Genomic DNA, 101,340 nt, shown 5'->3' with positions numbered 1-101,340 from the left:
GTGGTTTCCTGCCTCATCCCAGGTACTGGGATTACATGCCTGTGCTACCATGCTCAGCTAAGTCCACTTTAAGGGTAATAAGATTTGAAATAAGCATCTGTGTTGACAAACACTGTTTTTGCAATACTGGGGATGGAACGCAGGGGCATTCTACCTCTGAGCTATACCCCAGCCCTACTTTTTATTCCATATTTTGAAATGGGTCTCACTAAGCTGCAGAGGGTCTCACTAAGTAGCTGAGGCCGGCCACAAAACTGTGGTCCTTCTGTCTCAGCCTCCCAAGTACTGAGATCACAAGCATGCTCCATCATGCCCAGCTTTGTATTGGCAAATGATTTACAAGTGCTTAAGACTGTGAATTAATGATACAGATCTGCTATATCAAGTATTCCATTTGTATATACTGAATAGCACCTAACGATTATACTAGTGAACCCATCAGCCTATAAACTTCTTTAAATTTGGGATTTAAGATTGAGCTGAGGGGGTTCTATCTCTGATCCTTGAGGGGTAATAAGCATTCAAACCCTTAGGGAAGCAGGGCATTGTGGCGCACGCTTGTAATCCCCGCTCAGGAGGAGGCAGAGACAGGAGGATCGCATAGGTTCGAAGTCAGCCACGCGCACTGGCTTAGTAGACCCTGTCTCCAAATAAAAATGTAAAACAAAAAAAAAAATAGGTTTGGGAGTGTAGCCCAGAGTGTAGAAGGGCTTCCAGGAACCCCAGTACCACCCCCCCCCCAAAAAAAAACCCACCCTTATGGAAGCAAGGTAACCAGAGCATGCGTATCCAACCTCAGCGACCTAGCAGGACTGTCTCAAAAAGGAACAAAATAAAGCCAGGCATGGTGGTGCACACTTATAATCCCAGTACCTGGGAGGTTGAGACAGGAGGATTGAGGTTCATGGCCAGCCTCAACTACTTAGTGAGGCCCTTCGCAACTTTGTGAGACCCGTTTCAAAATAAAGAACAAAAAATAGGGCTAGGTGTAACTTGGAGGTAGAATGCATGTGAGTTCAATCAAACACACACACACACACACACACACACACACACACACACACACACACACAAACAAACAAAAGGAACAAAATAAAAAGGTCTGAAAGTATAGCTTGAGGTAGTATGACCCTGGGTTCAATCCCTAGTAGCATGAAAAAAAATCCTTAGGGAAGATGAGCATGATAGCACATGCCTCTATTCCCAGTAGTTTGGAGGCTAAGACAGGAAGATCACAGGTTGGAAGCCAGCCTCAGCAATTTAGCCCTCAGTAACTTACAGTGAGACTGTTTCACAAATAAAAACTAAGAAGGGCTAGGGGTATAGCTTAGAGATATAAAATCCCTGGGTTTAATACCCAGTACCAAAACAATAGCAAAAAATTACTCTTAGAGAGAAATGTCAAAGAAAAATTTAAAAAAATTGAGATGCTCTCTCTAATATGCAAAAACTAGGAATGGGTAATAGGAGGGAATCTAGTAGAAGAAAGGGCCCTATGGAAGAGCAATTAAGGTGACCAATCAGAGAGGATAGGAAGGGGGAAGATGGAATCTCATTAAAACATAAGATATACGTAAACAAATATATCAATGTTAAACACCACATCAAGCATGGGATTGAGGGAGCGGGAGGGAATGGGATGGGGATTGGACAAAGGCTAATTGGATGATGCATACTTGTATATCCACACAAGTCTTGTATTCCATTGTGATGTTTGATTACAATGCACCAATAAAAATTTATTAAAAAAATTACTCTTGCCGGGCGTGGTGGCGCATGCTTGTAATCCCTGCACTTGGGAGGCTGAGACAGGAGGATCGCATAGGTTCGAAGCCAGCCTCAGCTACTTAGTGAGGCTCTCAGCAACCTAGTGAGACCCTGTTTCCAAATAAAATATAAAATGGGTCTGGGAGTATAGCCCAGAGGTAGAAAGCCTCTGGGTTCCACCCCCAGTACCACCAAAAAAAAAAAAAAAAAAAAAAATTACTCTTAGGCAAAAATATTTCTGAGGTAAATTTGAAAAAATTACTTTGAAAATTACATTAAACAATATGCTTTGGATGTTTGTTGACTAAATTCCACTGAATAAAAATAAGCAGATACAACAAAGTAAAGTGAAGAATAAAAAGGGTTATGATTAGTGCAGGGCGTAGTGGCACACACACGTAATCCCAGTACTTGGGAGGTTCAGACAGGAGGATCGCAGGTTCATGCCTAGCCTCAGCTACTTAGTGAGGCCCTCTGCAATTAGTGAAACAGACTCTTTTCCAAAATAAAGCATAAAAAAATAAGGCTGGGAGTGTAGCTTGGAGGTAGAATGCCCCTGGGTTTAATCCCCAGTAATGAAAAAAAAAAAGAAAAAAAGAAAAAAAGAAAAATGAAAAAAAGTATTGTAATTAAGGTTTAAAATGTCTGGTACTTTTATTTGCTGTGTAATATCAAAAGAGTAGTTTATTGGTGTATGACTAACAACTCCTCTGGGTCTGAGTTTCCTAATCTTGCCTCCTTGCTACCATTAAATTGTGGAACTTCTTTCATATTCCCCTTCTCCTTTTCTTTTCTCTCTCTCTCTCTCTCTCTCTCTTTCTTTTTTTGGTACTAGGTATTGAACCCAGGGGCATTCTACCTCTGAGCTAAACTCCCAACCCCTTTTTTATATTTATTTATACTTGAGATTAAATGTAGTGACAGTCTACCTCTGAGTTACACTCCCAGCACTATTTTTTATTTTAAAACAAGGTCTTACTAGGTTGATGAGAGTTTCATCACTTGCTGAGGATGACCTCAAACCTGTTTTAGCCTCCCAAGTACTGGGATTACAAGCATGAACCATCACGCCTGACTATTTATTTATGGTATTGGAAATTGAACCCAGAGTCATTCTACCACCAAGCAACACCCTAGTTCTATTTTTAATTTTAATTTTGAAACAGAGTCTCACTACTTGCTGAGGCTATCCCTGAATCTGTGAACCTCCTGACTCAGCCTCCTAAATACCAGGATTAAATTTATGTGACACCACACCTGCTTTGTATTTTATTTTGAAACAAAGTCTCGCTAAGTTGCTGATGGTCTAAATTGTAGATGCTGGCCTATAAATGGAGAGTCTCAGCCTCCCAAGTACCATTACAGGTATGCACTACCATGCCCAGCTCCTTTCCTCTATTCTTGATGATACCCCAGCTTTACCAGGGTGTGTGCCCGCGTCTTGCTCTCTCCCTCCCTCCCCCTTCCTCCCTCTCCCTCTCCCTCTCTTCCCTTCCCTCCCTGCCTCAATATCTACCCCCCCCATGGTACTGGGGATTGAACCCCGGAGCATTCTAACCCTGGGTGAACTATACTCCCAAGCCTTATTTTTTCTTCTTTAATTGGTGCATTGCTGTCATACATTTGAATGCAGTACAAGATGGTAGAGGTATACCTGTACACATAGCTCATTTAGCCCTTCCCCAATTCCCACCCCATTCCCTCCCCACTCCTGCCTTCTCACACTTAGTGACTGACTTTGGTATGTTTATGACTGTATGTCATGCACATTAGGGAGCTCAGCCCTATTCTTTATTTTGAAAGAGGGTCTCACTAAATTGCAGAGGGCCTAAGTAGCTGAGAACCTGTCAATCTCCTGTCTCAGCCTCCCAAGTACTGGGATTACAAACATTGCCATCAAGCCTGGCTTCAATTTTTCACTGTCTTAAATAACCAAATCTCTTTAAAATCTTTCAGTGACTCTAATGCTTCCTTAGCAATAACCGTTTATTTCCATTACTAAAGTTCTTAATGAGTAGTGTAATTTGATTTCATCTCAAAATGAAAATGGCTTTTTGTTTTTTCCTGATTATAAAAAAATTGATCCGGTTTGAAAATGACTGATTGACAATGTTCTTCCCTCAAAGTCAACCCAAAACAATAGAAAAAATAAAAATAAAAACACAAATCTAGGGCTGGGGGGTGTATGCACCTCTGTGGTAGAATGCTTGTCTAGAATGCTTGAGGCCATGGCTGTACCACAAAACAAGAAAGACAAAACTCATCTTCAATCAAAATAACAGAGACCTATAACCTGAGTCATAAAATATGAGGACAAAAAAGTAGAGGAGCATGCCGGGCGTGGCGGTGCACGCCTGTAATCCCTGCGCTTGGTAGGCTGAGACAGGAGGATCACCTGTGTTCGAAGCCAGCCTCAGCTACTTAGTGAGGCTCTCAGCAACTTAGTGAGACCCTGTTTCCAAAAAAAAAAAAAAAAAAAGGTCTGGGAGTATAGCCCGGAGGTAGGTAGAAAGCCTCTGGGTTCCACCCCTAGTACCACCAAAAAAAAAAGAGGAGCAATAACTGACCCAGTTGGCAGAGTTGGGCAGTATTGATGCAGAGGTGACATGGATACGAAGCAAGCCAACAAAGCAGCAAAGTTCCTAGACCTATAGGCACCAAGTGCTGCACAAAGTGTGGGCATTACATTTCTCAGGTTCTTAATCTTAACTCTTAGAGAAGATGGGGTATTTATTATTTGGAAAAACAAGAGGTTCGGGACTTTGGATGCTAGGCATAGCAGAGGGCACCGGGAACCCTGGGGACTAAAAACAGAATGACTAAACAAAAGCTTCTTGGTTCCTCCTTCCATACAGCTTCTCGATCTCCAGCAGTTAAGATTCACACTGCCCTACAAGGAGAGCAGGTGATACTTTGCTGGGGAAATAGAATGGTCAGTGAGAAAACAGATGCTGAGAGCTGGAAAATCCCCCAAAATGCTAAAAGGCCTTCCAAGCATGCAGTGAATGAAGTCCATCCATCCATGAGTTCTGCCTGTTCACACAAATCTTCCAGGAAGGGCAGCCGTGACCTCTACAGTCACAGGTAAACAGTTTCAAGAAAAGGGGCTCACATCAGTGAGAAAGCAAAACATACCAAAGGTGGAAAACTAACCATGGAAAATTAGAAAATAAAAATTGATTTCTGTAGCCAGGGGTATACCTCAGTAGTAGAGTACCTACAGAAGAGAGGTCTTGGGTTCCATCCCCAACGCCACAACAAACAAAAACTGATTTCTTCCAAAAACAAAGAAATCAAAGGTGATATTTTGGAAAATGCTGACAAACTGAAATTCGCTTTATTTTTTGACAGTGCTAAGTACTGAATCCAGGGTGGCAAACATGTTAAAACTGAAGATATTTGATGACAGTTGCAAAGAAGCTTTATTTACCTATTTATTTTTTAAAAGAGGGCAAAAAGTATCACTTCTGAGAGGCTGCTTTGGCTTCTAATCCAATAATTAATTTTTTATAAAGGGAGCTATGTTACATTGCCCTAGGGAGTAAACAGTGACAATTTTAAAATCATTATTTCTTAATGAGCAAGAGGCAAATGTCTAAAAAGCAAGTTTATATAAAAGCTTTTTTTGTGTGTGTGGGTCTGGGGATGGAACCCAGGGGCATTTGACCTCCAAGCTACACCCCCTGCCCTATTTTTTATTCTTTATTTTGAAACCGGGTCTCACTGAGTTACAGAGGGCCTAAGTAGCTGAGGCTGTCTGCGAACCGCGATCCTCTGGTCTCAGTCTCCTGAATGCTGGGATTACAAGCGTGTGCTACCACGCCCGGCTTTATAAAAGCCATTTTAAGAAAGCAAATTCCCAGACTCAGAGGCCATTTGGTAAATGGGGCATGCTGGCGCGTGCCTGTAATCCCAGTACTTGGGAGGCCGAGACAGGAGGATCTTAAGTTCGAAGTCAGCCTCAGCTTAATGTGGCTCTCAGCAACTGAGCAAGACCCAGTTTCCAAATTAAAAATTAAAAAATAGGGCTGAGGAGTGTAGCCCAAAGGTAGAATGCCCCTAGGTTCCACCCCCAGTACTACAAAATAAATAAATAAATAAATAAATAAATAAATAAAATTAAATAGGGCTGGAGGTACAGCTCAGAAGTAGAGTACTTCTGGGCTCAGCAAGCCAGTACACAATAAAAAGAAAGAAAGAAAGAAAGAAAGAAAGAAAGAAAGAAAGAAAGAAAGAAAGAAAGAAAGAAAGCCAGCCAGCCAGGTGTGGTTGCACATGACTGTAAAACCTGTACTATAGAAGACAAGATAGAAGGATCACAGGTTCGAGGCTAGCCTCAGCAACTTAGCAAGACTTTGTTTTCAAATTTAAAAAAAAAAAAAAAAATATATATATATATATATATATATATATACACATATATATATAGGCCTGGGGGTATAGCTCAGAAATAGAACAAACCTGCTTCAACCTTCAATACAAAAAATATGTAAATAAAAATATGACATTAGAGCCAGGAGTGGTAGCGCATGCATGTAATCCCAGCATTTGGGAGGCTGAGACAGGAGGATCACGGTTTGTAGACAGCCTCAGCTACTTAGTTGAGGCCATCCAAATCTTAGTGAAACCCTGTTTCAAAATAAAGAATAAAAAATAGGGCAGGGGGTAGAGCTTGGAGGTCGAATGCCCCTGGGTTCCATCTCCAGACCCACAAAAAATTAGCTGGGTGCAATGGTGTGTGCCTGTAATCCCAATACTTGGCAGGAAGAAACAGAAGGTTTTGCAGATTTAAGGGCAGCCTCAGCAATTTAGCAAGATTCTGTTTCAAAATAAAATAGAGTTGTGAGTATAGCTCAGTGGTAGAGTGTCCTGAGTTCAGTTCCAAGGTGTCATAATAAATAAATAAAACAGAACTGACATTAAAAAAAACCTCACATTCTGATCTGAGTGTGGTGGCGCATGCTTGTAGTCTCAGTATTTGAGAGGATGAGACAGGAGGATCAAAAGTTCAAAGCCAGCCTCAGCAGCTTAGTGAGGCTCTCAGCAACTTAGTGAGACCTTGTTTCCAAATAAAATATAAAATAGGTCTGGAGCTGGGCATGGTGGCGCACGCTTGTAATCCCAGCATTCAGGAGGCTGAGACAGGAGGATCACGGTTTGTGAACAGCCTCAGCTACTTAGCGAGGCCCTCCACAACTTAGTGAGACCCTGTTTCAAAAATAAATAATAGCTGGGCGTGGCGGTGCACGCTTGTACTCCCCGTGCTGAGACAGGAGGATCGCGCAGGTTCAAAGCCAGCCTCAGCTACTTAGTGAGGCTCTCAACAACTGAGTGAGACCCTGTTTCCAAATAAAATATAAATAGGTCTGGGAGTATAGCCCGGAGGTACAAAGCCCCTGGGTTCCACCCCCAGTACCACCAGAAAATAAAAAAAAATAAAGAATAAAAAATTGGGCAGTGGTTGTAGCTCAGAGGTCAAAGCCCCTGAGTTCCATCCCCAGATCTGCAAAAAATGAAATGAAATGAAATGAAATAAAACAAAATAGGTCTGGAAGTGTAGCTTGAAGGTAGAAGGCCCCTGGGTTCCATTCTCAGTACCACAAAAAAATCCCATTTTTGCATTACTGGGAATGAAAACCAGGGGCACTCGACCTCTGATTTACATACCTTGCCTTATTTTTTATTTTGAAACAGGGCCTAAATTGCAGAGGGCCTCACTAAGTAACTGAGGCTGTCCAGAAACCGTGATCCCCTGGTCTCAGCCTCCTGGAATGCTGGGATTACAAGCGTGCACCACCACACCCGGCAAAAAAATCCATATTCTGGAGAAAAAGGATCTCTTTGTCAAATAAGGTTGTGAAATGTTTTTCCTCTGGAAGATTACAATGCATATTTAACAAAAAGTTCCAGGAGGCTCATCAGTAAAACCTGCATAAGCCAGAGCTCCTATATTTAAATTACCACCACTACTTCTTGTAGAAGAAATTTCAGGGAGACATATTAAAATGAATGTACATTCCCTGAGCTTATTATTAGCTAAGGGTAAAAAAAAGGGCTAGCCAGGAATGTAATCCTAGTACTTGGGAGGCTGAAAAAGGAGGATTGCAGGTTTAAGGGCAGCCTTAATGAGATTCTCATCAACCTGGGAATATATCTTAGAGAGGTAGAATGCCCTTGAGTTCTATTCTACGAGAGAGACAGACAGACAGACAGAGTCAGAGACAGAAAAGGAGAAAGATCTAGAAGCCTATCACTGGAAAAAGGCTAATTTATAATAAAGGTTTTTGCACTGTTGCTACAAACACAAGTACAAAGACTTCTTAGAAACTAGAATATGTTAGCCCGGCGTGGTGGCACACTCTTGTAATCCCAGCACTTAGAAGACTGAGACAGGAGGATCACACAGGTTCGAAGCCAACCTTAGCTACTTAGTGAGGCTCTCAGCAACTTAGTGAGACCCTGTTTCCAAATAAAATATAAAATAGGTCTGGGAGTATAGCCCAGAGGTAGAAAAGCCCCTGGGTTCCACCCCCAACACACACACACACAAAGAAACTAGAATATGTTATGTTATTAAAACCTTTTATGGAGCAAACTGAACAGATGTAGCTTCTCATTGCAATTTGTATTTTTAAATTATAAAACAATAAATGCTCATTAAATAGTATATGAAATGTTTAGAAAATTTTTAAAAGAATTTTTAAAAAGCTATAATTCAATTGCTAGAGACAATCACTTTTGACAGTCTGGACTATTTCCCTGAACCCTTTTGTTCCTATGATGCCAATTTAGTCTACAGAGAAAATTAAAGCTGGGTACCATGGTGTACTCCTGTAATCCCATTACTTGGGAGGATGAGACAGGAGGATCAGAGGTTGGAGACCAGCCTCAGGAACCTAGCAAGGCTTGTTTCAAAGTAAAAAAACGAAAGTATTGGGCATGTAGCTTGGAAGTAGAATGCCCCTGGGTTCAATCCCCAGTACAACCAAAGAGGGGGTGGGGGAAGACACATGGTCTTACCTCCAATCTGTGGCACTCCTGTCTCAGCCTCCCAAGTATTGGGATTATTGGCATGCACCACCACACCTGGCAACAATAACAAAAAAAAAAAAAAAAAATTTGTGTGTGGTATTAGAGACTGAATCCAGAAGAATTATATTATTCTATCTCTAAGCTACACTTCAGCCTAATTTTATTTTTTGTTTTCAAACAGGATCTTTGATCTTGGCATCTCTCTAGGTTGTTGAAAGTCTAACTAACTGTTTAAGCTATCCTCGAATCCGCAATCCTCTTGTCTCAGCCTTCCAAGTACTGGAATTACAAGGGTATACCACCATGCCAGGTCAACAACCAAACTTAATACCAGCCCTATTTTTTTTTTTTTTTTTTGGAAACAGGGCCTCACTTACCGTATTCCCTTTTACACCTTAATAAGTTTATACCCATGCAGTTTTATTTACCCCCAAAATAAACAGGATAGTAAGTTTCAGGGTACATTCAGAGGTAAAAATCTGAACATACTGAGGCTGGCAGCAAATCTATGATCCTCCCTCTGTCTCAGCCTCATAAATACTGAGATTACAAACACGTGTTACCATGCCTGGCCTTTTTTTTTTTTTGCTGGGTTTGGTGGTGTATGCCTGTAATCCCAGCACTTGGGAGGCTGAGACAAGAGGATCACAGGTTTGAGGACAGCCTCAGCAAGTAGTGAGACTTTCATCAACCTATCCAGATTCTGTTTCCAAATAAGAAATAAAGAAATTAGGCTGGGGATATAGCTTGAAATAGAATGCCTCTGAGTTCAATCTTCAGTACCACAAAAAAAAAAAAAAATCATTTTAATACTCTGCCACTTAGTGAGATCCTATTCCAAAATACAGAATGAAAAATAGGGCTAGGGGTGTAATTTGGAGGTAGAATACCCCTGGGTTCAATCCCCAATATGGCAACAAACAAACAAACACCCACACTAGCTATCCACTTAAAGTACTCCATTAGTAATGTGAGATATTAGTAAAAATTACTTTTATACATATGTACTCAACAATTTGGTGGAACTGTGTAATATCCTTTTAGAGATCAAGAATATGACATTCATAAGGTAAAGCTTACTCAAGATTACACAATATGCCAAAGCTAAAATTAAAACCTAGGGCTGTTTAACCCTAAGCTCATTCATACATGTGATATTCGCAAAGGAAATTTTTCTTAACCTGCAAATTCAAATGGCTTGATTGCTAAAGCAAAGAGAAAGCTGGGTGGACATCACTCATATTTTCAAATTTAGATGGTATGACATATACTACATCTAAAGTTATTTTATAGCTGTAACTCGTTTCAATTTGCAGATCCTTCTTATGCTGAGCTCTGAATAGTATTACCTGAAGTCTTATGATTTATTCAAATTAGAGACGAATGATAGAGTTCATCTTGAACCAGCCATTCGATCCAGTGACATGAAGTTACTTGGACAAAAAAGTATAAATCAATCTATCTAAAAAATTAATGCAGTCCAAAAAGTTATTCAGAAAGCAGCATCTCAGGTACCTTTGTGTGGGAAATGAAAGGTGGGTTATCCTCCCAGAAATCCCAAGGTTTTTTTTTTTGAACCATTTTTCTTTTTCATTCATATATACAAACCTCAATGTCTAGTAAACATATTTGGAGCCACAGTACTTAACAACGCCTCAGACGATACCATCAGGGTAAGAACACCAGTCTAGCTTCAACTGAGCGTGTAACTTTTCACAATGGTACTAGATTGAAAAATAGGGAAATCTCCCACCACGGAAAAAGTCTCATTTAGGTCATAAAATAAGGCTGATTGAAATTGAAAGGTGGGCACCACAAAGGTGCAGACAAACTTTCAAAGATAAATACTAGTGAAAGATTATCATTGAGAAGATTTTCTTCACAGAGCGATCTACTAAAATGGTGAGTTTGAAGACGAAAGAGCATAAACTTGATGCTCGAGACTTTAACAAGGATTCCAAGGATCTTTGACTTCCCACTCTTCTTTTAGACCTTCAGGGAACTTGAAATGGGAACAGAATAAGGAAACACGAGTTACTTGTTTAGAGGACTATCTGGAATAGAGTCGTAAGAAACAAGTATTAACGAATCTTTTCTTCCCACAAAAGAGTCAAGGTGAAGGCTTCAAGGATGCCAGAACTAAAGGCTCTACAAGGTCTCGCTTTCCTTTTCTTTAAAGATAAGGCCCAAAGATCCGGCTCGAACCGCGCCCCTAGGAGCTGGATCTGTTCTAGGATCCGGATATGGGCGGAGAGCTCAGAAGGCAGAAGCGAGACCCCGGCCTGCAAGGGCAAGCAGGGACCACCCTTCCTCCACTCACCTGCCGGAGCGCAGCTTTGCTGGCGCCGTCCTGAGAGTAAGCACCGCCATCACCATCGCCATCACAGCCGGGGCCCGCTGAAGCGAAGAAAGAAGGCCCCGCCGCTCCCGCACGGCGTGCAGACCAGGTCAGGCGGACGCCTCTCGGCCAGCCTCGCGCCCCTCCCCTCCACGCCCGGTTCGCTCTCGGATTTGGCGGTCTCCGCCCCCGTCCGCTCCCCCGGCTCCGCCGCCACTTCCGGGTTCCGCTCCCTCGCGGCTGGCTCCCCGGCTGCCCGCTGCGCGCCCCGCGGCCGGCGCGCCGCTGACGCCACCGCCCTGCGACCTGGGTCGGGACCGCGCGGGGCGTGGGCGGGCCGCGCAGGCGCAGTGAGCCGGGCGCGCGGAGCGCGGGAAGCCGCGGGGCGCGGGCGCTGGTTCCCTGGTCTGCGTCGGGCGCGGAGGCTCCCTCGCCGCCTGAGTCCTCAGCCCGCGGCCCGCGCCCGCCAAGGAGAAGCGTGTCCCCTCCCCGGCTGGCCCCGAGACTGACCCTCTGCGCTGTCCTGCTGGCGGCCGTCGGGTTTGGGGAACCGGGCTGCGGAGAGTGTGCCTGGGGGACCAACTTGCCTCCCATCTTCCTGCTTTCCTCTCCTTTTAAAGTATAAGATTAGCTTTTAAACACATTTTCGGATAGAGAAAGGAAAAGATGCCGGCCACTCAGAAGCCCATGAGATATGGCCACACAGAAGGACACACGGACGTCTGTTTCGATGATTCTGGGAGGTAGGCTTCTTTGAGAAAAGGAAAGAATGTGTCAGGTGTAGATATTAGAGTATTTAGTTCTTACAATGGTGTATATGGAGCCAGCCTGAAATGTCTTGCAGATAGAGGGGAATAATGTTGGAATCGGAAAAAGAACATGTATTTCCTTTATGTAGGTTAGTGGGTTGATTTGGACACTCATGGCAGTTTTAATGTATCAGAAAAGTAAGAATTTGATTCCCACGGGAGTCAGAAAGATGCCAGCCTACCCCGCCCCTTCCAATATTTTTATTTACTCCATCTCACATTAATTTAGTCAAATCGCTGGATCTGCTGCCTGCTTGTCAGACGCAGTGCATGGTCTATCCTTCTGTTTGGTATGACACTCTCCATTGCCTATAGTGATGCATTTCCCTTTTGGCTGTTGTAAAATATGTAACTTTCTGACTTAAAAAAAAAACTGATTTTTCTCTTGATTTCTAAACAGTGATATCCGAGGGTCGTTCAGGTCCTTTTTTATTATTTATTTATTTATTTATTGTGGTACTGGGGGGTGGAACCCAGGAGCTTTTCTACCCCCGGGCTATACTCCCAGACCACCTATTTTATACTTTATTTGGAAACAGGGTCTCACGAAGTTGCCGAGAGCCTCATTAAGTAGCTAACGCTGGCTTTGAACCTGTGCGATCCTCCTGTCCCAGCCTCCCAAGCGCTAGCTGTTCTGGTCCTTTTTTTTTTATCTTTCTAAATCGCATTCTTGTGGCTTCCACTGCCACTGTCCAGTCTTGTGGCTTCCACTGCCACTTCTATGTTGATTGATCATTGAAAAAAGAATGTGTGTCTACTTTGCTGGAGGCTAGAGATAAAATATTGCAAATAAGGTTTTATCCTTTCCTTTAGAAGCTTAAGGTCTTTTTGGACTGACAGGTATCAAGCTTAAATTACCAAAAAAAAAAAATTATTTAGAAATACTAAGTGGAAGCTGGGTATGGTGGCACACTCTTGTAATCCCAGCGCTTGGGAGGCTGAGACAGGAGGATCCCACAGGTTCAAAGCCAGCCTCCGCTACCTAGTGAGGCTCTCAGCAACTTTGTGAGACCCTGTTTCCACATAAAGTATAAAATAGGTCTGGGAGTATAGCCCAGAGGTAGAAAAGCCCCTGGGTTCCACCCCCAGTACCACCAAAAAAAAAAAAAAAAAAAAAAGGAAAAGAAATACTAAGTGGTACATGTAGTCATCAGCATATGTAAGAGAAGCTGATCTAGTTTAAGGAGTTAGGGAAAGCTCTGGGGAAGTGTTGTTTCAGATGAGGTCCAAAGAGTGGAAAGAAAGCTGGGCATAGTGACATATACCTGTAATTTCAATTTTGGGGGAGGCTAAGATAGGGTTGCAAGTTCCAGGCCAACCTCAGCTTTTTTTTTTTTTTTTTGCAGTATTGGGGATGGAACCCAGGGGCATTCTACCTCTGAGCTACATCTCCAGTCCTAATTTTTATCCTTTATTTTGAAATAGGGTCTCTTTGAGTTGCAAAGGTCCTTACTAAGTATCTGAGGCTGTCCTCAAACCACCATCCTCCAGTCTCAGCCTCCCAAATGCTGGGATTACAAGCGGTATGTGCCACCATGCCCAGCTTCAACTTCAGCAATTTAGCAAGACCCTGTTTCGAAATATAAAATAGCATTGGAGGTGTAGCTCAGTGATAGAGTGTCCCTGAGTTCCATCCCAATACCACTTGAACACACAAATTTATCTAAGACTAATTTTGTGTGTGTGTGCATGTGCACATGCATGCTTTATGTGGTGTGCTTTTTGCCATTTACTATATGATTATTTTATTTTTTGTTTTTTGTATGTGCACAGATAGAATATACACTGAGTGAGTAAAAGCACTGGGAAGATTAAAGGTCAAAAACAGTTTATAGGGCTGGGGTAGTAGCCCAGGGTAGTATTTGCCTAGGATGTATGAGACTCTGGGTTCTATCAGTAACACTGCTAAGACAAGTTATGACAGATACAGGAAGCCATTAGGGTAATCTCCTTTGGGCAATCGAACTCATGCATCCATCGGTTTATTTATTCAACAAATATTAAAATTTTTTTGTATCAAGCCGGGTGTGGTGGTGCATGCGTGTAATCCCAGCACTTGAGAGGCTGAGACAAGAGGATCGTGGTTCTCGGTTCGAGGACAGCCTCAGCTACTTAGTGAGGCCCTTTGCAACTCAGTGAGACCCTGTTTCAAAATAAAGAATTAAAAATAGGGCTGAGAGTATAGCTCAGAGGTAGAAAGAGCCTGTATTTTATCCCTAGTACCACACACACAAAAACTTTTTTCTTTCTATTAGAAATAATTTGTGCCAAGAAAGAACTGTAGAGAACATTAAACTTACCTTGATTTTATAGGATAGGAAGTTAACAACCTTTGTTATTAAGGTTTGATTGTATAAATTGAGAAAAAGTAATGGCTAATAGCTTGATTCCATTTATTTATTTATTATTTATTTATTTATTTATTTATTTGGTGGTATTGGGGTTCCTGAAACCCTTCTACCTCCGGGCTACACTCCCAGACCTATTTTATATTTTTATTTGGAAACAGGGTCTCTTAAGCCAGCGAGGCTGACTTTGAACCAGCATGATCCTCCTGTCTCCGCCTCCCAAGCGTGGGGATTACAAGCGTGCACCACCACACCTGGCTGCTTGATTTCCTTTAAAACATATATGTAGGTAGCCGGTTGTGGTGACACATGCCTGTAATCCCAGTACTTGGGAGGCTGAGACTGGAGGATTTCAGGTTTGAGGCCAGCCTCAGTGACTTAGTGAGACTCTGCTTCAAATTAAAAATTAAAAAGGATAAGGGGTCTAGCTCAGAGGTAGAATATCCCTGGTTTCAAACCCCAGTACCACACACACAAAAAAGTAAAATGTAATAAAATACATATGAAGAAAGCTTTTGCATGGTGGGGGGAGGGTATTAGGGTTTGTACACAAGGTCTGCCTCCCCTTTTTTTTAAAACAGTCTCACAAGTTGCTGAGGCTGACTTAGAACCTGTGATACTCCTTCCTGTCTTAGCCTCCCAAGTACTGGGATTATAATGTGTGTCACCATGCCTAGCAAAAAGGAAACATTTTCAAAAATTAACATGTCTGGGCGCGGTGGCAAACACCTGTAATCCCAATATTTGGGAAGCTGAGACAGGAAGATCACAGCTTTCAGGACAGCTTCAGCAACCTAATGAGACCTTGTTTCAAAACAAAAAACAAAAGGGGCTGAGGTGTAGCTCAGAGGAAGAGTGCCCCTGGGTTCAATCCCCAGTTACACACACACACACACACACACACACACACACACACATTATACGCCTAAGACTAGGTAAATGTGTATCTGTCCTTCACAGTTGTATTGTGACTTGCGGAAGTGATGGTGATGTGAGGATTTGGGAAGACCTGGATGATGATGATCCTAAGTCCATTAATGTTGGAGAAAAGGCATATTCATGTGCATTAAAGGTAATAAAAACCCTTTATAGAACCCAGGGTCATTCTACCTACAAGCTCCACCCCAGCCCTATTTTTTTTAAATTCTTTTTTTTTCTTTTTTTTTTTTTTTAAGTGGTACTGGGGGTGGAACCCAGAGGCTTTCTACCTCCAGGCTATATTCCCAGACCCATTTTATATTTTATTTGGAAACAGGGTCTCACTAAGTTGCTGAGAGCCTCACCTAGTAGCTGACGCTGGCTTCGAACCTGTGCGATCCTCCTGTCTCAAATTCCAACGTGCTGGGATTACAAGCGTGCACCACCACACCCGGCTCCAAACTTGGTGGTTTAAAACACCAGAAAATAATTGCATCACATTTTAGGAGGCAAGATGTCTGAAATCGAGTTGTCATGTCAGCAGGATTGGCTCTTCCTCAAGCTGTGGGGGAGAATCCATTCCATGCCTGTCTTCTAGGTTCTGGAGATTGTCACAATCCTTTGCTTATAGTTACATCACTCCACTCTGCCATGGATTCTACGTTTAGACTTAATTAACTCAGTCCAAAAAGATATAGTGGTTTCATTCAGTAAACAGAGAAGTACTTTGGTGGCCATGGTTCTGATGCCCTTTCCTCATTGAAACTTTTCTCCAAAAAGCTCTCAAGTTTTCTTCATTTTTATTATATTTGTGATCCATAAAAGTACTGCTTAAATATTTTTCTTACCAGAAGTAAAAGAAAAATTGGAGGCTAAAAGACTGGCCGTTGAACACTAAAATCAGTGTTCTAAAGCTGGCAAATGTTTTGTACCAATATACATTTCAAAAAAATTGTACATTGTTGATTTTTCTCTTGACACGAGCTACATTTATGAAGTTCTCTTTTTTTTTTCTTCAGGATTTTTAACAGTGGAAATATTCCCAGTTGATTTGAATTTCTTATGTCAGTATTTCTTTATTTTTTGTTTAGAATGGAAAATTGGTCACTGCAGTTTCTAATAACACTATTCAAGTCCACACATTTCCCGAAGGAATTCCAGATGGTATACTGACTCGCTTCACTACAAATGCAAACCATGTGGTCTTTAATGAGGATGGCACTAAAATTGCTGCTGGATCCAGGTAAGAATATTTAACATCAGAAAAGAAAATAATGTTAGAAGAAGAAGACCTTGTTCATTTGTTTTGTAGGACTCTAAGAACATTTATTTTGTTGTTATCATTGTCATTTCACTTTTATATTCAAGTTGTTTATTTAGTAGAATTTTTTTTAAGGCTTTTTTTTTTTTTTTTTTTTTTTTTTTTGCGGGCCTGGGGATGGAACCCAGGGGGATTTGACCTCCAAGCTACATCCCCTGCCCTATTTTTTATTCTTTATTTTGGAACTGGGTCTCACTGAGTTGCAGATGGCCTCACTAAGTGGCTGAGGCTGTCTGCGAACTGCTATCCTCAGGTCTCAGCCTCCGAATGCAGGGATTATAAGCATGCACCACCACCACGCCCAGCATAAGGCTTCATTTTTGTGAATTGAAATAACTTGCTTTGCAGACAACCTATTTAGTAAATGCTAAAAATAGATTGAGTAAAGGAGATAAGTTCATACAGATTTAAAAATTAAGCCAGGCATGGTGGTATATACTGCTAATCCCAGTACTTAAGAGATGGGGACAGAGCCAAGTATTAGGGTTACCTGTAACCCTAATACTTGGAAGGCTGAGGCAGGATTGAAGGTTTGAGGCCATCTTCAGCAACTTAGTGAGGCACTTCTCAAGTTAGTGTGACCCTGTTTCAAAATAAAGCATAAAAATAGGGCTTGGAGAATAGCTTGGATGTAGAATGCCCCTGAGTTCAATCCCCAGTACCACACATACCAAAAGGGAAACAGGAGGATTGCAGATTTGAGGACAGTCTTAGTAATATAAGGAGACTCAGTAACTTAGTGATACCTTGTTTAGAAACACAAAAAATAAAATAGGCCTAGGGTTGTAGCTCAGGGTAGACTGCCCTGAGTTCAGTCCCCAGTACCACCAAAAAAATTTTAAAATGGTTTTATGTATAACTTGGAATGTATACTTATAAGTTTGGCAGGTGTTCTATCTCACTCTGTGATACTGGGAATTGAACCTACACCTCCTTTTTTCTTTTCTTTTTTTTTTTTTTTTTTTTTTTTTTTTTGGTGGTACTGGGAATGGAACCCTTCTACCTCCAGGTTACACTCCCAGACCTATTTTATATTTTATTTGGAAACAGGGTCTCTTAAGCCAGCAAGGCTGGCTTCGAACCTGCGCGATCCTCCTGTCTCTGCCTCCCAAGTGTGGGGATTACAAGCGTGCGCCACCACACCCGGCCCAATGTTTTTCTTTAATAAACATGGTCTCACTCAGTTGCTGAGAGTTGTTACATGGCGGAAGCTGTCCTTGAACCTGCAATCTCCTGTTTCTGCCTCTCAAGTACTGGGAGTACAAGTATGTGCCACCACACCTGGCTGGCAGATCCTTTTGAGGCTCATTTGTCATAGGAAAAATATAATTGATGGAGTTGCATAGTACTTTTTAAAATGATTGTGGCTGTAATTAGATTAGCACATAATGGAAGCTTAGGTTATAACTAAAGAGGAAATTTAGGAAGTGTTTATATTTTAGCATAATGGGAAATCTTGACTTGTGTTTTCAGCATCTTTATAGAGCAAAACTAAAAGGTAAGTTATTAAATTTTGGTGCTAGATTTTGAAAATTGCTATAAGGAAATTAAATCATTTATTCTTGTGATATTGCAATATTGAGTCATAGCTTTTAAGAGAGTCTTTTATATTGGTTATTCATGTGCACTATTCTTATTCTTTTTAGTGATTTTCTTGTCAAAATTGTGGATGTGATGGATAGCAGCCAACAGAAAACATTTCGAGGACATGAAGCCCCTGTTTTAAGTCTTTCTTTTGACCCTAAGGACAACTTTCTGGTAATTATTTTTCCCTTTCTTTTTGTTTTCTTGCGTGTGTTTAGAATTGTGAGAGAATTAGCAGAAAACTTCACCCAATTGTTAAAAAGATTATTTGATTTAATTAAGCCAGTTTGCATGCAGTATTATGGCTGTAAACTATAGAGAAATCTATTGTTTATTTCTGCAGGCATCAGCTAGTTGCGATGGATCTGTTAGAGTATGGCAAATTTCAGATCAGGTAAACTCATCTATTTGAAACTAAAACTTTTTGCTCGCTTCTGTTATATATTGGGTATTACACATTGTGTTATTGGGCCAAATTGATAGTTATATTTCATTATAGTTTGTTTCATAGTTATTGTTTTATTATATTTTGTCTCTTCAAGTAGTAGTAAATATTGTTTCTGTGACCAAACTGCAAAATAATGTAATGCAAAAGAAAAAAAATGTGTTAACGACTAATTGCTTTTTTCTTTTCCCTTTTTTTTTTTTTTTTTTTTGGTGGTACTGGAGGTGGAACCCAGAGGCTTTCTACCTCCGGGCTATACTCCCAGACCTATTTTTATATTTTATTTGGAAACAGGGTCTCACTAAGTAGCTGAGGCTGACTCCGAACCCATGCGATCCTCCTGTCTCAGCCTCCCAAGCACGGGGATTACAAGCACATGCCACCACTCCCGCTGACTAATTACTTTTGTAACCATCCACAAGGGGAATTATAGCTTTACATTTTACTTTTTAAGCTTTATATCTCAAAGGGTATCCAGACATGGTGGCACACACTTGTAATCTCCGTAGTTGGGAGGCTGAGACAGGAGGATTATAGGTTCATTGCTAGCCTCAGCAACTTGTGAGGCCCTTCACAACTTAATGAGACCCTGTTTCAAATAAAGGATAAAATAGGGCTGGCAGTGTAAGTTGGAGGTAGAATGCCTCTGGGTTCAATCCCCAATACCACACACACACAAAAAGAAAGAAACAATATGGCTGATGAGGAAAATATTCACTCTATATATACTTTAGTAACAACAGTTCCTTTCCTTTATTCTTACACTCTTTAGATCTTTGACATCTTAACGTTTTGTGGTAGACTTTTCAAGTTTCATTTATTTTTGTAGATATATCACTGTGTGTGTGTGTGTGTGTGTGTGTGTGTGTGTGTGTGTGTGTGTGTGTATGTGCGCGCGCGCACACACGCTAGAGGTGGAACCCAGGGGACTTCTTTTTTGGCAGGTCTGGTGCTGGAACCCAGGGGCATTTGACCTCCAAGCTATATCCCCTGCCCTATTTTTTATTATTTTGAAACCGGGTCTCACTGAGTTGCAGAGGGCCTCACTAAGTAGCTGAGGCTGGATCCTCCGGTCTCAGCCTCCTGAATGCTGGGATTACAAGTGTGAGCCACCATGCCCAGCTCCCAGGGGACTTCTATCTCTGGGCTATACCCTAATCCCTATTTTATTTTTTATTTGGGAACTGGGTCTCACTGAGTTGCTGTGAGCCTCACTAAGTTGCTGAGGCTATCTTTAAACCTGTAATTTTCCTGTCTCAACCTCCCAAGTACTGGGATTATAGGTGTGTGCCACCATGCCTGACAACATATTTAGATTTTAACATTAGCTGGGCATGGTGGCGTGTACACCTGTAATCTCAGTACTTGGGAGACTGAAACAGAATAATTGCAAGTTTAATGCCAGCCTCAACAACTTAGACCCTGTTTCCATATAAAAGGTAAAATAGGGCTGAGGGTGTAGCTCAGAATTAAAGTGCCCCGTGTTTAGTCCCCAGTACCACCAAAATAAATAAAAAAATAATAAATAAGGATTTCAACACCAAGTTGGGGTGGGGGGGGGAGAGAGAGAGAGAGAGAGAGAGAGAGAGAGAGAGAGAGAGAGTGAGTGTGTGTGTGTGTGTGTGTGTGTGTGTGTGTGTGTGTGTTACTGGGTATTGAACCCAGTGACATTCTACCTCTGAGATATACCCCCAGTCCACATTTTTTCCCCCCCCCAGTACTGGGGATGGAACCCAGGGACATTCTACTTCCAAGCTACACCCCCAGCCCTATTTTTTATTATTTATTTATTTATTTTGCATTACTGAGGATGGAATACAGAGGCATTCTACCTCTGAGCTACACGCCCCAGCCCTATTTTTTTTTTCTTTATTTTGAAAAAGGGTCTCACTGAGTTGTAAAGGGCCTCATTAAGTAGCTGAGCCTGTCTGAACCCGGATCTTCCTGTCTCAGCCTCCCAAATGCTGGGATTACAAGCATGTGCCACCACACCCGGCTTTATTCTTTAGTTTGAAACAGGGTCTTGCTAAATTGTAGGGGGCCTCACTAAGTAGCTGAAGCTGGCCAAGAACCTGCCATCCTCCTGTCTCAGCCTCACAAGTACTGGGATTACAAGTGTGTGCCACTACGCCTGGCTCCAGTCCATTTTTTAAATTTTTCTTTTGACTCTGGGTTTTGCTAAGTTACTGAAAGCCTCACTAATTTACTGAGACTGGTCTTGAACCTGTTATTTTCCTGTCTCAACCTCCCAAGTACTGGGATTACAGGTATACGCCACCATGCCCAGCTGAGTTTTTTTTAATATATATATGTTTTAATCAGTGAGTTTATTTTTGTTTATTCTACAATAAACAAAATGCTCTTAAGTATTAAGAATTGTACTCTTCATAACTCTGAAGAACTTTAAGCAATTTAGGTTAATTAGGTATTATAATCAAATTATATTAAGTTGCTTTGTTCTGAGATGTGTGTCACTTTGAAGAAACCACCTATTAAATGTACTCAGTTTTGCATATATTTTGGCGGGAGAATTTTCATAAGGGGAAATTAATATTCTTTTTTCAAATATCAGACTTGTGTTATTAGTTGGCCACTGCTACAAAAATGCAACGATGTGATAAATGCAAAATCCATCTGCAGACTTGCTTGGCAGCCAAAAAGTGGGAAGGTATGTAATTCTTTTTCAACCTTTGAATTATTTCTTCTAGTTCTTATCTCCTTTGAATGTAAGAATAGTTTTTTTTTAATGTGACTGTTTCATTCAGATGCAATTTTAGGGCCCAAGCCAAAGAATTAATATTGAAATGCTTTAGGAAACATTTAATCTCTTTAAAAATTTTTTTTGAAATATATGTTTTACATGAACTACCAAATATTTTTTAAAAATTCTTGTTTTAGTTTAAAAGTCTTATGTCCTCTTTTACTGGTAATATGTAACATTTTTCTCTTAAGTTATGCTCCCACTTCCCTACATAAACCTTTTATTATCCTAAAAACAAACAAACAAATTTATGAGAGGTTGGAAATGAAGGAAGATGTTCATTATTTGAAAATGAAATGCTTATATATGAGAAAATTCCAAGAAAATCAGTTGGGCAAGAAAACTGTTATTAATAATGAGAAAATTCAGAAGCCAGGGATATAGCTTAGTGGTAGAGCACTTTTTTCTTTTGTAGTACTAGGAGTTAAACCAGGCGTACTTTACCACTGAACTGTAACCTTAGCATTTTATATGTGTGGAGGGGGTTGCTGGGAATGAAATCCAGGGGCTTTCTACCTCCAAGCTATACTACCAGACCTATATTATATTTTATTTGAAAACAGGGTCTCACTAAGTTCACTAAGTAGCTGAGGCTGGCTTCAAACTTGTCATCCTCCTTTCTCAGACTCCCAAGTACTGGGATTACAAGCATGTACAACCACGCCCGGCTAACCCTTTTTATTTTTAATTTAGAGACAGAGTCTCACTAAGTTGTCCAAGCTGGCCTAAAATTTGCTATCCTCTGACTCAGTCTGCATAGCTGTTGAGATTACAGGCAGGTAGCACAATGCCTGGCAATGGTACAGCACTTATGTGGTATGTACTCAGAAAGCCTGGGCTCAACCTCCCCACAGTAAAAAGAAAATAAAACAGAACAAGAAGGAAGAAAATTTATAATGGTAGCTAGAAGCATAATCAGTGTATAAAACCAAGCCAGGTGTGGTGGTGCATGTTTGTAATTTCAGTACTTGGGAGGCTGAGACAGGGAATCTCAGGTTCACAGCCAGCCTCAGCTACTTAATGAGGCCCTCCATACCTTAGTGAGACCCTATTTCACTATAAAAATAAGAAATAGGGCTGGGAGTGTAGCTCAGTGGTAGAATGACTCTGGGTTGAATCACAAGTACTACAAAAAATTATGTGTGTGTGTGTGTGTGTGTGTGTGTGTGTATAACCAATCCTATATACAAACTGTAGCTGTATGTAAAATATGGAAAAAGAAAATAATGCATTTACTGTGTTGTTGTTGTTGTTGTTGTTGTTGTTTTTGTTTTTTTTGGTGGTACTGGGGTTCCTGGAAGCCCTTCTACCTCCGGGCTACACTCCCAGACCTATTTTTACATTTTTATTTGGAAACAGGGTCTCCTAAGCCAGTGCGCGCGGCTGGCTTCGAACCTGCGTGATCCTCCTGTCTCTGCCACCCAAGTGTGGGGATTACAAGCGTGTGCCACCACGCCCGGCTTGCATTTACTGTTAAGTAAAAATAATATGAAGAAACATACAATAAAATGGTGAACAATTTATATGAAGAAAATTTAGATAATAGAAAAATAAATCCCATTCTCATAATTTCTTGGGGAGGGTGCTTAGTTACATCCCCAGCCTCCCCTCATTCTCCTGTTTTTGTGATACTGAGGATTGAATTCAGGGATGTTCTGCCTCTGAGCTACATTCTATGCTCACCCCTCTTCTATTTTTTATGTTGAAACAAGGTCTCCCTGAGTTGCTAAGGTTGGCCTCAAACTTACGATTCTTGTGTTTCAGTCTCCCAGATACTGGAATTACATGTATGTGCTACCACACTTGGCCCTGGCCCCTTTTTTATTTATTTTGAGAGAGGTTCTTGCTATATTGCTGAGGCTGGCCTTGAACTTGGAATCTTCTTGCTTCGGCTTCCCATGTTACTGAGATTATATGCATGTGCGATCACATCAGACTGAAAAGAATTTTGGTGCACATAAAGATAACAGTTCTTCCCTAAATCAATAGTTTTGACAGAATTTAAGTATAAATCTCAACAAGCTGTTCAGAAGGACCAAAATAAAGTTCATTTTAAAGTCTCTGTGGGCCAGGCATGGTGGCGCACGCTTGTAATCCCCATGCTTGGAAGGCTGACAGGAGGATCGCACAGGTTCAAAGCCAGCCTCAGCTACTTAGCGAAGCTCTCAGCAACGTAGTGAGACCTTATTTCCAAATAAAGTATAAAATAGGTCTGGGAGTATAGCCCAGAGGTGGAAAAGCCCCTGGGTTCCACCCCTAGTACCACAAAAAAAAAAAAAAAAGTGTACGTGGAAACCAGGCATGATGGCACACGCTTGTAATCCCATCATTTGGGAGGCAGAGACAGGAAGATTGCAGTTTATGGACAGCCTCAGCTGCTTAGTGAGACCCTGTTTCAAAATAAAGAATAAAAAAAAATAAGGCTGGGTTTAGCTCGAAGGTAGAATGCCCCTGGGTTCCATCCTTACTACCACTAAAATAAATAAATTAATAAGTCTATGTGGAAACAAAATATTAGACAAAAATCATGAAAAGAATCTAATTCAATTAGATATTAAAAACTATAAGAATTAAAATTTTGAACCAGGCGTGGTGGCGCACGCTTGTAATCTCTGCTCTTGGGAGGCTGAGACAGGAGGATCGCACAGGTTCCAAGCCAGCCTCAGCTACTTAGTGAGGCTCTCAGCAACTTAGTGAGACCGTTTTCAAATAAAATATAAAATGGGTCTGGGAGTATATCCCGGAGGTAGAAAGCCTCTGGGTTCCACCCCCAGTACCACCAAAAAAATAAATAAATAAAAATAAGATAAAATTTTGCTACCAGCTCATAAATATACACATATTAAACAGAAATGGTTAGAAGTATAGATGGGAATTTAGTGAATAGTAAAGGTGCAGAAGAGGAGATTTAGTAAAGGTATTGGCACAGAGGCAGGAGTGCCAGGAGGAGAGACTCATTGAAGGTAGACTTAAAGGCTTCCTTCCACGTGAATCTCTACGTAGATAATTCCTGTATTATTCTTTCAACTTTCTATACACATTGAATTTTTCAGGAAAAATAATAAACTTAGTCATATGAAAAGTCAATAATCTTACATGATAAAAGATGGTATGGTTAGAGAACAAAGGACTTAATTAGGGGAAAATGTTTGAAATAATATGATGTGGTGAATTTGGTGGTACAAGCTTGGAAGCCCAGTGCTTTGGATGCTGAGACAGATGGATCACAGTTTTAAGGCCAGCCTCAGCAACACAGTGAGACCCTGCTTCAAAAAGGGATAGATAGTAAATCTGGGTGTAGTGGCGCACATTTGTAATCCCGGTACTTCGGAGGCTGAGACAGGAGGATGGCAGGTTTGTGGCTAGCCTCAGCTGCTTAGCAAGGCCCTTTGCAACTCAGTGAGACCCTGTTTCAAAATGAAGAATTTAAAAAAAGAATAAAAAATAGGGCTGGGGGTATTTCTCAGAGGTTGATAGCCCCTGAGTTCAATCACAAGTAACACATACACATGCACGCGCGCGCGTGGTTGAGCTCAAGAAAATCCAGTGCGTATTTTTTCATTTTTGTATGGAAAAAATATATACAGGTGTTCTCCCTCCTCTGCCCAGCAGGACTGAACCCAAACCCAGATCCTCATTTATGAACTCAGGGCTGCCGTGTTGCATGTACTCTGCCAATGAGTTAGACCTTTGGCCCCTAAAGAGTTATTTATTTCTTTTAGTCTGTTTCTTTGGAAGCATACATAAGAAGATACATTTCTTTTTTTTTCCAAGATATTTAGGAATATCTTTTCTTTCAAAGTGAGATGAAATTTTGTTTTATATTATCTTATTTTACTTATTTTAAATTTTATTGTGACATGAGATTGAACCTAGAAGCATTCTACCTCATCCCCAACCCAATTTTATTTGGAAACAGGGTCTCACAAAATTGTGGAGGGCCTCACTAAGTTTAGCTGAGGCTGGCTTTAAACCTGCAACCCTCCTGTCATAGCCTCACAAGTTCTGGTGTGCGTGCGTGCGTGTGTGTGTGTGTGTGTGTATTTACTTGCAGTACTAGGGATGGAACCCAGGGGCATTTACCTCCAAGCTACACCCCCAGCCCTATTTTTTAGTCTTTATTTTGAAACAGGGTCTCACTGAATTGCAGAGGGCAGCTGAGGCTGGCCACGAACTGTTATCCTCCTGTCTCAGCCTTCCAAAGGCTGGGATTACAAACATGCGCCACCACGCCTGGCTAAGTTCTGGTATTACAAGTGTGAACAACCACGCCTGCCTGAGATGAAGTTTTCAAGCCAAAGATCCTAGGTTCCTTAAAATTCTTTAAGATACTTAAAATATTAAAAATACCAGGAACAAGTCGGGTGTGGTGTCGCATGCTTGTAATCTCAGAATTTGGTAGGCTGAGAAAGGAGGATCGTGGTTTGAGTATAGCCTCAGCTACTTAGTGAGGCCCTTTGCAACTCAGTGAGACCCTGTATCAAAATAAAAAATAAAAAAATAGGGCTGGAGGTGTAGCTCGGAGGTAGAATGCCCCTGGGTTCCATCAGTACCACAAACACACACACACACACACACACACACACAATATACCAGGAACAGCTGCATATAGTGGTATATGCCTATAATCCTAATACTTAGGAGGCTGAGACAGGAGTATTGCAGGTTCATGGCTAGCCTCAGCTACTTAGTGAGGCCCTCAGCAACTTAGATCCTGTTTCAAAATAAAGAATAAAAAATAGGGCTAGGAGAGTAGCTCAGAGGTGGAATTCTCCTGAGTTCAATGCCCAGTGCCACAAGATAAATAAATAAGTAAGTAAATATACACATACATACATACATACATACATACATACATACATGGCTGTGGTTATAGCTCAGAGCTAGAATGCCCCTGATTTAATCTCCAATACCATCAAAATAAAACAAATGGAAAAAAAAAATACTAGGAACTACCTAAGAACTGTTAAGTGCAAACCATAATGATCACCTGTTTTTTGCTTATCAAAATGCTAAGCAATTTTCTCGAGTTTTGTTAACTGCCAAATAATAAAAAAATTTGCTCTCATATTTTGTTGTTGTTTTTTTTTTTTTTCTTTGATGGTACTGTGGGTGGAACCCAGGGGCTTTCTACCACCAGGCTATACTCCCAGACCTATTTTATACTTTATTTGGAAACAGAGTCTCACTAAGTTGTTGAGAGCCTCACTAAGTAGCTGAGTCTGGCTTCGAACCTGTGAGATCCTCCTGTCTCAGCCTCCCAAGCGCTGGGATTACAAGCATGTGCCACCACGCTCGGCTGCTCTCATGTTTTTTAAATGTATCTGGATGAATTATGTGCCATTTTCCTTTTCCATGCTTTTTCCTAAAATGAGTTTAATGGCCAGGCGTGGGGGCGCACACTTGTAATCCCCGCGCTTGGGAGGCAGAGACAGGAGGATGGTGCAGGTTCGAAGCCAGCCTCACTGGCTTAGGAGACACTGTTTCCAAATAAAAAATAATATATAAAAAATAGGTCTGGGAGTGTAGCCCAGAGGTAGAAGGGTTTCCAGGAACCACAATACCACCAAAAATAAATAAATAAATAAATAAATACGAGTTTAATGTATACTTTTATTTAAATTGTTTATCTTTTCTAACAGTTACTGGCAGTTCCTGTGGAAAAATCTGTAAAGCTCTACAGAAGAGAAACTTGGAGTAATCAGTTTGATCTTTCAGATAGTTTTATCTCTCAGGTTGGTTTTTTTTGTTTTGTTTTGTTTTGTTTCTTGTTGTTCTTTTTTGCCGGGTTTGGGGATGGAATCCAGGGGCATTTGACCTCCGAGCTACACCCTCTGCCCTATTTTTTATTCTTTATGTTTGAAACAGGGTCTCACTGAGTTGCAGAGGGCCTCACTAAGTAACTGAGGCTGTCTGCGAACTGTGATCCTCTGGTCTCAGCCTCCCAATGCTGGGATTACAAGCATGCGCCACCACACCCGGCTTCTCAGGTTGGTTTTGTAGGTGACACTTTCAGTAGGTTAAAGAAAGTATTTAGTGCATACCTTAGTGAATACAGTAGCAATTAAATACTAGAAGTGAAGACTAGCTCCATGCTGTCTGCGAGTGTCCTTTTTCGGCCCCCTCACTTTTCCTCATTTGACTAGTAACTGGACACTAGAAGAGTTTTGTTAAATTTTGTCTGAAGCCGGGCATGGTGGCGCACGCTTGTAATTCCCATGCTTGGGAGGCTGAGACAGGAGGATTGCGCAGGTTCGAAGCCAGCCTCAGCTACTTAATGAGGCTCTCAGCAACTTAGCGAGACTCTGTTTCCAAATAAAATATAAAATAGGTCTGGGAGTATAGCTCGGAGGTAGAAAGCCTCTGGGTTCCACTCCCAGTACCACCAAAAAAAAAAATTTTTTTGAACTTTCTTCTTTGTTAGATTTTATAAAAAATCTTTTATAAGAAGTCAAATTTAACCCTAGCATCGTATGAAAACAAGTTATTTTTGAATGATCAGTAATTGGTTTTTATTGTTAGGTGAATTTCAATGAGACTTAAAAGTCTTTGAAAGGTTATTGATCTATATTGTCTTTTGCTCTCTGATACATCCATGTGTGTGGATATTTTGCAGTAAAGTAAATACAAGCTCTATAAGACAGCAATACCTTTCACTAAGCTTCACTTTGTTTACTCATTCTAGAGTTTACATTTAAAATTGTGCTGGTGTAATTTTCTCATGGAAAACAAAGTAATAGCTGCTAGTAATGTTTGGTTATTAATGAAAAGAAAGTTAAAACTAGTTAGACTTTGTCTTGTCATTCTTATATAATTGCAATTAGAAATAATATAGAGATATAAAATTTTGAATTGGATAATATATTTAGATTCAAATTATACAAAATTATTACTAATTAACTTTTTTTTTTAGACCCTCAATATAGTAACCTGGTCTCCCTGTGGGCAATATTTAGCTGCAGGTAGCATTAATGGCTCAATTATAGTTTGGAATGTGGAAACCAAAGACTGTGTGGAAAGGTATGATTCAATATATCTTTTATTTTTCACTTATTTACATCTTTTCTTAGGAAAAATTTCGAGTTTTTTTTGTTTTGTTTTGTTCTGTTTTGGTGGTGCTGCGGGTGGAACCCAGGGACCTTCTACCTTCGGGCTTCACTCCCAGACCTATTTTTTTTTTTTTTTTTTTTAATTTGGAAACAGCGTCTCTTAAGTCAGTGAGACTGGCTTCGAACCTGCGTGATCCTCCTGTCTCTGCCTCCCAAGTGCAGGGATTACAAGCGTGCACCACCATGCCTGGCACATTTCAAAGTTTTAGTAATGAAGTTACTAAAAATGAAAAATACAGAGCCAGGCGTGGTGGCTCACACTTGTAGTCCCAGCATTTGGGAGGCTGAGACCTGAGGATCGTAGTTTGCGGACAGCCTCAGCTACATAGTGAGGCCCTCTGCAACTCAATGAGATCCTGTTTCAAAATAAAGAATAAAAAATTGGGCAGGGGGTGTAGCTCGGAGGTCAAATGCCTCTGGATTCCAGCCCAAGACCCGCAAAAAAAAAAAAAAAAAAAAAAATACAACTCTTAAATTGTCAAAAGTCATTTTACCTTTTCTAACTAAATAGAAAGAGCTATGTTGTTTATATTTTTCTTGACAGTATTTTAAGAGCCCACATTTATTTTTAGGGTAAAGCATGAAAAAGGTTATGCAATTTGTGGCCTGGCGTGGCATCCTACTTATGGTCGAATAGCTTACACTGATGCAGAGGGAAACCTTGGGCTCCTGGAGAATGTTTGTGACCTCCGTGGAAAGACATCAGGCAGTAAGGTATTAAAGTAATATGATAGAAGAGTTGCTTCAAAGTGTTGCTATGTTTGTATGCATTTCGAAGACGTTACAAACTACCTTATGCCATTTTAAATTACAGTTCATGTTACTATCTTAGATGCTCAGTAATAAAGAAAATTATTTAAACTTGTTCAACTGAGTATTTCCCAAATGAATTTTACGAAGGAGTGCTTTTCACTGCATATAATGCCTTTCCAAGGAATTTCCTTTATTAAATTCTGTCTTAGTATCCTGGTATTCGAGGGATTGTTAGGTAGTTAGAGCTATTAACTTTGAGGTTTTATAGCTAAACCATAGAGATCACAGCTGTAATGGTTTGAATTTGGCCTGTAAAATTTTTTCTGCTTTGAATTTTCTTTAACTCTTCTTAGAGTTCTTCAAACATTTTTTTTTTTTTTTTTTTTTTTTGGTGGCGGTTCTGGGGATGCAACCCAGGGACATTTGACCTCCGAGACACATCCCCTGCTCTATTTTTATTATTTATTTTAAAACAGGGTCTCAGCCGGGCGTGATGGCATATGCTTGTAATCCCCGCAGTTGGGAGGCAGAGACAGGAGGATAGCGCAGGTTCGAAGCCAGTCTCGCTGGTTTAAGAGACCCTGTTTCCAAATTAAAAAGTATAAAATAGGTCCGGGAGTGTAGCCCAGAAATAGAAGGGTTTCCAAAAAAAAGGGTCTAAGTTGCGGAGGACCTCACTACGTAGTTGAGTCTGTCCACAAACCGTGATCCTCCAGTTTCAGCCTCCCAAATGCTGGAATTACAAGCGTGTGCCACCACGCCTGGCTTCATACATATTTTTTAAATTATTTTAATTTTAAATTAATTTTTTACAGGTCTGGGGATGGAACCCTGGGGCATTTGACTTCTAAGCTACACCCCGTGCCCTATCTTTTCTCTTTATTTTGAAACAGGGTCTCACTAAGTTATGGAGGTCCTCACTAAGTACCTGAGGCTGTCTGCAAACCACAGTCCTCCATCTCAGCCTCCCAAATGCTGGGATTACACACATGCGCCACCATGCCCGGTTTCATACATCTTATCTGCTTAGTCATGTACTCTTTTTTTGTGTGTGTGGCACTGGGGATTGAACCCAGGGGTATTCTACCTCCAAGCTATATCCCCAGTCCTATTTTATTTTTATTTTGAAACAGGGTCTTACTAAGTTAATGACATTCTCACTATTTGCTGAGGCTGTCCTGGAACCTGCATCCTCCCGTCTCAGCCTCCCAATTACTTAGGTTACAAGCATATGCTGTATATTAATTAAACCAAAATGAGAATTTATATTGAGAGGACTAGAGTCAGAGAGTATTGTACATGCATACCTGGAGGTACAGGTGGTTAAAAGGACATCAAATTCTCATCTTTCATAGAAGAAAGTTAATAGTATCTACTAAACAGATATAATTAAAAATGAAAAAATAAGCTGGGCGTGGTGGCACACACTTGTAATCCGAGCATTCGGGAGGTTGAGACTGGAGGATCGCGGTTCGTGGACAGCCTCAGCTACTTAGTGAGGCCCTCTGCACCTCAGTGAGACCTGGTTTCAAAATAAAGGGAAAAAAATAGGGCAGGGGGTGTAGCTTGGAGGTCGAATGCTCCTGGGTTCCATCCCCAGACCCCCCCCCAAAAAAAAAAAAAGAAAAGAAAAGAAAAAATAGAGCTGAGCAGAGCATAGTGGCACATGCCTGTAATCTCAGTACTTAGGAGACTGTGATAGGGGAATTGCAGGTTCAAGAACAATTTTAGGAACCTAGGAAGACCCTATTTCAAAACACAAAGGGCTGAGCCTTATAGCTTGGAAGTAGAACACACCTGGGTTCACTCCCCAATACTTAGAAAAAAATTTTTAAATATTGTTGGAATATTATTAAAAAGTATTGAAGAAAATATTCAAAAAACAACTCTTTTAGAGAGGGAAAAATTTACGTAGCAGAGAAGTTAGTTGAGGGCTCTACCCAGGATTGTTTTTATATATTTATTTTTATTTAGTGGTACTAGAGAATGAACCCAGGAGCATTCTACCTTTAAGCTATACCCCCAACCCTATTTTTTATTATTTATTTTGAAACAGGGTTTTACTAAGTTGCAGAGGGCCTCACTACATAGCTGAGGTTGGCCAAGAACCTGATATCCTCCTCTTTGGGCCTCCCAAGTACTGGGATTACAAGCCTACTGCACCACCATACCCAGCTTGTCTTTATTTTTTAAATAAACCTTGCGAACATAAAACCAAGTAATACATATATATGTATAGCATTACTAAAAATAAATTTAAAAGAATTTTTTTGTGGTACTGGGAATGAAACCCAGGGTCATTCTACCTCTGAGTTATACCTTCAGCTCTATTTTTTCTTCCTCTTTTTTTGAAACAGGGTCTCACTGAGTTATAGAGGGCCTCACTTAGTAGTAGCTGAGACTGGCGGTGAACTACAATCCTCCTGTCTCAGCCTCCCAAATGCTAGGATTACAAGTATGCAGTACTACCTGGGCAACTTACCAAGACCCTATCTCAAAATTAAAGATATTTTTAAAAGTCTGGGAATATAGCTCAGTGATAGAGAACTCCTGGGTTCAATCCACAGTACTACAAAAAAAAAAAAAAAAAGAAAGAAAAAGCCTTTTTCAGGGGTGGGAATGTAATTGAGTGGCAAATCACTCACCTAACCTGAATGAGGCCCTAGGTTTCATCCCCAGCACAAGAAAGAGAGGAAGAAAGAAGAAGAGGAAAGGAAAAAGAAAAAGATTGCCTCTCTAAGTAATTGTTTTTTTTTGATAATTCACAAATGGATTCTAATTTATATTAATTTGTTCAAGGTATCTAGCAAAGTGGAAAAGGACTACAGTGATCTTTTTGATGGAGATGATACAAACAATGGTGATTTTCTAAATGACAATGCTGTTGAGATTCCATCTTTCTCAAAAGGAATTATAAACAATGATGAGGATGAGGATGACCTTACGCTGGCTTTAAGTCGTCCTCGACAGCGAAGTCACATCCTAGAAGATGACGAAAATTCAGTTGGTATGAATTTCACCTTTTCCTATGATAATCCACCTCGTTGGCTGATATTTTCAGTTTTGGTAGGTTTTTTTGGTGGTACTGGGGTTCCTGGAAACCTTCTACCTCCAGGTTACACTTCCAGACCTTTTTTTTTTTTTTTTTTGACAGTGTCTCGTAAGCCAGTACAGCTGGCTTCCAACGTGTGCAATCCTCCTGTCTCCGCCTCCCAAGTGCGCGCCACCACGCCCAGCTCAGTTTTTGTAGTTTTTAAAGCCACCAAAATCATTATTCAAATTATGGAATGTAGCTAAAGCAGTACTTAGAGAGGGATTTATAACATTAAATTCTCTGTGGGAAAAAAAACCTTTCAATCAATGATCTAAGTCTCTGTTGGTTTTTTGTTTGTTTCTTTGTTTTGTATTTGTTTTTTGTGGTACTGGGGATGGAACCCAGGGGAATTCTACCTCCAAGCTATAGCCTCCAGCCCTAGTTTTCATTCTTTATATTGAAAAAGGGTCTCTTTAAGTTACAGAGGGCCTAAGTAGCTGAGGCTGTCCTCAAACTTGGATCCTCCTAGCTCAGCCTCTCAAATGCTGGGATTACAAGCGTGTGCCACCACACCCAGCTAAGTCTCTGTTTAAAGAAACTAGAAAAAGAAGAAATGAATCCCCAAACAAAGAGGAAGTAATAAAGGGCAGGATTCAATGGAATGAACAAAAATACTCAGAGAAAATCATAAACCAAAAGCTAGTTCTTTGAAAAGATCAATAAAATCTACAGCCATATTATTCGAAACCTGCCCAATCTTACCTGAAAAGATCAATAAAGTTGATAAATCTAATCAAGAAAGAGACTAGGTCAAGTGTGGTGGTGCATGTTTGTAATCCCAGTACTTGGGAGCCAAAGACAGGAGGACTGCAGGTTTGTAGCCAGCCTCAGCTACTTAGTAAGACCCACTGCAACTTAGTGAGACCCTGTTTCAAAATAAAAGAATAAAAACTAGGGCTGGGGGGGGTTAGTTTGGAGTTAGATGATGCTCAGTTCCTAAAAAAAAAAAAAAAAAAAAAAGGAGAGAGAGAGGGAGCGAGAAGACACAAATTACTAATATAAGGAGTAAGAGGTTGTCACTTTAGGTTCTATAGACTTATTCTATCCCATATGATAGACAATTGCTATGTGGCTATTGACCACATAAAAGGTGGTAGTTCAAATTGAGATGTGTTATAATTGCAAAATGTAATCAAATAAGATTTTGAACAGAGTATGAGAAAAAGACTGTAAAATTTAGTAAATGTGGGAGTGGGGCACATACCTGGCTCCATTTTTTTTTTTTTTTTTTTTTGGTGGTACTGGGGGTGGAACCCAGAGGCTTTCTACCTCTAGGCTATACTCCCAGACTTATTTTCTATTTTTTATTTGGAAACAGAGTCTCACTAAGTTGCTGAGAGCCTCACTCAGTAGCTGAGGCTGGCTTCGAAAATATTAATCATTTAAAAATAACATTTATTCTATTCTAGCCAGGCATGGTGGTGCGCACTTATAATCCCAGCACTTGGGAGACTGAAAGAGGAGGATTGTGGTTCGTGGACAGCCTCAGCTACTTAGTGAGGCTCTTTGCAACTCAGTGAGACCCTGTTTCAAAAATAAAGAATAAAAGCCGGGCGTGGTGGCGCACGCTTGTAATTCCCGCACTTGGGAGGTGGAGACAGGAGGATCGCGCAGGTTCGAAGCCAGCCTCCCTGGCTTACAAGACCCTGTTTCCAAATAAAAATATAAAAAATAGGTGTCTGAGAGTGTAGCCCGGAGGTAGAAAGGCTTTTAGGAACCCCAGTACCACCAAAAATAAATAAATAAATAAATATAAAGAACAAAAAATAGGGCAGGGGTATAGCTCAGAGGTAGAATGCCCTTGGGTTCCATCCCTAGTACAGGAAAAAAAAAAAAATAGCGTTTATAGCCGGGGATGTTGGCACATGCTTGTAATCACAGTACTTGGGAGGATGAGACAGGAAGATTACAGGTTCATGGCTAGCTTCAGCTACTTAGGCCCGTAACTTAGTGAGACCCTTTTTCAAAATAAAGAATGAAAACTGGAGCTGGGGGTGTACCTCAGAAGTAGAATGCTCCTGGGTTGAATCTTCAACACCACAAAAAAAGAGAAGATTTTAGCCAGGTGTGGTGGCACACACTTGTAATCTCCGTGCTTGAGAGGCTGAGACAGGAGTATCGCACAGATTCGAAGCCAACCTCAGCTACTGAGTGAGGCTCTCAGCAACTTAGTGAGACCCTGTTTACAAATAAAATAGGTCTGGGAATATAGGATGGAGGTAGAAAGCCCCTGGGTTCCAACCCCAGTAATGCACACATAAAAAAAAGAGAAGATTTTAAATATTAGAAAGTTGAACCGGGCATGGTGGCGCACGCTTGTAATCCCAGCATTCGGGAGACTGAGACCAGAGGATTGCAGTTTGTGGACAGCCTCAGCTACTTAGTGAGGCCCTCTGCAACTTAGACCCTGTTTCAAAATAAAGAATAAAAAATAGGACAGGGGGTGTAGCTTGGAGGTTAAATACCCCTGGATTCTATCCCCAAACCTGCAAAAAATAAAAAAATGAACAAACATTAGAAAGTTGTCAAGCTTTTGTAGCACATACAAGTTTTCCAATATTCTAATTTTTGCTTGAGAGCTGAATTTTTGTCAGTGGCATTATCTTGTGGATTTTTTTCTTAAATGACAGCTCACATTTCTTTCCAAGCAACTGTTTTGCACATGGCCAAAGTCTGCATAACCATATGTTAGCTGCCATTTGGTAAAAAAAATAGTTTAGCTTACAACGCAAAACAATTGGCAAGTACTTTTATTAAGACAACAGTCAGTTGGGTATGGTGGTGCATACCTGTAGTTCCAGTATTAGAGAGGACGAGGCAGGAAGATTGCAGGTTTAAAGCCAGCCTCGGCAATTTATCAGGACCTTGTTTCAAAATAAAAACTAAAAAACAATCTGGGGATATAGCCTGGAGGTAGAATGCCTCTGGGTTAAATTCCTAGCACTTTCTATTACCCCAAAAAGATAACCATCGTACTTTATGTACTCTAACCTTTTTTTCACATGAACTTTAAAAAAATTTTTTTTATGTGGATCATATTAAAAATGGCGTACATTCAGACTATGCTTGGTGCCCTTTCTTCCCCTCACTGCCCTTTCCCCCCTCCCACAATGAGTGTCCAGGTTAAGCATGCTACATTCATACTTTTACACATATTCGAATGTAGCTCCTTCATTGATCATCCTCAACCTTCCTCTTCTACCCTTCCAATCTAGCTTGCTGAGGTTTCCCCTCCATTATCTGGAGTCCCTCTGGTATTCCTAATACTCCCCAGTTTGGACATATTAGAAAAAACATCTGTCCATTCTCTTTGAACTTTTGTTTAAAAAAAAAAAATTCAGTAGCCAGGTGTGCTGGTGCACACTTGTAATCCCAGTGCTTGGGAGGCTGAGATAGGAGTATCGTGCTCGTTTGAAGCCAGCCTCAGCTGCTTAGTGAGGCTCTCAGCAACTTAGTGAGACCCTCTTTTCAAATAAAATGTGAAATAGTTCTGGGAGTGTAGCCCAGAGGTAGAAGACCCCTGGGTTCCATCCCCAGTACCACCAAAAAAAATTTCATGCAAGTTGGGTGTGTCATCCCACAGGTACAATTGTACTCTTGGGAGACTAAGGATTACTACAGGTTTAAGGCCAGCATGAGTATTTTAGTGAGACCCTGTTTCAAAGTGAAAAATGGAATAGGGCTCTGTGCATAACTCAGAGGTAGAAGTTTCCTGGGTTCAATTCCCAGAACAAACAACAAAAACTTTACACAAGGGATAAATACTTTTTTTTTTTTTTAAGTGGTACTGGGGGGTAGAACCTAGGGGCTTTTCTACCTTCAGGCTATCCTCCCAGACCTATTTTATACTTTATTTAGAAACAGGGTCTCACTAAGTTGCTGAGAGCCTCCCTAAGTAGCTGAGGCTGGCTTCGAACCTGTGCCATCCTCCTGTCTCAGCCTCCCAAGTGTGGGTGTTGTGAGAAAGGTTGCGGGGAGAAATGTGTGTGGTGTGTGTGTGTGGAGAAGTAATCCCCACCACCACCACCACACAGACAAACAGAAAAACCGTGGATTCTTGTGCTAACTAAGCTAAGAATAAGTATTCATCGCTTGGACAGCTGCTGAAGATATAAAAGTTTATTAAAAAGATAGAAATATAGAGATAGTTACAGCCCTGTGCCGCAGAGGGGAACAGGGGGGCAATTCAAATGAAAATGCCAGAGAACTCCAGTTTACTGAGTTTTTATCCTGTCTAAGTCCAGCAGGTCCCTCTGATTTTTGGAGATCATGTTACCCCTTATCTCCAACCCGTGCTCTGCTTCTGTTATCTCTCCAGCCAAATTTATGGCCTAAAGGGGGAGGCATCTCTGTCTCCAAACACAGGCCCAGATTTATGGCCTGAGGGGGAGGCATCTCTGTCTCCAGACAGGCTTTTACCTTTCGTCTTATCCCCCAAAATGTGTAAAATTGTTCTTAGGAATGCAAGGACATGTTAGCTAACCCTGGCTTTCTTAGTAAAGAAGATATATTTTAAAATTGGGAATCTTTCCCAGTACTGACACATTAATACATTTTAAACCCTCTTCCCAATACCAGTACATGGGGATTACAGGCGTGCGCCACCACACCTGGCTAAAGTTAATTTTTTTGTAGTACTGGAGATGGAACCCAGATGCATTCTACCTTCAGGCTGCATCCCCAGCCCTTTCTGGTTTTTTGTTTGTTTGTTTGTGGTTCTAGGGATTGAACCCAGGGGCATTCTATCTCCAGTCTACACCCCCAGCCCAATTTTTTATTTATTTTTGAAACAGTGGCTCTCAAGAGTCGCAGAGATCCTCACTAAGTATCTGAAGCTAGCCATGAACCTGGATCCTCCTGTCTCAGCCTCCCAAATGCTGGAATTAAAATTATCTACCACCATACCCGGCCCCCCCAGCCCTATTTTATTCTTTTATTTTGTTTTTTTTTTTTTTTAATTTTATTTTATTGGTGCACTGTATTCATACATCATAGTGGGATACAAACTTTTGTAGACATACATGCACACATCGCCCAGTCAGCCCCCACCCGATCCCCACCCCATTCTCTCCCCATCCCTCCTTCCCATGCTTGGCTTAGTGGTTGACATCTAGTATTATAGCAATTTATCCAAAATTAAAAATGATAATCTCACATAACAGTTTCATTTGTCTGATACCAAGTGTTTGATGATTTAAAGATAGCATTTCAATATTTCTTTTTGCTTTCTTTCTTACTAGAGCATATTTTTTTCTGTTTTTTTAGGTGAAACTATCATATATTTATATATTTATTTTTCAGAAAAAAATCTATCCTAATATGGAATATGAATTCTAGATACCCAAAACGATCTTGAAAAAGAACAAAGCTAGCAGATATATATTTTCTGATTTCAAACCATATAAAGCTACAATAATTGAAACATTGTAGTACTGTTCTAAAGGCAGATATATAGACCATTGGAGTTAAATACAAGCCTAGAGCTAAATTCTTCCCTATATTGTCAAGTTATTTTTGACAAGGTTTCCACGAACATTTGGTGGTGGAAATAATAATCTTTTTACTAAATATTGTTGAAAAATAATAATTACATGGAAAAGAATAAAATTGGACCTTTACCTAATCCCATATACAAGTATTAACTCAAAATAGATAAAAGACCTAAATATAAATCTTAAGACTATAAACTTTTAGGAGAAAATCTGGGTCATAAAACCTCACAACATTGAAATTGGCAGTGATTTCTTGGATATGATTTCAATGGCACAGGCAACAGAAGAATATACAAACTCCCTAAAAAATAAAAGAAAATATTGTATATCCAAAGACAATGTAAACAGAGTTAAAAGTTACTAATAGAATTGGATAAAATATTTCCAAATGCTATATCTGAAGGTATATTAATATTCCAACTAGAAATCCTAAAAATTAACAACAATAAAGGCAAACAATACAACTTAGAGATAGGTAAAAGACTAACATAAATAATGAATCTCCACAGATAACCAATCTTAGTTGTCTGTTGGATGGAAACTCTTGTTTCTCTGGTTCTGGTGAGTGTTACCTATTTCTTCTTTGTAGTTAATCTCTTTGAGTATTTTCTCTAGCGCTGGTTTTGAAGACATAAATTCCTTCAGTTTCTGTTTGTCATGGAAGCTTCTTATTTCTCCTTCTAATTTGATAGAAAGTTTTGCTGGATAGGAAATTTTTGGCTGGAAGTTGTTTTCTTTCAGAGTTTGGAATATGTTACTCCAAGCCCTTCTGGCTCTCATGACTTGGTTTGGGAAGTCTGGAGTGATTCTAATTGGTTTGCCTCTGAATGTCACTTGGCCCTTTGTTTTTGTTGCCTTTAAGATTCTCTGCTTGGCTTCCACATTGGTCATTTTGACAATTATATGGCGTGGGGATCCTCTTCTCGGATCCTGTCTAAAGGGAGTTCTATAAGTTTCCTGGATCTGTGTATCAACCTCTTGCTCTATATTTGGAAAATTTTCTGCTATTACTTCCTTGAAGAGATTGTTGATCCCTTTGGTATCACTTTCTTTTCCCTCCTCTATTCCAATTATTCTTAGGTTAGCTCTCTTAAGATGGGCCCATATTTCTTCAATGTCAGATTCCTGCTGTTGGATATTTTTTTCTAGATTAGAAACTATGCATTCATTTTTGGATTGCTCATCTTCTAAGAGCGAGATTCTGTTCTCCATGTGGTCTAATCGGTTGTTTGTGCTTTGAATTGAGGCCTTTACTTCATTAATTGCATCCTTTATCTCTTTTTGGCTCTCTCTGAGTTCTTTTCGAAGCACCTCTATTATTTCTGCAGTTATTTTCCTGATTTGATCTTCTAGAAATCTCTGATTTTCTGTTTTATCAGGTTCTGATGTTGTGGGGTTGTGCACATTCATTACTCCAGTGTTATTCCTCTTTCCCATGATTTCGGAGGTTTGTGCCTTCTCTGGGTTCTTCCCTTGGGTCACTATGGCTTCACTTAAGGTGCTCTGGATCTCGAGTCTGTATTATCTCAGACCCCACTACTCCTTTACTGGGTTGTATCACAGAGTCTCCGACCCAGGGAGTCGATAGAGGCTGCTTTAAACTATGGGGGGTGCCAGGTTGCACGTTCTCCTATGGTGTGATATCTCTGCCACCACCACTCCCTCACTGGGTCAAGTCCCAGGAGGCCCAATACTGCGATTTCTCCTCTGTGGCCCGCAATTTGACTCACTGTTCTTGAGTACGCAGATGTAGCTGTACTGGACTCGGTGAATTCACTGCTGCTGCCGCCGCCGGTGGCAATATGGCGCCTCTGCCACGCCCTCGGCCATGAGGCTGGCGTATTTTTTCTTCTCTGGTTTTGATTTCCACTCTGAATCCCTGCAGCGTGTGCTGAGCTCAGCCACTGGGAGCTTTAAATGCTGTCTGCGCCGAAAGATCCCGCCTGGCTGTTCCGCAGCGGCTCACCTGGCTTGCTGTAGCCGTCTGTTGAGTTCGCCGCTGCCGCCGCGTCCTCGGGCTCGTGTGTCTCCTCTGTGGCCCTGAGCTCTGTTCTCAGTCCGCTTTCTCTCTGGAGCCTGGTGGTTTTTTTTTTTTGTTTTTCTGGTGATGGTGTTTTCTGGCTATGAAAGGCGCTCTTTTTGTGGTAATGGAGATTGGTTGTTAGCGGGACTCTTAAGCCCCGCTTTTCTCGGTCGCCATCTTCCCGGAAGTCTTATTCTTTTATTTTGAAATAAGGTCTCACTCCCTGAAGCTGGCTGTGAACCTGTGTTCCTCCTGTTTTTATCTCCCAAGTACTAGGATTACAAGGATGCACCACCTTGCCTGGCGAAAATTATTATTTTTACTGTGTATAACAATTAAAAATTCAGTCATTACTAATATCATATCACTTTCTTAATTCACATTAAGGCACCAGCAGTTTTAACCACTGGGGCCACTGGGGCTTTTTCCTTTTTTTTTTTTGGTACTGGGGTGGAACCTAGAGTCTTCCCATCTCTGGCCTATACTCCCAGACCTATTTTATATTTTATTTGGAAACAGGGTCTTACTAAGTTGCTGAGAGCCTCACTAAGTAGCTGAGGCTGGCTTCGAACCAGTGCGATCCTCCTGTCTCAGCCTCCCAAGTACTGGGATTACAAGCGTGCGCCACCACGCCCGGCTCACTGGGCTTTTTCAACATTACTTCATTTCTGTAACAGTAAAAGAAGCAAATATGTCAGTATTATTAGGTACAAATGAAAATGGAAAGGTTATTAGATTCCATAATGGTTTTCTTTTCCCAAGTTATTGATACTTATGGTTCTCTTATAATCCTTTGTACTGCAGATGTTACCATGCTAAAAACTGGTCTCAAAGAGGAGGAGGAAGAGGAGGATCGGGCAGGCAGTATTCACAATCTACCACTTGGAACATCTCAAAGACCATTTTTTGATGGGCCCACACCAACACCACGGCAGAAGCCATTCCAGTCAGGTTCTACACCCTTACATCTCACTCACAGATTCATGGTAAGCCTCAGCTCTGCATTTATCTTAAATAAATAGATTTCAGCATTTTTTTTTTTTTGCTGTAATTTATTTTGTTAGGTAAAAGCATTTTTTTGACATTGATTTAATTGAGCTAGAACACTTTGGTTGATTATAATTTGTGGTTGATTTATTTATGGTTAACACAGTTTTTTCTTTCAACATTATTCAGAATTGTGTTAAAATTCTGTTTTGCAGAAATATAGTGAACCTAAAAATGATAGTATGTCTTGCAGTACCTAATGAACATCTAAACCTTTTTTTCATATATTTGTTTTTTATGTAGATTATTCTGATCCCAAAATATTAGATAATTTTTTTAGACAGCAATTCCTAGTATATCAGAAAGTAATAAATACTGTGGGAAGATCTTCCCTTTTTCCTTATTGTACCCCACTAGAATGTAATGTAAACTCCATAACATTAGAGTTTTTATTGATTTAAGGTTTTGTGTGTGTGATTCTGGGGATCAGGCTGTGGGAGAAAGCCTTGCATATGCTGGTTAACTGCTCTCCATAGACCTGAAGCCCCAGCTCTGGCTTTGTTTTTTGTTTGTTTTTCTGGTTTTTTGTTTGTTTGTTTGTTTGTTTTGTGGTACTGGGATGGAACCCAGGGGCATTCTACCTCCAAGCTACACCCCTAGCCCTATTTTTTATTCTTTATTTTGAAACAGGGTCTCACTGAGTTGCAAAGGGGCTCACTAAATTTTAGCTGAGGCTGTCCGCTAACTATAATCCTTCTGTCTTGCCTCCCAAATGCTGGAATTACAAGTATGCACCACCACGCCCAGCTACTAGGTTTGTTTTTAACTAATATTTTAGCATTTGGAACAAAGTCTGGCACAGTAGGCATGATATATTTTGGTACTAGAGGTTGAACCCAGAGGCTTCTACTTCTGAGAAGATGGAACCCAGGGGCATTCTACCTCTGAGTTACACTCCCAGGCCTACTTTTTATTATTTATTTATTTATTTATTCTTGCGGTACTGGGATGGAACCCAGGGGCATTTGACCTCCGAGCTACACCCATCCCTATTATTTATTTATTTATTTATTTATTTATTTATTTATTTTTGCGGTACTGGGATGGAACCCAGGGGCATTCGACCTCCGAGCTACACCCACCCCTATTATTTATTTATTTATTTATTTATTTATTTATTTATTTATTTATTTATTTATTTTGAAACCGGGTCTCACTGAGTTGCAAGGGGCCTCACTATGTAGCTGAGGCTGTCCGTGAACCGTCATCCTCCGGTCTCAGCCTCCCAAATGATGGGATTACAAGCGTGTGCCACCACGGCTGGCCCCTATTATTATTTATTTTTTTCTTGGTGGTACTGGGGTTGCTGTAAACCCTTCTACCTCTGGGCTACACTCCTGAACCTATTTTTATATTTTTATTTGGAAACAGGGTCTCTTAAGCCAGCAAGGCTGGCTTCGAACCTGTGCAATCCTCCTGTCTCTGCCTCTCAAGCGTGGGGATTACAAGCGTGCACCACCACGCCCGGCTCCGGCCCCTATTTTTTATTCTTTATTTTGAACAGGGTCTCACTGAGTTAAAAAGGGCCTCACTGGCCGGGCATGGGGGCACATGCTTGTAATCCCTGCGCTTGGGAGAAGGAGACAGGAGGATCGCTCAGTTTCGAAGCCAGCCTTGTTGGCTTAAGAGACCTTGTTTCCAAATAAAAAATATAAAAATAGGTCTGGGAGTGTAGCTTGGAGGTAGAAGGGTTCCATCCCCATTACCACCAAAAGAAAAAAAGGGGGGGGGGCTCACTTAGTAGCTTAGTTTGTCTGCTAACTGTGATCCTCCTGTCTTAGCCTCCCAATGCTGGGATTACAAGCCTACATCTGGCTTCTATTTTATTTTTTACTCTGAAACAAGGTTACTAAATTACTAAGGCTGTCCTCAAACATGCAGTCTTCCTGTCTCAGCCTCCCAAATACTGGGATTATGGGTGTGTGTCACTACACCTGTCTTATTTGTTACAAATCTGAGGATTTTGCCTATTGTCTTCTTTGAAAGATACATATCTGCTGGAGGTGGTGGCACACACCTGTAATCCCAGTACCTGGTAGGCTGAGATAGGAGGATTGAGGTTCTAGCATGAACTCAGCAATTTATCAAGACCTGGTTTCAAGATAAAAAATTTTGCCGGGTGTGGTGGTGCACGCTTGTAACCCCGTCATTTGGTAGGCTGAGACCTGAGGATCGCAGTTCTCGGACAGCCTCAGTTACTTAGTGAGGCCCTCCGCAACTTAGGGAGACCTTGTTTCAAAATAAAGAATAATCAAATAGGGGAGGGGATATAGCTTGGAGGTCAAATGCTCCCCCTGAGTTCTAGACCCACAAAAAAAAAAAAAAAAGATAAAAAATTTTAACAAGCATTGGGAATATAGCTATAGCTAGCTTGGTAGTAGCATGCCCCTGGGTTCAATCCCCTGTACAGAAAGACAGACAGCCCTGGCATAAATTTTTATGTAAATACTAAAAGTGGTTTTTAATACTAATAAAACTGTTGCCATCAATAATCATCAGAGTTGATGACGCACGCTTGTAATCCCAGCATTGGGAAGGCTGAGACCCGAGGATTGCAGTTCACTGACAGCCTCAGTTACTTAGTGATGGCCTTCACAATTCAGTGAGACCCTGTTTCAAAAAAACAAACAAAACAAAAAACTAAAAAATAGGGCTAGGGGTGTATCTCAGAGTTAAAATGCCCCTGGGTTCCATCCCCAGTAATGCAAAAATAAACAAATAAATAAATAAATAAATAAATAAATAAATATCATGTAATATATCTTAGTTTTTTTATTAATGAGAATATTTTATTATAGTAATCTTAAATATAATTATAAATGTTAACACTGGTTTATTAGAAACATTAGGGCCTGTAGTGTACATCAGTTGAAGATAAATTTTTCAAGTGGTATCAATTTGTGTTGCCAAATTTTTTATATATATAAACCTGTTAGTTGAAACAGCGAAAAACCTACTAGCATTTGTATCCATATCATAAGTAAACTAAAATTTCCACATATTTCATATGAGAAATTTAAATGAGTCATGTAATTTATTTTTAAATATTAAATACTTCATTTGCTAATAAATAAGTATATGTACCTTGTTATGAAGAAAAATGATTAGTAATTACAGCTCTGATATTTCTTCTGAGCTGGGTGCACGCTTGTAATCCCAGCATTTGGGAATCTGAGACAGGAGAATCGTGGTTTGCAGCCAGCCTCAGGTATTTAGTGAGGCCCTTTGCAACTCAGTAAGACCCTGTTTCAAAATATAAACTAAATGAGCCGGGTGTGGTGGCACACGTTTGCAATCCCTGTGCTTGGGAGGCTGAGACGGGGATTGCGCAGGTTCGAAGTCAGCCTCAGCTACTTAGTGAGACCCTGTTTGCAAATAAAATATAAAATAGGTCTGGGAGTGTAGCCCGGAGGTAGAAAGCCCCTGGGCTCCACCCCTAGTACCAAAAAAAAAAAAAAATACATACACACACACACAACAAACAAAATAATAGGGCTCGGGATGTAGTTCAGAGGTAGAATGCCCCTGGGTTCCATTTATCCAAGTACCACCAAAAAAAAAAAAAAAAAAAGATATTTCTTCTGCCATGTATAGCTAGGAGGTAGATGCCCCTGGGTTCAATCCCTAGTATTGAAATAAAAAGTATTAAAAATATCCACACGTGGTGGTACACACTAAATTGAGTTAGATGAGATATAGTAGCTCTCATAATTTAAACCTTGATGAATATTGAATTATAATATTATTAATTTGTACTACTATAGCCTACTGATTGTTTTTAATCTTACATATTTATAGGTGTGGAACTCTATTGGAATTATTCGCTGCTATAATGATGAGCAAGACAATGCCATAGATGTGGAGTTCCATGATACCTCCATTCACCATGCAACACATTTATCAAACACTTTGAATTATACGGTAGCAGATCTTTCCCATGAAGCTATTCTGTTGGCATGTGAAAGTACTGATGAACTAGCCAGGTAAATTCAAGATTACTAGGAAGAATTTGTCATTATTGAACTGCCAGATACAGTTGTTGAAATTAAAGATAAAAAGTTAAAACAAAATTATATCTTTCAAGCCGGGTGTGGTGACGTAGGTTTGTAATCTCAGTACATGGGAGGCTGAGACGGGAGGATCTCAGGTTTTTAGCCAGCCTCAGCTACTTAGTGAGGTCCTGTGCAACTTAGTGAGACTAAGTATAGCTTGGAGGTAGATACCTCTGGGTTCAATCCCTAGTACTGAAATAAAAAGTATTAAAAGTAGCTGGGTGTGGTGGTACACACTTGTAATCCCAGTAATTAGGAGGCTGAGACAGAATGATCAGGGTTTGCAGCCAGCCTCAGCTACTTAGGCTCTCTGCAATTTAGTGAGACCCTGTCTCAAAAAAAGGGGGGGACTGGGGGTGTAGCATGTATTAAAAATATATTTTCATAACATGAAATTGCAAATAAAATTATTTGGGGCAAGCATTAACTCATGCATAATACCTCAGAACATTTGTCTGTTTTTGCTGTAATATCCTCTCATTTTGTTCTCTTAACTATATATCAAAATGACATGAAATAGCCGGGTGTGGTGGCGCACGCTTATAATCCCCAGGCTTGGGAGGCTGAGACAGGAGGATCGTGCAGGTTCGAAGCCAGCCTCAGCTACTTAGTGAGGCTCTCAGCAACTTAGTGAGACCCTGTTTCCAAATAAAATATAAAAATGGGTCTGAGAGTATAGCCTGGAGATAGAAAGCCTCTGGGTTCTACCCCAGCACCACCAAAAAAAAAAAAAAAAAAAAAAAATGATATGAAATAATTTGTAACCCAAGAAGATGAGAATATTTGTAACACTGTTTTTGTTGTTGTTGTTTTGTTTGTTTTTTGTTTTGGTGGTACTGGGGTTCTTGGAAGCCCTTCTACCTCCGGGCTACACTCCCAGACCAATATTTTTTATTTGGAAACAGGGTCTCTTAAGCCAGCACGGCTGGCTTCGAACCTGCGCGATCCTCCTGTTCCACCTTCCAAGCGCGGGGATTACAAGCGTGTGCCACCACGCCCAGCTGTAACACTGTTTGTTATTACTTTTTTCCCCTCTTGATACTGGGGACTGAACCCGGGGCATTCTACCTCCGAGCTATACCTGTATTTCTTTTTTTTTTTTTTTTTGCGGAACCCAGTGGCATTCAACCTCTGGGCTACACCCCCTGTCCTATTTTCTATTCTTTATTTTGAAACCGGGTCTCACTGAGTTGCAGAGGGCCTCACTAAGTAGCTGAGGCTGTCCGCAAACCGCGATCCTCCGGTCTCAGCCTCCCAAATGCTGGGATTACAAGCATGTGCCCCACGCCTGGCTTTACTTCTTTATATTTTGAAATAAGGTCTTTCTTAGATGCTGAGGTTAGTCTTACAACTAGGATCTTACTGTTTCAGCCTCCTAAGTACTGGGATTACAGGCCTGCCCCACATGCCTGTTGATTTCTTTTCTTAATATATTTGATAGATGAATTTTACCATTTCTCAGTGGCTTGAAATTAAAATCTTTTATTTTTAATTTTTATTTTTTTGTTTGTGGTACTGGGGATTGAACCCAGAGGCATTCTACCTTCAAGGTACACCCCCAACCCATTTTATTTCTTATATGGAAATAGGGTCTCATTGGGTTGATGACAGTCTCACTACTTGCTAAGGTGGTGCTCGAACCTGCGTCCTCCTGTTTCAGCCTCTCAAGTACTGGAATTATAGGCATGAGCCACCATGCCTGGCTGAAATTAAAATCCTTTTGATGAGATATAATTACTCTTTGCTATTCAAAGTGTGGTCCACAGACTAAAGTTGTGGGTTACCTGGGAGCTTGCTGAAAATGCAGAATCTCAGATCCTACCTTAGACCTTTTGAACAGCATCTGCATTTTGACAAGATTCTTTGGTTATTAACAACATATTAAAGTCTGAGAAATGCCATACTATAGCATTTTAACTTTTTGCTTTTCAGTATTGGGTTGGAACCCAGGGCATTCTCCCTTCAAGTTACACCCCCAGCCCTATTTTTTTTTTTTTTTTTTTTTTTTTTTTAATTTTGAAACAGGGTATACTGAGTTGCAGAGGGCCTCACTAAATAGCTGATGCTGGTCAAGAACCGTGATCCTCGTGTTTCAGCCTCCAGAATGCTGGGATTACAAGCGTGTGCCACCATACCCGGCTTCATTTTAACTCTTTTTTTTTTTTTTTTGCAGGTCTGGGGATGGAACCCAGGGGCATTCGACCTCCGAGCTATACCCCCTGCCCTATTTTTTATTCTTTATTTTGAAACAGGGTCTCACTGAGTTGCAAAGGGCCTCACTAAGTAGTAGCTGAGGCTGTCCTTGAACTGTGATCCTCCGGTCTCAGCCTCCCAAATTCTGGGATTACAAGTGTGCGCCACCACGCCTGGCTCATTTTAATATTTTAATTGGTTTTCTAATTTATACTTCATAAAATCAACCCAGTACGTCATTCATTATTGAATTAAATCAATTTTTCAAAATAAATCATGGGGCAGGGCATAGTGGCACATGCTTGTAATCCCAGCATTTGAGAGGCTGAGACCGGAGGATCGTGTTTCACAGACAGCCCCAGCTACTTAGTGAGGCCCTCTGCAACTTAGTGAGACCCTGTTTCAAAATTAAAATATAAAGTAGGGCAGGGGTATAGCTCTGAGGTCAAATGCCCCTGAGTTCCATTCCCAGACCCACTCAAAAAAAAAAAAATCATGGGCAGCCAGGCTCAGTAATGCACACTGGTAATACCAGTGGCTGAGGAGGCTGAGGGAGAGGATCCCAAGTTCAAGATCATCCTGAGCAGCTTAATGAGATCCAATCTCAAAATAAAAACTAAAAGTGCAGGGAATGTAGCTTAATACTAGAGCTCCCTGGGTTAAACCCCTAATACCATAAAATAAGTCACAAACATTGTACTGTAAACAAAACAGAAAATCACTGTTTACTCAGTGTCTCTAACCCAGAATATCTTGCAGAATTAGAAAATTTATTTCCATGTTCAATTTTGATTTTAGATTCCCTTCTTTTTGTCTTCTTAGATATATTATTTCACAGTGACCCTATATAATGTTAGGTTTTGACTCTAAAATTGAGTATTAAAATTACTGTTCAGGGGCCAGGCGTGGTGGCGCACACTCGTAATCCCTGAGCTTGGGAGGCAGAGACAGGAGGATCGTGCAGGTTCAAAGCCAGCCTTGCTGGCTTACGAGACCCTGTTTCCAAATAAAAAAAAATAAAATAAAATAGGTCTGGGAGTGTACACCATGCCCGGCTCTTTATTCTCTATTTTGAAACAGGGTCTCAGTGAGTTGCAGAGGACCTCACTAAGTATCTGAGGCTGTCAGCAAACTGTGATCATCCTGTCTCAGCCTCCAGAATCTGGGATTACAAGTGTGTTCCACCACACCCGGCCTTCCATGTAAACTTTTTTTTTTTTAATGTAGGTGGTGGTTTTTCTGCATCTAAACATAGAATCACACTTTACTATTTTGACCCTGCCTTTTCTCGTTTAATATTTATATTGAGATTATTTTTCTGTTTCTTTGAATATTCTTCAAAAACATGACTTCATAGTTTTAAGTATAGTTCACTTTAAGAGCTGAGCATGGTGGCACATGCTTGTAATCCCAGCATTTAGGATGCTGAGACGGGAGGATCATAGTTCGCGGACAGCCTCAGCTACTTAGTAAGGCCCTTTGCAACTCAGTGAGACCCTGTTTCAAAATAATAAGAACCGGGCATGGTGGCGCACACTTGTAATTCCAGACAGGAGGATCGCACAGGTTCAAAGCCAGCCTCAGCTACTTAGTGAGGCTCTCAACAACTTAGTGAGACTCTGTTTCCAAATAAAATATAAAATAGGTCTGGGAGAGCCAGGTGTGGTGGCGCATACTTATAATCCCAGCATTTGAGAGGCTGAGACCGGAGGATCATGGTTCATGGACAGCCTTAGCTACTTAGTGGAGCCCTCTGCAACTTAGATCCTGTTTCAAAAAAATAAAGAATAAGCCAGGCGTGGTGATGCACACTTGCAATCCCAGTGCTTGGGAGGCTGAGACAGGAGGATCGCACAGGTTTGAAGCCAGCCTCAGCTACTTAGTGAGGCTCTCAGCAACTTAGTGAGACCCTGTTTCCAAATAAAGTATAAAATAGGACTGGGAGTATAGCCCGGAGGTAGAAAAGCCCCTGGATTCCACCCTCAGTACCACACAATAAATAAATAAATAAAAATAAAGAATAAAAAATAGGGTCTGGGGTGTAGCTTGGAGGTTGAATGCCGCTGTGTTCCATCCCCAGACCTGCAAAAGAGAAAATAGGTCTGGGAGTATAGCTCAGAGGTAGAAAAGCCCCTGGGTTCCTCCTCCAGTATCACAAAAAAAAAAAAAAAAAAATAGGGATGGAATGTAGCTCAGAGGTAGAATGCCCCTGGGTTCCATCCCTAGTACCAACCAAAAAAAAAAATTTTTTTTTATATGTATATATAATTTTTATGTGTGTGTATGTGTATATATGTAGTTCATTCATTTTCAGGCCATTTCATATTTACTTTCTTAATTTTTTTTTTGTGTGTGTGGGTTTGGGGATGGAACCCAGGGGCATTTGGTCTCTGAGCTACACCCCTGCCCTACTAAGTTGCAGAGGGTCTCACTAAGTAGCTGAGGCTGTCTGCGAACCCGCGATCCTCCGGTCTCAGCCTCCTGAATGCTGGGATTACAAGAGTGCGCCACCACTCCTGGATTACTTTAATTTTTTACACTAGTAAAATATAATAAAAAATACACTTATTTTGTGTGGTCCTGGGGATTGAACCTAGGGTATTCTACCTCCAAGCTACACCTCAGCCTGATTTTTTATTCTTTATTTTGAAACAGTAGCTGAGGCTGGCTGCCAACTTGGATCCTTCTGTCTCAGTCTCCCAAGTGGTGTGCCACCACACCGGTCTTATTTTTTGTTTTAAACTGGGTATCATGACTACTTGTATATGTAAAAAATCACATACAAAATAAGGTTTCTGTCTTGTTTTAATTTTTAGCAAACTTCACTGCCTGCACTTTAGTTCTTGGGATTCAAGCAAGGAGTGGATGGTGGACATGCCTCAGAACGAGGATATCGAAGCCATATGTCTAGGTCAGGGATGGGCTGCCGCCGCCACGAGTGCCTCCTTGCTTCGATTGTTTACTATTGGAGGTATTCAGAAAGAAATGTTCAGCCTTCCTGGGCCTGTGGTGTCGATGGCAGGACATGGAGAGCAGCTTTTCATTGTTTATCACAGAGGTAGGTGTTTTCCAGTCTTTAAAAGTTACCATGGCCTGGATTAAAATGGAAGGTACTCAGATATACTTCCTTTTGCATTTACTTAGCATTTGTAGCAGTGTAGTCACTGAATGTTGAGAATTTCAATAACATTCAGCTGGGTGCATGCCTATAATTCCAGTACTTGGGAGACAGAGACCAAAAGATTGCAGATTGGAGACCAGCCTCAGCAATTTAACAAGACTCTCAGCATTCCAGGGAGACCCTGTTTCAAAACAAAAAATAATAAGGGGTGTATGTCAGAGGTAAAATGCCCTTGTGTTCAAACCCCAGTACAAAAAAGAGAGAGAGAGAGAGAGACCATTGTAGAACACTTATATAGCATTATAGGGAAAATTCTAAGGTAAAATCTGCTTAATTACTTTTATGGCTAAATATTATCTTTGGTAGGTACTTTTAAAAAGGTGGATTTTTTTCCCCCCCAGTACTGGGGATTTACCCAGGGGCATTTTACCTCCAAACTATGCCCCTAGCCCTATTTTTAATATTTTATTTTGATACAGGGTCTTATTAAATTGCAGAGGGACTCACTAAGTAGCTGAGGCTGGCTTTGAACCTCTGATTCTTCTGTCTCAATCTCCCGAGTACTGTGATTATAAGCATGTGCCATCATGCCTGGCTTCAACGAATTTTTAAGAGTTTAAATACCTTAAAAATAAGCTTAAGCCGAGCATGATGGCACATGCTTGTAATCCCCGCGCTTGGGAGGCTGAGACAGGAGGATCACGCAGGTTCGAAGCCAGCCTCAGCTACTTAGTGAGGCTCTCAGCAATTTAGTGAGATCCTGTTTAAAAAAAAAAAAAAAAAAAAAAAATATATATATATATATATATATATATATATATATAAATAAATGGGTGTGGGAGTATAGCTCGGAGGTAGAAAGCCTCTGGGTTCCACCCTCAGTACCACCAAAAAAAATAAAATAAAATAATAATAATAATAAGCTTAAAGCCGAGTGTGGTGGCACACGCTTGTAATCCCTGCACTTGGGAGGCGGAGACAGGAGGATCTTGCTGGTTCGGAGCCAGCCTCGCTGGCTTAAGAGACCCTGTTTCCAAATAAAAAAATATAAAACAGTTCTGGGAGTGTGGCCCGGAGGTAGAAGGGCTTCCAGGAACCCCAGTACCGAAAAAAAAAAAAAAAAAAAGCTTAAGATGAACATGGTGGTACACATTTATGATCCCAGTATTTAGGAGGCTGAGACAAGAGGATCACATGTTTACCGCCAGGCCTCAGCTACTTAGTGAGGGCTTCAGCAACTTAGTGAGATCTTGTTTCAAATAAATAATTAAAAAAAAAAATAGGGCTGGGATGTACCTCAGAGGTAGAATCCCCCTGTGTTCAACCCCCCCCTTCTGAAAGAAAAAAAAAAAGTCTTTAAATGGTTTCTAAATTGATACTACCAACGTTACATTGTTACATTGTTGTATCTTTACACTTACACATCTGTTTTCTCACTTAACATCTGTATGTAGAATTTTTTTTTTTTTTTTTTTTTTTTTTTTTTTTTTTTTGGTGGTACTGGGGTTCCTGGAAACCCTTCTACCTTAGGGCTACACTCCCAGACCTATTTTATACTTTTATATTTGGAAAACAGGGTCTCTAGGCCAGCACGGCTGGCTTTGAACCTGTGCAATCCTCCTGTCTCCGCCTCCCAAGCGCGGGGATTAAAAGCGTGCGCCACCACGCCCGGCTCTGTATGTAGAATTTAAATAGGCATTTCAGGCTTAACATGGTGATAATAAAGCCTTTGGTTCTTTTTTCTTCTAAATTTGCTTATTAATGTAGTTCCTTTATCCACTGCTAACCAGTACATTTGCAAAAGCTATGGATCTAAAAGGTTTATTGCTGTGTGTGTGTGTGTTTTCTAGGGATTGAACCCAGAGATGCACTACCTCTTAGCTATACACAAGCACTGTTTTATATTTTATTTTTGTGGTACTTGTGATTGAACCCAGGGGCATTCTACCTCTGAGCTATACCCCTAGCCCTATTTTATTCTTTTATTTTGAAACAAATCCTCACTAAGTTGCTGGGGCTGCTCTCAAATCCCCAAGTTTTTATTTTATATTTTCTTTTAAACAGGGTCTTGCTAAGTTGCTGAGTCTGGCCTCAAACCTGTGACCCTCATCTCAGCCTCCCAAATTACAGGTGTGTGCCAGTGCACCCAGCTTAAAAGGTTTTTTTTGTTTTGTTTTTGTGCTACTGGGTTGGAACCCAGGGACATTCTATCTCTGAGCTACTCCTCTAGACCTATTTTTTATTTTTTTATTTTGAAACAGGGTCTCACTAAGTTTTAGAGGACCTCACAAATTGCTAAGGCTGGCCTGTGATCCTCCATTCTCAGCCTCCCAAGTACTAGGATTACAAGCATGCGCCACCACACCCGAATGTTCTTGATTCATCTCTTTCCCTCACCTTCCTCACCGTATCCATTCCTTCAGTAAAATTATGTCATCCTGTCAGTTCTATGGAGTAATACATTCCACATTCTCTTTATTTCCTGCCCTAACACCCCAGTCCAAGCCATATGTCGTACCTTTGACTCCCAGGATAGCCTTCAAATTTTGTCTTTCAGCTGCAGTTCTTGCCTTTTACAGTCTCTTCCACACAGCAGCCTGAGTTGTTTTATACAAATATAAAGCAGATCATCTCCCTCTTCTGCTCAGCTCTTTCTGACTTTCTATCACTTCTAGAATAACAGTCAAAGTTCTTATCATAGTGGTAATCACTGGCCTGCATGATCTGACCTTCCTTTACCTCGTCAACTCTTCTCGCCTTTTTCCTCGTTAACATGGCTCTGACTGTACTGGCTGCCTTTTGTTCCTTGAACACCCGAGTTTGTTCCTGCCTGGGGATCTTACCAGTACCTGTTCACGTGTCTACCACCGTGTTCCTTCCCCTAAAATTTGCATGGATGGCCCCCACTTGCAATTCATATCTCAGCCTAAATTTTGCTTTATTCACCGGGCATGGTGGCGCACACTTGTAATCCCAGCATTCAGGAGGCAGAGACAGGAGGATCGCGGTTCGTGGACAACCTCAGCTACTACTTAGTGAGGCCCTTCGCAACTCAGTGAGACTGTTTCAAACATAAAAGGACTAAAAAATAGGGCTGGAAGCCAGGCATGGTGGCGCACGCTTGTAATCCCCTCGCTTGGGAGGCTGAGACGGGAGGATCGCGCAGGTTCGAAGCCAGCCTCAGCTACTTAGTGAGGCTCTCAGCAACTTAGTGAGACCCTGTTTCCAAATAAAATATAAAATAGGTCTGGGAGTATAGCCCGGAGGTAGAAAGCCTCTGGGTTCCATCCCCAGTACCACACACACACAAAAAAATAGGGCTGGGGGTTGTAGCTAGAAAGGCCCTTGGGTTCCATCCCCAGTACTGCTTTATCATAAAGGCTACTATAACTTAATGTAATCACTCACTCTGTGTGTGTGTGTGTGTGTGTGTGTGTGTGTGTGTGTGTGTGTGTGTTTTGCTGGGGATGGAACCCAGGACATTCTATCTCCAAGCTACACCCCAGCCCTATTTTATTTTTTATTTCAGTTCTTTGGTAGCATTTTTTTATGTTCTTGGCTCTTTAAATTTGTTTTTCCTACCTGAATATGAATTTTATAAGAACAGTGACTAGTTTCCCATTGTATTCCCATTGAACTGGTACATAAAAAGTTCTCTGTACCCGGGTGTGGTGGCGCACGCTTGTAATCCCCGCACTTGGGAGGCAGAGACAGGAGGATCGCGCTGGTTCGAAGCCAGCCGCGCTGGCTTAAGAGACCCTGTTTCTAAAATATAAAATAGGTCTGGGATTGTAGCCCGGAGATAGAGGGCTTCCAGGAACCCCAGTACCACCAAAAAAAAAAAAGTTATCTATAAATATTTCTTTAGTGAATGAATAACCACTTATAACCACTTTATATATATAGTCCACAATTACTCTGCTTTTGATACCTAAATTGTACCTCACCTGAGTTATCTATAAAAATAGTGCTATATAAGCCGGGTGTGGTGGCACACACTTGTAATCCCAGCATTCGGGAAGCTGAGACCTGGAGGATCGTGGTTCACGGCAAGCCTCAGCTACTTAGTGAGGTCCTCTGCAACTCAGTGAGACCCAGTTTCAAAATAAAAGAATAAAAAATAGGGCAGGGGTGTAGCTTGGAGGTAGAATGCCCCTGGGTTCCATCACCAGAGCTTAAAAAAAAAAAATAGTGCTATTTCTTCTAAGAATTTAACACAAAATAAATTTTGATAAATAATAATAAACTGCATGTGGCTGAGTAACCTTTGATACCTGACTTGTAATTATATTTTCTCCTTAGGTACAGGATTTGATGGAGATCAATGTCTTGGAGTACAACTGCTAGAGCTTGGGAAGAAGAAAAGACAGATTTTGCATGGTGACCCTCTTCCTCTTACAAGGAAATCCTACCTTGTATGGGTTGGGTTTTCAGCTGAAGGCAAGAAACATTTTTTTTATATATATTAAAGATATTTTTTAGCTGTGTGTGATGGTACATACTTGTAGTTTTATTACTTGGGAGGCTGAGACAGGAAGATTGCAGGTTTTCTGCCAACCTCAGCTACTTAGATAGGCCTTCCCCAACCTAGTGAGACTCTGATTCAAAAATATAAAAAATAGGGCTAGGGATGTAGCTTGGAGATAGAATGCCTCTGGGTTCAATATCCAGTGTCAAGCTGGGTTTGGTGGCTCATGCTTTGTAATCCCAGTATTTGGGAGGCTGAGACAGGAGGATCCGGGTTCACGGCCAGCCTCAGCTACTACTTAGGCCCTTTGCAACTCAGTGAGACTCTGTTTCAAAATAAAGAATAAAAAATAGGGCTGGGGGTGTATCTTGGAAGTAGAATGCCCCTGGGTTTCATCCCCAGTACTGGAGGGGGGGAAAAAATCCAGTACCACAAAAAGGCAAATATTATTCAAGAAGAAAGTCATTTCATTGTTTTACTCCTAATTAATTTCTTTAAAATAAGTTGTCTAAACCAGGCATGGCGGCACATGCTCGTAATCCCAGCATTTAGGAGGCTGAGACCGGAGGATCGCAGTTCGTCGACAGCCTCAATACTTAGTGAGGCCTTCTGCAACTCATTGAGACACTGTTTCAAAATAAATAATAAAAAATTGGGCAGGACCCAGCATTCGGGAGGCCGAGACCCAAGGGTTGCGGTTTGCGGACAGCCTCAGCTACTTAGTGAGGCCCTTCGCAACTCAGTGAGGCCCTGTTTCAAAATAAAGAATAAAAAATTGGGCAGGGGTATAGCTCAGAGGTCAGATGCCTCTGGGTTTCATCCCCATACCCGCAAAATAAATAAATAAAGTAAGTTGTCTAGGCCGGGTGTGGTGGCGCACGCTTGTAATCCCAGCATCTGGGAGGCTGAGACAGGAAGATCGTAGTTGGAGGACAGCCTCAGCTACTACTTAGGCTCTTTGCAACTCAGTGAGACCCTGTTTCAAAAAAAAAAAAAAAAATAGGGCTGGGGGTGTAGCTCGGAGGTAGAATGCCTCTTGGTCCTGTCCCCATTACCTAATAATAACAACAACAACAACAACAACAACAGTAGTAGTAGTAGTAGTAGTAGTAGTAGTAGTAGTAGTAGTAGTCGTCGTCTAAGCTGGGTGTGGTGGCCACACCTGTAATATCAGTACTTGAGAAGCAAAGACAGGAGATCTGAAACAGCCTCTGTTAGTAGTGAGACTCTTATCAACCTAGTGAGACCCTATTTCAAAATAAAAATAAAATCGAGCTGGGGTGTAGCTTGGAGGTAGAATGCCCATGGGTTCAATCTCTAATATCACAAAAAAATAAGTTGTCTATATTTTGTATTTAAATTTCTGGTTTAAGTACTATAATATGTTTAAATAGCCCATATATTCCCATTTCTTTGTTGTGCGTGTGTGTGTGTGTGTGTGTGTGTGTGTGTGTGTGTGTGTGTTACTGGGAATGGAGCCTATGTCAGGTTCTGCACCAGCAAAGCATGGGACAGTGGGATGAAACAATGTTCTTGAGGCCAGGTGTGGTGGCACACACCTATAATCCTAGTACTTGGAATGAGACAGGAGGATCACAGGTTCCTGATCAGCCTCAGCTACTTAATGAGGCCATCTACAACTTAGTCACACCTGTTTCAAAATAAATAATAAAAAATGGGGTTGGGGGTGTAGCACAGAGGTAAAGTGCCCCTGAGTTCAATCCCAAGTGCCACAGGAAAAAAATGCTCTTGTTCCTTTTTATACGAGTTTACAGAATTAAGGCTGGGCCATTATCATTATCACAAACCACATCTTTGGTTGTGGAGCCCAGTGGTGTGTTAGGAATGCTTTAGAAAATAAACTGTTATCTGGCAGTTTTGTAAGAGTGGCTATCTTCAGCTCCCTCCTTGGGGCCGTCTTTAACCCTGAAGCAAAGCTAGCAAAAGGTACCATAAAACAGAGGTCATAACTTAGATAGCAAAGAGGCATCAAGGTCACTGTCTTCAGTTCCCTCAAAAAAGGCATTCTTCCACGAGAGCAAGCAAGAAGCTATAAATGTTTAGACTTAAAACAGTTTCCCACAAACCCAGGGACATTCTACCCCTGAGCCACACCCCTAGCCCTATTATGTTTTTTATTTTGAAACAATCTCAATAAGTTGCCAGACCTCACCCTAACCCTAGGCTTAAGTCTCAGGAACTTGGCGAGACCTTATTTCAAAATTAAAAATTTAAAGGGCTGGAAGTGTGACTTGGAGATAGAATGTCCCTGGGTTCAGTCCCCAGTACCATTGGAAAACTACACTTAGTAGACAAAGTAGTTATTTTCTTATATATGAGATCTTTTTTTTTTTTCTTTTTTTTTTTTTTTTTTTTTTTTGCGGGTCTGGGGATGGAACCCAGGGGCATTCGACCTCCGAGCTACACCCCCTGCCCTATTTTTTATTCTTTATTTTGAAACTAGGTCTCACTGTTGCCGAGGACCTCACTAAGTAGCTGAGGCTGTCCGCGAACCGCGATCCTCCAGGTCTCAGCCTCCCAAATGCTGGGATTACAAGCGTGCGCCACCACGCCTGGCTTGAGATCTTTCTTTATGAAAATTCTGATTAGAAAATTTACAGTGAAGCCAGGTGTGATGGTGCACACTTGTAATCTCAGAGGTAGAATGCTCCTGGGTTCAAACTCAGTACCACAAAAAAAATTTACAGTGAAGTCTATTTTTCTAATATGTATTTATTAAATAGCAAGGAGGAGATAAAATGGTAAGGTTTTGTCTTTTCTAGCAGATTTTACATGAAAATTATGAATTTTCTAAAATAGCATTATCAAGCCGAGCATGGTGGTACACACTTGTATTCCCAGCATTCAGCAGGCAGAGACCGGAGGATCGCAGTTCGCGGACAGCCTCAGCTACTTAGCAGGGCAGTTCGTAACTTAGTGAAACCCTGTATCAAAAATAAAGGCCTAAAAAATATTGCTGAGGGTGTAGCTTGGAAGTAAAATGCCCCTGGGTTCCATACCCAGTACCGCAAGAAATAAGAAATAAAAAAATAAAATAGCATTATCCACTATAGCTAACTACAAGCCACATTTGGCTGTTGACTTATCTGAATTGAGATGTTTTGTAGGTATAACATTTCTTCTGAGTTTTAAAGAGTTAATATGAAGAAAAATAATAAAAAGAAAGCTCAGCTGGCACACGCTTGTAATTTACGCACTTGGGAGACTGAGAAAGGAGAATCACGCAGGTTCGAAGCCAGCTTCAGCTACTTAGTGAGGCTCTCAGTAACTTAGTGAGACCCTCTTTCCAAATAAAATATAAAATAGGTCTGGGAGTATAGCCCGGAGATAGAAAGCCCCTGGGTTCCACCCCATTACCACCAAAAAGAAAACTCAAAGCTGGTTGTGGTGGCACACACCTATAATCCTGGTACTTGGGATGTTGAAACAGGAGTATTGCAGGTTTGAGACCAGCTATAGCAATTTAGCAAGATTCAGCCAGCTAGTGAGAGCATATTTTAAAATGAAAAATTAAAAAGGGTTGGGGATATAACTTGGAGGTAGAATACCCCTGGGTTCAATCCCCAGTACTTCAAAAGAGGAAGAAGAAACAAAACTCAATAATTCTTTTAAATTTGATTATATACTGAATGGTACTATTTTGGATATATTGAATTTAAAATTAACTTCAAGCTGGGTGTGGTGGCACACTCTTGTAATCCAGTTATTTGGGAGGCTGAGACAGTAGGATCACGCTTCAAAGACAGCCTCAGGTCCTACTTAGGCCCTTTGCAACTCAGTGAGACCCTGTTTCAAAATAAAGAAAAATAGAGAGAGAGCTGGGAGTGTCACTCGGAAGTAGAATACCCCCTGGGTTCCATCTCTAATACCGCAAGAAAAATAAAGGAGCTGCTAATCTCCCTCCAAGGCTAAAGTTATTTCTATTATTAGCGATTCATGCTTTTTGTGTACATCATTGAAAACTTCAGTTTCTCCTTTTCAGTCGGGCGTGGTGGCACATGCTTGTAATCCCAGTACTTGGGAGGCTGAGACAGGAGGATCGCACAGGTTCAAAGCCAGCCTCAGCTACTTAGGCTCTCAGCAGCTTAGTGAGACCCAATTTCCAAATAAAAAATATAAAATAGGACTGAGAGTGTAGCCCAGAGGTAGAAAACCCCTGGGTTCTATCCCCAGTACCACCAAAAAAAAAAAAAAAAAGTCAACCATTTCTTGATTTGCTTTCTATTGGAACATTATTAGTCATTTAGGCATTAATAATAGCTTCATTTATATAGCCTTTTCTTTTTCCAACAATCAGATTCAGTCCCTGAGGAAACGGAAGTTTGCTGAGTGATAGGCATATGCAGCCACAGATGAGAAAAGTATTAGATCATTTGCCATACACTTCGTTAGGTGGTAATAGAGTAAGTGGGAAGTGTATTGCTTCCCTTGGAGTTGGGGTAGCAGAGGCCATCTAACAAAAGGGGGGTGTCAATGACTTCTTTCCATTATCACTTTATAACAGGTCCTGACATTTTATCGATTCTCTTAGCCAGAAACCTTCATATATGTTTAATTTTTTGTTTTCTTTTGAAATTGGCTTAGTTATTGCTATATTCCAGCAGGTGGCATAGTATTAACTGAAACTTAGTTGTTTTTTTTCCCCTTGGATAAAGTTTAGTATCAAATACTCTATATCACACATAGTACTTTGCCTTCCTCTGTTAGGTCTTACTCTGTGGTTAATGAAATTTTATAAGAGGTAATTTTGCTTTGGGTTTTGTTTTGTTTTGCTTTTGCTTTTGAAATGAAAGTTGAGTCTTTAACATACATTTTGTTTTTACTTATTTATTTACTTATTTTTGTGGTACTAGGGGTGGAACCCAGGGTCTTTTTTACTTCCGGGCTATACTCCCTAACCTATTTTATACTTTATTTGGAAACAGGGTCTAAGTTGCTGAGAGCCTCACTAAGTAGCTGAGGCTGGCTTCGAACCTGTGTGATCTTCCTGTTTCAGCCTCCTAAGTGCTGGGATTACAAGCATGTGCCACCACGCCTGGCTTTGACATGTATTTTGAAATGTTATATAACTGAGAGCCGGGCATGGTGGCGCATGCTTGTAATCCCCGCGCTTGGGAGGCTGAGACAGGAGGATCGCACAGGTTTGAAGCCAGCCTCAGCTACTTAGTTAGGCTCTCAACAACTCAGACCCTGTTTCCAAATAAAATATAAAATAGGTCTGGGAGTATAGTCCAGAGGTAGAAAGCCTCTGGGTTCCACCCCCAGTACCACCAAAATAAAAAAAATACTGTATCTTCAATTGATTCTTGTCGTTGTTACTTTATAGGTACTCCCTGCTATGTGGACTCTGAAGGTTGTATTAGAATGCTTAACAGAGGACTTGGTAATACCTGGACTCCTATCTGTAACACAAGAGAACACTGCAAAGGAAAATCTGATCATTACTGGGTAGTTGGTGTCCATGAAAACCCCCAGCAACTAAGGTAGGCTATTAGAAAATACGTAACACTGACTCATATATTTTATATACATAGTGTATATGTTTGTGTGTTACTGGGGATGGATCCCAGGGACATTCTACTATCAAGCTACACCCCAGTCCGTAAGGATCAGACTATTGTAGGATAATAATTAAATGACTTAGAATAGTTTTATACAGCAGACATTTGAAACACTGAGAAGATGTGTTAAAAGTCTGTTTATGAAAATGTATATTTATACCGACTGTGATAAATTGTTTTCGAGTATTTTCATTTTTCCCTGACTTTACTCTGGAAGAATAAACTTGGATGTTTTTCAAAGATTGGAAACTGTACTATTCAGTGTGAGCTACTACTCTTTTCACACCAGCTTTGCTTGTATTTAGGCACATGTAGAGATGATAGATTTCCCTCCTATGGATAGAAATACGTGAAAGTCCAGGGGAGAAAATATTACAACTGCCATCCTAGTCTGCTCCAGTGTTTAACGAGCCTTACCATCCATGCTGTCAAGAAATTCATCCTGTGTTTATTTAAATTCTTAGCGCTTCTGTTTGCTCTCAGTTTTTGTGCTGCCCTGGAAAGACAGGATGGTCTAGAGGTCCAGAGCTTGGGCTCTGAGTCACGCTGACTGCTGTGGTCACCTGACTGAACTGTTCACTGTGTAGACTGACTGAGCTGCTTAGACTCTCTGTGCTTCGTTTGTTCATCTCTAAAACAAATGTATGTGGGCATGGTGGCACATTCCTATAATCCCAGTACTTGGGAGGCAGAAGGTAGGAGGATCGCAGTATAGGGCAGGGATATACTTTGGAGGTAGAATTCCCCTGGGTTCAATTCCAAGTACCACACACAATGTACCTGTCTCACAGAATTGCTGCGAAGATTAAGTAGGTATATAATATATTAAATAGGATGGCTCCTGACATTTAGTGAATGTTCATTGAATGTTAACCATTAATACAACAATGGTTTTATGTTTGAAAATGTCAGGAACCATTGGACTAGACAATTTCTAAAATCCTTCCAAATCTAAAAGCTATAATTTAGAGTCCATTATTTCTTTATCCTATGTTTAATTTCACGCGTAATGTTACCACCTATAATTACCGTGGCTTTTAATGACAGTTAAACTCTTTGTAAATCTTAATAGGAAAGCAGGTTAAAAAAAAGGAAGCTAGTTGTAGCAAAATTACAACAAATGAATAATTTCATATACCTCCTTAAGATAATGACATTCACATTCACTAAACAAAATGAACCAACATGAATAAGCACTAGATAGAACCGTAAACATTTCCACAGGTTCAAACTTTAACCTCCTATTAAGACAGAATGTAATTTTTTTTTTTTTTTTTTTTTTGGTGGCACCAGGGATAGAACCCAGGGGTATTTCACAAAAAGCAAGCAAACAAATGGATAGTCTGTTAATGAAAATATGAAAGGAGCTGATTTGATTTTTAGTAAACATTTCCACAGGTTCAAACTTTAACCTCCTATTAAGACAGAATGTAATTTTTTTTTTTTTTTTTTTTTGGTGGCACCAGGGATAGAACCCAGGGGTATTTCACAAAAAGCAAGCAAACAAATGGATAGTCTGTTAATGAAAATATGAAAGGAGCTGATTTGATTTTTAGTGACTGTTATTTCATAAAGCTGGTGTGAGAAGGGATTTTCAAAGTTCTTGAAATGCTTGGAGGAATAGTCTTGGTATCTAATTGGGCCTAACATACTTTTTTATTTTTTTATTATTATCATTATTATTATTATTTTGAAAGAGTGTCTTGCTAAGTTGCCAAACCTGGCCTTGAACCTGCAGTTCTCCTGTCTCAGCCTCCCAAATACTGAGATAGGCGTGTGCCACAGCACCTGGTCTAACATACTTTATTATTATAAAGAGAAATTTAAGCAAGCATGGTCCAACACACTTGTAATCCCAGTATTTGGGAGGCTGAAACAGGAGGATCTCAAGTTCAAAGCCATCTTCAGCTACTTAGTGAGGCCCTCTGCAACTTAGTGAGACCCTGTTTCAAAACAAAGAATAAAAAATATGACTGAGCCAGGTGTAGTGACACATGCTTGTAATCTCAGCATTTGGGATGCTGAGACCAGAGGATCATGGTTCACGGACAGCCTCAGCTACTTAGTGAGGCCCTCTGCAACTTAGTGAGACCCTGTTTCAAAATAAAGAATAAAAAATAGGGCAGGAGTTGTAGCTCGGCGATGGAATGCCCCTCAGTTCCATTCCCAGACCTGGAATATATATATATATGACTGAGGGTGTTGCTTTTTGTGGCATTTTAGGAAGTTTTTTTTTTTTTTTTACATAAAACCTTTTCTTTACTGACAGGTGCATTCCTTGTAAAGGTTCCCGGTTTCCCCCCACGCTCCCACGCCCTGCTGTTGCTGTCCTATCCTTCAAGCTTCCTTACTGTCAGGCTGCAACAGAGAAAGGACAAATGGAGGTATGTGGATATCTTATCGTGTCACTCTGAAATTTGCTTGTGGCACAGACATTATAAAATTACTGTAGCCAGGTATGGTGGTGCACACTTGTAATCCCAGTACTTGGGAGGCTGAGACAGGAGAATCCGGGTTTTTGGCCAGCCTCAGCTACTTAGTGAGGCCCTCTACAACTTAGTGAGACCCTGTTTCAAAATAAAGAATAAAAAATCAGAAGCCTGGCATGGTGGTGCATGCTTGTAATCCCAGTACTTAGGAGGCTGAGACAGGAGGATCGCAGGTTCGAAGCCAGCCTCAGCAGCTTAGTAAGGCTGTCAGCACCTTAGTGAGACCCTGTTTCCAAATAAAATATAAAATAGGTCTGAAGATATAGCTCGGAAGTAGAAGGCCTCTGGGTTCCATCCCCAGTACCACCAAAAAATAAATTATTATAATGATAGTCATTTGAAATTTTGCAGTTATTTTAAACAAGAAGCAAATCATTTTGTAAAAAAAACTAGTTCACTAAGTTTTCTGAGAATTAATAATGATAATCCATTTAAAACATCATTCACAGCCGGGTGTAGTGGCGCATGCTTGTAATCCCCACGCTTGGGAGGCTGAGACAGGAGGATTGCACAAGTTCGAAGCCAGCCTCTGCTGGCTTAAGAGACCCTGTTTCCAAATAAAAATATAAAACAGGTCTCAGAGTATAGCCCAGAGGTAGAAAGCCTCTGGGTTCCAACCCAGCACCACCAAAATAAATAAATAAAACATTGTTCACACAACATAGTGAAGCTGTAATGTATTGGAATTTGAATTGTAAAGTAAATTACAAAAAGAATTTAAAAAATATTTTATTCAAAAACTAGTATCTTAAAGTTAATATTTAGCAGTTGCCTGTATTAAAGTATTGATGGGCTCTAAGCAGTTTTATCCGTTTTCATAGGAACAGTTTTGGCGTTCAGTTATATTTCACAACCACCTTGATTACTTAGCTAAAAATGGTTATGAATATGAAGAGAGCACTAAAAACCAAGCAATAAAAGAGCAACAGGAACTTTTAATGAAAATGCTTGCGGTGAGTAAAATAAATATACTGAAAACTTTGAAGTTAATGCTTTTCTATAGGTCGAATTTCTTAAAGATTTGTGAATTAGCAGTAAATTCCAACACCTAGAATTTTTAAATTTTGTCCAATGTTCTTTAAAAGTTAAGTTTTAAGCCAGGCGTGATGGCACACTTATAATCCTAGCTCTTGGGAGGTTGAGATAGGATCACGCAGGTTCAAAGTCAGCCTCAACTACTTTAGTGAGGCTCTCAATAACTTAGTGAGACCCTGTTTCCAAATAAAGTATAAAAAAAGGTTTGGGAGTATAGCCCAGAGGTGGAAAAGCCCTTGGGTTCCACTCCAGTACCAAAAAAAAAAAAAAAAAAAAGCTTAAAAGGTATGTTTCCAGCTGGGTGTGGTAGTGCATGCTTGTAATCCCAGCATTTGGGAGGCTGAGACAGGAGGATCGTGGTTCGAGAACAGCCTCAGCTACTACTTAGTGAGGCCCTTTGCAACTCGGTGAGACCCTGTTTCCAAATAAAGAATAAAAAGTAGGACTGGGGGTGTAGCTCAGAAGTAGAACGCCCCTGGGTTCTATCCCCAGTACCACACAAACACACAAAAAAAGTTATATTTCCTACTTGGTGCTGCAGTTAAAATATTTAAAACATTTCCTGGCAGCTAAGGTCTTGGACAGAAAAAAAATTCTTGATTCTCCATCCCTCTTGTTTTTGCACACCAGCTTGTCTTTGAGCAGACCCTCCAGGTAACTGATGCTTAAAGTTTGAGGACCACTGCTCTGGCTCCTGCTCTTAGAATACTCCCATTGGATTTTGGGCTATTGGTAGGTCTCCAGGGTTGGGTGGTCTTCTGGATACTCTGACTTTTGTCTTTTTTTTTTTTTTTTTTTTTTTTTGGTGGTACTGGGGTGTCTGGAAGCCCTTCTACCTCCGGGCTACACTCCCAGACCTATTTTTACATTTTTTTTTATTTGGAAACAGGGTCTCCTAAGCCAGTGCGCGCGGCTGGCTTCGAACCTGTGCGATCCTCCTGTCTCTGCCTCCCAAGCGCGGGGATTACAAGCGTGCGCCACCACGCCCGGCTGTCTTCTTCTTTTGATGTAGACAGCCACATGTAGTAGAATTTTGTCTGTAGCCAGTGGCCAGGTTTGGTACCCTGTATATTCAAGTACATTTATCTTTGAAGCAGAATCTTCAAAGATCAAAGCTACCCAATTACTTATAATCCCAGTAATTGGGAGGCTGAGACAGGAGGATCTGGGTTCACAGCCCCTCTCAGCTACTTAGTGAGACCTTCTGCAGCTTAGTGAGACCCTGTTTAAAAAAAAAAATTGGGCTGGGGGTATATTTTAGAGATAGAATGCCCCTGGGTTCAATCCTCAACACCACGAAGGAAAAAAAAAGAATATCTTGTAAGTTCATATGTTTCTGTTCTCTAGGTTGGTTTATGGAAAGAATTATAATATCATTTTTTTCCTTCTGGCCTTTCACTGGATTTTTTACCTTTGAGGGCAATGGCTGTGTCTTAATTCAGCCTAGTCACTAAGACCAGAGTACGTTCATTAATTTCAGATGTCTGAGGCAGAGATTCTACCTGATTAAGAATTATTGCTTATAGACAAATGATACTAGGAGTCTTGAGGATATCCAAGTGCATATCTAGAGCTTCTGTGCTGATAGGTCAGAAGTGGGATGTTTGAGTAACAAACTACTGTGCTCTGAGTTACAGCACCCTTAGCCGTCTTCAGAGTATAAGTGCTTCTCACTTAGAACTTGAATAACCTCACTTTGAGTTACTAAAATTCAAACAAAATGGAAGAGTCACTGTTTTCTAAGACATGTTAAGTGAATGTCCTTTTTATTTTATAAGCATAAAAAATAGAGCAAGAAAATGGAAGTGGTTAATTTTAAAGTTTCTGGTAGTCAAAGATAATAGGCAGTCACATTTAGATATTAAAGGATAAGCCAGATTCAGTGGTGCACCCCAGTAATCCCAATGCTTGGGAGGTTAGTACAGATCACAGGTTTGAGGCCAGCCTCATTACAGGGAGGCCTTGTTTGGAACTAAAAATAAAAGTGCTGGGAGTATAACTCAGAGGTAAAATGCCTTGGAGTTCGATCCCTAGTTTAAAAAAAAAAAAAAAACTTAAAGGATATCCAGGAATTGTGGCGCATGCCTATAATCCCAGTACTTGGGAGGCTAAGATGGGAAAACTGCAGGTTTGAGGCCAACCTCAGCAACGTAGCCAGAACCTGCTTCAAAATTTTAAAAGGTCCAGGGGTATAGCTCAAAGGTAGAATGCCCTGAATTGAATCCACAGTACAAAAAAAAAGAAAAAAAATCTAGTATCATTTATGTGCCAATTCTGAGCAAAGTAATAACTGATTTTTATTACAAATTATTTCTTTGAATTTCCTACCCTGTCAGGTAAGTGGCAGCTAGAAAATTTAAGAAACCATGTGACCGGATATGGTGGCTCACGCTTGTAATCCCAGCATTTTGAAGGCTGAGACAGGAGGCCGGCGTTCGAGGATAGCCTCAGCTAATTAATGAGGCCCTTTGCAACTCAGTGAGACCTGGTTTCAAAATAAAGAATAAAAAGTAGGGCTGAGGGTGTCACTCAGAGGTAAAATGGCCCTGGATTCCATCACCAGTTCCAAAAAGAAAAAAAAAAAAAAAGGAAAAAAGAAACCACACATGAATTTATTCTTTTTGTTTTGTTTTGTTTTGTTTTGTTTTGTTTTGTTTGCGGATTTGGGAATGGAACCCAGGGGAATTTGACCTCCAAGCTACACTCCCTGCCCCATTTTTTTAGTCTTTTATTTTGAAACAGGGTCTCACTAAGTTGCAGAGGACCTCACTAAGTAGCTGAGGTTGTCCGCAAACCACAGTCCTCCAGTCTCATCCTCCTGAATGCTGGGATTACAAGCGTGTGCCACCACGCCCCGCTCACACGTGAATTTTAAATACATCTTTTACTTTCTTTGCAATTAACAACTTGAAATGATATATTTCATTGAATCTAAGTTACTCTTTATTATAAAATGGCACTGTTAGTGTCCTAAGCAACTGAGACAGAAAAAATGCTGCCAATCAAACTGACTCACAGAGGATGCTTTCCAATTTCAGAGATATAAAAATGCTGATCTTAGAATCAGTGAGATACAGTATTTCAAAAACAACTTCCGTTTTACTAGTGGTATCGGTGTTTTTAAAGTTTTACTTAATCTGATTTGCTTTTTCCACCCTTTTGGGTTAGCTTTCTTGTAAACTGGAACGAGAATTTCGGTGTGTGGAACTTGCTGATCTCATGACTCAGAATGCTGTGAATTTAGCTGTTAAATATGCTTCTCGATCTCGGAAATTGATATTGGCCCAAAAACTTAGTGAACTAGCCGTAGAGAAGGCAGCTGAATTGGCAGCAACCCAGCCGGAAGAGGAGGAGGAGGAAGAGGATTTCAGAAAAAAGCTGAATGCTGGGTAAAAAAAATACTAAGTTGTTTGAATTTTTTTTTAACAGTCTTAGTACTAAGTAAGTCTTTTCATAGTTCTTTTTTAGATAATATTACTGTCTTTTAGTTATAGTCATACTGATACAGAGTGGAACCAACCAAGGTTCAGAAATCAAGTTGAAGAAGATGAGGACAGAGAAGAGGAGGATGATATAGAAGAAAAACCAGAATTACTTAAACAACATGGTAAGATACATTTTCTTTTTTTTTTTTTTTTTTTTTTTTTTTTTTTTTTGCTGTACTGGGAATGGAACCCAGGGGTATTCTACCTCCAGGCTATACTCCCATACCTATTTTATATTTTGTTTGGAAACAGTGTCTCACTAAGTTGCTGAGAGCCTCACTTAGTAGTTGAGGCTGGCTTCAAACCTATGGGATCCTCCTGTCTCAGCCTCCCAAGTACTGGGATTACAAGCATATACCACCACACCCGGCTTCCTAGCCCTATTTTTTATTCTTTATTTTGAAACACAGTCTCACTAAGTTGTGGAGGTCCTCACTAAGTAGCTGAGGCTGGCTGTGAACCTACAATCTTCCTGTCTGTTTGTTGAATATTAAGGGTGACTTTATTTTCTTTTTTTCATTTACATTGTATTTTATATCTTAATTATAGGACAGAACTCATTTTCCAAAAGTGCGAATATCTCTGATGTGCCATCTCTTAAGTCAGGTGAGAAATATTTGTAATTTTATAATGTAAAGGAAATTTTGCAAGTAGCTTTTAAAGTGCTTTATTTACTCAGCTATACCTTCTCTTTGTTATTAACACTTTTTTTGTTATCAGAAATATTGTTTGTGAGCCAGGTGTGGTGGCACACACTTGTAATCCCAGCATTTGAGAGGCCGAGAACAGAGGATCGCCGTTTGAGGACAGCCTCAGTTACTTAGGGAGGCCCTCCGTAACTTAGTGAGACTCTGTTTCAAAATAAAGAATAAAAAATAGGGCAGGGGGTGTAGCTCGGAGGTAAAATGCCCCGGGGTTCCACCCCCAGGTCCACAATAGAAAAAAATGTTGTTTGTTAAACTGATCATTTAATACATGCTTATTAAAAGCCTGTTGTGTGTTAGGCATTTGGCTAGATGGAAGATAGAGAACTCAAACATACTTGTTGCTCCCTGCCTTGATGCTGTTTCAGCCCCACTGCAGAGACAGGTGTTGACAGATCTGGAAATCACTAAGGAAACTTCACGATGCTGGAGAAACAGTTAAAAGGAGTTGAAAGTAGTTTGCCTTTGAGAAGTTGAACAAGGAGGTAGAGATGGCTGGAGTGTGAGACTGCCGATTTTTATAAACATATGTTATAGAACACTTTGACTTTTTAAACTGTATGTACAATATCGGGTACTGTTAAAATAGTGTACATATATATCACTTAGATTAAAATTAACCTTAAAATCATATATGTAATATTAAAAGAACACATAACTGATGACTAATCCAGCCAGTGGTAGATGTATGGGGGTCCTAAGGAAGACCTCATGGAGGATTTAAAACTGAGGCTGACAGGTGAGGTGATGCCTGCAAAATAAAAGGATTAAAGGAATAGGAGTGTATCTAAAAGGTATAATGCCCGCAGGTTCATTCCCCAGTACCAAATACCTAAATAAAAAATAGGCCAGACATGAAGGTGATACCTGTAATCCTAGTACTTAGACTGAGACAGGAAAATCGTAGGTTTGAAGCCAGTCTGAACAACTTGGTGAGATCTTAAGCAACTTAGTGAGACCCTGTTTCAAAATAAATGCAGGGTGTGGTGGCACACACCTGTAATCCCAGCATTCGGGAGGCTGAGACAGGAGGATCATGGTTTGCAGACAGCCTCAGCTACTTAGTGAGGCTCTCTGCAACTCAGTGAGACCCTGTTTCAAAATCAAGAATAAAAAATAGGGCTGGAGGTATGGCTTGAGGTAGAATGCCCCAGGGTTCCATTCCCAATACCACAAAAATAAATAAATAAATAAATAAATAAATAAATAAATAAATAAATAAATAAATAAATAAATGCATGCCCTGGGGTTGTAACTGAGAGGTAAAATGTCCCCAGGTTCAGTGCCCAGTACCAAAAAAATAAAGACTGGAGGCTCAGAGGTAGAAAGCTTCCTGGTTCAATCCCCAGTATGTGTGTGTATATATATAATCTCTCTCTCACACACACACACACACACACACACACACACACACACACACACACGAGAAAGAGAGAAAGGGAGGGAGGAAGGGAGGGAGGGGGAAAGGGATGAATAAGTTAGCCAGGCAGAGGTAGATGGGAGCAGGAGCAAAGGAAATGGCACCTGTGAAGGCAGGGTGGTGTGACAACCGCAGGAGCAAGGAGGAGGTGTTACTGAAGGGTCAGGAGCATTTGGCAGGAGACCAGTGTTGCAATGTAGGAGGCTGTAGGAGGGATTTTGATCTTTTATTCTAAGGGCAGTGGGAGGCTGTTGTAGGTTTTAGCGGGGTGTGGCATAGCCCAGTGCTGAGGAGCAATGGGCATGAGATGACGGAAGCAGTCTAGGTGGGATTGAATAATGGCTTGGGAGGTGCTGTTGGTGTTGCTAAAAAGAATGGGTAGAGGTGTCTGATGTACACAGTGTAGGCGTCTCCAGTGTGAGGACTGATGCAGTTTCTGGAGTACTTGAATAAATAGTTTTACCATTCACTGTTGTAGGAAACAGTTGGAAGAAACAGAGTTAGAGAGGAGGAGGATGGATTACTATGAGATCAGTAGAATGTCACAGCTGGGCATGGTGCTCACATGTGTAATCCCAGTACTTAGGAGACTGAGGCAGGAAGCAGGTTTGAGGCCAGCCTCAGCAGCTGAGGGAGACTCTCATCAGCCTAGAGAGACAATAGAGCTGGAGGTGTGGCTGCAGATAGGACGCCCCTGGGCTCAATCCCCAGTACCACACATGCAAAACAACGGTAATTTGGTTTAGAGGTAGAAAGTTAACATCAAAGCAGAGCATGGTGGCACACACCTGTAATCCCAGCATTCGGGAGGCTGAGATCAGAGGATCGCGGTTCGCAGACAGTCTCAACTACTAGGCCCTTTGCAACTCAGTGAGACCCGGTTTCAAAATAAAGAATAAAAAATAGGGCTGGGGGTGAAGCTCGGAGGTTGAATGTCCCTGGGTTCCATCCCCAGACCCGGAAAAAAAAAAAAAAGTTAAAATTCATAGGTGCAATAGTGCATGCCTCTAATACCTGTACTTGGGAGGCTGAGACCAGAGGATCACAGATTTGAGGCCAGCCTCAGCAACTTAGCAAGACTCTTTGAAATTTTTTCAAAATTGCCAGGCATGGTAGTACATACCTGGAATCTCAGTGTTTAGGAGGCTGAAACTGGAGAATTGCAGACTGGAGAACACCTCAGCAGCAATGTAATAAGGCTTTCAGCAAACTGAGACCCTGTTTCTAAAAAAGAATTTATTTTGTTTATTTATCTTGTGAGACGGGATTAAACCTGAGGCATGCTTTCTCTGAGCTGCACCTCCAGCCCTATTTTTTATTTTTTATTTTGAAACAGGGTCTCAATGAGTTGCAGAGGGTTTCAGTAAGTAGCTGAGGCTGGCCTTGAAGCTGTCATCTTCCTGTCTTGGTCTCTCAAATGCTGGGATTACAAGCATGTGCCACCATACCTGGCAAAAAAAAAAAAAAATTTCTTTTTTCTTTTTGCGGGCCTGGGGAAGGAACCCAGGGGCATTTGACCTCCGAGCTACACCCCATGCCCTATTTTTTATTCTTTATTTTGAAACCGGGTCTCGCTGAGATGCAGAGGGCCTCACTAAGTAGCTGAGGCTGTCTGCGAACCACGATTCTCAGGTCTCAGCTTCCCAAATGCTGGGATGACAAGCGTGTGCCACCACGCCCAGCTAAAATATATATATATGGCTGGGGATGTACTTGGGCGGTAGAATGTACCTGGGTTCAATCCCCAGTACCACAAAAAAAAAAAAAAGAAAAAAAAGAAGAAAGAAATTTAAGTAAGACCTGGGGTGTGGCTCAGAGGTAGAATTCCCCTAGGTTCAAGAAAGTTAAAAAGAAAGTTAAAATAATGAGCAAATAAAGCCAGCAAAGCCAGGCATGAATAAAAAGGCTGGGGGTGTAGCTTGGAGATAAATGCCCCTGGGTTCCATTCCCAGTACCACAAAGAGAGAGAGGGAGAGGGAGAAGGAGGGAGGGAGGGCGGGCGGGCGAGCGTGCTGGGCGCAGTGGCGCAATTCCTGCAGTCCCAGTACATAGGAGCCTAAGACAGGAGGATCACAAATTCAAGGCCAGTCTCAACAACTTATTGAGACCCTGTCTCAAAATAAAAATAAATAAAAAGGGCTTTGAGTATAGCTTGGAAGTAGAATGCCCCTGGGTTCATTCCCCAGTGCCCCCCCCCAGAAAAAATTAAGGGCGATAGGATAGCAATTTTAAACTTGGACATGAGTAACCAAACATTGGGAGTATGTAAAGCAAGAAGGAAAAACAAGCAAACATTAGAGGAAGAAGAGGAACCACGAAGAGATTGAGACCACTGGTGGGGAGGGGAAGGAGCTAAGTTAGGGAAGCAGTGTTGCAAATGGTAAGGGAAGAAAGTGTTAAGGAGAAAGGGCCAGCCGCTATTACGGAATTCAACTGAGGAGGCAAATACATAGATGGCTGAAAAGCACCTACCAGATTTAATCACGCAGAGGTGACTGGGGCCTTAGCAAGAAAAGGAATGCCCCTGGATTCCATTCCTAGTACCGCGAAAAAGAAAAGAGAAAAGAAAAGGGCTGGAGTTGTATTATTATATGGGAGGGTCTGTGGGCAGGGAGAAAATGGGAATAGTCAGCAGCTTTTGAAAACTTGTCTGCATGGGGAGTTAAATGGGGACTGGAAGGAACGTGAGGGCCGAGGGGGTTTTGTTTGTTTAATATTGAGAGACTTGAGCCAATTGTAGGAAAAAGTTAAAGATAAGGAAAGAAGCATTGAATAGGTCAAGTTTATCGATAAAGCAGGAGGGGGAGGGATTCAGAAAAGGAATTGCTAACCGTAGCTAAATAAAGTACCACTCCTTCATCATGATAGGAGAAAAGATAGTTCTATACTTACTGGGTATGTTTTATAGTGGCGGGGATAGTTCCCATCTAATATTTTGTCTTGGAAGTAAGAAAGCCATTATCTATATTTGTTAATAAAGTTTTAAAGTTGTAAATTACCTTTGTTTTCATATTAGCAGATTAAAATATTCCATGGAGTATTATAGACATGTGAAGTCATCTGTTTTTTGCCACTATTAACTGAGGATTTCTTTCTCTTGAAAGGTGCAGTTACCTTTAGCAACCAAGGACGAGTAAACCCCTTCAAGGTAAACTGTTTCCAGTCATATCTGTTATGCTTCAGGCCTGCAATCTTAGTACTTGGGAGGCTAAGGCAAGAAGATTGCAGGTTCACAGCCAGCCTCAGCAATTTAGAAAGACTCTGTTTGAAAATAAGAAGTAAAAGAAGGGTGGGGATGTAGCTTAGAGGTAGGATGCCCCTGGGTTCAACCTCAGCACACACACAAAAAAATCACATGTCCATATAAATACTTAGATAGGCCAGATGGGCCGCCCTAGACTCAGGCACTAAAGACTGGTGATTTTGAAAACAAAGAAAGCAGCACTGGTTCACACTTGAGCTAGTTACGTTTGACATCTTCTGCTTATCTTTTCTTTTTTCTTCTCTTTTATTTTTGTGTGAGGGGGTATACTAGAGATTGAACCCAGGGGCATCTACCTCTAACTACACCCCCAGTCATGATTGATTGATTGATTGATTGATTGATTTTTTGGTGGTACTGGGGATGGAACCCAGGGGCCCTCTACCTTTGGCCTACACTCCCAGACCTATTTTATATTTTATTTGGAGATAGGGTCTCTTAAGCCAGTGCAGCTGGCTTCGAATCTGTGCGATCCTCCTGTCTCAGCCTCCCAAGCGTGAGGATTACAAGCGTGCGCCACCACGCCAAGCTTTATTTATTTATTTTATTTGTTTTTGTGCACTTGGCATTAAACCAGGGGCATTCTACCTATGAGCTATACCCCCACCCATATTTTATTTTATATATTTATGTTATTTTAAAACAAGGTCTCACTGATTTTTTTTTTTTCCTTTTTTTGGTGGTACTGGGGATGGAACCCAGAGGTTTTCTATCTCCAGGCTACGCTTCCAGACCAATTTTATATTTTATTTGGAAACAGTATCTCACTAAGTTGCTGTGAGCCTCCCTAAGTAGCTGAGGCTGGCTTCGAACCTGGGCAGTCCTCCTGTCTCAGCCTCCCAAGTACTGGAATTACAAGTGTGTGCCACCAAACCTGGCAGAGTCTCACTAATTTGCAGAGGGGCTCATGAGGTTGCTGAAGCTGGCCTCAAACATGCAGCCTTCCTGTCTGAGCCTCCCAATTTCTGTTTTCTTCTTTAAACATAAAATGCTAACATTACTTCGCTTTTAGGTATTAGCCAATTCCAAAGAGCCAACTCTGTCAGTGAATTCAGCACGCTCAACGAATATTTTAGACAACATGAACAAATCATCCAAGAAATCCACTACACTTAATCGAACAGCAAATAATGAAAGGTCTCCAGTTATAAAGCCTCTGATTCCAAAGCCAAAGTCTAAGCAGGTACTGTTTCAGCTCCCCACATCTGCAGAAAACAGCATGTGAACTCTTTGTCTTCAGTTCTGCTCACTTTCTCAGGTGTAAGATGAGAGGTAGCAGTATTTCATCGTTGATTCTGGTTGGTTTTGCTCTAGAATCACTTTTTTTTTTTTTTTTTTTTTTTTTTTTTTTTTTTTTTTGGTGGTACTGGGGTTCCTGGAAGCCCTTCTCCCTCCGGACTACACTCCCAGACCTATTTTTATTTATTTGGAAACAGGTTCTCTTAAGCCAGCAAGGCTGACTATGAACCTGCCTCCTGTCTCCATCTCCCAAGCGCGGGGATTACAAGCGTGCGCCACCACGCCCGGCTTTAGAATCACTTTTTTTAAAAAATGTTTTATTGTGCATTGTACCCGTACATCTTAATGGAGTACAAGATGGTAGAGTCATACATGCACACATCACCCAGTTAGCCCTTACCCATTCCCCTTCCAGAATCACTCTGGGTGGGGGGCAGGACGGTGCTGGGGATGGAACCGAGGGGCATTGTACCTCTAAGCTACACCCCTAGCTCTATCTTTTATTCTTTATTTTGAAACTGGGTCTTACTGAGTTGCATGGGGCCTCACTAAGTAGCGAGTCTGTCTGCAAACCATGATCCTCCAATCTCAGCCTCCCGAATGCTGGGATTACAAGCATGTGCCACTGCACTCAGCTCAATCACTTTTTAACACACAGACACACACACACACCCTACACCTGTCCTTAGGAACTTAGACATCTGTCTATAAACTTTTTAAAATACCTCCCGCATAGTTCTGATGTATATTCCTAATTAGCCATGGCTGTTAATGGCTCTAATCTTTCCATGTTCTATATTCTAAATATATTTGCCCTTATAAGTATTTGATGGCCAGGCATGGGGGCGCATGCTTGTAATCCCCGCGCTTGAGAAGCTGAGACAGGAGAATCGCACAGGTTCGAGGCCAGCCTCAGCTACTAAGTGAGGCTCTCAGCAACTTAGTGAGACCCTGTTTCCAAATAAAATATAAAAAAGGTCTGGGAGTGTAGCCCAGAGGTAGAAAAGCCCCTGGGTTATACCCCAGTACCACCAATAATAATAATAATAATAATAATAATAATAATAATAATAATATAAGTATTTGACGATAGATTTATCATCAGTTAAGTAGATTTTTTTTTTTAATGCGTCTGGGGATGGAACCCAGGGGCATTCAACCTCCAAACTACACACCCCCTGCCCTATTTTTTATTCTTTATTTTGAAACAGGGTCTCACTAAGTTGCGGAGGGCCTCACTAAGTAGCTGAGGCTGACCTCGAAGCACGATCCTCTGGTCTCAGCCTCCCGAATGCTGGGACTATAAGCATATACCACAACACCCCGCTAGCTGTTTTTATCTTTTCCATTTAATATAATTTAGTTCATTTATAAAAGATGGAATGGGAAGCATTATTTTCTTTTGGTTTTGTTTGTGTACATGTTTATTTTCATCCAAGAACTCAAGACTTCAGTTGTTAGTAAAAGGATTCTAAACAATTAAAAATTCTAGCTGGGCGTGGTGGCTCACACTTGTAATCCCAGCATTTGGGAGGCTGAGACAGGAGGATTGTGGTTCGCAGACAGCCTCAGGTACTTGGTGAGGCCCTTTGCAACTCAGTAAGACCCTGTTTCAAAATAAACAATAAGCTGGTGTGGTGGCACACGCTTGTAATCCCCGCGCTTGGGAGGTGGATACAGGAGGATTGCCCAGGTTTGAAGCCAGCCGTGCTGGTTTAAGAGACCCTGTTTCCAAATAAAAATATAAAATAGGCCTGGGAGTGTAGCCCAGAAATAGAAGGGTTTCCAGGAACCCCAGTACCACCAAAAAATAAAAATAAGGCTGGGGGTTTAGCCCAGAGGTGGAATGCCTTTGGATTCCTTCCCCAGTACTGCAAAATAAATAAATAAATAAATAAATAAATAGTAAACAATAAAAAAATAGGACTGGGTGTGTAGCTTGGAGGTAGAATACCACTGGGTTCAATCCCCAGTACCAAAACAAAAATATTTTTCATATGTCAGAACTTGTAACATATAAAATCATACTACATTTAGTACTAATAATATTTGTTTCTATAGGCATCTGCAGCATCATATTTTCAGAAAAGAACTCAAGCCGATAAGACTGAGGAAATGAAAGAAGAAAATTCTAAAAATGCATCCTCTGAAGCCCCAGCTCTGTGTCCTCAAAACACTGAAAACCAAAGGTCAGTTCAGAGAAAACTTAATAATCTAAGATACAGTATTCCAATAAAAAGAATACACTAACAACCCTGTTATTCAAAATATAAACTTATGCAAATTTATTTTTCCCTTTATGAATAAGACATTCATCTTGGAAGTATGCATTTTAATCCTTGTGACATTAAGGAAGCTACAAAAGCCAGGAGTGGTGGTGCATAACTCTAATCATAGACAGAAGGATCACAAGTTCAAGGCTAGCCTCAGCAATTTAGCCACTCTGTTTCAAAATAAATATAAGCCAGGCGTGGTGGCGCACGCTTGTAATCTCCACGCTTGGGAGGCGAAGACAGGAGGATCGCGCAGATTCAAAGCCAGCCTCGCTGGCTTAAGAGACCCTGTTTCCAAATAAAAAAAAATATTAAAAAAATAGGTGCCTGGGAGTGTAGCCCGGAGGTAGAAGGGTTTCCAAGAACCCCAGTACCACCAAAATAAAATAATAATAAGCTGGGTGTGTTGGTACATGCTTGTAATCAATCCACTTGGAGGCTGAGACAGGAAGATCTCATATTCATGGCCAGCCTCAGCTACTTAGTGAGACCCTGTTTCAAAATAAAGAATAAAAAATAGGGCTGAGAGGTAGAATACCCCTGGGTTCAATCCAGGGGCACACACACATACACACACACTAAATAAAAATAAGTAAATATGTCAGGTACATACTTGTAATCCCAATACTTGGGAGACTGAGAAAGGATTGCCGGTTCAAGGCCAGCCTCAGCAATTTAGCGAGGACCTGTTTCAAAATAAAAAATACAGGGGAGAGGGGCCAAGATGGCGGCGGCTGCGGTTGCAGTGGCTACTGCGGCCACAGCGACGATAACTGGCAGCAGCCAAATAGGACATGTATTTCTCTGAGAAACCCAGAAATCAGATTTTGGTTTAATATCTGATTGGGACAACATATAGAGATATTTATAGCCGTGATGTCCTACCTAAAATATAAGAGAGAAGAGACAGACCTAGATGGCGGCAGCGGCCAGTATTTAGGAGAGGTACATAAACCCAATCCAACCCACCTTGAACTGTTGGAGAAATCTCCCCCAAAAATAGACTGCTCCTGCCCCACATGCTCAGGAACTCTGGACAACATACTATGTAAGAAAACTGTTCGGGATGCATCAGATGGAGCCCCGCATAGTCAGGTCGGCCTGCGCCACGTGTCCTGAGAGCCAAGGGCGCTCCTGCCTGCTGCGCTCCTCTGTGCAGCGCTGGGGGCCGGGTGTGCTCGGAGCAGCAGAACCTGCTCTCCGTGATGAAGCTGTGGGCCTCCGCTCTTGGCAGAGAGATAAAACACATTGCTACTAAGTACTTGGGCCCCCAACTCCTGCAAAAGACAAGCACTGTTTTCTTTTATTAAAAAATATTGAAGAGGGAAGAAAATAGCTGTGGCTGCAGTGGTGACCACAGCTGCAGCAGTAATGGTTGACAACAGCTGAATAGGACATGCATCCCTCTGAGAAACTTTGGAACACAGATTTTGATTTAATAGCTGGTTGGGACAACACAGAAACATTTCCAGTCATGACTTCCTGTCTGAAATATAGGAGAGAGAGTGGAAAATGGCGGAATTAGAGGCAAGACGGAAGCACAGCACCTGCTACTGTAAGAAAAGTGATTTTTGGAGGGATATCACAGAAGAGATCAGAAAGCAGACTGCACAGGAATACTTAACAACAACATACTCTAGGAAAGACCAACAAGGCAGCGACGGCGGCCAGTATTCAGGAGAAGCAGACAGATCCAACCAAATCCACCTTGAATTTTTGAAGAATCTCCCCAAAAAGTAGACTGTTCCTGCCCCACATGCTCAGGAACTCTGGACAACATACTATGTAAAAAAAAGTTTCGCAGAGACAGACTAAGATGGCGGCAGTGGCAGCGGCCAGTATTCAGGAGAGGCAGACAGATCCAATCCAATCCACCTTGAATTTTTGAAGAAATCTCCCCAAAAATAGATGCTCCTGCCGCACATATGCAGGAATTCTGGACAACATACCATGTAAGAAAAATGTCTGGGGCAAGTCAGAGGGAGCCCCGCCCATATTGCTGGGCCAGCTCCCTGCACTGGGCATCCCCAGAGACCTCAGTTCATGGCCGCTGTGCTCATCTGTGCTGCACTGGGAGCCAGGGTGTGTTTGGAGCAGCGGATCACACTCTCCATGGTGAGGCTGTGGGACTCCGCTTTCAGTGGGGAGATAAAATCCATTGCTGCTAGGCAATTGGACTTCCACCTTCTGCAAATGACACGTGCTGTTTTCTCCTACTTAAAATATATACATATATGGAGGGAAAAATGGTAACCTCTGTAAACATCCTGCCCACAGTGACAGGGACTGCAGCCTGCCACGCAGCAAGGCCGAGTCTGGAGCCAGCGAGGCCGGGCCTGGAGCCTGTTCCGTGGCAGTCCTGGCAGTGGGGCCTGCTCCACAGCAAAGAGCCAGAGGGTTTCTTCAACTTGTGGCCAGGAAGCACTAGAAGCTGCTTCTGCCTCACCTAATCTCTCAGCAGATTTCCAGATCCAAGTGACGTCCATTAAAAAAAAATTGGTTGTGAGTGGATCATCTTGTCAAAGTTACTTACCTTCTGGCTTTCAGGTTTTCAGTAAGTGGGAATAAATGTGGAGAAATAGAAGCTCTAATACATTGTTGGTGGGATTGCAAACTGGTGCAACCACTTTGGAGAACAGTATAGAAGATCCTCAGAAGAAGGAAAACGAACTTACCATATGATCCAGCAATACCACCTCTGGGTATCTACCAAAAAGAATGAAAACCAAAATACCAAACTAATGCACGAACAACCATGTTCATGGCTGCACAGTTCACCTTTGCCAAACTGTGGAACCAGCCACGATACCCTTCAACAGATGAGTGGATTTCAAAACTCTGGGATATGTACACAATGGAATTTTGCTCAGCCATAAGGAGAACAAAATTATGGCATTTACAGTGAAATGTCACAAAAATAACAAATCAGATGCTTTTCCGAATGTGTGAAAACTAGGAAGAAATGGGTAACAGGAGGAACTCTAAATGAAGAAGGCATCCTATAGAGGAGCAAATTAAGGTGACCTATCTGAGGGGACGGGAAGGGGAAGAAGGAAACTCTTTAAAGCACATGATGTACTTAAACACATCAAAGTCAATCAGGAAGCCAAGCATGGGTAGCAGGGAGGGGAGGGAAGGGGTTAGAGATAGGGTAGGGGCTGATTGGGTGATGTGTGCCTGTATATCTCCACAACTTTTTTATCCCATAGAGATGTATGACTACAATGCACCTATAAAAATTTATAAAAAAAAATACAAAAGGGCTGGCATGTAGCTTGGGATAAAAAGCCCCTAGGTTCACTAGAAATATAGTTCACTGGTAGAATACTTGCCTCAAGCATGCATGCGGCCCTGAATTCAGTCCCCAGTATTACAGGAAAAGTTAAAAATAAAATAGTATTAGTATTATAAGACTATCTTTAGTTGAGTGTGGTAGCATGTGCCTGTGTGAGACAGGAGGACTGCAGATTCAAGACCAGCCTTAATACTTTGTGAGACCCTTTTCAAAAAAAGGGCTGGGGGAATAGCTCAGAGGTAAAATGCCCCTGGGTTCAATTCCTAGTACCTAAAATACATACATACATACATACATACATACATACATACATACATACATACATACATACATCTATTTAGCTGAGTAGTGGCTAATGCCTTTGATCCCAGTACTTGGGAAACTGAGACAGGAGGATTGCAGGTTGTAGGACAGTCTCAGCAAGTAGTGAGACTCTCATCAGCCTAGCAAGATCCTGTTTTAAAATAAAAATAAAGCCGGACGTGGTGGCACATGGTTGTAATCCTAGCATTCGGGGGGCTGAGCCCAGATGATCGTGGTTCGTGGGCGGTCTTAGCTACTTAGTGATGTGCTCCGCAATTTAGTGAGACCCTGTTTCAAATTAAAGAATAAAAAATAGGGCAGGGGATATAGTTCAGAGGTTGAATACCCCCTGGGTTCCATCCTCAGACCTGCAAAAATAAATTAAAAAAAAAAGTAAAATAGGGCTCAGACTTACAGTGTCCCTGGTTCCAACCCTGGTGCCCTGCCCAAAACAAGAACAACAACAAAAAACTTGGATTTTAGCCAGGCATGATGATTCCAGTGCTTGAGAAGGCTGAGATAGGAGGACTGCAGGTTCATGGCCAGCTTCAGCTTCTCAGTGAGGCCTTCCGCAATTTAGTGAGACCTAATAAATAAAAAATAGCACTAGGGGTTTGGCTTGGAGTTAGAATACCACCAGGTTCAAGCCCCAGTACTGGAAAAAGTAAATAAATTATAAAAAGGGGGCTGTGGTGTAGTTTGGAGAAGTAGAATGCTGCTGGATTCAATACCCGTTACCTCCATAATGCTTTAAAAAATTGTACATGATGTCGGGCATGGTGGCCCACGCTTGTAATCCCTGCATTTGGGAGGCTGGGACAGAAGGATCACACAGGTTCCAAGCAGCCTCAGCTACTTAGTGAACCTCTCAGCAACTTTGTGAGACCCTATTTCCAAATAAAATATAAAATAGGTCTGGGAGTATAGCCCAGAGGTAGAAAGCCTCCCAAGCGCGGGGATTACAAGCGTGCGCCACCACGCCCGGCTCATGCACATTTTTTTTTTAAACTGGGAGTGGAAACCAGGGGCATTCTACCTCCAAACTATACCCCCAGCCCTATTTTTTTATTTTTTATTCTTTATTTTCAAACAGGTTCTCACCGAGTTACAAAGGGCCTCACTAAGTAATAGCTGAGGCTGTCTGTGAACCACTATCCTCCTGTCTAAAGCCTCCCAAAAGCATATGTGTGTGGGTGTGCGCGCACGCGCGAGCGTGCATGTATGTTTGGTACAGGGGATTGAACTCAGGAATATTCTGCCTCTGAGGTAACCATTACCAAATCCCTATTTTGAAATAGGGTCTTGCTAAGTTGTAAGTCTCACTACTTGCTGAGGCTGTCCTCAAACCTACAATCTTCCTATCTCAGCCTCCCCAGTACTGGGATTACAAGCATGTGTCACCATGCCTGGCTAGTAATGTAAATTTTAGTAAGGATAAATACTAAGGGTTAATTTCCAATTTAAAAAGTTAATGGGAGCTGGCCGTGGTAGCACATGCTTGTGATCCCTGTACTTGGGAAGCTGAGACAGGAGGATCGCAGGTTCATGGCCAGCCTCAGCTACTACTTAGTGAGGTCCTGTTTCAAAATAAAGAATGAAAAATAGGGCTGGAGGTGTAGCTCAGAGGTAGAATGCCACTGGGTTCATCCCAGTACCACCAAAAAAAAAAAAAAACCTACATGGCACTTTAATCTGTATAGGAAGCATGAAATGTTTTCATATAATTTACTCTTTTAGGCCAAGGACTGGATTCCAGATGTGGTTGGAAGAAAATAGAAGTAGTATTTTGTCTGACAATCCTGACTTTTCAGATGAAGCGGATATAATAAAAGAAGGAATGCTTCGATTCAGAGTATTGTCAACTGAAGAAAGAAAGGTAAGCATAATTGTAATGAGACTATGATTGTCAACTGAAGAAAGAAAGGTAAGCATAATTGTAATGAGACTATGATCTTCGTGAATTTCCCAGATTTAAAAAAATTCTTAGCTGGGCAGTGGCACACACTTGTAATCCCGGCACTTGGGAGGCTGAGACAGGAGGATCGCACAGGTTCAAAGCCAGCCTCAGCTACTTAGTGAAGCTCTCAGCAACTTAGTGAGACCCTTTTTCCAAATAAAATATAAAATAAGTCTGGGAATGTAGCCCAGAGGTAGAAAAGCCCCTGGGTTCCACCCCCAGTACCACACACACACACAAATAGCTGCCATGGTTCACACTTGTAATTTCAGTATTTGGAGGCTAAGACAGGAGGGTTGCAGATTCAAGGCCAGCCTGAGCAACTTAGCAAGACCCTGTTTCAGAATAAAATAAAAAGGGCTGGGAGTGTGGCTGAGATAAACACCCCTGGGTTCTATTCCCAGTGTTTGTGGGAAACTTACAGAAATGCCTTTTTCTCCTTATAATTAAAAGTGAAGTTAGCCGGGCGTGGTGGCACACCCTTGTAATCCCAGCACATGGGAGGCTGAGACAGGAGAATCGTGCAGGTTTGAAGTCAGCCTCAGCTACTTAGTGAGACCATGTTTCCAAATAAAATATAAAATAGGCTGGGAGTATAGCCTGGAGATAGAAAAGCCCCTGGGTTCTACCCCCAGTCCCACAAAAAATAAAAAATAAAAAAATAAAATTCTTTCTTATAAAAAAAATAAGTGAAGCCGGGCATGGTGGCGCACGCTTGTAATCCCAGCATTCAGGAGGCTGAGACAGGAGGATCATGGTTTGAGGACAGCCTCAGCTACTACTTAGTGAAGCCCTTTGCAACTCAGTGAGACCCTGTTTCAAAATAAAGAATAAAAATAGGGCTGAGGTATAGCTTGGAGGTAGAAGGCTCCTGAGTTCCATCCCTAGTACCACAAAAAAAAAAGTGAAGTTAGTTTATATTTTTGGACTGTTACTTTAGGGTCCTTGCAAGTAGAATTTATATAATTATTATTTTCCTGTGGTACTAAAGATTAAACCTGGGTCATTCTACTTCTGATTTATGCCCATAGGCCTTTTTTTTTTTTTTTTTTTTTTTTCTTTTCTTTTTTTGCAGATCTGGAAATGGAATACCGGCATTTGACCTCCAGGCTACACCCCTTCTGCCCTATTTTTTATTCTTTATTTTGAAACAGGGTCTGATTAAGTTGCAGAGGGTCTCAGCAGCCTCCAGAATGCTGGGATTACAAGCATGCGCCACCACACTCAGCTATTTTGAAACAGGGTCTCACTGAGTTGGAAAGAGCCTCACTAAGTAGCTGAGGCTGGCTGCAAACTGCAATCCTCCTGTCTTAGCCTCCCAAATGTTGGGATTACAAGTGTGCACCACCAGGCCTGCTCTTAGCCTTTTTTTTTTTTTTTTTTTTTTTTTTTTTTTTTTTTTTTTTTTGGTGGTACTAGGGATGGAACCCAGGGCCATTCTAATCTATACCCCAGCCCTATTTTTTATTCTTTTATTTTTGAAACAGGGTCTCACTGAGTTGCAAAGGACCTCAGTAAGTAGCTGAGGCTGTCTGCAAACTGTGATCCTCCTGTTCCAGCCTTATCCAGAGGTATTCTGCTTCTGGGCTACACCCCACACTCTGTTTTATTTTTTATTTATTTTATTTTATTTTATTTTATTTTATTTATTGGTGCCAGGCTGGAACCCAGAGACTTTCTACCTCCAGGCTATACTCCCAGACCTATTTTTATATTTTATTTGGAAACAGGGTCTCACTAAGTTGCTGAGAGCCTCACTAAGTAGCTGAGGCTGGCTTCGAACCTGCGCAGTCCTTTCTCAGCCTCCCAAGAGCGGGGATTTCAAGCGTGCGCCACCACACCTGGCTTGTTTTATTTTTTATTTGGAAACAGGGTCTCACTAAATTAATGAGGCTGGCTTCAAACCTGTTATTGTTTGGACCTCTTAAGTACTAGGGTTACAGGCTTGTGCCACCATGCCCAGCTTCTTTTTTGTTTGTTTTTTGTGGTACTGGGGATTGAACTCAGAAGCATTCTACCTTCGAGCTACACCACCAGCCTGATTTTATTTCTTATTTGGAAACAGGGTCTCACTAGGTTCATGCCAAGTTTCACTACTTGCTGAGACTGTCCTCAAACCTGGAATTCTCCTATCTCAGCCTCCCAACTACAGGGATTACAGGCATGCGCCACCATCTGTCTTTTTTTTGAAACAGTGTCTTGCTAGGTTGCTGAAGAGTCTCACTGTGTTGCTGAGGCTTTCCATGAACCAGTGATTCCCCCATCAAGTACTGGGATTACAGCCATGCACCACCATGCCCAGTTTAGAATATTTTTTTTCTTTAGCAATACTGGGGTTTGAATACAGGGGCATTCAACCTCTGAGCTATACCCCCAGCCCTATTATTTATTCTTTTTTTTTTTTTTTTTTAATAGGGTCTCACTAAGTTGTGGAGGGCCTCGCTAAGTAGCTGAGGCTGGCCGCAAACCTGCGATCCTCCTGTCTCAGCCTCCCAAGTATTAGGATTACAAGCGTGCGCCACCACACCTGGCTTTCCAGCTTAGAATTTTAATATATGGTATCTACTTACATGTCGAATACTCCTTAGACTTGAGAATATTCTTTTTTGGAAGAAATAAGCTCATGTTCTGTTCTAGCCTTTCACATGGAAATTAGAGCAGGTGGCTTGCTCCTGTGAATTTCTGCCATGTGAAGGAAGGAGTAAGCAGTCTTCAGTTGCAAAGGAAAGGAATGTGTGTGTGATACCAATTAAATCCTCAGACTTCACCTCCCCGGGGCGGCAGTGTACAGCCTGGCACCTAGCGACATAGATACTTAATGAATTGGGTTTTATAAATAAAGGTATTGTATAACTCAAAACTGGTCTAGTCACTTCTAGCCTCATTCAGAACTTCTGGGGTGTACTCATTCGAGTCACCCCTCTGTGCCAGTCTGGGATGGAGCTGTTCCTATTCTCTGTATTTCTGTCTTTTAATGAACTTCTTTAAACCTTCCAAAAAAAAAAAAAAACTTCTGAGCAATTGCAATTTTGTGTTTCTCTCTCTTTTCAAAGTACTTATAAAGAGATTAAAATTCCAAAAGATTAGATAAATTAGCATCTGAATAAGTAAGTGTATTTACTACAAAAAAAAAAAAGGAAGACCTAGTAGGAACCTGCCTATAACCCCAGTACTTGAGAGGCTGAGGCAAGCTCACAGTTTCAAGGCCAACACATGGAAATTTAGGGAGACTCAGTTTCAAATAAAAAAAAAATAGCGCTGGGGTGTAGCTCAGTGGTAGAGTGCTCCTGGATTTAATCCTCAGTACAGCCCCCACCCCCCCAAATAAAACTAAAGATGGTCACTCTGAACACTCTGAGTTGTTTTGTTTCTGTGGTACTGGGGATTGAACCCAGGAGTATTCTACCACTAATCTACACCCCCAGCCCTATTTTGTTTTTTATTTTGAAACAGTGTCTCATTAAATTGCTGAGGCTGGCCATAAACTGGGATTCTTCTGTCTCAGCCTTCCAGGTACTAGGATTACAAAAATGTGTCACCATGCCCAGATAAGGCCCTGGTTTTGATCATTGCCACTATAGTTTTACAAGATGGGAAACTGGGTAGAGACTACTCAAGATCTTTCCTATGTAATACATGTATACACACACACACACACACATGTAAATACAAAACATGTAAATACACACACACACTTTTTTGGGGGGTACTAGGGATGGAACCCAGGGGCATTCTACCTCTGAGCCATACCCCCAACCCTATGTTTTATTTCTTATTTTGAAATAGGGTCTTACTGCGTTGCAAAGGGCCTAAGTAGCTGAGGCTGTCCCTGAACTGCAATCCTCCTATCTCAGCCTCCCAAGTGCTGGGATTACAAGAGTGTGCTACCATACCCAGCTATAATTATTTTAAAAAGTTCTTTCAGTTATATTTTGCACTTAATATGAACAGGTTTTTTTTTATATATATATATATACTGGGGATTGGACCCAGGAACATTCTACCTCCAAGTTGTACCTTCAGTCCATTTTTTGTTTTTATTTTGAAACAAGGTCTCCATAAATTGCTGAGGACCTCAAGCCTCACTAAAGTGCTGAGGCTAGCTTTGAACCTGCCATCCTCCTGTCTCAGCCTCCCAAGTAGTGGGATTATAGGTGTGTACCACCACACCTGGTTGGAGGTAAGTTTTTTTTTATAATGTGCCCTATAATTAAGAATATAAGGGTGTGGTGGTGCAGGCTTGAAATCCCAGTGCTTGGGAAGCTGAGACAGGAGGATCGCACAGGTTCGAAGCCAGCCTCAGCTACTTAGTGAGGCTCTCAGCACCTTAGTGAGACCCTTTTTCCAAATAAAGTATAAAATAGGTCTGGGAGTATAGCCCGGAGGTAGAAAAGCCCCTGGGTTCCACCCCCAGTACCACAAAAAAATAAAAAATAAAAAAAAAAATAAAAGAGCTAGGTATAGTGGCACACGCTTCTAATGGCAGTACTTGGGAGGCTGAGACAGGAGAAACGCACAAGTTTGAAGCCAGCCTCAGCTACGTAGTGAGGCTTTCAACAACTTAGTGAGACCCTGTTTCCAAATAAAATACAAATAGGTCTGGAAGTATAGCCCGGAGATAGAATTGTAATCCCAGCGCTTGGGAGGCCGAGACAGGAAGATCGCACAGGTTCGAAGCCAGCCTCAGATACTGAGTGAGGCTCTCAGCAACTTAGTGAGACCCTGTTTCCAAATAAAATATAAAATAGGTCTGGTAGTATAGCCCGGAGTTAGAAAAGCCCCTGGGTTCTACCCCAAGTGCCACAAAAAAAGATAGATAAATATATAGATAAGAAAGATAGTGAGCTGGAGACAGTGGTGCAAACCTGTAATTCTAGTGCTTGGAGAGGCTGAGGCAAGAGGATCTCAAGTTTGAGGCCAGCCTGGGCTTTAGCAAGACCCTCTCAAAAAAAAAAGGTGGGGGAGGGATCCTATTATCTCATCTTTCCAAGTACCAGAATTACAGGCATGCAGTATTGCACCTGGCTTATGCCTGGTTTATTTCACTTAACATAGAAGATCTACAGTTCCATCCATGTTGCTACAGATGACAGAATTTCATTCTAAGGACTTAGTAGTATTCCGTTGGAGTACATATACCACACTTTCTATATCCATATCCATTCATTCCTTGATGGACCCTCAGACTATACTACCCCTTAGCTTTTATAAATATGGAAGCTTTGACATACTGATTTCATTTCCTTTGGCTGTATACCCAGTAGTGAGATCGCTGAGTCATATGGCAGTTCTATTTTTAACTTTTTGTAAAACCTCTACACTGTTTTCAATCATAACTGTGCTAATTTATATTCCCACTGCAGTGTAAAGGGTTCTCTTACCTCTACAGCTTCTTTATCACTTGTTATCAGTGGTCTTTTTGATAATAGCACTTTTAACTGAAGTAAGCTGATATCTCTTTGTGGTTTTTTTGTTGTTGTTTTTTGTAGGTTTTTTTTTTTTTTTTTTTTTTTTTGTAGTACTGGGGTTCCTGGAAGCCCTTCTACCTCCGGGCTACACTCCCAGACCTATTTTTACATTTTTATTTGGAAACAGGGTCTCCTAAGCCAGCGCACGCAGCTGGCTTCGAACCTGCGCGATCCTCCTGTCTCTGCCTCCCAAGCGCGGGGATTACAAGCGTGTGCCACCACGCCCGGCTCTTTGTGGTTTTAATTTGCATTTCCAGAGTGATTAGTGAAGTTGGAGCATTTTTTTTTTTAATATGACTGTTGGCCATTTGTATATCTTCCTCCTAAAAATGTATATTTAGAATCTTTTGGGCATTTTTCACTTGGGTTATTTCATATTTGCTCTTGAATTTTTAAGTTCCTTAAGTATTGTGGATATCAACCCTTTGTCAGACTGAGAGTTTGCAAATATTTTCTCTCAAAGAATGAAAGATTTTTTTATTAATTAACTTTTTTTTTTTTTGCGGTACTGGGGATGGACCCAGGGGCATTCTACCTCCAAGCTATACCCCCAGCCCTAATTTTTGTTCTGTATTTTGAAACAGGGTCTCACTGCATTGAGAGAGCCTCACTAAGTAGCTGAGGCTGTCCGCAAACCATGATCCTTCTATCTCAGCCTCCCAAATGCTAGGTTTACAAGCATGCACCACCACACCAGGCTCTAAATAACAATTATTAATTTTTAACAATCAGGACCCTTAATGGTTTTCGTGGGGCGGGGGGACTGAGACTGTATTGAGGCCAGGGGCATTCTATCTTCCTCAGCTTGTTTTGTTTTGTTTTGCAGTACTAGGGATGGAACCCAGGGGCATTATACCTCCAAAGTTACCTCCAGCCCTATTTTTTTATTCTTTTTATTTTGAAACAGGGTCCCACTGAGTTGCAAAGGGCCTCACTAAGTAGTAGCTGAGGCTGCCCTCAAACTGTGGTCGTCCTGTCTCAGCCTCCCAAATGCTGGGATATAAGCATGTGCCACCACGCCTGGCCCTCTCAGCTTGTTTGGAAACAGGGTCTCTCTAGAGGTTTCTGAGAGTCTTGCTACTTGCTGAGGCTGTCCTTAAACTTGTGATCCTCCCAAGTACTAGGAACACAGTGTGTACTACCACACTCCATTCTGCATATAACAATGTTACCCGAAGCTGGACTTGGTGGCCCATGCTTGTTCAAGAACAGCCTCAGCTACTAGTTAGTGAGGCTCTTTGCAACTCAGTGAGACCCTGTTTCAAAATAAAAAATAGGGCTGTGGGTGTAGCTCGGAGGTAGACTACCCCTGGGTTCCATCCCCAGTACCACAAAAAAATGAACTAAGAATGTTACCTGGATAAGTAAAGAAATCATTCTCATCCTATTTCTGTTATTAACTTTAAAATCTTTTCTCTTCACCTGCAATGTTACAAAGGCATGGAATAACAAGGCCAAGGGAGAGACCACAAGCGACGAGGCTGAAGGAAAGAAAAGGAAACGTGTGGCCAGTGAAAGTCATGAAACAGAAAACCAGAAAGAAGCCACAAAAGAGAATCTGAAGTTGCCTAAAAAGCAAAAACCTTTAGATCTTTCTACAAATCAGAAACTGTCAGCTTTTGCATTTAAACAGGAGTAAAGGAAGAAAATTACCTTAGAAAAGTAATGGATTTTTTGTACTAATATTTGAAGAATCTGGACTTTTATTAATCTTTAAGAAACACATTATTACAAATATTTTTGAAGGGTTTAAAGACAATTGTCTTTCTTTATAAAATAATAAAGTTGGCTGGGGCATTCGCTCAGTGGTAGACCTTATATGTACAAAGTAGGGGGAGGGGAACAATTTAGTATTTACATTAGTGTAGTAACAGTATGTGTGCGAAGTATTCTGTCCCTAATGGAGCAGATGCATTCGTGACTGTAATTACTGATGAGAGAGATCACATCATCAGGTTCCAGTCAAAGCCACTTTTATTTTTTTGTATTGGTTTAGTTTTTGTGGTAATGAGGATTGAAACCAGAGACATTCAGCTGCTGAGCTACGTCCCTTTTATTTTTATTTTTTGTTTTAAAATTGGGTCTCAGCCAGGCATGGTGGCGAACACTTAAAATCCCAGTATTTGGGAGGCTGAGACAAGAAGATCACGGTTCACGGACACCCTCAGCTACTTAGTGAGGCTCTTTGAAACTCAGTGAGACCCTGTTTCATAAAAAGGATAAAAAAAAATAGGGCTGGGGGTATAGTTCGGAGTTAGAATGCCCCTGGGTTCCATCCCCCGTACTGCAAAATAAATAAGTAAATAAAACTGGGTCTCGCCGGACATAGTGGCACACGTTTGTAATCCCTGCATTCAGGACGCTGAGACTGGAGGATTGTGGTTTGCAGACCGCCTCAGCTACTTAGTGAGGCCTTCCACAACTTAGTGAGACCCTGTCTCAAAATAAAGAATAAGAAATAGGGCAGGAGGTGTAGCTTGGAGGTCGAATGCCCCTGGGTTCCAACCCTAGACCCTCAAAAAAGAAAAATCTGGGTCTCTCTAGGTTTCTGAGAGTCTCCTACATTGCCGAAGCTGGCCTCACACCTGTAATCCTGCTGTCTCAGTCTCCCAAGTACTGGGATTGCACGTGTGCAACCACACCCGGCTTGATTTTGTTTACCTTCAAAAATCATCAAAACCAAGATCTTGAAACCTTTGCATATTGAAGTACCTTCGTGGGATTTCATTCTTTGATTTATGTCATGTATTGGGAAGCCCCATAGTAGTCTTCTTCCCAAGTGTTATATCATAGACTGCTCTCTATGTCCATATTAGGCTAGGGGACTATGTTTTTTTTTTTTTTTTTTTTTGGAGGTACTGGGGTTTCTGGAAGCCCTCCTTCTTCCGGGCTACACTCCCAGACCTATTTTATATTTTTGAAACAGGGTCTCTTACGCCAGCACGGCTGGCTTCGAACCTGTGCGATCCTCCTGTCTCCGCCTCCCAAGCACGGGGATTACAAGCGTGCGCCACTACGCCCAGCGGGGACTATGTTTTTAAAATATGGGTCCGAGGCCGGGCTTGGTAGTACACACTTGTAATCCCCGCGCTTGGGAGGCTGAGACAGGAGAATCGCACAGGTTCGAAGCCAGCCTCAGCTGCTTAGTAAGGCTCTCAGCAACTTGGTGAGACCCTGTTTTCAAATAAAGTATTAAAAATAGGTCTGGGAGTATAGCCCATAGGTAGAAAGCCCCTGGGTTCCACCCCCAGTACCACCAAAAAAAAAAAAAAAAAAACATGTCTGAAACATGTAAATAATTTTGCAGATGAAATTTTGTGTTTTAGAAATTTTCCTTGTATATGGTTTTCAACTATTTGTCAAGCCTGAGTTTTTTTTTTTTTTAGATAAATAAAACTTTCTTGTTTAATTAACTTGATATGGTCTTTTTTTTTTTTTTTTTTTTTTTGCGGGTCTGGGGATGGAACCCAGGGGCTTTTGACCTCCGAGCTACACCCTCTGCCCTATTTTTTTTATTCTTTATTTTGAAACCGGGTCTCACTGAGTTGCAGAAGGCCTCACTAAGTAGATGAGGCTGTCCTCGAACTGCGATCCTCCAGGTCTCAACCTCCTGAATGCTGGGATTACAAGCGTGCCCACCACGCCCAGCTGATATGGTCTTAACATTATATTTCCATGAAGTAGAAATGTTTCTAGAAAATATATTTTATATTACCACCTGAGGCCGGGCATGGTGGCTCAAGCTTGTAACCCAGTATTTGGGTGGGAGGCTGAGACAGGAAGATTGCAGGTTCATGGCCATCCTCAGCTATTTAGTGAGACCCTCTACAACTTTGTGAGAACCTGTTTCAAAATAAGAATAAAAACTAGGGTGGAGTTTGGCTTGAAGGTAGAATGCCCTTGGATTCAATTCATAGTACCACATATACAAAAAAAATATTACCGCTATAATCTCTACTCACCACCCCCCTCTTGCCTTGCATTGTCTGCACAGTAGAAAAGAACTGGAGGGAGCTGGGTGTGGTGGCGCACACTTGTCATCCCAGCATTCGGGAGGCTGAGACCGGAGGATCGCACAGCCTGTTACTTAGTGAGGCCTTGCAACTTAGTGAGACCGTTTCAAAATAAAGAATAAAAAAAAAAATAGGGCAGGGGCTATAGCTCGGAGGTCAAATACCCCTGGGTTCCATCCCCAAACCCGCCAAAAGAAAGAAAGAGAGAGAGAGAGAGAGAGAGAGAGAGAGAGAGAGAGAGAGAGAGAGAGAGAAAGAGAAAGAAAAAGAGAAAACTGGAGGCATTGCTTCAAGATCATTGCATAGAGGGCATCTTGTGTTCCTGTAGGAGAGACTATGATTATCATCATCAACAGTACTTTGCTGAGCAAGTATTTAACAAATTGATAAGACAATAGTTAGAGGAAGTTTGGTGTTTTTGTTTTTTGCTGTACTGGGTATAGAACCCAGGGGCATTCTACCTCCAAGCTACACCCCCAGCCCTTTTTTTTTTATTCTTTATTTTAAAACAGGGTCTCACTGAGTTGCAAAGGGCCTCACTAAGTAGTACCTGAGTCTGTCCTCGAACCTCAATCCTCCTGTTTTAACTTCCCAAATGCTAGGATTACAAGCATGCACCACCATGCCCAGCTTGTTTTTATTTTTATTTTGAAAAAATTTTTGGTGTGTGTGTATTACTAGGGATTAAACCCAGGTGCTTTCTACCTCTGAGCTCTACCCTTAGCCCTGTTTTATTTGTTTTATTTTGAAACATAGACTGGCTAAGTTGCTGAGTCTGACCTTAAACCTGCAATCTTCCTGTCTGGGCCTCCCAAATATTGGGATTATAGGCCTGCATCACCATGCCTGATGGGGAAGTGTTTTAACTCCTTCTTTATTTTGTATATGCATTTTCACTCTTCTAAGAAGAAATTAATCTAAAGGCAGCCACACAGCAAAGTGTGATCACACACATGTAATCCCAGTACTTGGGAGGCTTAGACAGGAGGATAAAAGATTGGAGAATAGGCTCAGCAAATAGACTCTTAACCTAATCAGACCCTGTTTCCAAATAAATAAAATCAGAGTTGGGTATGGTGGTGCATGCTTGTAATCCTAACATTTGGGAGGCTGAGACGAGAATCATGGTTTGCAGACAGCTCAGCTACTTAGTGAGGCCCTTTGCAACTCAGTGAGACCCAGTTCTAAAATAAAGAATAAAAGCCGGGCATGGTGGCGCACGCTTGTAATCCCCACGCTTGGGAGGCAGAGACAGGAGGATCGCGCAGGTTCGAAGCCAGCTGCGCGCGTGCGCACTTGGCTTAGAAGACCCTGTTTCCAAATAAAAATGTAAAAATAGGTCTGGGAGTGTAGCCCGGAGGTAGAAGGGCTTCCAGGAACCCCAGTACCACACCAATAATAATAATAATAATAATAATAATAATAATAATAAAGAATAAAAAATAGGGCAGGGAGCCAGGCGTGGTGGCACACATTTGTAATCTTAGCATTCAGGAAGCTGAGACGAGGATCACAGTTTATGGATAGCCTCAGCTACTTAGTGAGGCCCTCCACAACCTAGTGAGACCCTGTTTCAAAAATAAAGAATAAAAAATAGGGCAGGAGGTGTAGCTTGGAGGTCCAGTACCCCTGGGTTCCATCCTCAGACCCGCAAAAAAAAAAATAGGGCTAGGGGTGTAGCTCGAAGGTAGAATGCCCCTGGGTTCCATCCCCACTAACACACACACAAACACACACAGAATGCCCCTGGATTCAATCTCCAGTACCACAAAAAAAAAAAAAAAAAAAAGAAGAAGAAGCTGGGCATGGTAGCACATGTCTGTCATCCCAGTACTTGGGACACTGAGATGAGGATCACAGGTTCAAGACCTGCCTCAGCAGTCTAGTGAGACTCAGCAACCTAGCGAGACCCTATTTTTGTTTTTGTTTTTCTTTTCTTTTTTCTTTCTTTGTAGCTCTGGGGATTGAACATAGAGGTATTCTACCTCCAAGCTACACCCTCAGCCCAGTTGTATTTTTTATTTGGAAACAGGGTTTCACTAGGTTGCTGAGAGCCTTGTTAAATTGCTGAGGCTGAGCCGGGCGTGGTGGCGCATGCTTGTAATCCCCACACTTGGAGGCTGAGACAGGAGGATCGCGCAGATTTGAAGCCAGCCTCAGCTACTTAGTGAGGCTCTCAGCAATGTAGTGAGACCCTGTTTCCAAATAAAATATAAAATAAGTCTGGGAGTGTAGCCCAGAGGTAGAAAGCCTCTGGGTTCCACCCCCAGTACCACAAAAAAAAAAAAAAAAAAAAAAAGAAGAAGAAAAAAGAAAAATGGCCTTACTAAGTTGTTAAGGGAAATGCTGAGGCTGACTTCAAATCTGTGAACCTCCTATCTCAGCCTCCCAAGTACTAGAATTTCAGGCGTGCACCATCATACCTGGCTATGTTAGTTGTTCTTATTATGTTATTGCCTATCCAATCTTCTTTTGTCATAAGGTTTAATTCTGAGTACATCAACTAGTTTTGATTTCAAGACCTTAAAGTAAGCTAGGCATGATGGTACCCATCTATAAGCCAGGTACTTGGATGGCTGAGACTAGAGGATCACAGGTTCAAGGACAACCTCAGCAACTTAGCAAGATCCTGGACAACTTAACGAGACCTCATCTGAAAAGGGTTGGTATATAGCTCAGAGATATAACACGCCTAGGTTTAATCCCCAGTACCAAAGAGAGAGAGAGACAGAGAGAAAGAAAAGATCTTTTTTTTTTTGTGTGTGTGTGTGTGTGTGTGTGTGTGTGTGTGTGTGGTACTGGGGGTGGAACCCAGGGCCTTTTCTACCTCTGGGCTACAATCCCAGACCTATTTTATACTTCATTTGGAAACAGGGTCTCACTAAGTTGCTGAGAGCCTCACTAAGTAGCTGAGGCTGGCTTCGAACCTGTGCGATCCTCCTGTCTCAGCCTCCCAAGTGCAGGGATTACAAGCATGTGCTACCACATCTGGCTGAAAGAAAAGATCTTGAAGTAAAGGTTTATTTATAATATTTTTTGTGGTATTAGGGGTGGAACCCAGGGGCTTTCTACTTCTGAGCCACACTCCCAGACCTATTTTATATTTTACTTGGAGATAGGGTCTCACCAAGTTGCTGGGAGCGTCACTAAGTAGCTGAGGCTGGTTTCAAACCTGTGTGATCCTCCTGTCTCAGCCTCCCAAGCGCTAGGATTACAAGCGTGCGCCACCACACCTGGCAATTTATAATATTTTGAAGCCGGACGTGGTGGCGCACGCTTGTAATTCCAGCACTTCGGAGGCTGAGACAGGAGGATTGCACAGGTTTGAAGCCAGCCTCAGCTACTTAGTGAGGCCCTTTGTAACTCAGTGAGACCCTGTTTCAAAATAAAGTATAATAAGCCGGGTGTGGTGGCGCACACTTGTAATCCCAGCATTCGGGAGGCTGAGACCAGAGGATCGTGGTTTGCGGACAGCCTCAGCTACTTAGTGAGGCTCTCTGCAACTTAGTGAGCCCCTGTTTCAAAATAAAGAATTAAAAAATAGGGCAGGGGGTATAGCTCGGAGGTCAAATGCCTCTAGGTTCCATCTCCAGACCTGGAAAAATAAATAAAGTATAATATTTTGAAAAGCATGTTTTTTCACTTGTATATCATTTCCTCTGCTGTTTATTGTACAAAATATAAAAATCGTCGAACAATTCATTTCAGATCCTTAAGAACCTAAAAATATCAAGGATTTTCAACTTCTTTTTTCTCTTTGTTTGCGATACTGGTGATAAAACCCAGAAGCCTCACTCTCAGCCCTATTTCATATTCTTTGTATTGTGTGTATGTGTGGTACTGGGGATGGAACCCAGGGACATTCTACCTCCGAGCTACACCCCCAGCCCTGTTTTTTATTCTTTCTTTCTTTCTTTCTTTCTTTTTTTTTTTTTTTTTTTTTTTTTTTTGGTGGTACTGGGGTTCCTGGAAACCCTTCTACCTCCAGGCTATACTCCCACACTCCCAGACCTATTTTTATACTTTTTTTTTTTTTTTTTTTTTGAAACAGGGTCTCTAAAGCCAGCACAGCTGGCTTCAAACCTGAGGGATCCCCCTGTCTCTGCCTCCCAAGCGGGGATTGCAAGCGTGCGCCACCATGCCCGGCTTTATTCTTTCTTTTCAAACAGGGTCTCACTGAGTTGCAAAGGGCCTGACTAAGTAGTAGCTGAGGCTCTCTGTGAACCGTCATCTTCCTGCCTCAGCCTCCCAAAAGCTGGGATTACAAATGTGCACCACAGGGCTTGTATTCTTTTTTTTTTTTTTTTTTTTTTGTGGGTCTGGGGATGGAACCCAGGGGCATTTGACCTTCAAGCTACACCCCCTGCCCTATTTTTTAATTCTTTATTTTGAAACTTGGTCTCACTGAGTTGCAGAGAGCCTCACTAAGTAGCTGAGGCTGGCCGCAAACCGCGATCCTCCTGTCTCAGCCTCCCAAATGCTGGGATTACAAGTGTGCACCACCATGCCCGGCAGGGCTTGTATTCTTTATTTTGAAACAAGGTCTCACTAAGTTTCACAAGTTGCAGAGGGCCTCACTAAGTACCTAAAGCTGGCCTGGAGCCTGCAGTCCTCCTGTCTTAGCCTCCCAAGTACAGGGGTTACAAGCCTGTGCCACCAAACTGGGCTTTGTTGTTGCTGTTGTTTTAATCTACTTTTTGGTTTAAGGAAGGTTTTTATATTGGTTTAGTTTAACTTACAAATCAGAAATGTGAAACCAAGAAACATAATCTTCATTTCTTTGCCACATAAGAGTAGACCTGTTCTTCCACCTCCTACGTTTCAGAGAACTAGGACTTAGCAGTAGGAAAGTATCAGTGAAAATAAATTAATAGATTGCCATTATCATGATTTAGTAATATTGCTATTGAGGTGGGCTACTGCACAGCGAACCCAGCGGTGTTCTACTTCTGAGCAATACCTACAGCCTTTTCACTTTTTAGTACTGGCGATTGAACCTAGGGCATTTAACTCAGATCCATCCCCAGTCCACTTTTGTTTGTTTTAAATTTTGAAACAAATTCTGGCTAATTTGCCAAGTGTGTAAACAGGGTGTAGTGCGTGAAATCCCAGTACATGGGAGGCTGAGACAGGAGGATCATAGATTCACGGCCAGCTTCAACAACTTAGTGAGGACCTCCACAACTTAGACCCTGTTTCAAAATAAAGAGTAATAGCCGCACAGTAATCCCAGCATTTGGGAGGCTGAGACAGGAAGATGGCGGTTCTCTGACAACCTCAGCTACCTAAATGCTCTGCAACTCGATGACACCCAGTTTCAAAATAAAGAATAAAAGCCGGGCGTGGCATATGGAATGCTGAGACAGGAGGATCAGGGTTCAGGGACAGCCTCAGCTATTTAGTGAGGCCCTCCGCAACTCAGTGAGACCCTGTTTCAAAATAAAGAATAAAAAAATAGGACAGGGGGTGTAGCTTGGAGGTCGAATGCTCTTGGGTTCCATCCCCAGACCCGCAAAAAGAAAAGAAGGAAAGAAGGAAGGAAGGAAAACAAGGCAAGGGGTGGATCTCGGAGGTCGAATGCCCCTGGGTTCCATCCACAGACCGACAGAAAAGAGAGAGAAAAAAGAAAGATAGAAAGAAAGAAAGAAAGAAAGAGAGAAAGAAAGAGAAAGAATAAAAAATAGGGCAGGGGGTATAGCTTGGAGGTCAAATACCTCTGGGTTCCATCCCCAGACCTGCAAAAAAATTAATTAATTAATTAATTAATAATTAAAAATAGGGCTGGGGGTGTAGCTTGGAGGTAGATGTCCCTGGGTTCAATCCCCAGCACCACACTCACACACAAAAAAAAGAATAAAAAATAGTGAGCCAGGCATGGTGGCAACATACTTGTAATCCCAGCATTCAGGAGGCTCAGACAAAAGGATTGTGGTTCACAGCCAGCCTCAGCTACTTAGAGAGTTCCTTTCAACTCAGTGAGACCCTGTTTCAAAATAAAGAATAAAAAAAACAGGGCTGGGGGTATCACTTGGAGGTAGAATGCCCCTGGGTTCCATTTCCAGTAGCATTAAAAAAAAAGGAAAAAAAATAGGACTGAGAGTATAGCTCAGGGGTAGAATGCCTCTGGGTCCAATCCCCACTACTGCAAAAATTAATCAATCAATTAATTGCTACATGTGGCCTTGAACTTGTGATCCTTTTGTCCCAGCCTCCCAAATATTGAGATTATAGGCATTTACCACCAAACCCAGCATTCGGGAGGCTGAGACAAAAGGATTGTGGTTCATAGCCAGCCTCAGCTACTTAGGTCTTTGCAACTCAGTGAGAGTTGTTTATTTGGTTGTTGTTTTTTGGGGGGTACTGGTGACTGAACCCTGGGGCATTCTACCTCCTACACCCCCAGTCCTATTTTTTTATTCTTTATTTTGAAACAGGGTGGCACTGAGTTGCAAAGGGCCTCACTAGGTAGCGAGGGTGGAAGAGAACCTGCGATCCTCCTGTATCAGCCTGCAGAATGCTAGGATTACAAGCGTGCCCTACCAGACCTGGCTTGTTTGTTTTTTTGTTGTTGTTTTTGTACTGGGAATTAAATGAGGAGGCAGTCTGCCTACCAGCAATACTCCCAGTCCTTTTTAGTTTTTATTTTGAGATAGGGTTCTACCTCTGAGCTACTACCCCCACCCACCTACCAGACTGATTCTATTTTTTTTAATTTTGAAAACAGGGTCTTACTAAGTTGCTACAAGCCTGTGATCCTCTGTCTCAGCTTCCGAAGTACTAGGGCTACAGGCATATGCCATACAACTGGTTTATAACAATGTGTGTGTGTGTGTGTGTGTGTGTGTGTGTGTGTGTGTGTTACTGAGAATGAAACCCAAGGCCATTCTACCTTCAAGCTACACCCCTACACTCCCAGCCCTATTTTTTTTTTTTTTTTTGAAACAGGGTCTCACTGAGTTGCAAAGGGCCTCACTTAAGTAGCTGAGGCTGTCCTCGAACCGCGATCCTCCTGTTTCAGCCTCCCAATGCTGGGATTACAAGCATGTGCCACCACACCTGCTATAAACAAAATTTAAATTACTACAAGCCTTGATAATGCTTTTGTCCTTTCACTTTTTTTTTTCTTTCTTGCAATAGTGACCCCATGATCCTCCTGTCTTAACCTCTCAAGTACTGGGATTACAAACTTGTCCCACCATGCCAGGCTGTCCTTTCACTTTTAAATTGATTTTAACATATCTTGACCTTCTTTTTTCCCCTTGCAGAATTTGGGTTTGTTTTTGTTCTTGTTTTTTGTGGTACTTGGGATGGAACCCAGGGGCATTCTACCTCCAAGCTACACCTCCAGCCCTATATTTTATTCTTTTTTTTTTTTTTTTTTTTTTTTTTTGCTTGTACTGGGGATGGTACCCAGAGGCCTTCTGCCTCTGGGCTACACTCCCAGACCTATTTTATATTTTATTTGGAAACAGGGTCTTGCTAAGTTGCTGAGAGCCTCACTAAGTAGCTGAGACTGGCTTTGAACCTGCGCGGTCCTCCTGTCTCAGCCTCCCAAGCACGGGAATTACAAGCGTGCACCACCACCTCCTGTCTTTATTCTTTATTTTGAAACAGGGTCTCACTGAGTTGCAAAGGGCCTCACTAAGCATGGAGTGCTGTCCTTGAACCATGATCCTCCTGTCTCAGCCTCCCGAATGCTGGGATTATAAGCATGCGCCACCACACCGTGGCTCCCTTGCAGAATTTGGATAGAACTTATATTTCTTTTTTTAAATTGTGGATACTTGTTTATCTCAACTACAGACCCAGGGTTTTGAGGACAGGATTTTCTGTTGGTGGGGTGATTGGCACAGTTGATATAGTACCCTCTCTGGAGCGTGGTAGGCTTAGGGTTCCTTTCCTGGCTCTCCACTGCATGGATGTGACTCTGGGGGGCCACTTCACCCCTGCACCATCATTCCTTATGACCCTTGTAATAAAGACGACAGTAAAGCAGGTGTAGTGGCACAGCCCTCTAATACCAGTATTTGGGAGGCTGAGACAGGAGGATTGCAGGTTCATGGCCAGCATTAGCAACTCAGGGAGACCTTGTTCCCAAATAAAAAATAAAAAGGGCAAAGAGTGTAACTCAGAGGTAGAATGCCCCAACACTACATACACACAAAAAATTAAAACAGAAAAAAAAATCCTGGAGGAAGGAGGATGAAGAGCCGTCATTCAAATTCGTGAAGAGGATTTAATGGCACATCGAATGTTTTGCCCAGTGTGGGAACTGGCCTCCTGCTAAGAGTGCTCCTCTGAAGGAGCTGGCTTGGAATTGATATAAAAATTTTTCCTGAAGAGGGAGGAGTAGTAATATGGTTCAGTGAGATAGAGACTCTCGGTGACATCATCCCCCCCACTCCAAATGAAATGTTATAGCAGCTGATTAAAAATAGTGTTTGAGTGTATTTCGATACTTAAAGAACTCTCAAGCACATTTGCAAACATGCAATCCAATTAGAAAATTATCAAGTCATGCACAGTCATTCACTAAGAGGAAATACAGATGGAAAATAACACGTGAAAAGATGTTTAATAACATTAGCCATTACGGAAATTAAATTAAAACTATAATGAGATATCACTTTCTATAGAATAGCCAAAGGGAAAAATAGTGGTAGCAACACAAAAACGAGTGAGGAAGCAGAGGAAATGGATCACTTCTGTATTGCTGGTAAGAATGTTAAAAAAAATTTTGCTGTTGAATTTATTTGGTACTGAGGGTAAAACACAGGGGCATTTCCTCTTGAATTTCACCCTTAACAATTTTTTTTTCCAGTACTGGGGATGGACCCAGGGGTGTTCTGCCTCTGAGCTATACCCCCAGCCCTGTGTGTGTGTGTGTGTGTGTGTGTGTGTGTGTGTGGTGGTACTGGGGTTCCTGGAAGCCCTTCTACCTCTGGGCTACACTCCCAGACCTATTTTATACTTTTTCTTATTTGGAAACAGGGTCTCTTAAGCCAGCCGGCTGGCTTCGAACCTGCACGATCCTCCTGTCTCTGCCTCCCAAGCGTGGGGATTACAAGCGTGCCCCACCACGCCCGGCTCCAGCCCTATTTTTTATTCTTTGAGACAGGGTCTCACTGAGTTGCAGATGGCCTCACTAAGTAGCTGAGGCCATCTGGGAACGACAATCCTGTCTCAGCCTCCCGAATGCTGGGATTACAAGTGCGCGCCATCACGCTCAACTCCCAGCCCTATTTTTAATCCTTTATTTTGAAGTAGGGTCTCACTAAATTGCAGAGGGCCTAAGTAGTGGAGGCTGTCCACAAACCATCATCCTCCCGTCTCAGCCTTCCAAATGCTGGGATCATAACATGCTCCACCACACCCAGTTTTATTAATTAATTAATTTATTTATTTATTTACTTATTTATTTGAAACAGTCTTTCTAAATTGTTGAGGGTCTTGCTAAATTGCTAAAACTGGCCCCAAACTTGCAATCCTCCTGTCACAGCCTCTGGATTTTCTGGAATTATAGGTATGGTGCCACCACACCTGGCGAGGAATGTAAAAATTTACAGCCACTCTTGAAAATAGTTTGGCAATTTCTTTCAAAATTACAATGGGAACAGCATGGTGGCACACACTTTGCAATTATATATAATTGCAAAGGAGTATAGCTCAGAGGTAGAATCCCCTGGGTTCTATTTCCAGTACCACAAAATAAATAAATAAATAAATAAATAAATAAATAAATAAATAAATAAAATAGGGCTGGGGGTATAGCTTTGAGGTAGAATGAATGCCCCTGGGTTCCACCCCTACTACCACTTAAAAAAAAAAAAGAAAAAAAAGTTTTGTAAGATATTAACATTGGGAAAGGATGGGGGATAGTAGTTGTGTATATCCTATATCTAGCAATAAAAACTTCTAATTTGGCATTTGCAACTAATGGGAGATTTTTTTTTTTTAATACTTGACACCCAGCATGGGGATTGGGTTTGGACCTCACTTTCTTTCCTACGTTTGAACTTTTTATGCTCAGAGCTACTGCAGCCATTTGTGTAATTTAGAAAGATCCTATTTTGCCAAGCATGGTGGCGCACACTTGTCATCCCAGCATTTGGAAGGCTGAGACAGGAGGATCAAGGTTCG

At 41.4% G+C, this 101,340-nt stretch overlaps 1 protein-coding gene across 2 annotated transcripts; it reads left to right on the top strand.

Annotated features, from left to right (window-relative positions):
• Positions 1-11,803: 11,803 nt before the first annotated feature.
• WDHD1 (WD repeat and HMG-box DNA binding protein 1) lies at positions 11,804-88,826 on the top strand (the record flags this gene model as incomplete). Of its 2 annotated transcripts, none has more annotated exons than XM_080706968.1 (25): positions 11,804-11,880; positions 15,255-15,366; positions 16,304-16,455; positions 18,180-18,291; positions 18,461-18,511; positions 21,135-21,230; positions 26,966-27,058; positions 28,237-28,343; positions 29,005-29,146; positions 32,093-32,192; positions 40,599-40,780; positions 44,640-44,824; positions 49,903-50,144; positions 54,510-54,647; positions 60,023-60,179; positions 62,527-62,641; positions 63,568-63,699; positions 66,950-67,170; positions 67,270-67,388; positions 67,816-67,872; positions 72,495-72,538; positions 73,665-73,835; positions 75,953-76,080; positions 81,500-81,638; positions 88,626-88,826. In XM_080706968.1, 25 exons carry the CDS (start codon positions 11,804-11,806, stop codon positions 88,824-88,826), a joined length of 3,273 nt encoding a protein of 1,090 aa, XP_080563094.1. The 2 variants fall into 2 exon arrangements, with proteins under 2 accessions (XP_080563094.1, XP_080563093.1); XM_080706967.1 differs by having other exon boundaries at positions 31,985-32,192.
• Between the last annotated feature and the right edge of the window lie 12,514 nt (positions 88,827-101,340).

The sequence above is a fragment of the Muscardinus avellanarius genome, assembly GCF_963383645.1.
Source record: "Muscardinus avellanarius genome assembly, chromosome: 12".
Classification (NCBI taxonomy): Eukaryota; Metazoa; Chordata; class Mammalia; order Rodentia; family Gliridae; genus Muscardinus; species Muscardinus avellanarius.
The sequence above is the reverse complement of the archived record's forward strand: the minus strand, read 5'-3'. Positions and strand labels throughout refer to the sequence as shown.